This window comes from Physella acuta, unplaced genomic scaffold, assembly GCF_028476545.2.
Source record: "Physella acuta isolate Inbredline_101_S28 unplaced genomic scaffold, ASM2847654v3 ptg000053l, whole genome shotgun sequence".
Classification (NCBI taxonomy): Eukaryota; Metazoa; Mollusca; class Gastropoda; family Physidae; genus Physella; species Physella acuta.
The window spans coordinates 65,920-204,969 of record NW_026731573.1 but is presented as its reverse complement, the minus strand read 5'-3'; the positions used below and the strand labels follow the sequence as shown (position 1 = coordinate 204,969).

The following is a 139,050-nucleotide window of genomic DNA, read 5'->3' as shown; positions in this document are numbered from 1 at the left end:
TAATTATTATAATCTTCTACATCTGTCCAAATGGATTACTAGGTCTAAAGAGGAACTTTACTTACTTATGTAACTCTTTGAGTTCTTTTACTATCCTTTATTCTTTCAGTGGTCACTGAAACTATGATCAATTTTTGCTCTCATGTCTTAAGCTTAATGGAAATAATTAATATTGATTTTTTTTTTGTCAATAGGGCAACTTCTTTAAAATATCCACTGAATTTTGTGCTCAAGGTAGAGATAGAATATCTGTTCTTTAGTGGTTGGACCACAATCATTTTTAACATGCTGAGCTAATAATTTACTGTACCCTTGAATCAAGGGCTTGTTTTTAAGCTTCTGGCAGTAAAGTGGCATCAAAACTGTTATTCTTTGTTTTAAACAATCAATTAACTAGAGGATTTAAAGGAATATTGCCCCTAAGCTAGTGCTGTTCCTTGCTTCCATTTCCAGTAAGAATAGTTCCATCGATTAGGGTATTTCAGCAAGTGTCTGCTGTAAAGCATTACCTTGAATCATACTTGACTCAAAACTATTGTTGCTGGGTACAGTACTTACTCTAAATCTGCGAGTGGTTAAATATCTTTTACGATTGTCAGTTGTGTCTTTATGACAGATTGCTGCATATAATTTAGGCAGGAATAAAAATACAAGAGCTACTGTATGGTTTAAAAGGAGTGCTAATACCAGAAGCAAAGTTTTATGATGCTGACGACTGGAAGTGACAAATGTGGGGATAAATGCAAGCCATATAACAAGTGTTGTGGTGACACACATTGTTATAAAACGTGATTCGTTAAAATTATTTGGAAGTTTTCTGGTTTTAAAAGCAAAAACAGAACACAAAAATACAAGTGCAAGATTGTATGCAAGAAAGGATGTTAGTCCTGGCAGTGTCATATCACAAGATAATTCAACATAGCGTTCAGACCTCACTGGTTGAGTCAGACGTGATGTTGGTCTCTTTACACTAGTGACTATAGTACTTATCATCATCTAGAAAAATAAATGAATAAATTAGATTAATAAAATAAAAGGAACATGATAATATCAATATTGTGATATTAGTTGGAGGCAGGATTTTTACTTTCTCGTATATACGAAGTATAGAGAAAGTCTTGTAATCGTGCAAAAAACAACAACAGAGATTTGTACAAATCTCGACGTTTTACATCTCACTGATCACTGATACGGAAAAACATAATTTTGCAATCTTGTCCGTATGTCTGTGTGTGTGTGTCTGTCTGTGTGTAAACACGATAACTTGAGTACCGTTACAGCTAGGTTGATGAAAATTCATATACAAGTATTTTATCAAAATCGTAGATCCGTATCAACTTTTGAGCGATTTCCGATAACCGGAAGTGGTACTTTTTCTACTTTGAATTTTTCAAAAGCCTATAACTTGAGTACTATTTCAGATAGATAAATGAAATTTCACATGTAAGTAAAAGATCTAATTCTCTACCTTCTGTCAAATTTTGAGTAATTTCCGTTGACTGGAAGTACTAATTTATGCCATTTCCGATTTCTCAAAAAACGAATGTAAATTTATAAAGTACTAATAATATTGCGCACTATTATGCACATCTTTATTTGGCGTTCACTTGGTGCGCAATTCTTTTTCCTACGAAATTTTATTCTATTTTAAAAGGTTAAGTATTTAAAATGGAGTTCCCATCCTCTGTTGTTTTATATAAGAATATTCGAGAAAGTTTAGGGGAGATCACTCCCGGTTTATTTGATTCAATGACATATATCAAAGTCTATTTAATATTTTATAAATTATTTCTAAAGTAAACAGATGTTATCAGTATGACAATGTATGTGAGAGAAATAGTATTTTACGTTTACAATCGCGGAGACGATCGATCTAGTGAAGGCAATTAGGGGCAGCTAATAAAGTTTTTATTGCAGCAGGACAAGGAAACATGAAGAGGCTCTATGAAGTAACCAGACTCCAATCAGGCAAAAATATTAATCCCAACAAACCAGTGAAAGATAAAGTAGGAAATATAAACAAGTGACGTAGAACAGAGAAACATGGGTACAGCACTTTGAGGAGATTTTAAACCATCCTCTCTCATCAACCATCCCTGATATACCACCTGCAAATCACCCACTAAATGTGTGTACAGATCAACCCACAAAGTTAGAAACAATAAGAGCAATAAAGAACATGAAAAATGGCAAAGCAGTTGGCCCGGACGGCATCCCACCAGAGGCACTCAAAGCAGGCCCAGCCATATCAGCAGACCTATTGCATCCTCTACTTAAGCAGATTTGGGAAGAAGAGATAATCCAATATGACTGGAAACTGGGCTACTTGATAAAACTGCCAAAGAAGGGAGACCTGACACAATGCAACAACTGGAGAGGGATAATGCTTCTTTCAGTCTTAAGTAAGGTGCTGACAAGAATCATCCTAGAGAGACTTAGAGATGCCTTGGAAAAAAAGCTGAGACAAGAACAAGCTGGTTTTAGTCAAGACAGGTCATGTACTGACCCCATTGCCACGCTGCGCATCATTGTTGAACAGTCCCTCGAGTAGCAATCCCCCCTATACATGACTTTTGTCGACTTCGAAAAGGCGTTTGACAGTGTGACTAGAGATGTTATCTGGAAGCTAATGAGCCACTATGGAATACCCAAAAAATGTATATCTATCACACAGAAACTATATGAAGACTCCACCAGTCGGATAATACTAACAAAACCACTGTGACGACGGGAGTGAGACAGGGATGTATGCTATCGCCAATGATATTCTTGATGGTAATCAACTGGATCAAGCTGAAAACCACACAAAAAAAAAACGACGCAGGAATCGAGTGGAGTTTTACCAAAAGGCTGGAAGATGTTGATTTTGCCGATGACATCTGCCTACTATCTCACAAGCATCAACATATACTAGCCAAACTAAATCGGCTATCTGAAGAAGCCTCCAAAGTTGGACTAAAAAGCAACAAAAATCAAACAGAGGTCATCAGAATCAATAACAGTCAGGACCTGCCCATACAGCTAAATGGAGAAGATTTACGAGAAACAAACACATTCACATATCTGGGAAGCGTGATCAATAAGGACGGGGGAGCAGACGAGGACATAAAAAGCCGTATCAACAAGACTAGATGTGCCTTCAACTCACTGCACCCGATGTGGAGGTGCACGGTCCTGTCACTCCGGAGCAAAATTGGGATTTTCAACACAAATGTCAAGGCAGTATTGTTCTATGGCTTGGAGACTTGGAGGGTTACAAAGGCAAATACCGAGAGGCTACATTCGTTCACAAACAAATGCTTACGACATATACTTAAAATAAGATGGCCAGACAAAATATCAAACAAAGACCTGTGGCAAATTACAGCCAATAGAAAAAGGATACCAAGGCCCGTAAATGGGGATGGATTGGACACACGTTAAGGGGACGCCAAAATGGGTTGGAAAAATAAATTGAAAGGTTGAGGGGGTGCAAATCGATTGTAAGACATGCTATAGACTGGAATCCCCAGGGAAAAAAGTGAGCCGGCCAAATAAAACATGGAAAAGAACGGTTGAGGAACAGGCAGAGACACTGGGCTCACATGGGCACAGATTAAGGGAGCAGCCCAAAACCGAGTCCGCTGGAAATGTGTAGTTGCAGCCCTTTGCTCCCCAGGGGCCACCAAGGAATGACGATGAATAAAGTATTTGAACTATCTGAAACTAAAGGGAGGTAAAAAAAAAAATAATTCAAGAACTTGGGGTCGTTTGTAAAATATGGTCACTGACGGCTGTTTCATGGGGCAGATAATCGTCTTTTAGATATCGCGATCTCTTGATTGTGTTTTTAAAGCAAATATTTTAGACATGTCGACTTCATAAATTAAGAATCACAAAAAGTATAAAACTAAATAAATATAAAACCCTTTATAGCAAGAAGCTTTTAAATGCACTGAAAATAGAAAATTATAACTAATTTGCTTCCTTTCATAATAGCTCTGGTCGCTTTAGTATGTAAAAGATCTCATGAGCGACCGAAGCTTTTAATTATATATATTTTTTTTTATTTTCAGTGCATTTAATTAAAAGCTTGTGACTAAAGTTTTTTTTTAATAATTAATTTTATTTACTTTCTGTAATACGAAGTATAGAGGAAGTATTGTTATCATGCAAAAAATCTAAATCTAGGTTTTCATAAATCTCGACGTTTTACACCTCCCTGAGTCGGAAAAACTTAGTTTTGCAATTTTGTCCCTATGTCTATTTGTTTGTGAACACGATAACTCGAGTACCGTTACAGTTAGGTTAATGAAATTTCATATTATTATATCAAATTTGTAGTTATGTATCAATCTTTTAGCGATTTCCGGTAACCGGACGTTAAACTTATTCTACTTTTGGTTTTTCAAAAGCCAATAACTTGAGTACTGTTTCAAATAAATAGACGAAATTTCACATATAAGTAAAAGTTCTAATTTCTGCCTTCTGTCAAATTTTGGGTGATTTCCTTGCACCAAAAGTAGTACTTTTAGCTATTTCCGATTTCTCAAACAACGCAAAAGAATTTATTAAGTGCTAATATTTCGCACTATTATACACATTGTTTGCTGTTCACTTGATGCCCAATTCTTTTTTCTACCAGATTCTATTCAATTTTTAAAAAGTTTTAAGGAGATATGCTCATTACAAAATCACAAAATTTCCGTTTTTTTTTCTTCGTCATTATGAGTTTCTTGCACTTTTGGATACTTAGTCCATTTTTTTTATAAAGAAAATAGTAGCTTAAATGAGAAAAAAATTGTTTGTGTTTAAATTTAAAATACAATTTTTTGTGACCTTATCTATTAAAGATAATTATTTTTTCCCAATCTTACAAGCTCTCTACGCAAATTTTTTATATCTGTCATCATACTGTATTTGGCTTCATTGGAAAGCTGGATATCGCATGTAATTCTTCTTCTTCGTTCTTAATTGTTGGGAGGGTTCCCCTCCAACACAATTAAGGATACAGGGGCGGAACCTCCGACCGCTAGACCCCGTACAGGCGGTAAATTATAGAAAAACATTAGTGTGACACACCTCGATTTGTGCAGGGTACCACCTGACCAGGGAGGAGAATTTGGAAAACACGTAATGAGATACGCTATTGTATGCGGACCGATGAAGACGTTTTGTAGTGAACAAAAGGGATGCCTGTATTAGACCGGTAGTGACCCGACGAACAATAGACCTGACATTCTTGTTTTGGTTGTTTTATATGTAGGCCTACTTGTCTTGGTATAACAGTCAGTGTCGAGCATAGAGGGTGGGAGGAGGGCGACGGGGCAAGGGGTGGGGGGTCCACATCATGGGGGGGGGGGGGGGGGGGAGGGCATCCAACAGAGTGATTTATAATTATTTTTTTGGAAGAAAGTAAAAGTGTTGTTATGTTGTGTCATCTTAAGGATTCATCCGTTCCCAAACAGAAATATTAATTTACCGAATTCATTGAAATTAATATTTACAGTCGTTTCCAGTGGTGCTAACATAATATAGTAATTGAACTGTCCGCGTCGCACAACTTTTATGGAGGAATGGGCATCGGTGAAGGGCAGTGATATGGTAGTCATTAATAAACGCACATTTTTAGCGCAATTTCCATTCTGGAGAATTGCGTTTATTAACTCGTCATTTCTGGGAATGGATGGATGAATGTATGGATGTATGAATGTGTGTCCGGGCTTTAAGTCGTATCTCCTCCTCAACGAAGCAATATCGATGACTAGTTCCAAAAGAAATTATGTTAAGCAAGTTACGAGAATGAACATAGGTCATAAAAAATCCGGGTTTCTTTCATTGATTACCAGGAAAAGCCAAAAAACCTCGAAAAAAAATGCAGTTTTTTGCCCATATCTAGGCAACCAGACCACTTAGCGACTTGAAACATTTACCAATCGATTCCTGCCATAATTTAGAACAATATTGCCGAAGAAAGTTTTCAAAAATATCCTCTCGTTCGGTCACAAATTTTAAAATTACATAAACACCTACAAACCGATCGTTCTTCTAGCTTGAACGCACCCCAGCATTATACGTCAGAGCTATTTTTAGATAACATAAGGAAATTGCGCATAAATGTCACTAGACTTTTTAGCGCAATTTCCATTCTGGAGGATTGCGTTTATTAACTCGTCATTTCTGGGAATGGATGGATGAATGTATGGATGTATGAATGTGTGTCCGGGCTTTAAGTCGTATCACCTCCTCAACGAAGCAATATCGATGACTAGTTACAAAAGCAATTATGTTAAACAAGTTACGAGGATGAACATAGGCCATACAAAATCCGGGTTTCTTTCATGGATTTCCCGAAAAAGCCAAAAAACCTCGAAAAAATGCAGTTTTTGGCCCATATCTCGGCAACCAGACCACTTAGCGACTTGAAACATGTACCAATCGATTCCTGCCATAATTTAGAACAATATTGCCGAAGAAAGTTTTCAAAAATATCCTTTCGTTTGGTCACAAAAATTTTTTTGAATTAATTAAAATTTGGACCGAATTAGTAGGCATGTTTTTTAAAACGTTTTAATATCAAGCTTTTATGTACTAATGCACTAAAAAGTAGAAAATAAATTATACACTACTATTTAAATAACTATAAAGAAAAGCGTGGGTCACTTTAGTATCTATTGGATACCTTTACTAATGTTAAGGAAGACACCCACGCTTTTCTTTATAGTTATTTAAATAGTAGTGTATAATTTATTTTCTACTTTTTAGTGCATTAGTACATAAAAGCTTGATATTAAAACGTTTTTTATGAATTTTTTTCAGTATTTTACATGTTTTATTTACAATAGAGTTACATGACTAAAAACCATTGCGCGCCTACTGAACGTGATGGCGCAGCTATTGAACGTACCGTGATGGCGCAGCTATTGAACGTGATGACGCGTGTGGTGTGGTTGGCTAGACAAGCCTACTAATTCGGTCCAAATTTTAATTAATTCATAAAAAATTAATTAGGCATCCAATTAAGTCAAATTTAATTTCAGATTGCATTGTCTTCGTTTCTTAACCAACGTGTCAAATGTGAATCGTATCGGTCAAGTAGAAGTTTCCGAATTTTCACTCCTGCGTTTCGATCTAGACTGACGACAGAGCGACGACAGAGGAAGTGAGTTAAATAAAAGCTTGTAAAAATAAACATAAGGCGAGAACAGTGTTTCTTCCAGACTTTTTTCTCCGGGGGGGCACTTGAAATCTTCGGGGGGGCGGTAAACTTTCTTCGGGGGGGCGGACACTGTTAAAAGTATATATTTTCTATATAAATTATATAAATTTCATTTCGTTCGGGGGGGCGGTAAAAAATTTTCGGGGGGGCTTCGCCCCCCCGAAGAGATGCCTGGAAGAAACTCTGGGCGAGAAACCATTACATATACAAAGCTTTCATGCTTCATATTCTTTTGACCGATGTGTCAATCATACAGCACTATGTCAGACATTAAAACACAGAATTTCAAAAAATACTTAGAATCTAGAGCATGGGTTCCCAACCTGGGTATGGCGACCCCCTTGCGAAGGGCTTTCTGGGGGGGGGGGGGGGTCGCCAACTGGTAGACTAAACTCTAGCAATAAATAAAAAACATAAATATTTAGAAACAGAAATTCGGCATTACTAACATCACTGAAAGTGGAATAGAGAATAAACAATTTGTACTTTGCAAAGTTGTTCTTAGTCAGGAGTCTATGAAAACTTCCAAACGTCAATTTGAGACGAGTCATTCGGAACACACCAAAAAAGATATGTAGTTCTTTCGTCGGCATGAAGCTAGTTGCAAACGTCAGAGACTTGATCGAACAGAACGTTTTCACAGCATTCGTGCAAGCATCAGATGAAGTAGTATTAGAAATTGCCAAGCAAAAAACCTCTCATACAAAGGAGAAAATCTCATCAAACCATGTATGCTGAAGATGGTAAAATTAATTCTTGGGGATTCCAGTGCAGTAAAGATGCAACAAATATCTCTGTCTAATAATACTATGCAGCGGCTTATGTTAAAAGACAAATTTAGAATGAAATCAAGCTTTCACCATTGTTTGATTTTCAAGTTGACGAATCGACAGACGTGAGTTCGTGTTCGCTGTAGCTTGCCTTTGTGAAATATATTCATCCAGATGTTAGCAAATAAGAGTTGATGTTTTGTGAAGATATCATGGAGAAAATAAATACGTTTTTTGAAACTGGAGGATTAAAATTGGAAGACGGCTGTGGGGCTTGTACGGATGATGCGTCATGTTTCAGTACGCTGGTTTTCAATAGGAAATGTCAATCGTGTTTTTGAATTGAAAGATGAAATCAAGATGTTCTTGGAAGTGCAAGGAAACAAGACCTTTTGATATACTTTAACATGATGTGGTTGGAGAGAGTAATTCAAATTTATAGTTCTGTATCAACTTTTCATCGATTTCCGGTAACTGGAAATGGAACTTATTCTACTTTCAATTTTTCAAAAGCCTATAGTTTGCGTACTGTTTCAGATAGATAAATGTGTTGATGATTACTTTTATGGCTCCAAAATCTATAGCGATGACTGAATGACTGACACACTACCACCAGCCTTATATTATAGATATATATTGTGTATTGTCAAAGACACTGCTTGATGCAGTCACGTCTCTTCAATAGGTAAAATTGAATGGTTTAAGACGTCAATTTTCAACCCCGTTATACGTTATGTTTCTGAGAATCTGTTATTTTTTCAGGTGCATAAGGCACCAGTATTATCTCCTCACCAAGTATCACATTTTTGTCGTATCTACAAGTGGTCGATCTAATTCGAGCACTTTTAAAAAAAAAGGATAGTTTATATTAGGCTGCGGTCAGTCTAGGTCAGTTTTTGGTCACTTTATACGCTATTATTGAGATGGTTCTAATTTTCCCATTAGATTGAATTTTAATAGCCTACTTTGTCAAGAAAAATGTCCCTGCAACTAACCTGCAAGTACCCAATCTAATTCAGGTGTGAGGAACAAGCAAACAAACAATTCCCACTTTGCTTTTGTAGATAGATTGAAATTTAATCAACAAAAATATTTCACTATTAACGATTAAGGATATGTATCACCCAAAAAGTGACATTTCTTTATTTATAAACCTAAAGGCAATTTTTTAAACCCTTACTATGTATATGTGTGAGCGGATGAATGGATTATTTATTTTGTATTATTTTATTTGGTGCGAATCTGCGAGTGGATGGTCCAATGGACAGCGGCTACGGGGTTCCCCTTCCGCCCGAAGCGGTCAGTGTATAAACTGACCACTCGGATAATTTTCTTTTGACCCGAGGCAAGATATAAATAATGTCGGTTTCTGTGTGGGCGCGTGGCGCACCTCACGCGTGGAGGTATTTGTTTTTTTAAACTTTATCTTTATGTGATTTGTATGAATGCGACTGCCGATGTGTTATCGTTTTATTTCTTTTTCGTCTAAAACGAGATAGTGGGCATCGGCATGTCTGGTATACACGTGGTGTGTTATTTTGAAAGATTTAAAATGTATTTTTGTATTTTCTAAACCCTTGGCGTGTGTTTTCGGACCACGTGGTTTAAGTCAGTGTGTTTAGGAGTGTTTCCTAAACTGGTGCGAATGCGTGTGTGCATTTACTTGTTTCACTTTATTATGATGTGTTGTTATTGTGGGTTTCCCACGATGACTAGGATTGGCTTAGTCAATATTCGGTTGTTTTAGACAGTAATGAGTATATTTTAGTTGCCTCGAGTTTTAGGTTGTTTAAAATTAATGTGTGTGCTGTTCCGTGCAACGTCATGTTGAGTATCGCTTGCTTTGTGTCTGCCTTCATTGGGGCCTTAGCGGAGTGTGTTAGCTTCAATGTTAGCAATATGGATGTTGTATAGGTAGACCAATGGCTTCGGGCTGCTCCTTGTGTAGGAAAGATTGGTTCTACAATGAATTTGTTTTACACGTTATTTTTAAGTTGCTAGTTCTTGATTAAACAGTGGTTAGTTGTGTTTTTGACAATTGCTTTTAGAATTGTAATAGTAGGGATTCGTTTTACTCGAGGCTTTAGATATCTTTAGTAGACGTTAGTAGTATTTAAACATATGTATATATTGATGTATATATTTTTCTATGCATATTTCTTATGTTTTCCTTTTCTTTTTCTCCCCCCCCCCCTTCCAGTGAGGTTGCTTGGGCAACTTGGCTGGGTGTTTTGTTTGGTGTACAAAGTTTGTTTTGTATATGTTGTTTTGTACGTAATGTTTTCTACTTAATGTATTGTACGTAGTGTTTTGTTTGGTGTGGACTTTTGGGTGTCGAGAATGGATGAAGGGAGGTTTCTGTGTGTCAGGGCCTGGACTATCCTAGATGTCGTAAGTCGGTGCAACACCATCAAATGGTCGAACGTAATGTTTTGTTGTATATAAATTGTTTTGTTACATTATGTTTTATGTTCTGTTTGTTGTGTGTTAATTGTTAGGTTTTGTGTCAGTATTTTTCTATCTATCCATTTTATTTGATTTTATTTCATTGGTTCCATGTAATAAATTTAATTAATTGTCAAAGTTTTATTGTTTTTTTTTATTAAGACTAAGGTTAAGGTATTAACCAGTCTGGGTTTAGCCGGGCTTGCAATGACCGGACAGTTAGTTAGATAAGCCTAGGGAAGGGTAGAGTAGATGTAGGTATCCCCCCCCCTAGCAGGGCTACATATGGATACAATTAGTAAAAAATATAGTTCAAAATTGTTGTGACCTTGTAATGACCTTGAAAATGGCAGCTGTTACTATATACAGTAACATTCATGTGTCGATTATGAAAAAAATAATAATGTTTAAGAACTAAAAATTTACACTTATATTCTTAAAATAATCTGTACTTTTACATTTATTTGATTCTGATAGATAATAAATATTTTATGATTTTTTAACTTTTACATGATAAAAAATTAGGGGTCAGTGGTTACATTAACATCCATCTTCAACAATGTTGAACATAATCTGAATAATAAACCGGGAGTGATCTCCCCTAAACTTTCTCGAATATTCTTATATAACTTGGAATATAGACATGATTTTTAATTACTTTAACTTTTAAAAATAGAATAGAATCTCATAGAAAAAAGAATTGCGCACCAAGCGAACGCCAAAACAAAATGTGCATAATAGTGCGCAATATTATTAGTACTTTATAAATTTACATGCGTTTTTTGAGAAATCGGAAATAGCGTAAATTAGTACTTCCGGTCAACGGAAATTACTCAAAATTTGATAGAAGGTAGATAATTAGATAGATCTTTTACTTACATGTAAAATTTCATTTATCTATCTGAAATAGTACTCAAGTTATAGGCTTTTGAAAAATTCAAAGTAGAAAAGGTACCACTTCCGGTTATAGGAAATCGCTCAAAAGTTGATACGGATCTACGATTTTGATAAAATACTTGTATATGAAATTTCATCAACCTAGCTGTAACGGTACTCAAGTTATCGTGTTTACACACAGACAGACACACACACACACAGACATACGGACAAGATTGCAAAATTATGTTTTTCCGTATCAGTGAGGTGTAAAACGTCGAGATTTGTAAAAATCTCGATTTTTTTTTTGCACGATTACAAGACTTTCTCTATACTTCGTATTTAAGAGAAAGTAAAATTTTTACACATTTCAGCCACATAGCTTTGTAACTTTTTGAAAAATCGTGCACGAGGTGTAAAAAAGTGGTTTTAGAAAAAAACGCAAAACATGAAAGGATTGTTTAAAACTGTATTATCTCATAAAAAGTTTATTAAATAACTAAACATAAATCGGTATTATATTGAAAATATTATTAATTAAAGATTAGAATCAAGTTTCACCTGATTATAGTATTGAAAAATGTGGCTATTAATGTGGCTATTATTGTGTGTTGGATCAATATTTCACAAATGAGAAGATTGAGCGTTGAGTCACAGGAGTTAGCACTTATAAACTTATAGCTATAATATAACGCTGTGTCAGTCATTCCATTCGCTATGCCAGGGGTCGGCAACCTTTCGGGACGGAAGAGCCAAAAGTTACAATTTACCAAATATCCCAGTTTTTGAAGGGCCACTAACATTTTTATTTCAATATTGTGATATTTGATTAGGATTTTATATATATATATATATATATATATATATATATATATATATATATATATATATATATATATATATATATATATATATATATATATATATATATATATGTATATATATACATGTGTATGTTTTTATTTGAATAAATATTATCTAATATTTAAATATATATATATATATATATATATATATATATATATATATATATATATATATATATATATATATATATATATATATATATATATATCTTTAAATATTAAATAATATTTATTCAAATAAAAACATACACATGTATACATACACATGTATACATACACATAAAAGTATTAAAGTATTTTATCTAGTTCTGCTAGAATAATAAAATCAGTAATCAAAGTATATGACTCTAATTATTAAATACTATTTAAAACAGTTTCGCCTTGCATGCCTTTTGAACGTTTGTTTAAACCTGGCTATACCTTGTTTTCAGTTTCAAGCACGCCTCCAGATCTTTTATTTGTTAGATGACTTCTATACTATGTATTATATTCGTGCAAGAAAACGCTTGCTCGCATGAAAATGTTGACCCAAGAATCGTCAGCACTCCAAATGCCAAATTCTTCACCTTACTATAGCATGTTACAAGACTATTCCATGCGTCACATAGTAGGGCCTCAACTCGCAACAAATTTTTTTTTTAGCTGTCCAGTTGTGCAGTGAAACATGCATGTTTTACTGGACCTCCAAATCGCCTAACTTGCTCTTGAGTTCTGTGAACTTACCGCTCCACAAATTTTGGTTTCAAATCTAGCAATTTAATTTGAAGCGAACCAGCATCAATACCAAATAGCTCAAAGTTAATCTCATTTGTTTTTGTGTTAAAAGAATCTACTGTGACTATGAACGCCAGAGTACTTGCATTTCTTTTAAATTGCTCAAATCTCTCATTTTGTTTGTAACAATGCTGAAGTGATCAATGTTAATAGTAGCGTTGGTTTTATCATGATATTTTTTCAGATTTTTCGAAATAAAGTAATTTACCGCTCTCCGGGTCTTCAACAAAATGAAGTAATTGTTTTTCGAAACAATCATCATAGGCTGGGTTTTCCTTTCCATGCAGTTTTAGATTTAGCTCGTTTAGTTTCTTTGTGATCTCCACCATGAAGTTGAATGTTGCAGTTTGGGATAGACAAGTTAATAGGAAGTACACTGAAATATGGCGTAAAAAAAATTCTAATAGAATAGCGAGTGTTTATTGTTTATATTTATCATTTTATCGTTCATTACCGAGTGTTGCAGAACATTATTTTTATGAGTTTTGAAAATAAAATAAAACAATTAATGGTATTTGTGTATGGAGCTGAAGAGTCGCATCTCGACATCAAAAGAGCCGCATGCGGCTCGCGAGCCGCAGGTTGCTGACCCCTTCCGCTATTTCATAAAAGTAACATTAAACCATGCAGTGCTGCTGCAATGCATTGCATTGTCTTATTCCAAGTAATAATGTAGGGTTTGTTTATATAACTACTTAAATTTATTTTATAGTTGCTACAGTTTTTACTCTTTCGCATAACGTGAAGAGCATTGCTAAAACATATTAAACGGATCAATGTCAATAATACTTTCGCTTTGATTCAAAGAAAAAGTGGATACATTTTAATAACAATAGTGTTGAAAAAAACGAATTAATTAAAATCTTTTAATAGTTATGCTAGGGGAGGTAATTTAAAAATAAATTCAACTCACGCTAACAAAAATATGTGAATGCAAAATCTGAGGACCTCCAATAAGGAAGTATTGTTGGAATAATATAATTTGCAAAATGTGAATGCAAATTCTGAGGACGTCCAAGGGTACATTATTGTTTAAATAATATAATTAACATGGATTAATAAAATGCAATCTTTTATTTATTTTATTCACTGAACGTACTGTTTACTAATTATAATTTTTAATCAACTATTCCGCGTCATCACGTTAATTATGTGTGCAATGGTTTTAGACATGCAACTCTAATGTAAATTTTTAAAATTTAAAGTTCTGAAAAAAAAAACGTTATATAAATGCATGGATTGATAAAGTGCAATATGGTAGGTAAAACACGGATATTTTAAATACTGTCTTTTATTTATTTTATACACTGAACGTACTGTTTACTAATTATTATTTATATCTTTCTGTTTGCGGACAAGCTGGGTTTTTTTTTTATAGTCGTTCACTAAATTGAATCAGGCGCGTCCGCCGGCGCTCGGACAGGGTGCGATTTGGCGCCACGTGCTAGGATGTGAGCACCATGCGTTTATGTTTGCATTTAAGCTGTGTTTATGTTATGAGTGTTGTGCTTGTGGTTTTGTTTGTGTTTTTGCGTTTGCATTTGTGTTTGCATTGTGTTTGTGCTTTTTATTTGTGTTTTTATTTGGGTGTTTTTTCTTTTGTGTTTGTGTGTTGCGTTTGTATTTTCGTTTGTGGTTGCATTGTGTTTGTTTGCATTGTGTTTGTGTTCTCTTTTGTGATTGTGTTTTCTTTTGTGTTTGTGTTTTGTTTGTATTTTCCTTTGTGTTTTTATTTGCGTTGTGTTTTCTTTTGTGTTTGCGTTGTGTTTTGTGTTTGTGTTTAGTTTTGTTCTGTTCCCAAGTTGGTACATTTTAAAAAGATGTACCGTGGTGGAGCACGGGTATGCAGCTAGTAATTTTATAACTATAAAATTATCGGTGTCTGTACAACAGATGGAAATATTTAAAGGTCATTTTAGGTTCTTTCAACCTTAATGCACAAAAGACACTCAAAATGATAATAATCTAAGTAATTGTTTCTGAATTACTTAAAGGATTTTGGAGAATTTGTTTATCCGATTCAAACTTAGTATGAAACAGGAACACTACACACACAATAATTTAAGCGGCCAGGTAGTGTGTCAGTCCGTCCGTCATTCTGTGATCGCTGTCACAGACTGTATTATTATGTATCCTTATTATATTGTGTTTTGCATGAATGAAGAGTACCTGGCTAGCGGAAGGACTGTCTGAGCGATCGTCATGTGTATTTCCCATGCTTTTGGGTGAGATCGCTCATTGACGTAAGGGGAGAGAAAGTTGTGAATAAAAGAGAGAGCGAAAGGTGAACGGGTGTTGTGTGCTAGGACTTGGGACTGGAACGATGGCAGTGAATGTAAGATGTCTCCATGACTTGGAGTCGTGATTATTATTTGTACCTATATCAGTTGATCTTCAAATATGGATGTACCACGGATTTATCTGTACATAGTGTAAATAAAGTTGTCATTTGAAGTTGCCACTGTTGCTCGTGTTCCTGTATGAAAGCTAACCCACAACAACAAAGAATTCATGTTGTTACATATGGTGTCAGAAGTGGAGGCAATAAAGTGATGTTGCTACATTGTATTACTGTTACTTATGATGTCACAAGTGGTTGAAGAATTGGTGCTACATATGTCAGAAATGGAGATATTACAGTCTGTGGTCTTCCACTGTTTACCAAGTACGTCAAGTTCTTGAAAGTCATCTATCTATACTCAAGTCAGAAGGGTTGCTGTAGTCAAGTCAGACGTTTTGTTCAAGTCAAGTCATCAACGTGATAATTTTTATCACCTTATTTCGATATTGTCTCACCGATGTCGAGTAAATATCGTCTGTGTATTTTTTCTGTTTGGATTTAGCCGATCAAGTCTTAGTGTTTCTTTTCTACTGTTTGGATTTAGCAGATCAAGTTTATTTTTGTAACTGTTCCTAAACTGTTCCTAAAGATGTCTTATCTAAAACTGGACAAATTTCTACTCTGTAACAGGCTACTAGAACTATTTTGAATTTTTTCAACTTTTTTGGAATCAACAAAGTGAACTATTTTTGTACTATATATGTACTATGAACTTTTCTTGGATTACCGGATGTCTGTAATCAACTAAAACAAGCAAGAAACCAAGAAAGGGTATTGTAAATTAATTAACATTTATCTATTGTCAACTAATGAATTTATATTTTATGTCATAAATAGAAAATATATCAAAATGTTATGTTTTGAAGAATATCTAGCACTAGCGAGGGCGCAAGGCATTAAGAAGATGAAGAAGCAGATAGCCTGGGCAAACACTCGATTTGACAGAGACATAGAAAAAGCATTAGAAGCATGGGACGAAGAAACAGGACGACCCCGACTAGCTCATGGAAAAGCAATTATAGAATTAGATGATGAGATAGAAATAGAGCGTAATAAATCAAGAGGTATTACAGAAATGCAAGAAGAAGAAAAAATGTCAGATGGAGATAAAGTAGAGGAGACTATACAACCAAAAGGGAAGAGAAAAAAAAGAAACAGAAAACAGAGAGCAGATAAAAGGGCTGAAACTTTGGAAAAACAAGTTGGCCTACATGAACTAGAATATAAACAAGAACTATTAGAAATGAAAGCTATAACAGACACAAATGAACCAAAATTAGAAAGTGAACAGACAGAATTTAAAGCAGAACTTGAAGAAGTAAATATTGGCAACCTTTGGAATGAAGAACAGAGTAACATAGTCCAGGAAGAATTGAAACCCAAGGATAAAACAGAGGTTGAACTTAATAATGATTTAAAGGTGACAGATACATTAGAATGTCTTAAGATTGACTCTTTATTAAATGATACGCAGGTACACGAGAATATTATTGAAAGTTGTATCGTAAGTCCATCAGAGAATGGCAGTCAACAAGAAATAAGTCCATCAGATAATGGTAGTAAACAAGAAATAAGTCCATCAGTGAATGGCAGTCAAAATGATTTAATAAGCCCATCAGTGAATGGCAGTGATGATTTAATAAGTCCATCGGAGAATGGCAGGAATCATGATAAACTAATGATGATTAATGAATCAGTGAACCTAATAAGCCACAATGAAGAGAACGTACCTATTGAGGAGTTACTTAAAAAATTGGAGTCAAACTATAAAGAAGATATACTAGAACTCAAGAATAAATTTAACAAAGAAATGGAGAAATTAACCCAGAAATTTATATGTGAACTAGAATCAATAAAGAAGCACAAGGAAGTTAAGAAAGATGAAAAAATATCTACAAACTACAATGTCAATAAATTACAAACTGACAGTAAAAGAAACGTATCAAACTATGAATACGGTCACCATGTTAATAAAAATGCACAGAATGAAAGTAAAAGAAATGTAGCAAACTATGAATACAGTCAACATGTTGATAAGAATGTCATTAATGTCATTAATGCACAGAATGAAAGAAAAAGAAATTTAGCAAACTATGAATACAGTCACCATGTTTATAAGAAGCCAAAATCTAGATGTTTTTACTGCGGAAAAACAGGTCATTACCAAAATCAATGTTGGCATAGGTTGGCAAATCAGAGAAGAAACAATTATGTACACAGAAAGTCATGTGAGGAATACAGTAATTTAAGAAATAATGTATCAAGTTCAAATCAGAATAACAAAAGTGTGAATAGGTATACTAATGGAAGTTACCGACGCAACACATATTATGAGAGGCCAAAGCAATGCCATAATATTTATATTGAGTTGGTTGATGAACCAAACGAACGTACACAAAGCAAGATAACAACTGACGTTGTTCAGAAACCAGAAGAGAATATTAAAACAAATGAAGTAACACAAGTTACACGAATTCTAGGAAATAATTATGGTAACAAAGCAAAAAGATACACATACAATTTGAGGGAGAGATGGCATACAGGTCATCGTCAACTGCACGAGAACGATTACTCATGCTATAGAGTTAAACAAGGATGCTAAGATTAAATTATCAATTGACAGTTTATTAATATTATACAGTCTGTAACTGTAATATATAAATATCAAATAATGTGTTTGAGTAAACATAAATTGTGTACTATATCTAAAGAATGTAAACTGTATTATGTTAAACCTATTCTATACTATTAATTAACAGTGAATAAAGTAAATAAATAAAAGTTAGAGACTATTTATTCCGCATAACAATAAGACGGAAGTCTCAATGAGGTATTGTGTATTAGTCAATACCTGTGTAAGGCAAGAATGTGATTGTGTTGTGACCTAGATTTGTCTGAAATGGGTCAACTAGGGGAGACAACAAAGTATATTAATCATACGTCGTAATAACATGCCTTGATGATAAGGAAGTTTTTTTTTACCACATAGGATATAGTTATTTAAATTAGGAGTTGAATTAAGTCTTTGATAATTTCAACTATGTATTATGTTTTGGTAATTTATTAAACTCATTTGTCTTGTTTATACTACAGTTACTGGGTAATCGAAATGTTTTTTTCTCCTATGTGAATGTATATTGATGCATTAAATATTACATATAATGCTTGTACATTTAAAGTTTTTGTTCAAAACACTGACATATTTTAATTATCACTGATATAGTCACTACATACTGTTATATTTGTATGCACTATAAATTTTTGACTACAAGTGCTTAGTCTAAAATGAATATATTTTACTCTACTTTGAATTGTACACAATTTTTTGTTGTCTGGCACATGATCCTGCCCTACCAATACTGTATTTATAATTTTTGTTGTCTGGCACATGATCCTGCCCTACTAATATTGTTTTTATAAATTTTGTTACACAAAATTTTATTCGAAGGGGGGACGTGTCACAGACTGTATTATTATGTATCCTTATTATATTGTGTTTTGCATGAATGAAGAGTACCTGGCTAGCGGAAGGACTGTCTGAGCGATCGTCATGTGTATTTCCCATGCTTTTGGGTGAGATCGCTCATTGACGTAAGGGGAGAGAAAGTTGTGAATAAAAGAGAGAGCGAAAGGTGAACGGGTGTTGTGTGCTAGGACTTGGGACTGGAACGATGGCAGTGAATGTAAGATGTCTCCATGACTTGGAGTCGTGATTATTATTTGTACCTATATCAGTTGATCGTCAAATATGGATGTACCACGGATTTATCTGTACATAGTGTAAATAAAGTTGTCATTTGAAGTTGCCACTGTTGCTCGTGTTCCTGTATGAAAGCTAACCCACAACAACAAAGAATTCATGTTGTTACAATCGCTATGGATTCTAGAACCATTAAAGTAAACTCCACATGCCGTGCACTTACTTGCATCGCATGGTATTATTATAAGTTATGAAGTAAGAGCTATTTACGTAAGGAATTAAATTTGTTGATTGTTGGCAAAGTTTTTACTCTTTTCTTCTTCTTCTTCGTTCTTAGTAGTGAATATGGTGGAGGATTCAGACAACAAGTCCAACTTCGTGAACAAACCGGACTGTGGTCTCCAGTTTGTCAGGTGCCCCATATAATTTTTCCCTGAGTGGGGTGGGCTGGGGCCAGTGTCTGACTCGTGCCTGGCTATACAAAGTAAATTCCTGAAGGACGTACTCCGTGTTTTCCGGGGCCTTGCCACAAGGGCACATTTCGCCACACCCAACCTTCAGTTTTCTGTGCATGTGTTGATTTAGTCTGTTGTGGCCTGTTCTAAGTCGAAAGATTATGTATTGTTGTTTTCGTGTCAGATTATAATAGCCGTCATCTTTATTGTAGTGAGGGTGTGTGTCAGACCACATTTGCGTTTGTTTGTTTTTATTATTCTTTTTATTTCTTTTGGGTGTAGCGAAATTTCCGGTTGTGGTTTCTTTCCCCCAATTTTTGCCAGCGGGTCTGCAATCTCGTTACCCTGGATCTGGCAGTGGCCCGGGATCCACTGCAGCACAATTCTGCTGCAGGTATTTATTAGCCTCACTAGTGCTGTCATAAGTGTTTGAATATAGGACTCTGGATTTTTTAGGGATTGCAGGACTGATTTGGCATCTGTAAGAAATACAATCTGACTATTCGGTGATTCAGGGTGTTCTGACAGGAGGTTTGCTGCATGCTCTATAGCTTCTTTTTCTGCCCTAAAATTGTCGGATAGGCTGCCTGTGGCTATTGCCTTTTCCAGGCTTTCTCCGCTTGGCCATTCAATAAGGACGCCAGCCCCGCCATTTTTTGTGGCATCTTCAGCTGAGCCATCTGTGAAAACTCTAATCCAGGTATTGCTGGGGTACTGATCCTTAATGTGTTTATTTGTTATTTTCTTAAGTTCTTCTAGATCATAGTCAGATTTTTTTCTAAGGTGTCTATTGAGTCAATAATGGTTAAATGACAGTGGGAGATCCAAGGCGGAGAGAGGTTTTGAGTTTTTATTGCTTCAGGAATGATATTTTCGATTTCATATTTCTTTTTAAGATTCTTTGCTTCTTTGATGAAACTTGTTCTTTGTAGTCTGGTTGATGGACTGGGTTTCTGGAGTTTTTGTTTTAGGTTGTTATGGTTTTCCAGTGCCTCTAGCTTTGTGTATTGAGTGAGGATTTTTGATTCTCTTCTTTCTTCTATTGAGCTAAGAGCGGCTATTTCCTCCATAGCTTTTATATGTGTTGTTTTCATGGCTCCTGTCATTATTCTCAAACCAATGTTCTGAACTTTGTCAATTTTGCTAATATTTGTTTTTGCTGCTGAGCCCCAAGCCGAAGCACCATATTCTAACGTAGGTCTCACATAGCTGGTGTAGGTTTTTTTCAGGATGTGATGATTTGCTCCCCAGTCTGTTCCTGCCAGTTTCCTCATTAGATTAAGTCTTTTAATCCCATTACTTTGTGTGTTTTCTATTTGTTTTCTCCAGGTAAGTCGAGTGTCAAAAGTGACTCAAAGGTATTTGGGGTGGTCATTTTTTCTAGCTCTTGGTTTTCTAGGGTTAGTTTCATTTTTGGATGTTTAGTTGATAAGGTGAAGATTGAATAATTTGTTTTCTTGGTATTGATGGATAAGCCCCAGTTTTTGGTCCATTTGCCGAGCTTGTCAAGTGTTTTTTACTCTTTTGTATACGTCAACAAAAGAACATGAAGAAAATTCTATATAATAGTTTCGCTGTCTGTCTATCTATCTGTGTATGTATCTATCTATCTGTCTGACAAGAACGCTCTAGAGAAAACACAAGCAAATTAAAAACACGCATAGTTAAACGAAAACGAAATATGACGTCACATTTAGCATATAGTAGAAAATAGTATCAAGCCGGAGAGTGCACACAGTAATATGACGTCATTGATTCTCGAGTAAACATAATAAGGCAATTTTGTCTAATCTAAGTGGTTTGGGTGAAGAGTTTCTTTCATACAATTCTTCGGGTAGGGGCGAAGCCCATCCCCCGCGTAAGAACGTCTAAGCCGACCCCCCCCCCCCTCCATCTCAAAAGAAATGTCGTCATCGATACTCTATAATAAAATTACAGCCTAATTAATGTGTCTAATGTAAAAAGTGGTTTGCTTGCAGAGTTTATTTCATGCATCTCTTCGGGTAGGGGCGAAGCCCATTTAACCCCCCCCCCTCTGGTAGAACGTCTAATCCCTCCCCCTAAATAGTTTCTTTCATGCAATTCTTCGGGTAGTGGCTAAGCGCGACACCAGTGTTTCTTTCAGACTTTTTCCTCCCCGGAGGGGGGAACTTATTCTAATCTAAAAAGTGTTTAGCGTGCACAGTTTTCCATGCATATCTTCCGGTAGGGGCGAAGCCCCGCCCAGGTTCTTCCTTTAGTTTGTATGAGCTACAAATGCCACCAGTGTTTCTTTCAGACTTTTTCCTCCCCGGAGAGGGGTGGGGGTACTTGAAATTTTCGGGGGCGGGGGTAGAATTGTCTGAGAGGGGGTGGACACTGGAAAAAAGTATATAATTATATTTCGTTGAAAGGGACGGTAGACATGATTTGGGGTGTGTGTGGGGGGCGGGGGCCCCTCCTCCCAAGTAGAGTTGCCTGAAAGAAACTCTAAATGCGACTTTTGTCATGAATGAGATTAGGTGCATGGTTTAGTGATATGCCTATGACTATATTTTGTATAAATTAAAGTACCGATTCTGGATAAAAATCTGTTTTCAATGTCATTTTCGTTTCCGGTTAAATTTAATTAAGGTGGTGATTTTGGTTTTGAGAAAATAGACAGCACTATCAACCTAGCGCCCGTTGTATCCTTCCTCAACGGGCCATTTTTCTCGTCTATAATAATAGTTTCGCTATCTATCTGTCTATCTATCTGACAAGAACGCTATAGAGAAAACACAAGCAAAATAAAAACTTTCATAGTAAAACGAAAACGAAACATGACGTCACATTGAGCATATAGTAGAAAATAGTATCAAACCGGAGAGTGCACACAGTAATATGACTTCATTGATTTTCGTGTAAACATTGAATTAAAAAAAGCCAATTTTGTCTAAACTTAAAAGTGGTTTGCTTGCAGAGTTTCTTTCATGCAATTATTTGGTTAGGGGCGAAGCTCCAGCCCCCCCCCCCCCCTCAAAAGAAATGACGTCATAGAGAATACTCTATAATAAAAATAACACAGACATTACTGCCTAAATAATGTGTCTAATCTTTCAAATGTTTTGCGTGAAGAGTTATTTCATGCATCTCATCGGGTAGGGGCGAAGCTCCACTCCCGGTAGATCGTCTATGCCGACCCCCCCCCCCTCAAATAAATGACGTCATCAAGACTCCATAATAAAAACACTGACATTACGGCCTAAATTATGTGTCTAATGTTATAAGTGTTTTGCGTGAAGTTTCTCTTCTGGTAGGGGCAAAGCCCCTTTACCCCCCTCCCCCGACGGTAGAACGTGTGTTTCTTTGCGAGTTCCCCCCCCCCTCAGAAGGGGGAGGGGTTCTTGAAATTTTCGGGGGTGAGGGTGGACAAAACGTTTTGGAAGGGGGCTGACACAGGTAAAAATATGTTTTCTATAAAAAGTATATTTCGTTGAATGGGACGGTAGACGTGCTTTATAGTGTGTGTTTGGGGAAGGGGGGGATGCTCGGGTCAGAGCCCCCCCCCCCCCACCAAAATGCGACTTAATTCGTGTTTGAGATTAAGTGCAAGGTTTAGGGATTTGACTTCGACTGTGTTTAGTATCAATGTGCAGTAACTACGTGTAGATCAAGCTTTAAATCCGGTTAAAATGCAGATTCTGGATAAAAATCCGTTTTCAATGACATTTTTCTCTTCCGGTTAAATTTGAAGTTTAGGTGGTGATTTTCTTTTTGATTACGAGTTAAAGAAAAAAGATACCACTATCAACCTAGCGCCCGTTGTATCACCCCCTCAGCGGGCCATTTATCTCGTATTAATAATTATACGCATATTGCTAAAACATATTAATCGGATCAATGTCAAATAATATTTTCGCTTCGATTCCTAGGAAAAAAAATGTATACTTTTTAATAACGGTAGTTTCAAATAAAATAAATTAAGTAAAATATTCAATAATTATGCCATAATTTAAACATCCGCCATCGCGGTGAACAGGCCCGCATTAAAAATGGCGATATGTGCAGTGAAAGGTTGTGATACTCGAAGTAGCAGATCTAAAGGGATTCCTTTATTTCGACTGCCAAGGGTTATATTAAACCAAGGTGATAGAGATCGGCAGTCAACAGAACGTAGACGTTGTCAATTTTTAGCCAATATTTATCGAAGCGATGTAAGTGAAGCAGCGGCAAATAAACTGCGAATATGTTCCTGACACTTTGTTTTTGGTAGGGACAATAAACAATAAACTTCATTTTCAGTAACTAAAGAAAACTGTTAATAAAACAAATATGCTCGGCCTTCATAAATATTAATAGCAATAGACCAAAGTCAAAAGTAATAATAACATTTAATTGGAATATTCATTTAATATTAAATATTTAGATCTAGAATCTAGCACTAAATCTAATCATGTTGTAAACGAAATTAAATCTAGATTTAGGGTGACTGGCTACGCTAGGTAGACATAGAATCTAGAATCTACTTATTTAATCAAATTTAATTACAAAATTAATTAAATTTAATTACAAAATTTAGACCTATATTCGATTTATAATACACCAATAATAAATAAATAAAAATAGGCCTAATCATTAAAAAAAATTTCTCTAAGATCTAGAATCTAGCTCTAGATTCTAATCCTTTTATTTAATATTTAGTTAACAAAATTATCTGAAATTGAAATAGATTGTATAACTAGACTTAGATCTAGAATCTGCAACTGAAGTTGAATTTTAAAAGTAAATGATATTTTTGTTGTAGAAGGCTTTAATAAATTACTTAGGCCTACCTAATATGTGTCTAATTACAGTACTTATCATTATTTTTTCTAATTTTTCTAATTTTTTTTAGTTTATTATTACATAAAAGTTTGTTATGAAAACGATTTTAATTCTTCTTTTTAAAAAGACATACATTTAGAAATGTATTTAAAAAATAAATTTTAATCTGATATTTTATGCTAAGAACGTTAAATATTTACGATAAAATAAAAACATAAGCAGGCAGAAAGTGTATTTTTCTTCCGAATGTATTCAGAAGAAATCGGGGACTGCTGTGTCAGTCCACTCTCACTTCTGTTCAAGCAATAGCCTACCTACATCAAACAGATATCAATTTTTATTATACAAATTGTTATACCGTTTATGTAGCCTAAGGTATTTAAGAAATGTTTTTACAACTTTTTTCTAAAACCTACCTGACCCATTACAATAAAGCATGAAATCAACACTTGAGAAAAAGGACTAATTAGTTTTAATCCTCTTGTTCCTTGAGCTGCAGCGTGAAATATTCTGTAGATTCTTATTGCTTTGACTAGCAGTGGAGCATATAAAAGATTTAGCGAAAAGCAAAACATCCAGTAGGCTAACGCACACGATACATGAGTGGGTGGTGTCACATAGAGAAGCATGGTAACAAATCCCAACAGAATTGCTAATAACTGAAGAAAGCTAAGTTCCAAACTTGCAGCCTTAATTACACTGGCCTCCTTAAAGTAGTAATAAGCAAAAAGTACAACGACTGATGTTATAATTCCTAAAAGGCTTGAAGTAATTTCAAAAATAGCTATTCCATCTTTATAGGCAGGAAAACTTGGAGTGATTGATTCACACGTTGTTAAATTTGTGAGTATGTTTGGCCAGAAAAACATATCACACTCATGACAGTTGGTTCTATTTTGAATAACAATCTCACTTGCTCTGCAAGACTTGCACTCCCAGCAGCACTTTTGGTGTATAGAATTATAAATTATATACTCTCCAACATTACACAGTCTACTACAAACTGATACGGGTGTAGTGGCGTCATATTTTGCTAGAGGATGTATAGGTATTTTAGAACCAGAAGGATATTCTTCAACATTTGTCTTTTTCAAATATCTCCATGTAATATTTCCCAGCTGTGTAGTTGTTAGATTTTCAGCATTAATAAACATCACCGGTAGTCTCTGGAACGTGCCATCATTTGTTGCCGGCAAAATTTGGCTTATTACATAATTTCCCACCATATTGCCAGAATCATCAAATCTAACTTCTCCCGAGTATCCTGAAATGAAAACATAGCAGTCCGTTCTCATCAGTAGCGTTTTCCAAAACGAAATTAGGCTAGGTATTACGTTTTTTAAACTGACAGACTTTAAAAATCCGTTATTTTATTCATATTATAATCTTAAATCAGATTTTACCTACCTTGAAAAGATACATTTTTTAAGAACTCAAATAGAATTTCTCCTCTAATACAATCACGCGCTTCTTTGCCACTTGTGGAAGGACACTCGTTCATCAACAGTTGTTGAATAGCGTTAGCGTATGTATAAACTGAATCCATGACTTTACTTACAAGTGCTAAAGGATGAAATCGAACACTGTTTTTTAAATTTTTAATATGTTTACATGTATCTTCAGCAAAAGAACAATCATTGGACCATTCCCAGAAGTCTCGAAACCATGGATTATTTGTAGTTGATGGATTTAAATTCTGGAAATATTCATTAAAATGTGGAACTTGTGGAGCATCAATCAACGAAGTAAACGAGCCGTAGAGTACTGATTTGTATTTTGAAGGAAGCATGGTTAATCTTTCAGCCCAGCCATCACTTCCTACCCATATAAACATGCTAGTCATATTTAATTTGTATATAGCTTCAAAGAGCCCTACCATTTCATCACCCCCAAGAAATGCAATGACAACTCTTGCTCTCGGATATTTCATTAGTTCTCCTAAAATATCCATGTAATCTTCGATCGCCATAGCTAGAGTTGTTTTACGTTGTGTAGCAATACAAATATCAAACTTAGCAGCTAAGCGTTTCACATTGTTATAAGCAAACTCGCCGTAGCTACCTGCCGAGTACACGGCGCTTATGTATGTCCAACCTTGGGAAATGATAAATTTGAAGATAGCTTCAACTTGGTATTTATCTGGAGGAATGACTCTTAAAAAATTGGAATGTAGTTCTTTGTTAGATAATTCATCACTAGTTGAAAAAAAGCTTATTTGTGGAATTTTTGCCGGACCTAAAACATAAGACACGGCAATGCTGTTTTCACTTCGTTGTGGCCCTATGACTCCTACGACGTCATAATGATCATCTTGAAGAAAAGAGTTTTCTAAATGCTTACTTAGACAATGTTTGTTATCGTTTCGTGGCAAGAATCTCAAGGCTTGTGCCACTGCAGTGGATTCTTTTACACAATCGTCTAAAATAACGTAACCAAGAGTAATGTTAGGAAGTAACGTTCTATTTCTGTTGATCTCATCTATAGTGTAAACGATTGCCTCGACATACTGCTGTAGAAGAGGAAAGCGAATTCTTTGACCACATAACTCATGCTGAGCATATTCAGTGATAGCCATAAAAGCACCAATATTGATATCCCCTAGTCTGACATAAGATCTCAGTGGCCGATTCGGTATAGGCCGAATGGCTGCCACTACTAAAATGCATTTTAAGCACACAGTTACCAAGGTAATTCTCCGTTTCATTTTAAATCCGTTTAATAGTATAGGTAATTGATAATTGTGATCAGCGTTAGTTGTGATCAGAAATAGTTTCTAATTTTGTTGTTGCACATGTAAATACCAATTAGACCTCTATATATAACACAATTAAAAACGAATTCCGTAATATGATTTTTTTATCAAACTGCACATCGATTCAGGGAGCTGCTGCTACACGTACAATATACTTAGCCATAAAGTCCTTAGTCTACCAAACCCCCATATGGTCTAAAAAAATGCAAACTAACTAGCTGGAATACCAGTAGCCTATAATGAGAGTACATTGACGCGACAGATCATAGATCAAAACAATTAATTGCATACACACATGTAGGGCAGGGGCGGAATAATTCTCAGCGGAGCAACTGGCTGAAGTATTTTTTTACACTTTACTATATTGACAATTTTACATTTCAATAGGGGGTTGTCTATGTTAGGGTTGCTGTGAGAGGGTCGAACTTAACCTGACGTGATCCGCCACCAATACAATTTTAAGAATTCAATTTCTTTGCTCAGGCAAATCAAAACGATAGAAACGATATCACTTACCACAATATATATATGATGGGGGTTTATGTATGCCGTGCGTTATACGTTATATCACCTATATATTCTGACTTCTATTATTCATACTGCAACTATACACATGTGAGGAGGACTGGAAACACTCTTATTTTCCGCAGACACTAATTAATGATGTCAACAACTTCGTTCATGAAAAAGCATTGACTTTATTATCACACACTTATAGATCTATTACACAATATCAAAATACGTCCTTTTTCTATAATGGCTAACCCCTAACTAACTTAACTGCTGCGTCCTACGTCATCGGTAACATTGTCGCGTCATGCTCACGTCACACTCGCGCCAAAAATATTTTATTAAACACGCGCAAATACTCTCGCACCAAACCGTCTACAGTCAAGTTCATACTGTCCTCAGTAGCCTCTACTAGTCTAGTCTAATTCTATATACCTACGCTATGGTATATATATATATATATACAGTGGCGTAGCGAGGTCGGGTGTCACCCGGTGCGGCACTTAATGGTGTCACCCCCCAGAGGCGTAGCGACCCTTCCCGGGGACAAATTTTCGATTTGCACCCCCCCATCAAGTTTTCGATTTGCATCCCCCCCTCAAACTTTCGATTTGCACCCCCCCCCCTCAAACTTTCGATTTGCACCCCCCCCTCAAGTTTTTCTCTATATATTTTGCTATTTTTTGCCTTGGTGTCACCCCTCTAAATGGTGTCACCCGGTGCGGTCCGCACCCCCCGCCTCCCTCGCTACGCCCCTGTATATATATATATATATATATATATATATATATATAAATATATATATATATATATATATATATATATATATATATATATATATAAAGCTTAGTTACAAAAAAAAAAACAACAACACACAAATAAGTTGTGTTGAACGTTAATACACATAAAAAAGGATTTTTAAAAAATGTACTTATCTTAATCAAGATGAAAACGTTGACTTCAGCTTAAATCCCAAGGAATGAATGGGTGTGACTTCGGGGGGAGGGGGGGTAAGATTATTGGGGTACGTGTCGTAGGGGGGATGTGATGCACTACAAAAGAGTCTCATCCGGTTTTGGATTACTGCCCGGGACCACGGTGACAAAAACGTTGTCCGTGTCTACAATTAAGGCGTCAGATACGCCTTTATTTAATGGCTGTTTCTCTCTTAGCCTGTTTAGGAATTCCTATAGTGTAACTAATACAGATGAGAGTGTGAATTGAACTAGAAATGTTTCTTTTTTTTTTCTCTCTTAACCACTTGGTCAAAACGTCAACTTTTAAAGAGACGAGTAATGCTAAATATCTCAAACTATTTGAACCTTGAATACAACAGAAGTGTACCTTGGTTGGCTAAAGCTGCCAGGCCTACCATACCTTAATACTTAAAAAAAAATACTTCTACATCGGACTGTGTTTAAAAATCCACTGTGCTAGACTCTCCCTACAACTTGGACGTGTTTTCATAAATTTAACACCCAGGTAACGCCTGTCCAGTTCAGGTGGGGGGAGGGGGGGAATCCATTAACGGCTTCCATGGCCTAAAAACCCACACCGCATCCCCACATTACACTACATCAATATGGGCTCAATAGCTCTATAGATAGCACTACTATAAACTGGAATTAAACTGGCTCTGTATGTGCCCCCAATTACTTAAAAGAAAGCTCTACTCAGAATTAAAATTACTTTAACTTTAACACTACTTAAATCATGCTCTTCCTATTCATAAAAATCAATATGGGCGCAATTATTCTGAATATCACTACAATGCATCGAAAACAATATGTTGATTTTTATTCTTGAGGTTGTCGTTACAGTGTATTAAAAACAATATGGGCATTCTTATTCTTAAGTATGCTCATATAATGCATGAAAATGATTATATTCTAAAGGATGCGCCTACAATTTAAAAAAACAAGGTAATTAAAAAGTCTAGTGACAATTTTAGCGCAATTTCCTTATGCTATCTAAAAATAGCTCTGTCGTAGCGTAAATAAAGAGCAGGGTTAGTAAAACCATTGGTTAGTTATTAAAACGTTTTTTATTAATTTTTTTTTCAGTATTTTACATGTTTTATTTACAATAGAGTTACATGACTAAAAACCATTGCGCGCCTAGCTACTGAACGTGATGACGCAGCCATTGAACGTGATGACGCGTGTGGTGTGGTTGGATAATTCGGTCCAAATTTTAATTAAGTAAAAAAAATATTTGTGACCGAACGAAAGGATATTTTTGAAAACTTTCTTCGGCAATATTGTTCTAAATTATGACAGGAATCGATTGGTACATGATTCAAGTCGCTAAGTGGTCTGGTTGCCGAGATATGGGCAAAAAACTGCATTTTTAAAAAAGTTTTTTTGGCTTTTCCGGGAAATCCATGAAAGAAACCCGGAATTTTTATGGCCTATGTTCATCATCGTAACTTGCTTAAAATAATTGCTTTTGGAACTAGTCCTCGATATTGCTTCGTTGAGGAGGAGATACGACTTAAAGCTGCGGACACACATTCATACATTCATCCATCCATCCATTCATCCATCCAGAAATGACGGGTTAATAAACGCAATTCTCCAGAATGGAAATTGCACTAAAAAAAGCATGGGCGTTATTACACTACAAATGGCCATATATTTCACCAAAGATGCCCCAAACATTTATAATAATAATATGGGCATAATTACCCTTTGGATGCCCTCAAACTGTATCATAAAGAACATGTACATTAAAAGATTTAGAGATGCCCTCCCTCCCCCCAATGTTAACAATGATGTTTGGTGTAATTACTGTCGCATGCCCTTCGAGTGTATTACATGAATATAAGCATAATTACTTTCAAGATGCCCCTACAATATATAAAATGAAGATGGGCATACTTACTGTATGGATGCCTTTAAAATGCATTATAAAGTGAAGTGGGCATATTACTAGATGCTCATAAAATATATCATTATGAACATACGAATAATTACTTTAAAGATGCCCCTAATAAATAATAAATGTAATATAATTTAATCGACGGATGTACTTGATAATGAGTATAACGACTACGTGCATATTACTTCAAAGATGCCTCATAGAGTGCATGGGAATAATTTGGTCATAAGTGCTCTAAAAGATGCCCCTACACCAGTGGCGTAGCCAGGATCGTCTCATGGGGGGGGGGGGGGGGTTCAAATTTTTTTCCAGCATAAGAAAAAAACATACAATGTTGGCCGACAAAATAAAACAATTTATCACTCTAACTAAAAAAAAATAAACACACAATAAACGCAATACAATCTGTTTTGTAATCCTAGTAAAAAAAACCAATTTGACATAATGATTCCTAGCATATTAAGACAAACGAACTAGGGGAAATAATCACTCTCTTAATATAAATATGTATATTTCTACAAATTTAATTGTAAATGTCAAAACATATAACTAATTACTTTAGTATGTAGTAAAAAAACTTTATTTTATTCGTTGTTACAAAAATATGTTGTCTACAATCAGAATTAAATATATTGTTCTCATAAATGCTAAAATCTTACAGCATAATGTAAGTTTTAAAAATCAGAGTTGGTATAAAACCACGCTTTTCGATATTATTTTTTAACTAAATCTAATAGGTGTTACATTTTAAATTATAGCCTACTTGTTCCTAAAATATTGGTCTTACAGTTCAGGTCACACATTTTCTGATTCGCTACTGATTTTTGTGTTCTTTAAAGATAATTTTTAAAAAATAATCAGAAGATATGGTTGGATCACTGTATTGCACACACATCTCTTTACTGGTAATTGCAAAAATAATATTTAAAGAATTTTACCTGTTTCAAAAGCTATTTTTCTGGCGGCAAGGTACATTGGTACCTCATTACGCGTTTTCCCAAATGTACTAACAGATCAGTTGAGGTAGGTTGGGAGGGGGGTCAATTATCCCACCTAGCGTATACCTAGGTGTGACATTAATGTAGGTGGTCAAGCAGTGGGGGGGGGGGGGGGGGTTGGGTGGAACGAAATCAGAGTGAACATAGCGTCAATTTTTAGATGATAGTTCTAAATATACATATACATTATACAAGTATACATATATACTGATTCAGAAATAGATTTAAGCAAGTAACAGTAGTATTATGACAGTAAATGGTTTTATAGAGATGTCGATGGGGGGGGGGGGTGTAACCCCCCTAACCCCCCCTCCCACCCCCGCCTACGCCGTACACTAAAATAAAAAAAAATATCACACGCATTTATTAAGGGAATAACAATGACTAACATAGGACTGCCCTTCACTGATGCCCACTTTTTCTATATAGGTTTTGCCATACGGACAGTGTAATGTCAAAACGAGTGGCAGACGATTGGGTGTTACAATTTGTTTTGGGTGAGATCGGCAAACATATGAAAAGTTACGATGACACCATGACACAACATAATGCAACTTTTTTTTATTTACAAAAAAATAAAAATAAAAATTCCACCTCCGCTGGATGCCCCCCCCCCCCTCAGTGGTGGATGCCCGAGGCCTGGGCCCCCGCCACCCCCCCCCCCCCCTCTGCATGCCACCGCTCTTTCTAGATACATATACTACTACGTATTCAAAACCTAGAGTGCATATTATGCCAACACGTTCCTATTGCAAAACGTAACTGCCTATCATCAATGCCTTTCATCCGCGTCATCGATACATGCATTCATTATCTCTCGCACCAACATTCATTCTCACCAAAATACCCGGATAAACACAATTCATAACAACACACATCATAACAGTACTTAAATGACACCACGCGAATACTATGGTAGGTGAAAGTAGAATTTTGTTACGATGCGTGACGGGGGGGGGGGAGTTCAGAATGTGTGACAAAACACTTTTGCATTTTAAAATTTGTGTTAAAAACTGACTTTTAGCCTTTTTTTTGCGTTTATACGAATGCACAGACACTCTCCCGCGTACACGCAAACGTTTAGGATAATTTCATATAAGCTTATTGGCCTAAAATTGTTCCCTTAATATACTTTACTAGATAAATGGCCCGTTGATAGTGTTGTCTTTTCCTCTGAACCGAAACCCAATTTAATACCCCCCTTTTTCCCCTCCAGCGTGGCATATTTAGCGACGGGACGGATGTTAGGTTGTCGCGAGGAGACAGTTGAGAGCTAGGCTTGGGATGGAGTAGATGTGTGTGAGATGCTGTACCGTTGCTGTCTAGAGGGTGCAGAAGCTGTCGGAGAGATGCTGTCGCTGTATCTGTCGGCTAGATGCTGTTGCTGTACCTGTCGTGATGTCGACCTGTCCTGTCCTGTGAGCTGCTGTCGCTGTACTTGTCGGCTAGATGCTGTCCAGTACATATTGTGATGTCAACCTGAGGCTGTCTTCGAGAAGCTGTTCTGTTGACAGTCCCTGTCATGTCGCTGTATGTCTGGCTGGGTAGTTTGTGAGTATCGGTATTGAAAGTATGTAGAGTGATGATAGTAAATTGTATACGTTCTGATTATTGTAACCTCGTAAACTATTGTATCGTCTGGAATAGGTAAATAAATGTATTGAACTGTAGGTTAACAGGTTTCATTATAGTTTAATATTGGTGTTGTTTAGATGTATTAATTAGTTTTGCTCAGGTCTGGTAAACCTTCTTGTTCCAACGAGAATACACGGATATGAGAAAATATATACCATCACCATCTCTCTCCATCGGCACTATACCCCCTTACATTTTTGGTGTCAGAAGTGGGATCCGTGCTTGCGCAAACTAAATTACGATTTTTTAAAAGTAGTTTTTGAAATGTTGAGTAGGCTATATGTTAATTTACCTCAGCATAAATTTGATGTCATTGTTAACTTTTGGGGACGAGTAGAGTACATTTTATTTACAGTAAGTAATTTTTTGTGTTATTACTGTTATTTTTGTGCGTTCATGTTGAATTCATTGTGCTAATGTGACACATTTTTTAGCACTGACGGAACCATTTTTAAAACGAATTTGGGTAGTCGGTTGACATGTAACCTTTGTAAGTTTTGACGGTGTTGAACGTTTTATTGGCAGTTATTGTATTCCATGAATAGTAAATATGGTGGATGAAACATGCTGTTACGTAATTTTTTTATGAATGGGAAGACTTGGCTGATATTGGTACTGGACGTACATTATTAGGCCTTGTAGTATAAAATTATGTGGGACTGACTGGTATTTATCTTTATTGATGACATTTATTTGTAGTCGTAAGACGTGATTTGTCCATTTTGGCTAAAAACCCTTTAGAGATAAATACGTGTTTATAACTGGTTTCAGTAGTTGTTCATTTTTGAGACATTTTAGTATGCTAATTGATGTTTTTGCTGTCAGTGGCCTTTACTATAAATTAGAGGAATGTGTTGTGGGATGTCAGTTAATGAACAGTTAGGTTGAATGTTTATTAAATTAGTTGATATATATATATATATATATATATATATATATATATATATATATATATATATATATATATATATATATATATATATATATATATATATATATATATATATATGTTACGGTCAAAGCCCGAAGTCGGCCAATGCTAGGATTGGCCGGCCAATCCGCGGACTGGCCATGGTGGACCGGCCAAAGTCTTAATTAGAAGATCATCTGGCTAGGGACGACCGGCCAAAGTCCGAATTAGAAAATCATGAGCAGATTTTGTTGTTTTTTTTTATGCCGTAGGGATCATGAAATTAAGTCTATTGATTATTAATTAAAGTAAATGACAGAAACATTCAAATTTTTTATTGTACTATAGTCTCAATCAATCAATATTATCATTTATTACAACAAGTTGAACTTTTATGGCATTTAGAATTACATAGCAGCTTGCTATTTTTACACTTGCAGCGATTTGTTGTGCACTTGGTTGTGCAATTGCAGCGAGTGTAGCTTTGGCCCCCAGTCAATGATTGTGAAGATGCGATGGTTTGTAGTGATTTTTCCTCAGTGTCAACTGACGACAATAAGAGCAGTTTTTCGTGAAGAATTGAAAACTCACTTCTAGCATACAGTTGTTTTAGAACACCATGTACCGTTCCTAATTTGTAGAAACCGCCCTCGACGCTCATGACAACTGCAATCACGCTTCGGGGATCACCGCCACCTCTGTCAACATCTGGAACACGGATGCGTACATTGTCACCCACTTCAGCATCTTTAAATTTTGTATTTGATGTTTTAAGCATCTTAGCACCTTGATTTTGCAAGCCAGTATGAGCTGCTGACCTGTGTTCCATGATGTCTTGTTTGTTGTGTGACAAACTTAAGGTAATGTTCCCTCCGTACCCTTCGTCTGCTTCAGTGGGTACTCCACAAATAGCATGGACATCTTTGCCACAGGATCAACAAGAATGAGCTGTATAAACAAGAGCTAAACAATACGTTACTCACAACGAAACCGCACCCAGAATAATGAAAACGCGATCACATCTTAGTCTAGATAGAACATTGGCCAGGACATCCCGGCCAATGCACGCATTGGCCGGCCAATGTACAAAATACGCTGTCAAGTTTAACAAGTTTAAGCACTTCGGACTTTGGCCAGTACGTCCCGGCCAATGCGCGCATTGGCCGGCCAATGTACGAAATACGATCTTAGTGCTTTAGTGCTAAGTTCTTCGGGCTTTGGCCAAGAGAGCCGGCCAATCCGCGCATTGGCCGGCCAATCCGCGCTTTGGCCGCACTTCGGGCTTTAAATGGAGTTTTACCATATATATATATATATATATATATATATATATATATATATATATATATATATATATATCTATATCTATATATATATATATATATATATATATATATATATATATATATATATATATATATATATATATATATATATATATATATATATATACATATACATATATGTTACGGTCAAAGCCCGAAGTGCGGCCAAAGCGTGGATTGGCCGGCTCTCTTGGCCAAAGCCCGAAGAACTGAGCACTAAGATCGTATTTCGTGCATTGGCCAGCCAATGCGGCACTGGCCGGGACGTACTGGCCAAAGTCCGAAGCGTTTAAACTTGACAGCGTATTTTGTACATTGGCCGGTCAATGCGCGCACTGGCCGGGATGTCCTGGCCAATGATCTATCTAGACTAAGTTGTGATCGCGTTTTCATTATTTTGCGTGCGGTTTCATTGTGAGTAACGTTTGATATGAAAACTATGTTTTTAGACCATTCGACTACAGCACTACATGAAAAAGCAAACAAGAGCTTTATTCTCAGCAAAGACAAATACATTGCTATTATAGAGGACGTTAAACAGGCTAAAGCAAAGCAGACAAAACAAACTGTTGATTATCGTCGACTAAACAAATATGATGTTATTGAAGTTGACGGTAAAGAAAAACTTATTGTACCACTAACAAAAGACAATGGTGCTATTTTGTACTACGTGCACTCAGAAGAGTTGTTCGACTTGATCAATGAAACTCACTTGTAAATCGGACATGGAGGTCGCACACGGATGGAAAAAGAGCTGAAGAGAAAGTACAAAAATATCACCAAAGAAATCATTACTATTTATCGTCGGTTGTGCAAGCCTTGTCAGACAAAATTGTCTAATCCAATGAAAGGTCTTGTTTCCAAACCCTTGATATTTAAAGAATTTAACTCAAGATGCCAAGTTGATCTTATTGATATGCAAAGTAACCCTGACGGCAAATACAAGTTTATACTCAGTTACCAGGATCATTTAACCAAGTTCATATTATTGCGAGCTTTGGAAACCAAAAGAGCAGAAGAAGTTGCTTACCAGCTGCTAGATATCTTCACGAATATTGGTGCCCCAAGTGTGCTTCAGTCAGATAATGGAAGAGAATTTGTTAATCAAGTTATTTCTGAACTTAAGAACATGTGGCCTGAACTTAAACTAGTTCACGGAAAACCAAGGCATAGCCAAAGCCAAGGTTCAGTCGAACGTGCCAACCAAGATGTTTTAAAACATGATGATGACATGAATGCAAACAAATGAATCAGCTCATTGGGCTGAGAGTCTCAAATTCATTCAATTTATGAAAAATCGTTCTTTTCATCAAGGAATCCAACAATTGCCATACGAAGCCTTGTTTGGATGCAAAGCAAAAGTGGGACTTAGCACTTCAAATCTACCAAGAGAGGCTCTCGATAATTTAGTTACTAAGAAGAACTTGAGAACATTGAACAATAAATGGAGGTTGCCATAAATGCAACGACATCCTCAGCTAACACATCTGCTGCCGTGGCGGAACGTCCAGACCAGTTGCGTGACAATAATGTACCCAATGAAGCAGACGAAGGTTACGGAGGAAATATTACCTGCAGATTATGTCACAACAAACAAGACATCATGGAACACAGGTCTGCAGCTCATACTAGCTTGCAGACTCAAGGTGCCAAGATGCTTAAAACATCAAATACAAAATTTAAAGATGCTGAAGTGGGTGACAATGTATGCATCCGTGTTCCAGATGTTGACAGAGGTGGCGGTGATCCCTGAAGCATGATTGCAGTTGTCATGAGCGTCGAGGGCGGTTTCTACAAATTAGGAACGGAACATGGTGTTCTAAAACAACTGTATGTTAGAAGTGAGTTTTCAATTCTTCACAAAAAAATGCTCTTATTGTCGTCAGTTGGCACTGAGGAAAAATCACTACGAACCATCGCATCTTCACAATCATTGACTGGGGGCTAAGGCTACACTCGATGCAATTGCACAACCAAGTGCACAACGAATCGCCTCAAGTGACAGTGTCCATAAGAAAGTAAAAAAGATTGGTGAAATATCATTACAAATGTATCGAGTCCCACTAAATTTAAACTAAGTTTGAATGTTTTATTACTTTCATTGATATAAATACCAACGTTTCCCAGAAAAATGCGAAATGGAAAAATGGAAAAAAGCGCAACGGAAAAAAGCGCACAAAAATATTCGCAACTGAAAAAGCGCAGACCGAAAAAAGCGCAACCAGAATTTTGCACTCAAAGATATATGCGCAAAGAGAAAAATGTGCAGAGAGAATGTGCGCACACAGAAAACACCTAATTAAAAATTTGCGCACACAGAAAACACAGATCGCTCTCCAATGAAGATTATGGCAGTGTGCGTGTGTTGTGCATTCTTGTTTGAGTTTGCACGTGCCTATGTGCTTACATAGACAGAAATATTTTACTTCAACATCTGTATATATTTATTTAACGGTGAAAGCGATTTGGCGTCCCGGGCTTATCCGTCAGCACCATGCTTACGTTCATTTTAAACAGCGCGATAGGCTATGGATACAATGGATTGCTATAGTCACTAACTAAATCGAATTAGGCGTGTCCTCCGGCGTATCTGCGGGGTGCGATTTGGCACCCAGGGCTATCCCGCGAGAACTACGCGCCTACGTTAGTTTTAAGGAGCACCCTACAATAAAGATAATGCGGCACACGACATTCGAAGATTAAACCCAGCTAGTGGCTGTTCGCGGCGCCCCTGTGATAGTGTAATCGGGTCCACGAGAGCTCCACTTTCCGTCCCGACACTTAGGCGGTGAGTGATTAACGGTGATATTACGTCGAGTGATTAACTTACACTCAATGGGGCGTGCTCGGTGGTAGTGTAGGAAACCAGTGCCCCGATAAATATGATACAAACACAGGCATTGTTTACATTTAAATCACTCAGTTTTAGAAAACAAGGAAGTACATTTAAATAGTGAGAAACTAAATATTCTTATAGAATAGCGAGTGTTTATTGTTTATATTTATTATTATATCGCTCGTTACCGAGTGTTGCTGATATATATATATATATATATATATATATATATATATATATATATATATATATATATATATATATATATATATATATATATATATATACTAGCCGTCCCTGCCAGGCCCTGCTCTGGCTTCTGTGAAAAACCTTTCTGTTAAAGACCATTACCTGTGTGTTTAGTAATCATCATAAACCCGGCGTTGCCCACCCAAACCACAACCAACCAAAACCAAAACAACAAAACGCAAACATAACGCTAACACAATTACAAATACAAACGAAAACAAAAACCTAACAACAAACCCAACCACAACCACAAACACCAATACAAACACAAAGAAAAAACAAACAAAAAAGCAAACGAAAACAAAAACCTAACAACAAACCCAACCACAACCACAAACACCAATACCAACCAATAACAACACACAAAAAAACGAAAAAGCAAACGAAAACAAACCAAATCCAAACGCAAAACCAACCAAAAACACAAATACAAACCCAAAGAAAAAAACACAAACAAAAACGAAAAAAGAAAGAACAAAAACGAACCTAATCAAACCGCGACCACTAACGCAAACCCAACCTAAACACAAAGAAAACACTAACGCGAACATAAACGCAAAGTGCTCACAGTCTAGCCCGGGGCGGAATCGCTTGTTTTAGCTTAATAAACGACTATAGTACCCCAACTTATTCATGGTCTTTTGCACTCACTTAAACGAATGCGCCTGTTTCAATTTAATGAACAATTATAATACTCCAAGCTTATCCGTAAAATACCTACAACATTTGCACTTGATCAATCCCTGCTAATTATGTAATTATTTTTTTCCCAACACCAAAACAAAGTAATAAAAAGTAAATTCTTTTCCACTAATGCAATGGTTTTATAAAGGGAAGTAATTGTGTTTTCCTAATTTATCAAAGGGAAGTAAGTGCTATAGGACTAAATAAAGACATAATTAGAACGAGCCGGCCCGCGGCCAGAGTTTCTTCCAGGCATCTCTTCGGGGGGGCGAAGCCCCCCCGAAAAATTTTTACCGCCCCCCCGAACGAAATGAAATTTATATAATTTATATAGAAAATATATACTTTTAACAGTGTCCGCCCCCCCCCCCCGAAGAAAGTTTACCGCCCCCCCCGAAGATTTCAAGTGCCCCCCCCGGAGAAAAAAGTCTGGAAGAAACACTGCCCGCCGCATAACATACGCCGCTATTTAGTTGTTTCTAATTTTCAATAATTCATAATTTGTGAATTCGACAGTACCAACGCTGACACTGAAAATATTTCTTTAAAACACTATAAGTAGCTCGTTAAGGACCATAACCCCCCCCCCCCCCCCACCTACGTTTAAAATCGTTGGCTCTGCTTGTAAACATTTAGAGTGAACACAGCTCACTAAAACCATGTAGGGGTGGGGGAGGTAGGGAGAGCGTTTGCAGCTTGTTTTCTAACGGCTCGAAGAGGAGAATTATATATATAGATTTTTGTAAAAGATGATATTTTTTTTAAAACTTATGTTTAATGAACATGTCAAAAATTATTACTTTCAGTTTGATAAATGAAAATTATTTCCCAAAACTTTCAATATAAATTTTTAACTCATAAATTGAGACCATAAGGACTTTAATTATCTAACACTTAAATCCATTGAAGACCCACGACAAACATATGTGTTACATACAGAATTGAGCTTTATATTATATATATATATGTAACGAGTCCCCGAGTCTATCCTGCCGACAACGCCAAATGTAACGAGTCTCTGGCTACCCTGCCGACAACGCCAAATGTGACCTTCCCGAGTCTAACCACTCATTCCACACAACATTGACCACAGCATAGATACTCGAAGATGCAGGTTCATTATAGATCCTTTTATTACATGAATCAAAGAATGCTTCACAATAATATAAAGAATCAAGAGAGATGTTTCACAATAATAGTCTGAATCAACGGACCCCCAACAGTCCTCACTAGGCTTCATCTAACTGAATACACATGTCTAACGTCCTTCTTAACACAATACGGCTAACCCGTTCAATAACCAACTTGATACTGCCACACAGACTGACTGATCGAGAGGGAGCGAGAGAGAGAGCGAGCTCAGCCGTCGCCTTCCTTATATCCCCTTAGTATATCCGTAATCGTATTCGGTTCTCTCATAGTTATGTTCCATCCGAATATCTCGCCTTCCGATTACTACGCAGTTGTCTCATCAGTCCGATTAATATAACACCTGCATCCTGTCACATCAAAGTTGACAGACCGTATTGCGTTCTTATCATATCGCTTCCCAAAATACTACGCCTTGGCTTTATGATCGTTATCAGTCTACCATCTGCACTATTGCATCAGACTGTAATACGTTGTTAACCATAGTATGGTAACTACACCTAGTTACATCCACCGCCGCCTTTTTTTGTGTGTTTTCAACCACAAACAACGCCTGGTAGGTGCACTTCCTAAATGTCCATCGCACCATCGTAAAAAAAAATGTATTGTTCCACTCACTGTCAATGTCGCCACATTCGTATAAGATTGACAGTTATCCCTATTTCACATATCAAATGTGTCTACATCATCCTCCTCAGACACAAAACAGTTCTAGAATTCACATCCACCTTTTTTCGTTTGGTGCTTTCACCAGTTCCCTTTTATAACTTTTTGAACAGTCTGTTCTCATACCAGCGCGACCATGAAAGAATTGATGGTTGCTGACAAAAAATTTCGTATTCTTTCTGTTTCTCAAACTTCTCCGCGGACCACTTATCTGATGGTCTACTGTCTCTCTGTTTCTGGGAGGAACGGGATCCTCTTCGTTGCCGTTATCCTCCACTTGTGTCTCGCTGTTGTTCTGTTGATGGTGATATGGTTCCGGGATGGGTATGTGAATTTCCGTTATAGTTTCCGGTTCCCTAATTGTCTTGGGTTTCCTTGTGTGTAACTGCTCTTCTTGACTATGACAATATTTCTTTAATTGAGCAATATTCGCCCACCGATCCGGTTTGGCGTGATCGATGGGTCTTATCTTAAAGGGGCCACCTGCTACTTTAGGCATCTCCACGACTTGCCATCTCTCCTGTCCCCAGAGGTCGTGGATTTTGTTTCTGCCTAACGGGTGGCTACGCAGTAATACCCTGTCGTTCAGTTTGAGTGGCGGGTCCTTTGTCTGTACCGGCGGTTCCCTTCGCCGTGCTTCATGTTCTAGTCTTTCCTGTACTACCCTGTACATTTCTCTAATTCGTCTCATATGTTCATTCACATATTCCAGTGCAGTGTATGAGCCAGTCATACTCTCCTTTTTTCCTAGGAACAAGTCAAGAGGGAGTCGAGCCTCCCGTCCGAACAGCAACATGTGTGGCGAAAAGCCGGTTGTGGCATGGGGGGTGCAGTTGTATAGATATACCAACTCTGGGAGAAAATCAGGCCAACGTTTTTTCTGTTCAGGTTCTAGAGTACGCAGCAAATCATGCATGCTGCGGTTGAACCGCTCGCACTGTCCGTTTCCTTTCGGATTAAATGTGGTTGTTCTAGATTTGTTGATCCCGTAGTGGCTGCACAGTTGGTTAATTACTTCTGACTCGAAGGCCCTTCCTTGGTCAGAGTGTAATTGTCTTGGTATGCCATATTTGATGAACCAATGTTCTATTAAGACCTTTGCCACTGTTTTGGCAGTCTGATCTCGTGTGGGCACCGCCACAGTCCATTTGGTGAATACATCAGTCATTACCAACACATGTTCCGTCCCATCCGATGATTGCTCCAACGACGTAAAGTCCATAGCCACAATCTCTAGTGGTTTTGTCGCTAGTAGGTGTCCTGATGGCTGTCTCATTTTGACAACTGGCATTTTCGCATGCTGACACCTCACACAAGCCTCACAATGGCGTTTGACCTCCATTTCCATATTGGGCCAGTAACACCTCTGTCGTAATATTTTGTGCGTCCTGTCCTGACCCTGGTGTCCTGCCCTGTCATGTGCCAACCTTAGCACTTCTTCTCGTAATTGTCCAGGCACCACCACCTGGTGTATTGTCCCATCAATTTGGTCATGAATTCTCCGCATGAGAACACCATCCTTTATACTGAGACGGTCCCACTGACTCAGTATTTTCTTTGTTTCTCGACCAAATTGTTCTCTTTCCCTTCTTCCTGGGAATTTTTGTTCCTGGACGTGTTTCAACAGCGGCTGTAAGCCACTATCCGTTCTCTGGGCATCTCTTATCTCTTTGTGATTAAGGCAATTAAAATCACTAATGTCCATATGTCCGGGCTCTGTGGAAATGTGCTCCACCCCGGTCTGTCCGTTTTGCATCACTTGCACCCCGTGAGGGATATCTGTTGACGCTCTGACCTCACATATTCCTGTCAGCGTTTCTTCCTCCTCGCCCGGTCTCTCGTAAGGATTCCTTGATAAGGCGTCCGCATTGCCATTGGACCGCCCCGGGCGATATTTTATCTCTAGGTCAAAGAGTGCCAATTCTGCTGCCCATCGCTGTTCGATGGATCCCAACTTTGCTGTCTTTAGGTGACTCAAAGGGTTATTGTCAGTGTATACCACACATTTAGCACCTAATAAATAGTCCCTGAATTTTTCAGTCACAGCCCATTTTAATGTCAAAAGTTCTAGTTTCATGGCGCTGTAATTTGTCATGTTCTTCTCTGATTCTTTCAGAGCTCGACTGGCATACGCAATAACCCTGAAACCTTGCTTTTGTTGTTGTGATAGCACAGCTCCCAGACCTTTCGAGCTGGCGTCAATTTCTAGCCGAAATGGTTTGTCAAATTCCGCGTATCCCAATATCGGCGTCTCTGTCAAAGCCTTTTTCAAGAGCTTAAACGAGTTCAGGCATTCCTCAGTCCATAATTCACCTATCCTTTGTGTTTTACCTTTCTTTTTCTCCTTACTGTGTTTCTTTGTCATTTTGTTTACCAAGTCATGCAATGGTGCGGCAATTTTTGCAAAACCAGGTACAAATTTTCTATAATAGGAAGCAAAGCCCAAGAATGATCTGACCTCTACTGTAGTTGTTGGCTGTTTCCATTCTTTAACAGCTGCAATTTTATCTGGGTCAGTGGCGATGCCATCCGACGAAATCACATAACCCAAAAAATGTACCGATTTCAAACCGAAGCAGCATTTGTCTGGGTTCAGCTTTACTCCTATCTCCCTAAGACGGAGAAACACTTGTTCTAATCTTTTTAGATGGTCCTCCCAAGTTTTTGAGTAAACTAGTATATCATCCAAGTACACCAGCATTATTTGAAATAGAAAGTCACTCATAGCACTCTGCATTACTCGCTGGAATGTAGCAGGCGCATTAGTTAGACCAAACGGCATACGGGTCCACTCGTACAGTCCCAGTGGAGAAATAAATGCAGTCTTATGTTGATCGTTGGGGTGCATGGCCACTTGGTGGTAGCCGCTAGCCAAATCCAAGGTAGAAAAAAATCTTGCTCCCCCCAACGCATCAAGACATTCATCAATACGAGGCAAGGGGAATGCATCCCTTCTTGTGATATTGTTCAATTTCCGGTAATCACAACACAGTCTTATCTCCCCTGACTTCTTTTTTACCACTACTATCGGTGCCGCATACGGGCTAGTGCTGGTTGTAATAATTCCCTTTTTTAGTAGATCGTTCAGGTGTGCTTTCACCGCCGAGTAGTGACTTGGTGGTAATCTTCGATAAGGTTGCGCCACCGGCTTGTCTTGTAGTAAGGGTATCTGGTGTTTTATTACTTCCGTGTAACCCAAATCACCCTCGTACGAGGCAAATATATCCCTGTACTTATTCAGCAATTCATTTAGTTTTGGGTCCTCAGTTTCCGGGAATGTATATGATCGGCCATCCTTTTTATTCACCTCGGCCGTCACATTGACCGACCTAATTGTTACTTCATTACTACTGGTATTGCTCAGTTCGATGCACTGTGCCGACCTTAGTACCTCGACGTTCTGTGGTACTCCTACCAGAGTATTAGGCGGTATAAAAATTTCCTCATCCAAAACATTTGCCACTAATCCTTGAACTAGTCCCTTCTCCGCTGATGTGTATGTCCGCAGTAACACGACGCCTGCCCTCAGTGCGGCGCCACATGGTTCTATCATCACATCACCATTCACGCTTCTATCACCAATTTGTAATGTGATTGCCTTGACCGTGTTTGCCGGGACTGATATCCTTCCTCTGGTCTTGGCAAACCTGGCCAACTTGGATCCCCGACCTGGTGTGGTCGATCCGACAATATTTGTAAGAAATTCTGGCAACTGGCCAAGAATATTCATGCCCAACAGGCAAGGTATATTTGACACATTTGTCTCTAGGTTGTGTTTCGTAACGAACACCCCAACCTGCTTCAACCTATGTCCTGCCACCACTACATCCGCCAGAAAATAACCACAGTATGGAATGGTTAGTCCATTAGCTGCCGTCAGGCGCATGCACGTGTCAGACCTTAACCTATGGTCTTTTCCTTTCATCCATTTGGTGTAAAAATTTTCCGTAATTGTCGTCACCTGGGAGCCTGTATCCACAATTGCCTTCACCGCGATGTCCCCAATCGTAATCACCATTTCGGGACAGACTCCCATCATTTTGTTTCTTGGGCCATAACTTCGCCCCTCTGTAGCCTGACCCTGCCTTACAGAGGACGACCGTTTCCCTGGCAGTACCGTGCCATGTGTCCGGGTTGTGAACAGGACAAGCAAATTGGTCGACCGTCGGCCGTCCACCGGAGCGATGGACCGGCGGGTCGCGGCCGTCCAACCTGTCTCTGTTTTGGCCCGTTCTTTTCCTGATTCTCAGCTGTTGACCTGCTCTCTAACCTCTCCAATCGTTGGTCAACCTTATCCAGGTGAGCCAACAGCTGAGCCATCATGGTTTCCACCGTGCCGGTCCCTGTGGGTGGGGATTGTTTCTGTTCCGGCACAGAGACTTTGTCTACCGAACAGTTCGATTGGTCCTCATCCTCGGACCTGCGGATCGCTGAGTTCCTGACCTGAAGGAAGGTCAACTGCGGGTCTTTGTGGACCTCTTCTTTCAACTCTCTCCTTAAGATCGGGGTTGCCAGCCCCTCGATGAAATGGTCCCTCAGTAGGCGTACATCAATGTCAGGTGTTTTGCCCTTTACCGAATCAAAGGCCCTGTTCATTCGGTGTGAATATTCCATCACACCCTCCGCCATTCTCTGCTTTAATCCTACGAACCCCGCTAGCAGTTGCGATCCCGACCGTCTCTCCCCAAAGGTCTCCATAATTAGATCCAGCACCTTATCTGGATCTGATTGGATGGTTTTATCGTGGCATTTGACCTCTGCCCTAACCGTCTCTCCTATACTGCCCATCAGCAGTCTTAATCTTTCCTCTGGTGACATGCATCTCGAGGCCCAGGCCGCTTTGACCTCTTCACTGAACCTGTTGGTTAAAGCTGGATCACCGTCCCCGTAAAATTTGTTAATGTGGGACTCTCTGGGCAGGACCACAATATGGGTCTGCTTCTCGTCCAGAGTAGACATTTTATTCCTTGAGTAAAAAAAGAAAAGAGTTCTTTCTTACCGTGTGTGTATGAAAAATTTTCCTCGTTCCTCAATTTTCACTGTCCCTGAATGTTCGAATTCACACACACACTAAACACAGTTATGAACAAGGTTGACTATGGGTGCCTAAATCGGCAAGTCTAGTTGAATTCATCCTGTCCGCAGCGCCAAATGTAACGAGTCCCCGAGTCTATCCTGCCGACAACGCCAAATGTAACGAGTCTCTGGCTACCCTGCCGACAACGCCAAATGTGACCTTCCCGAGTCTAACCACTCATTCCACACAACATTGACCACAGCATAGATACTCGAAGATGCAGGTTCATTATAGATCCTTTTATTACATGAATCAAAGAATGCTTCACAATAATATAAAGAATCAAGAGAGATGTTTCACAATAATAGTCTGAATCAACGGACCCCCAACAGTCCTCACTAGGCTTCATCTAACTGAATACACATGTCTAACGTCCTTCTTAACACAATACGGCTAACCCGTTCAATAACCAACTTGATACTGCCACACAGACTGACTGATCGAGAGGGAGCGAGAGAGAGAGCGAGCTCAGCCGTCGCCTTCCTTATATCCCCTTAGTATATCCGTAATCGTATTCGGTTCTCTCATAGTTATGTTCCATCCGAATATCTCGCCTTCCGATTACTACGCAGTTGTCTCATCAGTCCGATTAATATAACACCTGCATCCTGTCACATCAAAGTTGACAGACCGTATTGCGTTCTTATCATATCGCTTCCCAAAATACTACGCCTTGGCTTTATGATCGTTATCAGTCTACCATCTGCACTATTGCATCAGACTGTAATACGTTGTTAATCATAGTATGGTAACTACACCTAGTTACATATATATATATATATATATATATATATATATATATATATATATATATATATATATATATATATATATATATATATATATATATATATATATATATATATATATATATATATATATATATATATATATATATATATATATATAATAAAATAAAACAATAATTAATATGTGTGCGTGGAGCTGAAGAGCCGAATCTTGACACCAAAAGAGCCGCATGCGGCTCGCAAGCCGCAGGTTGCCGACCCCTGGTATAGACGCTAAATGTATACATAACCACAATACTTTATCTGGTAACCTTGACCTACACTTACTTACTGCACATTCATTTTAAATATTAATCATGCAGATAGTGTTTCTTTCAGACTTTTTTCTCTGGAAGGGGAGGGATGTGGGGAGGGGCTCTGCCCCCTACCCAAAGAGATGCCTGAAAAAAAAAACTCAACATGCAGACCCTTTTAAAATTTAGGCGGTTATGTTAATATCTTTATTATCGATGTCGATGACGTCATTATTATTGTGTTTTGTTTATACGCATTAGATTTATTTACTCTAGTTTTTTGTTAGACTGCAACTTTTTACTTTCTCGTATATACGAAGTATAGAGAAAGTATTGTAATCGTGCAAAAAAAAAAATCGAGATTTTTACAAATCTCGACGTTTTACACCTCAGTGATACGGAAAAACATAATTTTGCAATCTTGTCCGTATGTCTGTGTGTGTGTGTGTGTGTGTGTGTGTGTCTGTGTGTCCGTGTGTAAACACGATTACTTGAGTACCGTTACAGCTAGGTTGATGAAATTTCATATATAAGTATTTTATCAAAATCGTAGATCCGTATCAACTTTTGAGCGATTTTCGATAACCGGAAGTGGTACTTTTCCTACTTTGAATTTTTCAAAAGCCTATAACTTGAGTACTATTTCAGATAGATACATGAAATTTCACATGTAAGTAAAAGATCTAATTCTCTACCTTCTGTTAAATTTTGAGTAATTTCCGTTGACTGGAAGTAGTAATTTACGCTACTTTCGATTTCTCAAAAAACTAATGTAAATTTTAGAAGTACTAATAATATTGCGCACTATTATGCGCTTTTTTATTTGGCGTTCACTTGGTGTGCAATTCTTTTGTCTACGAGATTTTATTCTATTTTTAAAACTTTAAGTATTTAAAATGGATTAAAAATCATGTCTATAGCCCGAGTTCCCATCCCCTGTTATTTTATATAAGAATATTCGAGAAAGTTTAGGGGAGATCACTCCCGGTTTATTTTTATTTTCCTTAAATCAAAATTTCATGTGATTTTTGTGCACGACTACAATACTTCCTCTATACTCTATACTCTGTATACGAGATAGATCTAGTAAAAAACACAATACATAATTGAGTATATTAAACTATTTTAGTCCTTAAATATTTTATATAAATCTTTGCTTTTTAGCTTCACAGATCATCTAATTCGAGAATAATTTATCCAGAGCTAAGTATAAACTAGAAGCCGTAGATTATGGATCTAGATCTAGGTCAATAATTAGTTTTATACTAAATTATATTAAATTTTGGGGCGCCAAAGGGGTGGACATTTTTTTTAAAGCTGATTTTATGCTGCATTTTTTTTTAACTTATAAACAGTCTAAGTTAAGAAATTTAACGCCTACAAGCCTTTACATACTGATTTAACTGCTTTCTACCTTGATAGTGTGACTGTAAAACATATACCCTTTATGTTGGCTGGTACTCTATTGTTGGCTGGTTATTTGATTATTTGTATTTAAGTAAAATGGTTACTCGTTTGCTCATCACTCAGGATGAGGCAAACTCGAATAGTCGTATAGTGCGCGCTATTTTTAGCTATTGAATATTAGGTCGTCCTATGTGGATGAGCTTGTTTGTTGTCCTATTTTGCTTTTTTTTTTTTAATTTATATTTTTGGTAATTTTCCCCCCTCCCCTTCTCACGAGATGGCGTTCGAGTCTTAAGGCACGCTGGTCTGTCAGGGTGTCACCAGGTAAATTATGGGCTTAGGTCACGTTGATTAACCTTGTAATAGATTGAGATAATTGTGAGGTCAAGGGAACTCACTCTTCTGTATTAGTATTAAATTTATATTGTTATCTTGAGTTATGTATATAAGTCTCTCGTGACTTCCGTCTTCCTCTCTTTCCTCATGGTGTGAATAAACTACTGTTAACAATCTATGTGGCTCCTCGTCAGTGTTTGCCAATCGATCACATTGGCGACGAAGGATAAATAATCCACTAGAAAGAGCACCTAATTATTCAAAAAGAGGTTTGCTAGAGCATATTAGCTAAGTATTTCTAGAATAATGGCGCTGTATGGCCAAATAAAAGAATTTGATTCGAATGATGAAATCATTCAGGATTATCTAGATAGGTTAAGCTTTTACCTTGAAGCTAACGACGTGACGATAGAAGCCAAAAAGAGAGCTGTTTTGTTAACAGTCATAGGGCCTCAACAATTTAGGCTACTAAAGGACTTATGCGCACCAGCTAGTCTAACTACCAAGAGCTTTAACGAGCTGAGCAAATTGCTAACAGACCACCATGCGCCTACCCCATCAAAGTTTCTATGTAGAGCTAGATTTGACAGTAGGACTCGTCAACCAAACGAGTCAATATCAGAATATGTTGCTGCTTTACGTCATTTAAGTAGATTCTGTGAATTCGGAGACATGCTGTCTGACAGACTATGTGAAAAGTTTGTGACAGGTGTAAACAGCCCTGATGTTCAAAGAAAGTTGCTGCTCGAGTCAGATCTAACATTAGAAAAAGCAATACAACTCGCAACTTTATTCCAGCAGTCATCAGATGCGGCAAAATCTCTAACGCCTTCAGGGATCCATGCAGTAGCCAGCAGGTTAGTCAATAAACACCAACCCCATCAGAGCATTTCAACTTATGCTAAACAGCCTGCATGTTTAAAGCCTAGATCTAAATCTAGTAATAATTATCAAAAATGTCATCGATGCAAAGGTCCCCATGCATCTCATCGGTGCAAGTTCAAGTCTGCAACTTGTTATAAGTGCAGAAAGCAAGGTCACATTGCCAAGGCCTGCTTTGCAAAGTCTTCGTCTGTTGCTAAATCTAGCCAGTCAAGACAGTACCGCAACCAAAAGCAGCACTATGTTAACTCTCACCAAGACTACCTAACTCAACCAATGAACCACTCTACCTGTGAAAATGCTCAAACTGATTCGCAGCCGGATTTCAACCTGTTCTCTGTGAAATCAATAAGTCATGCTCCCATCAATGTACCAGTTAATATCAACGGTAAGAGCATCAGCTTCCAACTTGACACTGGAGCATCTCTAACAGTCATAACAAAGAAAGATTTTGACGCTGTCACAGGAGGATCAGTGCCTCTACAACCATGTCACAAGTGTCTAACAACATACACTGGTGACAATGTCCCGGTAATAGGAGAGTGTATGGTTCATGTAAGCTATAATGGTCAAAGTGTTAAACTTCCTCTTCTTGTGGTTGAAGGAAATGGACCACCATTACTAGGTACGAACTGGTTAAGTGATCTTAAGTTAAATTGGGATAGTATATGTTCATTGAACAATACAAAAGAATCTAGTCTTACTTCACTAGATAAAGTAATATCTGAAAATAAAAGTGTTTTTGGTAATCCTGGATTACTAAATGATAGAACAGTGAAGTTAAGCATTAAAGACACAAATCCAAGATAGTGCAAAGCTAGAGTTCCACCTTATGCAATGAGGAATAAAATTGAAAATGAGCTAAGTAGATTGGAATCTAATGGCATCATAAAGAAGGTAGACTATTCCGATTGGGCAACGCCCATTGTGCCAGTGTTAAAGAAGGATGGTTCTATAAGAATTTGTGGAGACTATAAAACTACACTGAATAAGCAAATAGAGCTAAATAGGTACCCTATACCTAACATTGAGGAAATTTCTTTGAATTTGGCAGGAGGAGACAAATTCACTGAATTAGACTTTAGTCATGCTTACACTCAACTAGAACTGCATCCAGATTCAAAAGTCTATACGACAATAAACACACATAAAGGACTCTACCAATATGAAAGACTATGTTTTGGCATATCATCTAGCCCTGGAATTTTCCAAGCTGTCATGGACAGTATTTTTAAGGATATTCCAAATGTTTGTGTTTACTTTGACAATGTGTACATAACTGGTAAGAATGACACTGAACATCTTAAAACACTTGATAAAGTATTGAAAATAGTTGGTGAAAAAGGTTTAAAGATAAACAAAGATAAATGTCAATTCATGCTGACAGAAATTAGTTTTCTTGGTTATATATTAAGCAAGCAAGGTATCAGACCTCAACCTGAGAAAACAAAAGCCATTAAAGAAGCACCCAAACCTGAAAATACCCAACAACTAAGAGCTTTTTTTGGGCTTGATAAATTACTATGCAAAGTTCATAGGGAATCTGTCTGGTAAACTATCACCACTGTACAAGCTGCTACAGAAAAATGCAACTTGGCACTGGGGTAAACAACAAGATACTGCTTTTAATACAGCAAAAGAAGCTTTGTCTTCTGACACCTTACTAACTAACTATGACCCAGGGAAAAGACTTATATTAACATGTGATGCTTCACCAGATGGTGTAGGAGCAGTCTTGTCCCACATGGATGAGAAGGGTGACAGACCCATTGCTTTTGCCAGTAGATCTTTGAACCAGGCTGAGAAAAATTATTCTCAGTTAGATAGGGAAGGCTTAGGCATCATTTTTGGTGTTAAGAAATTTCATAAGTTTCTGTTTGGTAGGAAGTTCACCATCTTTACAGATCATAAACCATTGCTAGGTTTATTTGGAGAAAACAAAACCCTACCTGAGCATGCCTCACCAAGAATTCAAAGATGGGCTATCACACTAACTGCATACAATTATGAATTGAAATACAAACCTGGATCTGAGAATAGTGCAGATAGTCTTAGTAGATTACCTTTAAAAAACCAAAGCCTTAGCTATGTACCAGAAGATGTATTTGTTCTCTTCACTATCATGGATAACTCCAATATAAATGTGAATGATATTAAAAGAGAAACACAAAAAGATGAGTGCTTAATAAAAGTATATGAGTACTGTAAGAATGGTTGGCCTGAAGAGTCTGTGAATGATGACTTAAGGCCATATTAAATAAGAAATAAAAACCTTTGTGAAGATAATATAAAAGATGGAGAAGATGCAGTCCATTATCAGTCAGAGTTGCCTAAACAAAGTATTTGTAACTTAATAAATGATTATGGTGATATGGCAATTTCAAATGCTTTTGAAGAGGATACATTAGTAAGAAGGAATCTGATCAATCAAAGAAATCTATGTCAGTCAAGGATCTGAATAACAGCATAATACTTTCAGATGCCAATTCAAAAATAGTTCCATTAAATCATGACAAACATTCATTGAAAGAGAATTTGGTGTTAATGAGAATGTGTATCTAAGAAACTATGGGAGAAAGGAAAAATGGATACCAGGTCAAATTGTTCAATGTACAGGACCTGTGTCTTATAAAGTAAAAACAAATGATGGACTTATTGTCCGTAGACATGCAGACCAGTTAAAAATAACTTGTGCAGATAATAAGTGTGAATCTGTCAATCCCACCAAATCTGAACAGTTCACACCAACTCAGTTTGTTCCACAACCAAGTTCTGTTGATATGAGTGAACCAAGTTGTCTGGAGTCAGAAAATGTAAATTCTGGAGTTAATGATTTAAATCCTAGACCTCCTGAGATAGAGAATCCAAATGGTCAGAATATTGAGTCACCAAATCAAAAGCCACTGAGAAGGTCAAACAGGACAATCAAAGTCCCAAATAAGTTAGACCTATGATTTTAAAGGTCAAAAGGACTTTGACATCATTGTTTGTATTTTAATTATGTTGTAACATATTGTGCATTGTTTGTAAGGATGTAATCTACCATAGTGTTCATGTTACAATATAATTGGTGATTTTAGGATACTATCAATTGTTCTATTGAGAGATGTGTTATTGTGTTCTAAGGGTAAAGGGATGTAATAGATTGAGATAATTGTGAGGTCAAGGGAACTCACTCTTCTGTATTAGTATTAAATTTATATTGTTATCTTGAGTGATGTCCCTTACATGTTATGTATATAAGTCTCTCGTGACTTCCGTCTTCCTCTCTTTCCTCATGGTGTGAATAAACTACTGTTAACAATCTATGTGGCTCCTCGTCAGTGTTTGCCAATCGATCACAAACCTAGCCCCTGGCAGTGTTTCTTCCAGACTTTTTTCTCCGGGGGGGGGGGGGGCACTTGAAATTTTCGGGGGGGGGGGCGGTAGACTTTCTTCGGGGGGGGGGGGCGGACACTGTTAAAAGTATATATTCTCTATATAAATTATATAAATTTCATTTCGTTCGGGGGGGGGGGGGGCGGTAAAAATTTTTCGTGGGAGCTTTGCCCCCCCCCCCCGAAGAGATGCCTGGAAGAAACTCTGGTCCCCGGACTCTAGTGGTGCGCCTCACGAGGTGTGAATTGAATCAGCGGTGTGGACGGTCAGATCCTAGCTTTCTCATGGCCATACGTCACGGCTCAGTTGACCACGGTGGTCAGATCGCCGCCTTGCGTTTTTATGGCTTGCTCCGCACAATGAAGACAGTCGAAGCGCTGGTCAAACGTCTCTTAATTTACGACCGTAAGGTCAAGACGGTCAGTTCGGGTCAAACAGGTGGTTTGGGGTGATGGGAAAGTTTGATTGGGTTTAGACTATTTAAGGGGAAGGGTGGATAGTGTGAGGTCTCTTACACACACTAGCTAGGGCTAGAGGCTAGTCGAGGCCTTATGGTAGCAGCCTTAGGGGCTGGCCGAAAAAAGCTGGCTTAGAGGCCCAGCTGATGTATTGTTGATGTTGTCGTGTTACTTAACATATGCGCTTTGTTCTAGATGTTTACATCTGTGACCTGATGTTTAGACCAGTGGCCAATGTTGTAACGATGGCCAAACGTCTTGTCTCGGTAGATACGTTCTTCGTTCCAGTGGCCATTATCTATGTGGCTGATGTTTGTACCAGTGGCCAAACGTTTTGTTTCTGTAGATAAGTGCTTCGTTCCGGTGACCAGAGATTTGTTTCTGTGGTCCGACCCTGATCTTTATACATGTGGGTGATGTTTGTACCAGTGGCTCAATGTTTTATTCCAGTGGCTGGAAATCTTCCTGCCGCTTGAATGTCAAACTGGATGGTTGTGATTCTGAGATTACTTAGCCGTGCAAGTAGAACAATAAGAACCAGGGATAATGATATTTCAATTGGTGACTCCGAGATTACACAAGCAGTACAAGTAGTGAAGTTAGGACTAGGGAAAATAACATTTATCTGTGTGCATTCTGAGTTGTGTAAATATATGGTTACAACTCACACTTGTGTGTTTTTTTATATGAATTAATGTGAGTAACCAATGTGAATAATTCTGTATGGAGATGTAAGTTTAAGGATTTTTTAAAAATTTTTGATTTGTATTAGGGATTCAAGTGATGTCTTCTTGAATATGAAAGACTGGCCAGGTCTTATTTGAGTTGTTTCTTTTGCTTTTGCATATATATCTTGTGACGTCAAAGGAAGAATAATAAATGTATTAGTGTGAAGTAGTTAGCTTTGCTCAGGTCTGGTAAACCTCCTTGGTCCCAAGGATGCACGGATATGAGAGAATAATACCATCTTACCATCTCTCTCTTCTCATCGAGGAACCCCCTGTAACATTTAGAAACAGTGACCGGCAAAAACCGCTTTCCGGCTTTTCCTAGATGTGTGTGGGGGGAGGGGGGGGGCGATTTTTCGCGACCAAAATCGTAAAAATTTACATTAGATTGGTTAGTCGATAAACCTTAACAACTTATAAAAGAAATCAATTGTATTAAATTGTACGATTGTTTAACCGTAAAAAAAAACGTAGTGACTTTTATCAAAATGGTGAAAAGGGGTGGGCGCTTTTTCGCTAAATAAAATCGCAAGGATTTACACTGGATTGGTATAAAATAAAAGGAACTGGCCGAGTAAAAAAATAAACATTCCAAATCCCTAAGTAAACGGTATCATAGGCAAATCAGTACATTGCAACATATATGAGTGTTTTTGAACGATTGGAAACATGTCATAATCCTTGAATAACCGACGTAGCTGGCGCAACATAATCAAGAATCGAGCATTTCACGCAGCTGCAAAGACAGACGCAAGGCACGAGGGTACCTGTCCAACTTTTGCCTCAAGTTTTAATTATGAGATCTTGCCACCTTGTTTTGTATACGAGGACAATTCGATCGTAGCAGAGGCGTAGCGACCCTACCCGGCGCCCGGGGACAAACTTTCGATTTGCAACCCCCCCCCCCCCTCAAACTTTCAATTTGTTTTTCCAACCCATTTTGGCGCACCCTCCCCCCCCCCCTCGCTACGCCTCTGGGTCGTAGGATGACCTACGGTTACCAGGCCGGGTACAAAACTATCGGTTTAGCTAACGTGCGTACTATCTGATAGACCCCGCCGTTTAGTTGTGATCACATTTTAAAAAAGGTTGGGGCAGTGGCGTAGCGAGATCGGGTGTCTACTAATCATAATACATAGTAATTACATAATACAATTATAGCTTGAAGTTTAATTATTTATTAAATTCAGCCACTGTAGCATTCATATAAAACACAGGTAGGTCTATATATGAAAATAAAAAGAATAGCATTTTAGTGATAAGGGTTAAGTGTGGTTCTATAATGCATGTATTCTTGATTAAATTTTTTTTTGTCAGCAGTAGGCTATTTAAACATGGTTTGCTATTTGCAAAGAAACAATTAAAAAACTTATGTGTAAAGGATTGTCCATATCATGGGTCATGTTATGTTAGCAACTCCTAAATATAATCAAGTTTCTCTCTCTCTCTCTCTCTCTATATATATATATATATATCTATCTATCTCTATATAGCTCTATATATCTCTATATATCTATCTATCTCTATATAGCTCTATATATCTCTATATATATATCTATCTATCTATATATATATATATATATATATATATATATATATATATACATATATATATAAATATATATATATATATATATATACATATATATATAAATATATATATATATATATATACATATATATATAAATATATATATATATATATGTATATATATATATAAATATATATATATATATATGTATATATATGTATATATATATATATATATGTATATATATATATATATATATATATATATATATATATATATATATATATATATATATATATGATGTACCAAACAATATGCAATTTGGTGGTACCCTCTTGTCTGTGGTTACCCAGTGTGGCCTTTTCTCCACTCTCATTTCTTAAACATTTTGAAAGGGAAAAAAAACCTCTTTGGACAGGTTTATTTTAATGGCCTTCAGGGAAAAGTGTAGAAAGGGAGGAAAGTGTGGTGAAAAAAAAGATCACCAAAGATAAAAAGCATTGAAGAAACTTAAGCGAAAGTATTAAAACATTATAGATAGAAACATTAAGGTTCTATTATGTTCAGTGTGGTCTAGTTGTAGTGAAGTTTAGGGATAAAGTGTAGCGAGTAAGTAAATCAAAGTGACCAAAAGAGCTTAGCATTAACAGTAAGTGAACAAAGTAAAGCTCCTCCACCCATCTCTTTAACGTTCACTGGCGTACACCTCCACCAGCATCTTCAGTAACCTCAATTTGGCTGATTTTCAAGTAAAATACAATTTATAAAACCAGCTTATTTCTTTAAATTATCCTTTTTTTGGCAATTAATTGAGTGACAGAAAGTTTTTCTTCTTTTTTTGGATCAATTACTTTGGTCGGGTTTCCTTTGTGTTGAATAAATACACTTTTCTTATTAACAAAAAATGCTTATTTAAAAACAACTGGGGCCTTATTTTGGGGGCTGGAATGGATCAATGACATTTCAATTAATTTCAATCAAGAAAATTGCTTTGAGATATTAGCAACCTGACATACATATATATGTCTATACATGTACATATGTATACACACACACATATACATATATATATTCACACACACACACTTCATCATACATACTCGATTGGATAGTAGTATTTGAAAAATGTCATCATATGTCAAATTAAAAAATATAAACTAATTATGCTAAATGTTAGATATTTACTTCCCTTCTTCAACTGATTTTTTTAAAACGTTATTTCTGAACTCCTAAAGTTTTGAAAGCCTTTAGGGCTTTTACTGATTTTAGCAGTTTAGATTTTGCATTGGAAAGCTTCTCTACAACTATTTTATTTTCTGGGTTGATTTCTAGTTTGCTTGGGTCTGCTATGATTCTAGCTTTGATGAATCCTTTCATGATAGCCTCATGAACACCAACTCGTTCTTTTGTGACATTATTCACATATTCACCTGTATCCTTAGCTAATAGTCCATCACGGATGGCATCTGAAAATGATACCTGTAAATAAAAAAATAAGATGTTGAATTATTGTAGTCATAAGTTGTTTCTGAAGTTAAAATTATAATTTTAAGGAAGTTACAATTACAGTAATTTAACACAATGGAAAACTAACTTTTTTGCATTAAGTAATGTTATTTTAATGTGTTTACTGAATTTAAATGTTTTAAATAATTCTGAAGCAAAATATGAGCTATCCTAAGGAACATGCATTCAATTGAAACTAATAACCTTTGTTTTTTTCTTCTGATCAACAACACCATGGACAGCATAAGTCTTTGTAACAGTCTCTGGTTTGATAAGTTCCTCTCCTTCTTGGTATTCCACAATTACCAGTCCGGAATGTATTGCATCTGCTATGGGTATTTTGTCTCCACTTTCAGTTCTTAATTTAAAATAAATGTGTATTCAAATACAATTAATGAATTTTTTAGTTGAACATGTTATACACATTTAATTTACAAATTCAATAAAAATTAATTTTATCAATATTCTACTTAAATATAAATATTTTATAAGAAAAATTTAAAACAGCACTTGCCTATAAGTTGAGCTATGAGTATCTAAAATGTTAAGGGCAGCAGCTTGAGTGACAGAAAGTTTTTCTTCCGTTTTTGGATCTATTACTCCTGTTATTGAATATGGTCGGGTCTCCTTTGTGTTAAAACAATTATAACTTTTAATTTTGCATTTAAATGGAATAACTGAATTATAGTGCCCTGTAAAACTAATACAATCACTCACTGATTAGGAAAATATCCATAAAAATGGTACTTTGCAATTATTTTAACACTTTTGATAGCATAACAGCATTAAATCAATAGAAATCATCATTACCTTTGTTATTTTTATGGTAATGAGCCCGTATGAGTTCTTCTCCTCTCTAATTTTTTTCTTGCTGACAAACTCCATGAGTACGCTGCCTTCATTCATAGCATCTGTCATTGACATTGACTAGAAGAAATAGACTGTACTTGTGTATTTTGTTAAAAAAAAACCCATTAAATTAAAGTATGAAGTAATTTTAAAGTACAGTATCAAATTTGAAAAGAAGAAAATAATTTCATTTAAAGAGTAAAGTAGCAGCCATCAGTTTCATAATATGGCTTGTAAGTAGGTCACCAACTTCTTGTTTCTTACTTGCCAGGTAGTATTTTTTAAACCAAATGTGAACATTTTTATTGAATCTGTAAGTTATTTAAAATCGTAAACAATGGTAATGATTATAATAATAGACTACAAAAGGTAGGCTAGCTTTAAAAAAAATTGGCCTACATACAATTTCGATTTTTTTCAAAGAAGCGTACTATTAGTTATTATGTATTCAAATCCGTAATAAGTAGTCCTAAACGTAGTTAAAACTTTAATATAATATTATTTATAGCATAGGCCTACAGGTACTTAATTTGATTCTATTATTTGTAAAATGTTTATCATTGTTGCATTTTGGATACATTTGGAATTTAAAAATTTTGATGCAAGGCCCAGAAACAAAGAGCCGCCAAGTTTTTGTTATCATTGTGAATCATGTTCACAAAAATTAATTTAGTTCAAAAATGTATATCACTTTCTGGCTTATGTTGCTACGAATTTTAAGTGAGAGAGAACAAGTCTTACAAACCCTATTCAAGCCTATATACTATATACAGTTTATAGACTGAAATGTATATTTTAAAACATGATGCAACAACTGTAGATGTATTTGGTAAATGCCTTTAAATACTGTATTAAGTTATGAGCGCTTACTTGTCCAGTTTTAGGATTTATATATTGGTTTGTAGCCTGGTCTACAATTCCTAGCATTATAGCATCTTGAAGAGACAATTTTGTTTTTCCATCTCGAGGATCAAGAACACCTGTTATAATAAAAGTATGCTGCTCTTCCTCAAGAGCTGTTGTAACCTGTAATTACAAATGTTATTATTTTTACAATGAATTCGAGTTTGAAATCATTTTTAAAAAAAAGTGTTTTTAAAGAATTAAAACTACAGGTAAACTATTTAAAACGTTAACATTTACAAATCAAGCAACAAACTAACAGTATCTGTAGTTGTTTCTTCCTTTTCCTCTTCAATTGTGACCTCACTACTGATTAACTCTTCACTAGGAGTTTCATGCATCACCAGAGAAGCATGGGTTTTGGTAATATCATTTTGGATAAGATCCAGCTGTGTGTCCCAAAATCTGATTGTTTTAATCAGAAAAGAAATATTGCTTTCAAAATCAGAAAAGAAATATTGCTTTCAAATTGATATGAGTATAGACTTAAATATTTATAGTTATTTAATGATGTCACACTTCTAGAATGGATGGGGACTGGAATGTTTTTAGTTGATTATGTTGCTCAATTTTAACAGTTCTTAAGAATTTTAAGATTTTATAAATTGTAAACAATTATTATACTTAGGCCTAACCTTTTTTTTTTATTAAACCACTTTCTGTTTCAAAAAACAAAAATTACTATTGGGTGTAGGATCATAAAAAAATGGTAAAAAGCATACCATCAGGTAAGGAACATGACTTATCTAAATTTCAATAAATGCTACACAAGCATATCTCTTTTAAGACAAATTTATTCTAGCAGAGATACTTAAAATAAAATGTACATATTGGTTAACTGTGTTATTTAATTAACTGATATATAAATATTGTACAATATTAAAATATCATAAAGAAACAACTTCTTCACATACAAAATACTTTGCAACATCTTACTTTACAAAATGAGCTGAGGTCACAAATCTTAGTTGCTCCCATTTGTCACACACTAACATAAACTTAGGATGCTTCAGCATTTCAGCAACACATTTAAAAGTTTCCCAAAATGTCCAAAAGTCCTATACAAAAAATAGAGTATATTTTTATATAATAAAGTTTCCTTAAAAATGACAACAGACGTTTTGGTGAAACAGCAACATAAAATTGTATTCTTACTTTGTACTTATTCAGTAGATTTTCCAAGATTTTAACTTGCACCACAACACTAGAGGACATGTTGTTGTTTTGGGCATCAGCTGTTACAAAAAGAAATTATTACTAAACTCTTTCTTGCCTAGATCTGCAGTCTTTATTATGACTCAATAATATCATCATACAGATATACACACATTTCTTTATTAATTTATTTAAAGTAGAGTAAAGTTCCCTTTTCAATTCTGATGGTCTATAGGGCAAGTGAAATAGAGTTCACATGTTTCGGTGACCTCTGCATATAAAGAGATAGTGTGGTCAGCACTATGCCCAGCCACCTTTATTTTCCCTAACGTGAGATAGGTAACCATCAGAGTTGGGTAGACTCAGGGATGGTCTACTGATTTGAACCTGGATTTGAACTCGAGACTTACGAGTTAGCAGTCCAGCTCTCTACTGCTAGACCACTCTGTCCATTAATTTATTTACAAAGAATTTAATTTGAAAAAAAATATATTGACATTGCTTCTTACACAAAGTTAAAATAAACAGTGGCCTACTCACTTGCCAATCTAATTTTTTCTTAATCCTTGATTTTACAGGACAAAAAAAAAAGAACTAACCCTGTCCACTCAGTTCTGTTGATTCCTCTAGAATCATTTTTAACCTCGTGATCCTTTCTTGCAATTCCTGGAAATCACCATAACCATTCCAGTTCTCTAATAAAGTGTCTTCAATAAATTGTAAGATTCTCAACAGCTCAACTTTATCACTTGCTGCCATAGCTTGTAGCATATTTACCTAAAATATTTAACTCTTTGAGTAAATAAATTATTTTGCATAAAGAATAACAAATTGAATAGAAGTGTGAAAGATGTAATACATTCTTTAGTTAAAATAAAATGTCACTCCCATCAAATATAAATATACAGATTCATTTATGAATAGATCAGAATATCAAATACCAATTAGAACCAATTCAGATGCAATTCAGGTGCAATCTCCTCCCTTCCCCCACACACAAAGAGAACTTATAACTATAACTCTCTGCTTAGCATTCACCTGGAGCACCTGATTTGGATAGGGGTAGGGGGAGTGCACAGTTATGTTGATGGGTCAACTTAGCCTCAGTCCCGAATACCAAACTTTCAGGTTAACAAAAGCATGGTCTACTAGTAGACCATGCAAGAACTTTGTTTAGATTTGGTTCAAAACTTGGACATTGCCTGTAACTATGCTCTCTACATTAAGAAACCAACAATGGACTTATCCACTAAATAAGTCGCAGTTTGAAATATATTTAAACAATTAAAATTTTAAAAATTGATTATCATTAAAATTATGTCATTGGGTAGAAAAATGTCCCAAACTAAAGGATACTTTCAATAATAACTTTCTATTTCCATACAAATTTGTATTTCACAAACTGACCTCTTCCTCTGTCCAATCTCTTAGAACAAGCAGCATAAAAGCAATCATTTGATATCCTAGTCTTTTCACACTAGATGTCCACAAAGAAAGTAGTTGAAGTCTGAGCCTATAAAAATAATGAGCGCATTTTTAATAACATTTCTCAGTGAAATATATCTATTTTAGCTTGGCACATTTTCATACCTACAAATTAAAGAATAATATATTACAAAGATAGTATTTTAAGAGATAACATACAAACATAAGCTGTGTAAGTTGCACTTTTATTAATATAATCTAATAATACTATAACTATAGGGATAATAGATTGTTGTTATACTAAAATATTGATGGTAATTTTCCTATTTTCATTTAATTTAGTTATAGGATACTATGAAAAAATGTTCTGATCATCCGTATTTTAACACTAGATAAAATATTAAGTACTTAATCGCAGCATCCAATGCTTCAGCAGAAGGAGCTGGTAACAATATTATCACAGCTGGTACAAAACCAACTTGACCTTTTTCTGTACGAACCTGTGTCAAAAAAGATTGTTGATTAATTACTTTTTAACTTGAAAAGAAGATGCAAGTAACAAAAAAATTGCAGTGGAAAAATAAATATATTTATTTTTAGACTTTTCATTTCCTTTCAGTAAGTCTTGATCCATATTTTTAATTTAAATACATTGCAGTATATAATAGCTTCTTAAGCAATCATTATGGTCAATGTGAGCAATGACTAAAATTTCTTATGAAATTTACCTTGATATTCATAAAAGTAAAAAAGAAAAACCATTTATTGTAAAATTTACTACATTTATTTCTGCATATGCAATTCCTTACTGTAATTAACAGTAGTAAATTAATAGAAGCAAGAAGCTTTAGATGCCAAAAAAATATTACCTTCCATTTCTTTTTATCCGTATTGTCAAGTAATGTTAGGGTTTCACCCTCAATAAAGTCAAGCTGTCATGACATAAATAAGTTTTGTAAAATTTTATTATTTGTTCACTCTTAGGCTAAAATAGTTAAACAAGTTTAAAGTATTTTAGTATCTTTTTTCAGTATACAAAATTAAAGTGTATATTCTACTTTCAGTTTACAAATAGGCACTATTTTTAATACTTTGCACAGCCAATTTGCTACACTCTAACCAGATAAATAAGTAATAAACATCATTAAGTATGCTTTTAAAAGGATAGTAATGCTATAGCTATTTGAGAAATTCATTTGCATATAACTTCACACTATCACATCTCAAAAGAAATTTAAAGTAATACAAAATATTTGCAGGAACTTCTATTGATGAACATAGGCCTACTCCTTGCATTAAAAATAAGATATAGTGTAAATATGTAAGTATATAGATTATGCCCATTCTGTAGCTGTAGGTTATTCTGGATAGCAGCTATGTTTCCCCATCCCCCCCCCCCCCCCCCCCCCCACCAAAGTTATAGCCAATAACACTGTGTATTAGAGACAATGTAGGAAAATTCTATTTGCATTTCATAAACATAACAACCAGGGGAAAAATATGGCATATTAGTTTCAAGTAAAAAGAAAATTTAAACCTATTTAATTAAGGTTAAGTGTGGACAGTATTAGGATAATAGGTTGGGATAATAGGCCCCTAATTTCCCGACAAACTTTCCTCATCAATCCAGTTGCACTTTACTTTTGCCAATGTATTAACATGTTTTGGTCCTCATTATATATTTGGCTAAAGAAAGGAGAACAATAATACATGTAATTCATTAGAAAGTTTGACAGTATTTTATACTACAGTTTTTGTAGTGTTTTTTTCCCTTTTCTGATGAGAAAGCACTTGTTAATGATTTTAAAAAAAAACCTAATTCACCCAAATATTAAAAAGTAAAATAACATCCATAACAAAGATGCAACATTTTAGTAGCAGGATATCTTTAAATCTACCCAGCTCTGATGAGTACCTGACTCATGTTAGGGAAAATAAAGGCAGCTGGGGATAGTGCTGATCCATTCGTATACAGAGGTCAAGAAATGTATGAATTCTACTACATCTGCCTGATGGATCATTTGGTCTGAACAGGGAATTTCTAATAAAAGATGTAAATCACTTAATACTTGCAATTAAATTTAAACAAGAATATTTCTTTTCTATGGTTAAAAAGTTTTTCCATATTACTGTAATATTACAAGATGGCAAAATTATGGTCAAGTACGTTAATGTCAATAATTATAAATAATATAATTTCTTAAATCATATCTATCTAAGCCTGTGAGTTGAGGTCTAGCTTAACTATGACATGAAGCTAAGTAATAAGTAACATTTTGTCAGAATCTATTAAAGAAATATTTAACTATTACAAAAAAGACAGAGACAAAGTAAAAGTAATTGTAATAACACAAAGATGATGATCAATGGATTCAAAACTATTGTTATATAAATATGAAAAAAATTGTTTTTACTCACTCCTTCAGCATTATAGTCTGTAAGCGCTATGACTGGCTTTGGATCATTTAGAGATCTCAGTCTCAATGGAATGGGTACAACCTGTTTGGCTTTGTCAAATAGATAGTCAATCTTTGTCTGCCACTGTAAATATGCTGCCAGGACATCCTAAAGTTAACAATATTTTTATACTGCTAAATTATATTTTTATAACACTTTTGACTTTTGAGGGAATAGATCTAGATCTAGATGAAAATTTAAAACTAAGTTAGGGGCCTATTGCCTTTCATAACAAAACATAATACCAGTTTTCCATGCCTACAAGGTAATTTTAAAAATGAAGCATTTAAAAATAGGCTCTATATATCAAAAGAATCTATCTATAACGATATAGGGCTTAGGTCCCAATTGTATGACTAAATTTATGTAGTCATACATTTTTTCTAAGCCTTTCTCTTTACTTTTAATAAGCTTACAAACTATTTTGGAAAAAACAACTTAAAATTACCTTAATTTCCTGAAGCATTTTTTCAGCATCTGATTTATTGCCAATAAGTTTAGATCGATCAAAAGATAAATGGATGCGTGATAGTGTTGTATTCATCCAGTATTCAGCTTCATTCACTTCCTGAAAAAACTTTAAAGCAGGACAGAATTCAATAATAATATTACTACATTGGTAGGATGTTAATTGCTCTAAAAGACAGTTTTACAATGCAGTAGTAACCTTATATTTTGTTTATAAAGCACCTCTTAAGTTACCAGAGGCGTAGCGACCCTTCTCGGCGCCCGGGGACAAACTTTTCGATTTGCACCGCCCCCCCTCCCCTCGCTACGCTACTGTAAGTTACTTTTGAATTAGCATTTTATTTTGAAATACATTACAGATAGGCCCTATAGTCAAAATTTTTGTCATAACATATCAATTATACATGCACATTATATGCTCAAGAATTCCAAAGTACTGCATATTCTTTTGAGACAAATGAAGATTTTAAATATAACATGCATGTGACCAACAGTATATTTTAAATTTCCCAAGAACACTAATACCTTAATAGCAGGCTCAGACATAGACACTAAGGTGAGGATAATGTGGTTATGGCCATATTCTTGTTATATAAAGGTTTCATGTAGATCAGCTTATACATGCACTGTAAAATTCATAAGTAAGCTGCAAGAACAGCCATTCGCTTATATGACTGATAAGGGAAGTCTTAGCATAGAAAAGCTACTGGCCTCTTTCTCAAGAACTTGATCAAGTCCTTGATCACCACAATTCTAATATTGTATGGATCAGAGACCTGATGGACATCCAAGGGCTACCTCAGAATGATATCAGACAAAAAATAAAAAACAACATGGTGATGTTGAATTGAAGCGAGCATAACAAAAATGGTTCCACATGAAATAATTCTATACTTCAGAAGATGCAAATATAAAGAGCAGAAGGGATAATGCTTAATAAGCAATTCACATAAATGATTGGTTCACATATGACTTATAAAATACTATTTTTGATTGTATTAGCTGCTGAAGCTGTACTTTTAAGTACTTTTAGTTCAACAATGTAGTATTTAGAGCTGATGTTAAATTTGCTTTTTGGAAGAAAATTATATTGTTTCAACAAATAAATTTAATAAGCTATTAATATTTTGCTGTGGCATACTAAGGATTTTATCTAGGTGGATTGTTTAAAAATGTCCATATATACTAATGCTACAGATCTCAATAGTGGCTAACTAGAAAGAAAAAAAACCTCCCCTCTCTCCCTGCTAATTGTTTTTTTTGTATGTTTATATGTATATTTATGTATGTGTATATATATATATGTATATGTATATATTATATTATGTATTTATAAATTATATGTATATGTATATGTATATATATATATATATATATATATATATATATATATATATATATATATATATATATATATATATATATATATATATATATATATATATATTTTTATATATATATATATATATATATATATATATATACACATATACATATACATATATATATAAAATACATACATACAGAATTCAACTATTTATATATATATATATATATATATATATATATATATATATATATATATATATATATATATATATATATATATATATATATATATATATATATATATATATATATATATATATATATATATTTATATATTTATATAATATATATAGTTGAATTCTGTATGTATGTAACAGACGGTGGACTAACCCGTGATTACAAAGGAATAAAGCAAAAAAATAGACTTGATCGCCATAGTGTAATATATCTAAAGTGCTCATCATCTAACTTAATAATTGAAAGTGTTATAAAACAAATTTCAATTTCCAAACTTATATTGTTAATTGATGGCATGTGCATTAAAACAAAATTAAAGAAAATGTATCACCCGACACAAACATTCTAATTGTGTCTAAAATTACATCCCTTAATAAATTAGGAAAACATTTCCCTTTAAAAAAGCATTACATGTTAAAAATTGTCCATGAGCATTAACATGTTATATGGAAATGAATATATGACATGGGGTTGATTTGAATACTAATATCCTATTTTTGTTTTAAATGTGAATGGGTGAGGAATATTTTTTATAACATTTGTATTTATTCTGTGTTATTAGGAACTTTTATTGTCAGAAAAATTGTTAAAAAGGTATTTATTTATCTTATTCAGCTGAGTTTGTTAATTTAAAATTATTAATCAGTTACTTACTTCCTGATAAGCTGCTGCATTTCTTAGATGCACTTCAGCACATTGCATTACTTGAAACACCCATCTCCAATTTTGTCTCACAGACGAAATGCAGTTCTTGGGGAAGGTAAAGATTGATTATTGTATCTTTGTTGAGAAAATTAAGTGATAAAAATAAAAATTCAAGTCTTATGTAGAGTGAATGTACCTGGGCTGTTCTGGCTAAGCTCTCATTAGATTGTGTGGGACCACCTTTTTGTTTAGTGATATCAGTGGTATTGACCAGATGAACTGATCTAGAATCAAATTCAGTAGACAAACTCTGAAAAAAAAATTCAGCAAGTCATGTGTTGTGTCTAGAAATAAAGTAATGTAATATTTTTATATATCGTATATAGAGAAAAAACAAACCGCAAGCAAAGTTTCAGAGCGACTACTTTCAAACTTTTTATGCGTGCCAAAACTCAACAATGCATTTCGACAAAAAAAAAATGTGACTATTCGATTTTTTAAGAACTTTTTAAAAACTAATTAGTATTTTCCTATATAAAATACAAACTAAACTGTTGTACACACATTGTTTTTGTTCATTTGATGGGCAGTTTAAAAAGATTATTCAAAATATTTTTAAAAAAATGAATAAAAAGCATTTTTATTGCCATATTTCACTGCAATGCCATCCCCCTTTCTGTTGCAATAGAATATATGAGAAAGTTTTGGGGACAACACAACTGATATATTTAATATACATGTCTGTATCAAAAATCAATAATACTTTATTAGGTTATTCAAAATCTAATTTTTGTGGAAAAATAAATATATAAAAAATTAAAACAGCACTGGTTGCCTATAAACTCGTTCATATTTTAATGACCAACGATTATAATTGCTTTATAACACTATCCAAAAAGAGATAAATATTCTTACTTGGACTAAATCTTCTAAGGAAGCAATCTGGCTGATTATTTCCAAGCAAGAGTTCCTTTTTTCAGATAAAGCCTGTGGAAATTAAAAAGAATTGTCAATATTCAATAGCTAAAATTAATAGAAGTAGAAGTAAACTAATATACTATACTGTATAGGGGATGCCTGGCTGTGTCCAAGAGGCCCAGGAAATTTATAAAGGGACCCCCCCCCCACAACCCATGGCTATAAATCAAGTATATATATGTATATATATATATATATATATATATATATATATATATATATATATATATATATATATATATATATATATATATATATATATTTATACTAGCTGCATACCCATGCGTCCCCACTGTGAATCTTTTTTTTTAATGTACCAACTTGGGAACAGAACAAAACCAATCACAAACACAAAGGAAAACAATGCAAACACAAACTCTTGAGTCTGTTTAATGATGATGCGCAGAGTAGCAATTTTCTTCCTAAAGCCTGTTGATCTCGAAGCTGGAGGTCTATCGCTTCCTTCATTATGTTTAATAATATTCTTTTGAAGACTTTGCCTAGGATGGACAAAAGTGTTATCCCTCTATAGTTAGAGCATGCACTAAGATCGCCTTTCTTTGGAAGGTGAGTAGTCCCTCCTTCCACTACTCTGGTATTTGTTCATCTTCCCAGATTTTCTTGAAGAGTGTAGTTGGGGCGTAGGCCTGTATTATATCTATGGTCATTCGTCTTATTTTAGTTTTAAAGGTGGCTGCTATGATCCGCTGGCAGGTTGCCTCAAATCCAATGAGAGCCGTTTGTGCTTGGTTTGATAGCATGAATGCGACTCCTTGAGTATGTGGTGCATTTTCATCCTCGTGGCCTGAGAACAGCAGTAGCTCTCCTGTTGTCTTTTTTATCCTGAGCCAGTCCACCTTGACTCGCTGATACTCAGGATAGCTATTTTATAGCGCCTCATTTTTGCGGCTACTTGGGGTATGTTAGGATGCATGTTATGATCTATGTTACATAGGTTACTTTTCCAGCTTCATACATTGTGCAGACATTCAAAGCTCCAATATTGATAATGAACTTGAGGAAATAATGGTGGTCGACCCGGTAGTTTTCAAAACATATTAGCTTTCACCATCCTGCTTCATAAATTCTCTAAAGGGAGATCCATTCTTTCCCAGGTTTGAGCTCTCTGTATTTCTCTTTGTCTGCGTTTCTGTAGCGAGTTGTTTTTTACGATGTAAGGTTGCTGACCTTATGCTTAACCCCCAATCTTGAGGACCAGGGTGCTAGCTTTCGTCAGACCCCTACCCGCGCAGTCCTTCCAAGCTTGGTTGAACCTACCAGGAGTTTACACTCCCGCTGGTATAGCTCTGGGGGTCGTTGAGGTACACTAGCTGCCAAGCCACGGCAAGGCCTTAGCACCAGATGACAGCATGAAAATGTGCAGCAGAAAATTATCAGTCTAATCTAAATAAATGACAGACAAATGTAGACGAGGAATCAAACTGTAAAAATATATTCTTCTGAGTTTGAAATCCATGAAACAGAGTAGGATTCTGTGTACGTTTTTCTTCTAAAAAATAATGAAATAAAATTAGAAAATTTGTGTCTCCAGATTTAAAAAGCTTAGGGGGCATCTAAACCTTGGGGCCTGTGAGCTTTGTCCACCTTAATTACATGATTGCTATGTTACTGCCCCAAACCCAAATTGAAAATTTCATTGTCTTTTTTTCCCAATGAAAGCCTGATCTTTAAGAAATTGGAAATTTTTTATAGGAATGAGAATGGTAAAATGGATATATACCAACACATTAAAAAAACACACAGACTAATACTACAGCACCGTTTTCTGGGGGGGGGCCTACCTGGCATTTTCCCTCCTGAGGGCTAACAGTGAGATTTTTTTCCTGGGTGCCCACCCACAATTTTCCTGTGGGCCTACCAGGATTTTTCCTGGTAGACCAGCAGGCCAGTCCACCCCCTATAAGTATAGTGTATACGTAATATTGACTATAATTAGATATTTAGATATTACCTTGACAGAATCATAATTCCCATTTAACTCCTTTGCATTTTGCTCATCCAAGTTCTAAAAAAAAATAAGTAACTTGTATAATTAAGGGGTCATCCATAAATGACGTAACGCTATTTTTGACGATTTTTACCTCCCCTCACCCCTCCGTCACAAAAAGCCACCCCCTCCCCCCCCTCCCTAAAATGACGTCACACCTCAGCCTACAACCCCTCTCAAAATTGCAGTTGAATTTTTCTTAAAACATCGATATTTTACCAAAATCTTGTCTGAACTTTGTTCAGAGTATTTTAATCAATTCCTATTACAATGTATTAAAACCGTTTTCTAAAACGTGAAATAACGACTAAAACACCGTCACAAAATTACGGATCCCCCTCCCCCTAAGAGTGTGACATCATTTATGGACGACCCCTAAATATCTTTAAGAAGAATTTTATGTATGAGAGTTTTGTTTTCAGTAAATATTATGATTATTTTTATTCAGATTTTGTGATTGGTCTTCCCCTATTAATTAACAATTGCTAAAAATTCTTAAAATTTCTTATTATAAAATTTGCATTATTAAATATTTGCATCTATGGACTCTTACCTCAGATTTTAAAACAGAATCAATATTTTCACGAAAATGAAGAATTTCCGTAGCTTTAGTATGTTGCAGTTTTAAGGCATCAAGGACATTCATTTTACCTTTGCCAAACTCCGCAATCTCCATTTCACCCTAAACATTAGAAAAGGTTAATGCAATATTTTAAAAGGATCACATGGCATTCTTTTTAAGAGGATTTCAATTTTCATCATGTATTTTTACTTTCTCGTATATACGAAGTATAGAGAAAGTCTTGTAATCGTGCAAAAAAAAAAAAAATCGAGATTTTTACAAATCTCGACGTTTTACACCTCACTGATACGGAAAAACATAATTTTGTAATCTTGTCCGTGTAAACACGATAACTAGAGTATCGTTACAGCTAGGTTGATGAAATTTCATATATAAGTATTTTGTCAAAATCGTAGATCCTGATCAACTTTTGAGCGATTTCCGATAACCGGTAGTGGTACTTTTTCTACTTTGAATTTTTCAAAAGCCTATAACTTGAGTACTATTTCAGATAGATAAATGAAATTTCACATGTAAGTAAAAGATCTAATTCTCTACCTTCTATCAAATTTTGAGTAATTTCCGTTGACCGGAAGTACTAATTTACGCTATTTCCGATTTCTCAAAAAAACTCATGTAAATTTATAAAGTACTAATAATATTGCGCACTACTATGCACATTTTGTTTTGGCGTTCGCTTGGTGCGCAATTCTTTTTTCTACGAGATTCTATTCTATTTTTAAAAGTTTAAGTAATTAAAAATCATGTCTATATTCCAAGTTATATAAGAATATTCGAGAAAGTTTAGGGGAGATAACTCCCGGTTTATTAGATGTGTGATCTGGTTTTCTAAATTGAAATTATTCAATGTAAATAAATCAGTTGCTATATTACTTGAATCATAGTTGTTAGGTCGCGGGGTTTGTCCACACTACCACTCAGATACATTAGGGCATACTGAGCCTTGAGTGAAACAGTGTGGAGGACTCACCTCGGCAACCACCCACGTACCAGGGGCATCACAGGTTAAGCCACTGGTTAAACTGCCACAGGGGCACCGGGTATAGCCCCTGGTTCGGTTTGATAATCCAATGTCATGTGCCACTGTGTTCTTATTGTAGGATGTTCTTAAAACCCATGTAGATGCCATAATGATCCCAGAGGATCCCAGTGGGTGCTGCAGGTCAGTTCACCACTGAGGCACCGGCAGATGTTCCCAATTCAAGTTATTCAACAACTATAAAAGCCCAAAATATCCTTAGTGTATTGCTTTAATTGAACGTAGTCACCATAGTTCTCACAGGGGAACCCAGAGGGCCAAATCACACCCTACCAGGGCACCAGAGGACAAGATATGATTTAGTGAACAGTGATAGTAATCCATAATATCCATAGTGTTTTGAATCTTTAAAACAAACATAAGCACCATAGTGGGGTAAATTTAACTTCACCCCCAGCCACCTTTACAAATACCCCAAAAGTATTTTCAACAACTTACCAAAGTTTTAAGGCGATCAGATGACTGGTTTAGTAATGCAAAAAGTCAGGTGAACACACACAAACACACTTTCATTTATATATATATACATATATATATATATATATATATATATATATATATATATATATATATATATATATATATATATATATATATATATATATATATATATATATATATATATATATATATATATATATATATATATATATATATATATATATATATATATATATATATATATATATATATATATATATATATATATATATATATATATATATATATATATATATATATATATATATATATATATATATATATATATATATATATATATATATATATATATATATATATATATATATATATATATATACATATATATATATACATATATATATACATATATATATATACATATACATATATATACATATATATATATATATATATATATATATATATATATATATATATATATATATATATGAGTAAATAAACCAATAAATATAAGTATACATTATAATAGTATATATTATAATCACCTGTTTTTGAAACAACCAATCCATACAGCGCTGAACTTCAGACTTTGACATCTTCTTCTAAAAAAATTGACAAAATGGTTAATTAGTATTTAATATCAGTAGGCCTACTTAGATGTTATTTATAACCAGATTAATAATTACTTGAAAACCTTAGGAAAGATTTTAATCATAGAAGAGAGCTCCCAAAACAATCTAAGGGGTCGTAAATAAATGACGTCACACTCATAGGGGGGAGGGGGTCCGTAATTTTGTGACGGTGTGTGATGAGAGGGAAGGGGGGGGGGGTGAGATGGTGTCACTTATTTGCATTATAAAAAGGCAATGTTAGAAAACGAGTTTTAGTCGCTATTTAACGTTTTAGAAAACGGTTTTAATAAATTGTAAAAGGAATTGATAAAAAAAAATTCTGTATTGACAGAGTTCTGACAAGATTTTGGAAAAATATCGATGCTTCAAGAAAAATTCAACAGCAATTTTGAAGGGGGGGGGGGGAGGGGGGTTGTAGGCTGGAATGTGACGTCATTTTTGGGGTGGGTCAGGCTTTTTGTGACGACGTGTGACGGAGGGGAGGGGGGGGGGGGTAAAATCGTCAAAAAAGCGTGACGTCATTTATGGATGACCCCTAATTAAAAAAAATATGTAAGATATTTTAAAAATTGAAATTAAAAAGAATTTGATTATCGACTGCAAATTGTAATGATTTAAGGCTAGGAAAATAATCATCTGAAACGGTTTTAAAAGTGTTATAGTTGTTAGATACTTAAGAAATTAAGCATCCAAGCTGAAACTAAACAACTTTAAACAAGTAAAACTAAAAAAAAAAATCAAGTTTGCACAATTGCATCATGCTACAATTATTGGAGCATAAGGATGCTGCAGTGACTTGATGTGTAGGCAAAATGCTTAGTTAAATCTACATAAATTTAGTACCAGATACTTCCTTTTTTATTTTGTATGTCTTTTTTCTGATGTCATTCATTTTACCCTTTTCACGACAGTTCCAGTCTAGTGCATATCATGCAATATTATTTAAGCCCACTGGCTGGTGCTGACAGTTTTAGAGTAATATTCATCTGACTATTGCTCATCTTTATTAAAAACAGGTGTGAAGTAAGACAGAAGTCTGGAATAGTCTAATTGTATGTTTAAGGCACTAGGTCAGAGGCATCACTAGCTTTAGTGACACTAGGTGGTATCCCAGAGAGTCACCCTATCCCGTTGCCGTTATAACGGCTATGGGCTATAGGCCTACATTAGACCCATATCTCACGTACCAAAACTAGATGTCATTTGGTGTCACCCTATTCCAGGATGGTATCACTAAGTGGCTAAGGATTATGTAGCTTTTAAAATGGTAAAATCGTGTTTCTCATTAAAAATATATTTTTTTCATGTAACTCCCACTGATGGTATTTCCTTGTTTGCCCCTGACAGTTCGCTTTTGCCTTATGACACATTACTGGACTAAGTGACAAGAGACTAGGCTTATTATAGCTTAGGCTTGCAATAGTGACCAAGCCTTATATAAATGTAACATATTTTTATACGCAATTAGAATAACTTAAAATGTTACATTTTTAAAAAATATATAAAGCCTACTTGTTTGGAAACGATGGTTGCTTACTTTACTTTTCCTTCCAATAGCAGCTCTACTAGACAATGCAAATAGATCTAGCAGATATGTTAATTTAATTTAAAACATAGGTAAAAAGATAGATTTTTCTATATCAAGATTTAAAACAACGAGTAGACATATTTAAAGTGTTTCAAAGTATTTTTAATGTAATGATGCCTAGATTTAGATGTTCAAAAACTTTTTAAAATAGACTAGATCTAGATCTATATTGATTCTAATTCTACTTCAACCTTTTTAACTAAAAAATAAAGTATTTTACGGGTGACAAGCTTTTTTGTTCAACAAGCTTACCCAATCCTAGAAAAACAACCACAGGAAAAAGAACGCCAAGCAAAACTGTCGTCTAAAGATATCAACAAGCAATATTAATCTCAGCAGGTCTGTGCCTACACCAGATCACCTGTACATTGAAGCCACCTCATTGTTTGCCTAAGCCCAGCCATGTGTGTTCAGGCTAAAGAATTAAATAGGAAAAGGGTAGAGGGTAGGGTAGATTTTAAACCGGTTTTCCCCTCCTATTAAAAGTGGTCGCTTTTCCCGGCGGAAAAGCATTTTACCTTTTAAGGTTAACATAATTTATATATGTAGGTAGCAGAAAAAGAAAAGGCAGTTTCAGCAGCTGATGAACTTCAAGAATAAGTTAATCAGAAAAATATCTTAACATTTAGCACTCAACCTAGTACTAATATTCAATTGTGAAACAAAAATGTATGAAGGCTATATGCTATTGACATTAATAGCAGTTCTATTTCAAAAAGCTTGTGGGGGTGGGAGGGGGGGGGGGGGGATTTAGAAGGGGCTCCAACGTTGGAAGGGAAAAAAATTAAAAAATAAAAAGCTCTCGCTGGACTGCTTAACAAAGTCAAAGCTATGAAAAAAAAGACTAATAGGCCTAGTTAGCTTGATTGACTGCTTTAATTGTTTCGAGATCAATTATAGGACACCAAAATAAAAACTGAAGAGCGACGGGTAAAAAGTACCCACCCCCCCTTCGAACTAATTTTAATTTTATTTCTTTTTTTCTTTTTTATAAGATCAAATATTTAACCCCAGAGAAATCTGTATGTATGTGACAACGGATGGGCGGGCGGACGGACTCATGGCAAACATGCCCACAGTAAAAAGTTCGACTCGATCGTCATAGTGTAATATTCTTAAAGTAAGTTAAAGCGTTTATTATCTAAATGAAAGATTTAAAAAATTAATATGGATGGTTTCGTAAAAAAAAGTTTCATTTTCCAAACGTATTATTTTAAGTAACGTCACATGGAATAAACAAAATCAAAGAAAATTTATAATCTTTCACAAAAAATTAAAAGTTTACAAATTACTTCCCTTTTTCCTTTTATTCCAATTACTTCCCTTGATAGATCAAAAAATAATATTTCCCTTTAAAAAAACTTACTTGTTTGTTCTGATGTTGGAAAAAAAAGTATATAATTTTATAATTAGCATGGATTGATAAAGTGCAATATGGTATGTAAAAAAAGGATATTTTAAATGCCGCCTTTTGTTTATTTTATACACTGAAAGCAATGTTTACTAATTATTGTTTTAATTACTATTTTTAAAACAGCCGCTCCTAAATGTCATCTAAATGTTTACTTCTATCTTTCCGTTTGCGGACAAACTGGGGTATTATAGACGTTCAATAATTTGAATCAGGAGCGTCCTCCGGCGCCCCGACAGGATGGTATTTGGCACCCCGGCCCTTCCCGTGAGCGCTATGGCGGTTAGTGTTAAGTTTAAATTTAGGGTCACGTGTTTTTTTTGTCAAACGTTCATGCCGGTATGTACTGCTTAATAAACACACAAGTCATGGTTCTTTAGAGATAGGTTTTCACAGCCGGGACGGCTAGTAATATATAAAGCTTACATGCGCTGTGGCTCTGTATGTGTGACAACGGACAGCGGACGAGCCCGTGGAACATATGAATATAGTAAAAATACTCGGATTGATCCCCATGGTGTAATATTCTTAAAGTGTTTTCTTTTGAAATAATATCATAAATGGATGATTACATAACTAAATTTTCATTTTTCAACTTTAATTGACATAACGTAAAAAAAAAGTAAATTAAATTTAAAAAAAATTAAAGTACATGTATTACCCTTTACAAATATTTCAATTTTGGTTGAAAACATTCCCATTACGCCCCTTTGAACCCAATACAAATATGAATTACAAATAAACAATTAAATAAACATTTTTATTTTGATGTTTGCTTTTTTTGTTTGCGTTTGTGCTTGCTTTTCTGTTTGTGTTAGTTTTTTCGTTTGTGTTTTTGCGTTTGTCTACGTTCGCGTATGTCTTTGTATCAGGGGCGTAGCGAGGGGGGGGGGGGCGGGGGGTGCGGACCGCACCGGGTGACACCATTTAGGGGGGTGACACCAAGGCAAAAAATAGCAAAATATATAGAGAAAAACTCGAGGGGGAGGTGCAAATCGAAAGTTTGAGGGGGGGGGGGGTGCAAATCGAAAACTCGAAGGGGGGGTGCAAATCGAAAGTTTGAGGGTGGGGGTGCAAATCGAAAGTTTGAGGGGGGGGGGGGTGCAAATCGAAAATTTGAAAGTTTGTCCCTGGGAAGGGTCTCTATGCCTCTGGGGGGGGGGGGGGGTGACACCATTAAGTGCCGCACCGGGTGACACCCGACCTCGCTACGCCACTGCTTTGTATTTGCGTTTGAGTTTTTAGTTGTTTGTGGTTGTTGATGGTTAGGGTTAAGTTTAGGGTTAGGTTTAGAGTTATGCGTCTATATTTGCATATAGACATTTAATTGGAAAAGTAATATATTTCCTAAACCAGGGCAATGCCAGGTATATGCTGCTTAAAAAACACACACGGTTCTTTACAGATAGATTTTTCAATAATTACACGACGCTAAAGATACTAATGGCTTTCATTAGTATGGAACTATCACATCGGGTATTTACAGACTGTATATATATATATATTATATATATATATATATATATATATATATATATATATATATATATATATATATATATATATATATATATATATATATATATATATATAATATATATATAAGATAGGAGGTGGGAGGAGAGAGAACATTTTTTACAATTCGTTTTATTACTTGAAAAATTGCTAGTCGAGATTATCGGAAAGGGTAAAGCAAACAAAACGTCTAGCCTGACCCCCGTTATTTATTACTTTTACAATGTTTGCTTTTCACTACAGTAGAAGGCCTATTTATATAGACCACGGGTTCTCAACCTGGGGGTAGCGACCCCCATGGGGGTCGCGAAGGGCTTTCTGGGGGGTCGCCAACTCGTATACTAAACCTTAGTAATGAGAAACAAAACATTAATATTTAGAATATTTGAAATTCGGCTATACAAACATCACTGGAAATGGAATAGACAAGAAGCCATGCGTACTGTACAAAGTTGTTCTTAGTCACGAGTTTATGAAGTCATCAAAACTAAAACGTCATTTGAGACGAGTCATTCGGAACACACCAAAAAAGATAAGGAGTTCTTTCGTCCGCGTGAAGCTAGTTGCAAACGTAAGAGACTTAATTGAACTGGAAGTTTTCACCAAGGAAACACAACATTAGTGCAAGCATCAAATGATGTCACGATAGAAAATGACAAGCAAAAAAAAAAAAAAACACAATAGGAGAAGATAGTAAGGCAAATTTTAGGGGATTCCAGTGCAGTAAAGATGCAACAAATATCTCAGCCTAATAATACTATTCAGCGACTTATAGCAGACATGTCCGTAGATGTCAAATAACACATTTTAAATGAAATCAAGCTTTCACCATTGTTTGCTTTTCAAGTTGATAAATCAACAGACGTGAGTTAGTGTTCGCTGTTGCTGGTCTTTGTCTATATTCATTCAGATGATAGCAAAGAAGAGTTGCTACTTTGTGAAGATAGCATGGAGAAAATAAATACGTTTTTTTTTAAAAACAGGATGATTAAAATCGGTACGAATAACACCGCTGTGGGGGTTTGTACGGATGGTGCGCCATCTAGGCTTAGGTAAAAATCGGGCTTTCACAAAACAGAAAAGATTTAGCTCCCTAAACACTGCATGATTCACCAGTATGGCCTCGCCATCAAGACGCTTCCGACTCCATTGCTAGTAAAAGTCTTAAAATATATTAAATCTGGAGCCTTTGAAAACTGAGCAACGACATTAATATAGATCACAAGGTTCTGTTTTTCTACACTACAGTACGCTGGCTGTCAAACAAAACGTTGTGAATCGTGTTTTTGAATTGAAATCTGAAATCAAATTGTTCTTGGAAGTGCAAAGGAAACAAGACCTTTTGGTTTACTTAAAACGACATAGAGTGGTTGGAGAGAGTATCATACCTAGCAGATATATTCGAACATCAACATAAGCTTAACCTGAAGCTTCAGGGAAAATGAACGAATATTATCACTTTCCATGATAATCTCGGGGCATTTTTATCAAAGCTGCAAAATTGGCGAAGAAAATAAGTCTTGGAAATATTGAAAACTAGCCGTCCCGGCCAGGCCCTGCTCTGGCTTCTGTGAAAAACCTTTCTGTTAAAGACCATTACCTGTGTGTTTAGTAATCATCATAAACCCGGCATTGCCCACCCAAACCACAACCAACCAAAACAACAAATCGCAAGCATAACGCTAACACAATTACAAATACAAACGAAAATAAAAACCTAACAACAAACCCAACCACAATCACAAACACCAATACAAACACAAAGAAAAAACAAACAAAAAAGCAAACGTAAACAAAAACCTAACAACAAACCCAACCACAACCACAAACACCAATACCAACACAAAGAAAAAAAAAACGAAAAAGCAAACGAAAACAAACCAAATCCAAACGGAAAACCAACCACAAACACAAATACAAACACAAATCCAAAGAAAAAAACACAAAAACGAACCAAATCAAAACGCTACCACTAACGCAAACCCAACCTAAACACAAAGAAAACACTAACGCGAACATAAACGCAAAGTGCTCACAGTCTAGCCCGGGGCAGAATCGCCTGTTTAAGCTTCATAATCGACTATAGGACCCCAACTTATTCATAGTCTTTTGCACTCACTTAAACGAACGTAGGTGCCAAACCAAACCAAATGAACAATTATAATACTCCAAGCTTATTCGTAAAATACCTACAACATTTGCACTTGATCAATCCCCGCTTATTATGTAATTATTTTTTTTCCCAACACCAAAACAAAGTAATAAAAAGTAAATTCTTTTCCACTAATGCAATGTTTTATAAAGGGAAGTAATTATGTTTTCCTAATTTATCAAAGGGAAGTAAGTGCTAAAGGACTAAATATAAATAATTTTCAGACATAATTAGAATTTTTGTTATTTTTTTAAAAATTGTGTTTAATGAACATGCCGACAATTATTACTATCAGTTTGAAAAATTAAAATTATTCCCCAACACTTTCAATAGTAATTTTTTAACTCATAAATTTAGACTATGAGCACAATGATAGTCTAACACTTAAATCCATCGAAGTATGTCAACGACATACAAACTTATTTTTACATACAGAATTGAGCTTTATATATTAGATTTGAGAAACTCTGCACGTAGGTGCTATAACGCTCACATTATAGCCCGGGAGCCAAATCGCATCCTGTCGGGGCGCCGGTGGACGCGCCTGATTCAATTTAGTGAACGACTACAATATCTTATCAGTGTTTCTTCCCAGACTTTTTTCTCCGGGGGGCACTTGATATTTTCGGGAGGGGGGGGCGGTCAACATTTTCCGGGGAGGGGGGGTCGGACACTAGTAAAAGTGTGTTAACTATATAAATTCCATATCGTTCGGGGGGGGGGGGGGGCGGTAGACTTTCTTCTGGGGTGGGGGGGGGGGGGGGGCTCTGCAAAGAGATACCTGGAAGAAACTCTGTACCCCATCTCATCCATAGTCTTTTTCACTGTTTAAAACGAACGTAGGCGCCATAAAACTCGCTGGGAACCTCCCCTAGAGTAGTAATGCATAAAAGACAAACAAACAAACAAACAGACACACACACATACATTGCTTTATATACATACATTGCTTTATATATAGGGAGAAGATATATAAGCTAGCGTGCCCGAAATATATAAAAAGGGATTCATCATTGCGTTACCAATTCTATATTCTTAGACTTGAACTTATTTTGCAACACTGAGTTATTTAAATGTAAACAATGCCTGCGCTTGGATCATATTTATCAGGGCAAGGGTTTACTACACTTGAATGTACGTTTACCATTCATCGTAATGAGTTAGAACACACTTCGGTGACCGCCCAGGTGTCATATAGGACATAAAGGAGTGCTCTCGGGAGCAGGAGCACCGCGAACGACCCCTGGCTCCTTAAAACTAACGTAGGCTCCATGGTGCACACAAGATAACCCATAGCGCCAAATCGCACCCTGCCGGAGCGACGAGGGACGTGCCTGATTATGATTAGTGAACGACTCTAATACTCCATCTTATGCATAGTCTTTCGCAGTTTAAAACGAACGTAGGCACCATAGCGCTAACGGGATAACCTAGGGTATCAAATCACAACCTGCCAGGGCCCGGCGAACACGCCTGATTCAATTTATTGAACGACCATAATGCCCCATTTTATACAGTCTATTGCACTATTTGAAACGAACGTATGCGCCATAGCACTTACGGGAAAGCCCAGGGCGCCAAATTGCACGTGAAATTGAATTTTTTTCCGCAGAATCTTTCTCTTGAGTATTCTCTTCAACTCCCCAAAGTTTCATTGCTCTCAAATGAACGACGTTGAACCGCTTACTAACAGTATTTCTGAGCACCCCCCCCCCCCTCGAAGGAAGGAACTCTGCTTACTAATTCCGCATAGAGCCTGAACCAATTTACATGAGAATGGAAGATACTGACATGGAAAGGTCTAACATATAAGTAATAAAGCAACAAAAGGGACAGAACTTTTCTTTTTACTAACCTCCAAGTTGAGAACTGGTTTTTTAATTTTGGAAACATCTTTGGTTGTACGTGTTTCGTCTGTTTCATTCATTGAGTTATTTACCCATTGGAGTGGTTTGTTAGAATGGCAAGAATTTCGTTCTTGTTTTTCAGTATCAAGTTCAGTATCATGATGGACAACACCTATACACCCTTGACTTGAAATATCGGACAAATTGTTCAAATCACGTCTCACTTGGTTCTTATTAACAAATACTACTCCTTTGACATTCATTTTCATTGTTGTGACATTCATGTTTATATATTCTATTTAGTTTCGACTGAGATTAAGACAATGCCACATTTAAGAGAAATTAACTCTGCACAGTTCGTCTACTCACAAATTCTCACATCTTTTCAATATTCAATGCCTTTAGATTAATACATGATATTTGAATTGATAGATTATACTCGAAGAAATCATACACTTACTATGTTGGAATATATATATATATATATATATATATATATATATATATATATATATATATATATACACACACACACACATATTTATACCAAGAATAAAATGTTGCCGGACGTTGTAGCCGTTATTAACACAACTAGTAGAGTCAGCGTCAGCTACACAACTATTGTTAAATTAGGATATACTAAGCCCGCGCTATCTATCGGCGAGAGGTAGCAGCTTTGTGGGCATAATAAAACATTTTATGGTGCTAGCACAGTGGCGTAGCCAGGATCGTCTCAAGGGGGGGGGGGTTCCAATTTTTACCCGGGGACAAACTTTCGATTTGCACCCCACCCCTCAAACTTTCGATTCGCACCCCCCTTCAAACTTTCGATTTGCACCCCCTTCCCCTTAAACTTTCGATTTGCACCCCCTAACCCCCCTGCCTACGCCACTGTGCTAGCAGTATTTAGCAGCTCCCAATACAGATAGCATTCAACTGTCAGTGAACAGCTGCTTATATATTCATACGGTCTCAAGAGAGCTGTAACCGGGAACACGCCCAATAACGAACATACTTTTCATACTAATTAGGATAAACTAGATCTAGTAATAAACTTTTAAAATAAATTGCCAAAATTTTTGTTACTGTTTCTCATTTTTACGAAAATAATAAACCGGGAGTGATCTCCCCTAAACTTCCTAGAATATTCTGATATAAAACAACAGGGGATGGGAACTCAGGATATAGTTAAGTTTTTAATCCATTTTAAATACTTAAACTTTTCAAAATAGAATTTCATAGAAAAAAGAATTGCGCACCCAGCGAACGCCAAAACAAAATGGGCATAATAGTGCGGAATATTATTAGTACTTTATAAATTTACATGCGTTTTTTGAGAAATCGGAAATAGCGTAAATTAGTACTTCCGGTCAACGGAAATTACTCAAAATTTGATAGAAGGTAGAGAATTAGATCTTTTACTTACATGTGAAATTTCATTTATCTATCTGAGATAGTACTCAAGTTATAGGCTTTTGAAAAATTCAAAGTAGAAAAAGTACCACTACCGGCTATCGGAAATCGCTCAAAAGTTGATAGGGATCTACGATTTTCATAAAATACATATATATAAAATTTGATCAACCTAGCTGTAACGGTACTCAAGTTATCGTGTTTACACACACAGACACACAGACATACGGACAAGATTGCAAGATTATGTTTTTCCGTATCAGTGAGGTGTAAAACGTCGAGATTTGCAAAAATCTCGGAATTTTTTTTGCACGATTACAAGACTTTCTTTATACTTCGTAAATACGAGAAAGTAAAAATGCTTAAAAATAACAAGCTTTTAGGTATTTAAGCTCTAAAAAGGATTCAATATATAATAATGAACTGTTATTTAAAGAACTAAAATAAAAGCGTGGGTCGCTTCTTCAATTCTAGAAAAGGTATTCAACTCGTGCTTTTTTAAGCATTTTTTTTCGTGCTACTTTAAGGGTCGGCGTTCGGGAAGCAGCCCTCTTGTTACGCCACTGCGTATCATGCCAAACTAATGTTATCACTTAAAATATAATTATCAGGAACGCTTGATACCAGTAGTTTAAATACCAGAGAAGAATTGTATCAAGATCTTCTCACACTATATGCAGATCAAAACACCAACTTGTATCACAAACCTATAATATTTTGCTATCAAACCAGGTAAGAATCATTTATGTGAGTAACCACACATCTAGTCTTTGAACTATTATTCCTCTATATAAAACAAATATTTTAAAAAAAAAATATCAGCAAAAAAGCTTTTAAATGCCCTTAAAAAAATAATTAGCTTTCTTTACTAAATACAAAGAGGGTCGGCGTAGTCTCGAGTTCAAATCCTCAGGCAGACGAGGCTCAATAGCTGGGGACAGCAACTCTTCTAGGAGAGATAACTCCAAAGTCAAACAACTGCTGCCTTTTAGTTCTTGGTTGGACAAAGGTTATGAAAGCAAATCCAAAAAGAAAAGCAGGCTGAAATCGGAGTTACAAACTCAATGGCGCATAACAGTTGACAGGTATACCTAATTGTGTTGGAGGGAATCCCTTCCAACACTAAAATTAAAAACGAAGAAGAAGAAGAATAAAAACAAATTAGTTTTATTTTATTATTTTCAGTGCATTCCTAATTTATGAAGTCGACACGACTAAAACTATTTCCTTTACAACACCATCAGTAGCTTGCGATATCTAAAAGCGATTATCTACCTCATGAAACTCAGTTGTCCATGACTACAATTTGCAAGCTGATAAAACGAAGGCTATATCTTAATCTCTTTACCCTCTGCTTGGTTTCAAATTTTAAAAACTTTATTATCTGCCCCTAATAGTCTTTACTAGATCGACCGGCTCTACGATTTTAAACATATCTCGTAAACCACAGCTCACCAGACTGTTAGGGTGATAGCATCAAGCTAACTATCTCCAGTTCTGAAATTGAAAATAGTAGTCTATCGAAATAGTTAATTGTGTTATCTCCCTTAGTTTTCGAAACCGTTTAATTTATTTTTATGACTAATTAAACATCTAATTAAATCGTCATCAAATCGGGACGCATCTGGGAGGTTTGAACGAAATCGCCGCATTAGAAGTGGGTCAAAATCGATTTTCATGATTTGCCACAAACCCACAAACTCTAGTTAACTTGTCTCCTCAGCAGCTAATAAACCCTTCTACAAAGACCCACTCACACTTCTCAATTTAATTTGTCTTATTCCATATTTCTTCCAGAGGCATAGGCCTACTTTGATTTCTTACATGCTTAATTACAATCTCTACAGAATTTTCACACAGGTTCTTACTTAGAGTTCCTTATCTGTGTGTCTGTGTGTCTGTCTGTCTGTCTGTCTGTCTGTCTGTCTGTCTGTATATATATATATATATATATATTACACATATATATATATATATATATACACATATATATATATACATATATATATATACATATATATATATATATATATATATATATATATATATATATATATATATATATATATATATTATATATATATATATATAAATATAATATAGTATATATATATATACATTGGCGTAGCGAGGTCGGGTGTCACCCGGTGCGGCACTAAATGGTGTCCAGCCCCCCCCCCCCCCCCGTAAAAAATTATATATATATATATATATATATATATATATATATATATATATATATATATATATATATATATAATATATATGAAGAGTTGATTTTCAAAACGCGATAAGCGCCATTTTTGAAAAAAATGAGATAACGTGCCCATATTGTAAAGCTACTCAGTTACTATTAGGAAAACTTAATTTTAATCTTCACGGCGCAAAATTTTCATTTTTATTTCTATTTTGTAGCTTAACAAAAGCTGGATATACCTCATTTTGCAACGAAACGCAAATTTTGGGACAAAAAAAAAGCATCTTTTTATGCAGGTACATTTCAAAAACCATTCTAGTCCTATTTATATGAGGTTATGAACCTAAAGACAAGCTGTACTCTTCAAATTAAAGTCTCTCGTTAGAGATTTGCATCATTTTTTGAAAAATGTTCAAATAACTGAAATTACTCACTAAAAACACTTTAAAGTACCAGAAAAACATGGTACAATTGTAGTGAGATGATAACACTGGGAATATAAGTGGGTCTTAATAAAATAATAAACTAAAATATTGGACATCAGATGTATTTTCAGAAAAAAAATGGATATACTGCGTTTTGTAGCTTAACAAAAGCTGGATATACCTCATTTTGCCAACGAAACGCAAATTTTGGGACCAAAAAAAAAGCATCTTTTTATGCAGGTACATTTCAAAAACCATTCTAGTCCTATGTATATGAGGGTTATGAACCTACATTGACAAACAGTTTTAGCATATTGAACAATGGCTTCGTGTAGGAGAAAAGTGCGATTTTCTCGAAACCCAAATTTTGGATATATTGCATTTTGAAAATCAACTCTTCATATATATATATATATATATATATATATATATATATATATATATATATATATATATATATATATATATATATTATATATATATATATATATATATATATATATATATAATTTCAATTGCGATCATTTTTTAGCCCTCGTCGAGGGCTGTTAGTCTGACCAACAATACGGCCTAGTCATCTATAGAGGTGCATGCCAAAAAATTAGCCAGATGTACAGAGGTTTAGTTACCCTAAAATTTGTGTTGAAATAGCCCTGTTTTTAGTCATAAAATACAAAGATTATATAGGGAATTACGACTGTTCAGTTTGACCACTTTACAAAATTTTCCCCGATATAGCGAGTTTTTGCTGACACCCCAAGGTGAGTTTCTACCAATTCAAAAAAAAATATCAAGGGGGTCATTGGGCAAAAGTTTTTTTTCGTAATATAGCTTTAAAAAAAGGCGCCGGTCAGTCGAGGTCAGTTTTGACCCTCTCTACGTGGACTTTGCGGTCAACCGGCACCGGCCCCCGTGTTCCTATTGCCCCAAGGCAGGAGCCTGCCAAATTCGACGCCCCTGCAGTCCGTCTTCCCCCCCCCCCCCCCCCCTCCACCACTATGTTGAGTATCTTCTAATAGGGGACAGTGTAATGCTTATCAGCTTTCGGATAGAGCTTTATGACCGTGAGAGTCGGAGCAAAATCACTAATATGTTTAATATCGAGGGCTACAAAAACACAATAAATGAGTTTTAATGCTTTATTAGCTTTCGGCTACAGCTTTATTAATATAACTTTAAAAAAAAATTAAGTAACACTGAAATATGTAAAAAATTATCATACAGTTTAAAAAACACAATATTTTACTTCGTGATGCTAAATAATACAAAATATTTCGCGAATCGATAGAGAGTTCTAAGGCAAGATAATATCGGCATGGGTACAGAATCTATGAGGTCACTGTGATTTTTGTTTTGTTTTTATGTTCCCACCCAGGAAGTGGATAGATGGGAAATCTCAAAGCACGCGAATGGCTGAAAATGATTGCTATTTTTTTTTTATGATTGGTTTAATAATTTATTAATTATCAAAATTATGATGGACTCTGCTTCAGATTAAGTGAATCAAGGATTTTCGTTTCAAAGTTTGTTTTCCAATAAAAACAATAAAAATGGGGTCCGCCAATGCTAAGCATACACTAAGGGGACGTGCTACGCGCCACCAGCGCACGGCGCAGGGTGGGCGCTCTGCTGCTAGTATTTACTTAAGTTGACTCCCTCACTAAACATTAGGGTTCTAACCAAGAGCTAGTCGAATACTCCACTATTGCGCCAATAAAGTAAAGGACCTTCGCCTTTAACGATAAAAACAAAATATCTGTAAATATAATTTAATCTTACCTTTACAAGATCGTCGGCCCAGTCCATCAGAAAATTACGGCCGAAAGTAGAAGAAAATGAGAGCGCTGGTCAGCACCATCTTTAAAGAGTTCAGGACAAGTCTCTTCTTATGAACACAACGAAATGCTTGGTAAAGAGGAGAAAGGCGACACTTAAGGCTTGCCCTTGAGGTGAAAGAGCAGATATCCCTTACTAAAAAAAACCCCAAAAAAACAACAACAAACCAAAACAAACAAAAAGCAATGTACATTAAGTAAAACTAACGGCAGTAGCTTCACTGGAAGCGGTAACCAAGGGTATCACCCACTCCGTCAATTATTACATTGATGATATACTAATTTTAAGAACGATAATTTGTCTCTTTTATTCCAGATAATGCACCCTTTGCTAAATTTTGCATATACTTTGAGAAACCACAAATAAAACTGGAAAAAATTAGAATTCATCGTTAGAATTAGCTTTATTTCGTTGTGATGCATCCCATGAGTAGTGTCCCATGCCTCTAACTTATGAAACTTTGACTAACGGAAGTATAAATAGATCTATGAACATGAACTTTAATCGAAATAGTAACTGTTACCGGAATTACATCCCTAAACCTAACCATACTTCCTACCCTAATCATAATCGAACACTAATAAATTTAACACTAACTATAGCCATATCCTTAACCCTTATCTTAATACCATGTATTTTACTTTTCCGGTATCATGGTATTATAATGATTTTGTTTGCTCTAGAGAATATAACATCTTAATCTCCGGGCGCAAATTCCGTTGTCTCAACTGGCAGAAGGGGTCCATATATATATATATATATATATATATATATATATATATATATATATATATATATATATATATATATATATATATATATATATATAATTATGCACTAAAGTACAAATAATGCGCCACTTTTATAACTAAAAAAATGCATTAAAACGTTTTAATAAAAAGCTTTTAGGTAATCACTAGGCATACTGCCTAACTTCGTTTAGTTTTAAAAAAAAAACATTTACCTACAATCGTACCTTTATTGAGATAAGTATCGTAATATGTATTGCAATTATCATTTTAATTTCTTTAACCCATCAATACAGAATACATTCTATTTACCTCCCTACGCATAGCCAGGTTGACGTCATCTTTGTTTATTTTTACTTTCTCGTATAGGTTACATAGTATTATATAGAGTATAGAGGAAGTTTTGTAAGCGTGCACAAAAATCGCATGCAATTTTCAACGTTTTACACCTCAGTACTTTATCATATACGGAGTATAGAGGATTTATTTTAATCAAGCAAAAACTCTTAATCCAAATTTATAAAATTCTCGGCGTCTTACGCTTCATCGAGTCGGAAAAACTAGCCTTTATTATTTCGTTTTTGTCTGTGTGGATGTGTGCCTCATAGACCAAGATAACTTGAGTACCGTTACAGCTAGGTTGACGAAATTTCATATAATAGTATTATATTACATTTTTAATTGTGCATCAATTTCTCAGCGATTTCCGGAAGTGGAACTTAGTCTACTTTCGGTTTTCAAAAGCGTATATCTCGAGTAGGGGTCATCCATAAATGACGTCACGCTTTTTGACGATTTTTACCTCCCCCTCCCCTCCGTCACACGTCGTCACAAAAAGCCAGACCCTCCCCCCCCCCCTAAAATAACATCACACCTCGGTCTACAACCCCCCTAAAAATTGCTGTTGAATGTTTCTTAAAACATCGATATTTTTCCAAAATCTTGTCAGAACTATGTCAACATAGAGTATTTTGATCAATTCCCTATTACGATTTATTAAAACCGTTCTCTAAAATGCGAAATAACGGCTAAAACTCGTTTTCTAACATTGCTTTTTTTATAATGAAAAAAAAGTGACGTCACACCATCTAACCCCCCCCCCCCTCCCCTCTTCACACACCGTCACAAAATTACGGACCCCCCTTCCCCCCTACGAGTGTGACGTCATTTATGGACGACCCCGTACTGTTTCAGTAAGAAATTTCAGAAATACATAAAAGATCGAAATCTCTATGTTCGCTCAAATTTTTTCCGGTGACTGGAAGTAGATCTAGTACTTTAAGCTATTACAGATTTCTTTTAAAAAGCGCTTATGAATTAATTCTTAATTTGTTTCTTTGTCTTTCGTCCGTCACGGTCGGAAAATAGCGAACAAAATTTCGAACACTTCTACCGGACTGAGTTATTTTAAACTTTTCAAGTAAGTCAAGGCTTGGAGAAAGTGTATTGTGACATAAAATGTTACTTGATTGGATGATTAGTTAATTCTTTGAAAATTAATCAAGAATTTCTTAATAAAGTACTAATGTTACGCACTATATACATTTTTTGCTGATCATTTGGCGCGCAATTCTTTTTTCAATTCTATTTTTAAAAACTTAAGAATTTAAAAGTTTTGCTAAAAAAACATGACTATATCCCGAGTTGCCATTCCCTTTAGTTTATATTAGAACATTTGAGAGAGTTTAGATGAGATCACTCCAGCTTTATTTTCACAAAAATTATCAATGTTTATTTAAAGAAGAAATGTAGATCTATATCTCATCCAGATTTTTCCGAAGAAAACATCAATTTTTGTGTAACCCCCGTGGGTATTTCTACGGCCTTTTAATTCAGTTGTTTTACAAAAACATGGTGTCTTTTATATAAGAAAATATGGCCTCTAGTCAGTTATAAAGGCCTTCCGAACTTTTCCCCGAAGGTAGATAATTTTTTTGTTATCCCCTGGGTCGATGTAGGAGCTCAGGAATTAACAAAGGGTTCATACATGGTAAACGTTTTTCGATTTTAGATCATTCAAGGAGATTTTTGCTCGCGGTAAGTTTTTAGCCCTTCTCGAGCGAGTACAGACTGACCTATAGTTTGTCCGACCGATAAAAAGTGCATGCAAAAAAAATAGTCAGATGTACAGAGCTTAAGTACCCTAAAATCGTTTTGAAAATGACATGACCATCTGTTTTTCACATAAATTACAACATTTCTCTGATCACTTTATCAATCCCCCCCCCCCCCCGATATGACGTTTTTTCGGACCCCGTTGATTGATGTACATTCTCATGATATACATTCTCATATAAAGCGCTGGTCAGTCGCGGTCAGTTTTGACCCCCTTGGTCGTGGATTTTTCGGTCAATCGGCGTTTGCCTCCGTGTTCTATTCGCCCGAGGCGAGCGCCTTCAAAATTTGAAGCGTCTGCGGCGCCGGCAAGTGCCTAAACGGCATCCGACCACTTTGCCCCCCCCCCCCCCCCACACACACACCCATCCCTGAATACGCATCTGATCGCACATTGCATTCAGAAAGTCACACGGGAAACCATTTTTGTGAAATTTAAATATGCAATTATTTTCTTCCAGACTTTTTTTCTCCGGGGGGGAAGGGGGGCACTTGAAAATTTTCGGGGGGGGGGGGGGCGGTAAACTTTCTTCGGGGGGGGGGGGCGGACACTGTTAAAAGTATATATTTTCTATATAAATTATATAAATTTCATTCCGTTCGGGGGGGGGGCGGTATAAAAATTTCGGGGGGGGAGGGGGGGGGGGGGGGGGCTTCAGAGATGCCTGGAAGAAACTCTGCGCCAAAAGTGCAATCGCGAAGAACTAAACCCGGTCACTTGTTGACACTTTCAATTTAATGTGGGCTCGCAACCTCGAGGGCTAAGGTTAGATCTACCGCAATAGCATGTACACATATACTTTTTTTTAAATTATTTTTTGGGTACGGCTTATCTGGAAACTAAACGTTGATTAACGACCATATTATATTTAAGTGGACAAAACAAATAGAATCAAGAATGGGCTGAAATACTCTGAAACAGCCGTGTAAACTAAGTTGTTATTCATAGAGAAAGCCCTTTCTGATTCCAGTGACCATACTTTTATATACTTTTTTCAAAGTTTTGTTTGCGTCCAACTACCTTCATGAAAACTATACCGACATTCTGGCTAGGGGATAGGCACAGGAATGAAATATTGATTGCGGTCTTCACGCACCGTCAAGCGCGACGACCTAATTTTTAGAGTAAATCATTTTGTAAACGACAGAAGCAAGGGATAGTTTAAACTAAGTTTAGACTAAGTGAGTGATATCACATAGTTTTCTCAAATATACTGTAGATAAATAAACAATATTAAAAAAACATCGATAATTATAAATAAATAAAAATAAACTCGCGTTTTCAATATTTAAAAAGTGTGCTACGTCACTCTTGATTCAACCCCCCCCCCCCCACCAGACACAAGTTATTTAAAGACAATCTCTACAACTTTACACATAAAAATGATAACTTTATTTTTAACGCTTAATTGTTCATAAAAAAAATAAACACTTAAAATACCTAAGTAAGTATTTTGTTACTTTGAATCTTTTAAGTAGATGTAGGATAATACCTAAACTATCATAATGCCCAAATGCCCAAATTGTTTCTTTGTCTAATATTCGAAGAAATGCACAAACTGAAACAGTGTAAATACATTGATCACATATTGTATCAAAGTTTGGAAGCTCGTTTTCTTTTTCCTATAATAGAGCATGTGTCAACAGCTGCTCCATGGTAAAAACTGACTTTGGTATTCCTAAAGCCAAATGCAATTTTGATTGCAACATGGTCTTTTCGTTGATAAACCAAGTACCAATGTAGATCTAGACAAGCTGTGTGTATTAAACAATGGGCGTCTTGGTCCATTCAACGTGTAGTTTTAAAGACAAATTGAAATAGAGAAGCAACTTACAATATTTTCTATTACAAATTTACATCTATTTCTGTTGGGTAACATCGCTCGTGTTTGTTATAGATACACAGTCTATAAAAGGAACAAGTGAACTCTACTCCACTTGCCCCGTAGACCGTCAGGTTTGAAAGGGAACTTTACTTTTCTTACTTAAAAGGAATCAAATATTTGCAAAGTAAATAAAATGTTCGTTTGTTAGTATTAAATTCAATAGGCGATAGCAACCAAATGCTACACATTGTATTAAAGTATGAAAAATTTGAATCTGTTCAACAATAAATGCTTCACTTTATAAAAGCAAAATATTTTCCTTGTAGCGAGAATCAAGAGTAGGCCTATAGGTAGACAATAATACACATCATTATGTATGTTTTGCTATTATATAAATATATTTTATATACACAAGTATGTGTGTGTGTTTGTATAACCACACATACATACATACGCACAAACAAACACAGACACATATAGACACAGACACATATACATACTACGTACCTACTTACATACTTTTACACGTACATACGTACATACATATGTGTGTGTGTGAGAGAGTGAGTGTTTAGACGAGGAAGGATTTTATCTGTTAAAATAATGTGTTGCTGCTCGACGTTACTATTCCAACTTTAAAATAAAATATGATTTCATATGAAATTTTTATAAATATAATGTATAAATGTATAATAAATTAGACAACTTTTGCTTCAAAGTTCTTTGAATATCATTTATAGTGAGTGTTACCTTAAAATATAAAAGTACTTCATTAGGAAAAGTAAATAAGAAATCAATAGTTGGCGGTTACATACCTTGTTTATACCTTTGCAAATGCAAACCAACGCAGAAATACCGGTTTGTCAAACTGTCATCAAGGTGTGCTTTGACCCAGTTTTCTTGCTTTGGCCTGTTGCGCTTAAAATATGATGCGTACTTCACGTATAATAGAGGCGTATGTTGCAATACAATAATACACATACCAAAACAACTCGGGGGAAAGGAGCGTGAACAGATAATGGAATGGCAAAATGTTTGACAGAAATAATCGGTTACTATTCTAATTAAAAGTAAACAGGTTTATTGATCATTACGGGAATCTAAGGATCGCATTAAAAGAAATGTGTTGGTTGGGAAAAGTCAGGGGCAGCAATACACGATTAAATATATAATTGCAGACCCTACAGCTGGCATTGGCAGTGTTTACTTCTTAGTAGCAACAATGAAACTCAAACTAAAAACGATTGTAATTGCGGGAAAAAAGGAATTGTTTTTTTAACAAAGTCTGGTTAGCAAATGAAACAACGGGCCTCTGAAGGGAAAAATGGGCAAGGCATAATAACTACTATAGTTCCAGCAGCCCAACAAATTTACATACGATCAAGCAAAATTAAAACCTCGATAACAACACTAGACCCATAGAAATATCAGAAGTGCAAGCAGCTTTTTTTAAGAGAAAATGCACCAGCTGCCAGTAATATTATTGAAGACATGGCTAAGATAATTTGTTAAATTTAGCATGGAGTTTGAAAGAATTTTAAAAACACCAGGATGAATGGAAAACTGTACTAATAGTCAAAATACCAAAACTGAAATAAAAAAAATGGTGCAAAAACTGGCTAAGCATCAAACTTATACCTCCCACCAGTAAAATATTTTGCAAGATTATTCTAAGCTGAATCTCCAGAGTTGCATACGAAAAAAATGCGGAAAGAATAAACTGGTTTTAGGAAAGGCAAATCATGCTTTGACTACACAGGGGTCGTCAATAAATGATGTCACGTTTTTTTGACGATTTTTACCTGTTGATAGCAAGACAGAAGCATCTTCTGAAACATCTTCTTGTGGCATGACTTTCCTGAGAAATTCATCAATGCTATTAAAATCTTACGTGAAGAATTCAAGTTCAGAGTTTTATGACAATGTAGAGCTAGGTTGTGTTAACTATATAACAGACCAATTTATGGTTCAGACAAGAATCATTCAAGGCTTTTTTACAGAGCTTTTAAACCTAGCAACTGACTGGCTGATGACGCAAACTACAGACAAAACAAGAGCCATGTATTTGTGTATTATCTTTCACGTTTAAATAAACCAGTTTTATAAACGCTTTCAGCTTTACCGCTGTGGGTGTTAAGGAGGGGAGGGGGAAGAGGACAGTAGTCTGTGCTCTAATGGTAAATTTTACATTGCTGCGTAATTCATGGATTTTTCCAGAGAGAAATCCCAATAATTTAATGTTTGAATCATACCCTTATTTCATTTCTTTTTACTAAATATCAAACGGTTATTCTTTTGTAAAATCATCAGCTGTTAACAAATACTACACTTTTTTTTTTACTTGACGCCGACGCTCCAATAAAATAAGAATCCGGAACAATCTAATGATAATCAAATGGGTTGATTTTAGATATAAAAAAACACACAGGTGCCGAATTCTTCCGACAAATGACTTTACGCTTGAATCCCGCTTAAAATAGAAAGGCAGTAAACGTTGTATACATTATTTTGTCAGATCAACAGTAAAAAAAAATCATTATAACTAATGGTTATAATAAAACTACATGCACAAACTAATAGCCTATACGGCAGTGCTCGCGTTTTTGAAAATCCAACTCATCGGGTAATTATGTCACAGTAGCTATTTTTGTAATATACATTATATATGCGGCAGTTAAAAGTTACAATAAACAAAGAAAATGCTACTATTATTTGTCCCCCCTCGCACGACCACATTCTCCAGCTTTGACGAAGATAAAGTGACTATACCGATGACGGAAGAAAGGACATAAGGTCGCGCCAAGGGCACTTGCCGTCCCCGCTCATATCATAGACTAGCTGTATACCCGTGCTTTGCCACGGCATGTAACTCTACAGTATTTCTTTTGGATAATTATTAATACTAATAGTTTCGCTGTCTGTCTATGAATCTATCTGTGCATCTATCTGACAAGAACGCTATAGAGAAAACACAAGCAAATTAAAAACATGCATAGTTAAACGAAAACGAAACATGACGTCACATTGAAGCATATAGTAGAAATTAGTCTACAGACGGAGAGTGCACACAGTAATATGACGTCATTGATTCTCGAGTAAACATTGAATTAAAAAGCCAATTTTGTCCTATCTTAAAAGTGGTTTGCGTGAAGAGTTTCTTTCATACAATTCTTCGGGTAGGGGCGAAGCCCATCCCCCGCGTAAGAACGTCTAAGCCGACCCCCCCCCCCCCCCCCCCCAACTCAAAAGAAATGTCGTAATCGATACTCTATAATAAAATTACAGCCTAATTCATGTGTCAAATCTAAAAAGTGGTTTGCGTGTAGAGTTTCTTTCATGCAATTCTTAGGGTAGTGGCTAAGCGCGACACCAGTGTTTCTTTCAGACTTTTTCCTCCCCGGAGGGGGGAACTTTTTCTAATCTAAAAAGTGTTTAGCGTGCACAGTTTTCCATGCATATCTTCCGGTAGGAGCGAAGCCCCGCCCAGGTTCTTCCTTTAGTTTGTATGATCTACAAATGCGACCAGTGTTTCTTTCAGACTTTTTCCTCCCCGGCGAGGGGTGGGGGTACTTGAATTTTTTTTTGGGGGGGGGGGGTAGAATTTTTTGGGAGGGGCGGACACTGGAAAAGGTATATAATTATATTTTGTTGAATGGGACGGTAGACATGTTTTGGGGTGTGTGCCTGAAAGAAACTCTAAATGCGACTTTTGTCATGAATGAGATTAGGTGCACGGTTTAGGGATATGCCTATGACTATATTTTGTATAAATTAAAGTACCAAGTCTGGATAAAAATCCGTTTTCAATGTCATTTTTTGTTTCCGGTTAAATTGAATTAAGATGGTGATTTTGGTTTTGGTTTTAGTTTAGAGAAAAAAATTCATAAAAAACGTTTTAATAACAAGCTTTTATGTAATGATGCACTAAAAAGTAGAAAATAAATTATAGACTACTATTTAAATAACTATAAAGAAAAGCGTGGGTCACTTTAGTATCTATTGGATACCTTTACTAATGTTAAGGAAGACACCCACGCTTTTCTTTATAGTTATTTAAATAGTAGTCTATAATTTATTTTCTACTTTTTAGTGCATCATTACATAAAAGCTTGTTATTAAAACGTTTTTTATGAATTTTTTTTCAGTACTTTACATGTTTTATCTACAATAGAGTTACATGACTAAAAACCATTGCGCGCCTACTGAATATCACGTTCAGTAGGCGCGCAATGGTTTTTGAACGCAGCCATTACGTGGTCGTGATGGCGCAGCTATTGATGACGCGTGTGGTGTGGTTGACTAGACATGCCTACTAATTCGGTCCAAATTTTAATTAATTCATAAAAAATCAATTAGGCATCCAATTAAGTCAAATTTAGTTTCAGATTGCATTGGCTTCATGTCTTGACCCACGTGCCAACTGTGAATCGTGTCGGTCAAGTAGAACTGTCCAAATTTTCACTCCTGCGTTTCCGTCAAGACAGACTGACGACAGACTGACGACAGACTGTCGAGGAAGTGAGTTAAATAAAAGCTTGTAAAAATAGATAGCACTATCAACCTAGCGCCCGTTGTATCCTTCCTCAATTGGCCATTTTTCTCGTATAAGATATGTGTACTAAACAAAACAACTGTACTTTTGAAATCCTCGAGAAATCAATAATTATTTTAAGTATTAAAAAGCATTAAGGGGATTTTTTTTTAATCGAGTAAAAGTATCTGATCTCTCACGTTCAAGTTGAGAGAATCGTATAAAGAACTAGTCGCGTCATTTCTTAACAGAACTGGCTAGTAAAATCGTAAATTACGCGTTTATACAATTAGTTTCTATTTTAAGTGTTAAAGGATTTATTTATTCAGCCGTTCTTGTGTATATCCTTCCCATTTGCCTTGGAGGAAAACTGCTTCACCCACTACCTTTTTCTTATTTTATTGTTACACAATACGCTTTAATACTTTTGCTTTCTTTTCTAACTGTTAAAAGCTATCTACTTACCAATCCAGTACAATACCTTGCGTTTATATTTTTGGAACCATATTGGACAAAGCTGGTACAGCGGGTTTTAACGTCACTACCTCTGTTTTAATGTTACACAATCGTACAATATGCTTTAGTATAATTGGCTTATTTTTTAAGTGATAAATGTTATATACTCACCAATCCAGTGTAAATCCTTGCGATTTTAATTGGCGAAAAGCGCCCCCCCCTCCCCCTTGCAGCATCTTGAAAAAAAGTTAGTACAGTGGGTTTTAACGTCACAAACTTTTTTACGATTACACAATCGTATAATACGTTTTAATACAATTTTTTTTTAAAGTGGTAAAGCTGATCATCTCACCAAATCCTTCCGATTTAAATCGCGAAAAAGCCTCTCCCCCCCCCCCCCCCAAATCTAGTAAAACGGTTTTTGCCGGCTACTGTTTCTTAAGGTTACATGTTTAAAAGTTACACAATCAAGGTAGAAAGCTGTTAAATCGGTATGCAAATGCTCGTAGCCGTTAAATTTCTTAACTTTGACTGTTTATAATTAGAAATCGCAGTTTAAATGAGCTTTTATTTTTTTTCCTACCCCTTTTGGCGCCCCCCCCCCCCCACCCCGAAAGAATTTAATCCGCACCCCCAGATGTATAGTGCCCCCTCCCCCGGAGATAAAAGTTCTGAAAAAAATCTATCTCCATGATTGAGGTTTAGCGGCCAAAAGTAGGAAACGGGTCTTTATTATAGAAGTCGGCTCTACCTTTAGCCTGTATGACCTACAAATGCAACCTGTTTTTCTTTCAGACTTTCCTTCCCGGGGGGCGGGGAGTAATTGAAATTTTCGGAGGGGGGGGGGGGTGGATACTGGTATCTATAATTCTCTTCATTGGGACCAATCGAGGCACCAAGATGTAAGCTAAACAGACCAAATCACTACCACCCCACCCCCACCAGTCTGGTGAGCTGTTTACAAACGTAGTGACGGATATTAGGTTCAGATAATTTAGTTTTAAAAGTATTTGAATTAAAGGGGAGATATTAACATGTTCTGCTTGCTCTTTTCATTGTCGTCTGTAAACTGTCGTCACAGGCGGCTGCTTTCATGGATGGGGGGGGGGGGGAGTGGAAAGTGAGGCTGAGGATAATCGTCATTCACTAGCTACTGATAGTGTTTTAAAGCACAGCATTGATAGTGTCAAATTCACAAATTATGAGTTACTGAAAAATAGGAATTAATCTAACTAGCGGCGTATACTACGTCGCGGGTCAGCTCGTAGTATATATTTTCTGTATAAATGTGATGTCGTTAAAGGAGCTGGTAGGCTTTTTTCTTCGGGGGTCTCTGCATCCCTTCCCTCACTTTGTTGAAAGAAACTCTCAATTCGACTTTTGTCAAGCTTGAGCTTAGGTTCAAGGTTTAGGGGTATGACCACGACTATATTTAGTATGGATGTGCAGTAATTATGTGCCGATTCTGGATAAAAATGGCATTGTTCGTTTCCGGTTAATCGGGAAGTTGAGGAGGTGATTTTAGTTTTGGTTTAAAGAAAAAGACAACACTATCAACAGTTGTATCTCTCCTTCAACGGGCCATTTTACTCGTTATTGATAGTCTTATAAATGGAGTATCTAATCTGGCTATAATATATTGTATCACTCATTCGTTGTATTATTATATTTAATAACTAAGAATGCCATTTATTTTCAGGTCTCCAGGAATTGTGTGCATCATCAGCCCACTGATGATAAATTAATCTTGTAATAAAGATACCCACTGTTTGACACATCACCAAATAAAGGCTACACCAGCAGATCACTAACTGTTTACATTGTTTCAAACTGAATAATAATATTAATTTAGTAATTTTTTTTTGCATTTACTGATCAGCATTTGTAGTAACCGCGTATGACCACGACTATATTTATTATGGATGTCCAGTAACTAAGTGCCGAATCTGGATAATTATATATAAGAAAATATTTACTTTTACCAGTGCCCCTTCCCCCCCTCCCCCCGAAAATTTTAAGTGCTCCCCGGAGAAAAAATCTGGAAGAAACACTGCCTCAGAGGCGCCGCATACGGCCCCTGGCTCCTTATAATTAATGTAGGTGCCATAGTGCTTACAAGATAACCCAGAGCGACAAATAGCACCCTGTCGGCGCCCCATTTTATTCATAGTCTATCGCATTGTTTAAAACAAACGTAGGCGCCATAGCGCTCATGGGAAAGCCTAGGGCGCCAAATTGCACCCTGCCCGGCGATGCCCGTGCAAAGTTGAAATATTTTTCTTCGCAGAAACCTCCCCAGGAGTATTCTCATCTACTTCCCATTTCATCTACTCGGATGAACGGTTAATCTGCATCCGAATTTTATTTTTTATATACCGTATACAGAAAAAAAGTCGCACCTTCCATGGGCGCCGCCCTTGCGAAATATTTAAAAAATTTTTTTTTTTACAGAAACCTCCCCTGGAATGTCATAATCAACCCCCCGAAATTTCATGGTGTCAACCGCAATCGACTTTTATTTTTTATAATCCGCATATAAAGAAAAATCGAATCACGCCCCTTGAGGGCGCCAGCCCTGCGAATTTTTAATTTGTTTTTGCAGAAACTTTCCCAGTAGTATTCTCAACAACTTCCCAAAATGTCATGGCAATCTGATTAAAGACAAACAGACACATATACATTGGTTTATATATATTTAGATAGATCATCATAAAGCAGAATATTTAAGGACTTTTCGCCTAAGTTCTATTAAGTAATGCAAGGTACTTGTTTACATACAAAACTACATGAAGTTATATAATGTAATCAACAAACAAAAATAAGTACATTCTTAATGGAGGCGACCGAGTTGACGAGACCCCTTCCATCATATTGTTGACATGGATTAAAACCTGCATGTTTTTAGATTTTGCAATCGAAACGACCGTACAAATAATGAAAAATAATAAACCGGGAGTGATCTCCCCTAAACTTTCTCGAATATTTTTATATAAAATAACAGGGGATGGGAACTCGGGCTATAGACATGATTTTTAATCCAAATTTAATACTTAAAGTTTTAAAAATAGAATAAAATCTCTTAGACAAATTAATTGCACACCAAGTGAACGCGAAATAAAAAAGCGCATAATAGTGCGCAATATTATTAGTACTTTTAAAATTTACATTAGTTTTTTGAGAAATCGGAAGTAGCGTAAATTACTACTTCCGGTCAACGGAAATTACTCAAAATTTAACAGAAGGTAGAGAATTAGATCTTTTACTTACATGTGAAATTTCATTTATCTATCTGAAATAGTACTCAAGTTATAGGCTTTTGAAAAATTCAAAGTAGAAAAAGTACCACTTCCGGTTATCGGAAATCGCTCAAAAGTTGATACGGATCTACGATTTTGATAAAATACTTATATATGAAATTTCATCAACCTAGCTGTAACGGTACTCAAGTTATCGTGTTTACACACGGACACACAGACAGACAGACACACACACACACACAGACATACGGACAAGATTGCAAAATTATGTTTTTTCCGTATCAGTGAGGTGTAAAACGTCGAGATTTCTAAAAATCTCGATTTTTTTTTTTTTGCACGATTACAATACTTTCTCTATACTACGTATATACGAGAAAGTAAAAACTTAAGTCTAAAAATAATTCAGACATTTAATATTTTTAGAATCAATGTTATAAAAGTTGCAAATAAAGAGAACTTGAATATAATGTTATATTTTCATTTTTTTATTTTTATGTTATAACCCGATGTTTCACTTTCGTAAGACAAACATTGATTGGCTATACAGGAACTCCGTGATCGATTTCTGACAGCCTCACATCATAGTTTTTTGTTTACTAAACTTTGCAGATATAGTTTTTAAATAACACTGCAAATTTAAACCACATGACATAGTTCTGCCAATTTTTGTTTACAAGAAATTCATGCTAGCCTATCGAATAGCAGGATACCATTGTTTATGTCGCCATTACACGTGAAAACCAACTTGTTTTTGCTTTAATTTAAATTTTTATTTAATTACCAAAAATATTAAAAACATAAAATACATCCTATCTTTAGTTAAGTCCAAAAATAAAAACCCCAAACAGACAGGATTTCTAACCATATTAATTTTTAACTACACCGTGCATGATTTTTTTTTATGGCACCCCGTCAAAAGAGCGCATAATATTTTTATAATATCTAATGGGCCTGTCGAAGACCTTTTAAACTTTTCTCGCTTGGGTCCGTTCCATTTCGTCATATGTCTTTTTCCAGTTTACGTGTCTAAACTGTAATTATGTCACGTTAACTTGTACAGGTAAAGAGCAAAGTCAGTTTTTCAGTGTTTCTTTTAATTTTTTTTTCTACAGGGTGTTGGTGTGGTGGTGGCGGGGAACGGGGGGGGGGGGGGAGGGAACCTTGAAATTTTCGGGTGGCGGTCTAAATTTCCAGGGCGGACACTGGTTAAAATCTATATTAATTCTATTTCGTTGGGGGGGGGGGGGGGGGGAAGGGGCGGGTAGACGTTCTTCGGGGATCCGCCCTCCCTAGGAGATGCTTGGAATAGACTCAGGTCGGAACTAGTCGTATACTTCTAAGACGATATTGAAAAAAAAACCTAGCTATATTATTAAACAAACAGTCATAGCAAAATAAATGCGCGCTCTGAACTAGATGGACTGATGCCATTTGACAGGTCTTCAATATCTGCGTGGTTTATAACTCGAATCGCCGTTCCTTATTTGAAACACAATTTCTATATTGTCAGACTCTGCGATTGGGGCTCTGCGATGCATGTCTTTTTAAAAAGGTTTTTATAAACGTGACCCCGTGTGAATTCTCCAATAGTTAGCACGCAGTGTATGGCGGATGACCTTTCAACTTGTCTGTTTTATCGTCCTGTGAGATCTGACGACCGCGGCAGCTGGCGCGACATACACAATTAGTAGTTGGTAATTATTCAGCTTTAAGTAGGACACTAATCATTGTTCATGCATACAACTGTTTAAAACATGGCTTCCGTGAGTTGAGAATCAAGTTTGTGACTTTTGTGTTTTGGTTTTGTCAGAGCAGGAGGCTAGGTAAGGTAAAACAGTATTTTAATGACGTTTAAAACTTCTGCTCGTGATATGTAACAGGGTATACGTCTGTGCAAAAATAACCCACCAACCTTTCTTTTTTTTATCTATGTAAATAAAACTATTTGCTTTTTGTCCCCAATTGAAATGAATGCAAAAGCAATATTCTAATGCATGTAGTGACCTTCATTACTGTCACATGGATCTATAGGTTATACACAGTTACTTTAACTTAACTTTCATTGTAAATGCAATAAAGAATAAGATTTTAAAAATTAAAATTAATGTACCTAGCATTTCCACATGTTCGTTTAATTCAGTATTACTTTCAATAATTAAATAGAGCGCTTTTACAAATGGCACATAATACTTTTTTTTCACTACATAGAATTTAAGGCGTAGAAAAATAATAGCTTTATATTTAAATTTTAGTAGTTGATAATTCAGAAATTAGTATACAGGGAATAGATGAATATGGACTAATATGACGCGCTCCCTTTATTTATAAACCATATGTTGTAATATGTACAAAAACACGCGCTCATTGTAAAATGTTAGCCTAGACAGGGGGCTGGAGGATATTCTAAAACCTCAATATCTAATCCAACCCTAGAAATATCTTACCATCGGGTGTCAGTGCAAGTCCGGCTAAACCCACTTAACGTTAGTCTAAAATTAAAATAAAAACGAAAGATAATCAACTAAACGTAAATTTATTAAAACAAAAATAAATGATGGAACCAATCCTCTATATTATTTTAAAAAATGAACAGATAATCCAGTACAGTCTAAAAGCTAGACACATGTCAAACATAGCTTAATACAACACACTAGACCAGGAGTCTCCAAACTACGGCACGCGGGCCAGATGCGGCCCGCGAGGTCCTCTCATCCGGCCTGCGTAGATATTTTTGTCCACGGAAAAAAGCGTTTGTTGGTTATGGCTGAGGAACTTCGACCAGAAAAATTAAAGACATGCCAGGAAGAAACTGGCCCCCGAACTGAAATTTGATAGTTAATGCGGCCCTCGGACTGAAACGTTTGGAGACCCCTGCACTAGACGAAACAAAGTCAAATTGTAGCTGCAGCCTTTTGACACGCGAGGTGCCAAAAAAACGTTCAGCTCAACTGACTACATTCTTGCGATCGTTCTCAGAAGGGAAAAAGAAGTCCCTAGTGATCACTCCTTCATATATTGTCACTCAGCATACAGATTACAGCAAATAAACACACAAATAAATCATTCACCCGCTCACATATAGACGAAAACGCGCTCCTAGTTATACCTATGTTTTGCTGTGGACGAATAAAAAGAACTCCTTCTAAATGAATTGAACTTGCTTAATTGAATTCCAAGCTACACAAATCGATCTTGTTGTGATGATGAATAAAATACAAATGAGTATAGCACACACGTGAAACACCTGTGCAGGCTGAATTATCATAAGTCAACTTTGAACAACAGTGCTGTTAATACAGATAGAAAACAGCAGAAATGTAGGTGTATGCAAAAATTTAGTCATTTAATGACGTCATGCTTTTTTTCCCGATAAAGGGAGGAGGTTCATACTTTTATAACGTATGACAAGGGGATAGGGTATTACCAAACTATGACGTACCATTTAATTATTCTAAAGCTCCACTGTTATTTCGAATTAGGCATTTTTTGGTAAGTTGTATTTAAATTGATCAGTTTGTCTTATGTTTGTTCACATCTTTAATACTAAATCATGATTCTATGTAGCTAGGCTAATAAATTAGAATAAGTAAAATATTGTGAATTGTTTTAAAAAAAAAAGTATTTATGATAAGCGCTTCCATATGTGAACAAAAAAAAAAAAACAACAGAAGAGACGCGACCCCCCCTCCCCCTTCCCGGTTGACACGCGTGTGAGTCTTACCTTTTGTGACTATCATGATGTAGGTTGGGGGGGGGGTGTTGAGGGGGCGCTTTTAGCCAAAAAAATGTCGTCATTTATGGATTACCCCTTAACACAGTAGCGTACGCAGGGGGGGAGCAGGGGAGCGGCCGTCCCCCCCCCCCCCTCTGGCCATTTTCAGCAAAGTGGCGCCTTTTTGGAAACTTTTTAAACTCAAAGTTTTAAACAATGATATTTGTTAAAAAATATTTTTGGTCGGCACATCTATGTGAATCACAAGATTTCTTTTCATGCAATTAAGCATTATTGTACTTGTCTAGTAGTGTCTACGTTTACAACACGTATCAACAGCTGCATCAGTTTGCCATTCTAAAAATAACCATTACGATGCATTGCAATGTTTAAAAAACCTCTACGGGTAGTACCACTTGGCAAGAGGGGTGTTAAGTTTAAGGCAACTGTATAATGTATTTGCTTACGAATAATTGAATTAGAAAATGTTATACATACAACTTCACACATAATTACTTTATATATACAGTTTGAATCGTGTGATTAATTTTAAAAAAAATTACAAAACAGAAACAAATACAACTAATGTGGCACCTATATTTAAATTTACTTATGGGCAAGCTGCGTAGCGGTGGGGAAATTTTGACACGGTCAACAACGTCATTGTCATCACGATGAAGTAGTAGTATTTTTGCGATTTCAAATTATAACCCCCCCTCCCCCCATGGACCCCTATGTAAAAAAAATATTGTCATAAATATTGTCCCCCCCCCCCCCCCACACCTCACCACCACAATTGTGTAGAACGACATTAATGTCACACCTAGGTATACACTGGGTTGGATAATTGACCTAAAGTGACTGGACAGTAAAAAGGTGTGTGAGCAATACAGTGATCTAACCCATACCTATCACTAAGTTAAAAAAAGATCTTTAAGGAGCACAAAGAAGCAGTAGTTAATTCAAAAATATCTGATCTGAACTAAATGACCGACAATTAGTTGAATGTAGGCTGTTAATGTTATTCCGAATGTATTTCTAATACGATGAAAAGCGTGGTTTTATACCAACTCTGATTTCAAAAACTTTCATTATGCTGTAATACTTTAGCATTTATGATGACGATATATTTTATTCTGATTATAGACAAAAACATTTTGTTAATACAAATAGTTTTAAATAATTTCATTATATTCTAAAGCAGTTATTTATTTGTTTTGACATTTATAATTAAATGTGTAGATATATACATATTTATATTAAGAGAGTGATTATTTCCCCTATTTCACTTGTCTTAAATAATTTCCCAGGAATTATTACGTAAGAAATTTTTTACAAGAATTACAAAACAGATTGTGTTACTTTCATTGTTTTTGGTTGTAGTGTGTGTATATTTTGTTTGTTTTTTGGTAAGATTGATACTATTTTTGTTTTGTCGGCCTATATTGTGTGTTTTTTCTTATTTCTTCAGAGTGCTACTTTCAATTTATTTTACATCATAGCGAAGTAATGACATGCAGCTAGTAATTATATATATATATATATATATATATATATATATATATATATATATATATATATATATATATATATATATATATATATATATATATATATATATATATATATATATATATATATATATATATATATATATATATATATATATATATATATAATATATATATATATATATATATATATATATATTATATATATATATATATATATATATATATATATATATATATATATATATATATATATATATATATATAATATATATATTATTATATATATATATATATATATATATATATATATATAGTATATTATATATATATATATATATATATATATATATATTATGTAGCTGGGAACGGGAGCGCAAATTAAATTAAATTAAAACAAGCTATTAAAGTCAGTAACTATCTATTTGTTAGTATATTAGCACCATTTATAAGTTAAAATGCGTGTACATTTGTCAGAAAATCATCAATCTGTGTAGAATGTTAAAATGCTTATTTATGTAGAAAAAATATTTTGTTTTTAATTTCAATACGTAAACATGTATTTAAAGACGTTAGTAAAATTAAGATCCATATTTCAATTTAAAAATAAACATTTAACAATGCAAACAACGTACTAAAAATTCATTTTACTCCCTGCATAGAGTTCTTCTCTTCAAAACAAAAATGGCCGTCCGATTTGTAGCCATGATAGTTGTCGATTGAAAATTTTACTGCGTTATATTTACTGCATTATTTCCTTTCGGCTATAGCTTTAATGATACATTTATTTGCTATTTCAATTAAGTTGCAACAATATTTTCAATTTTAATGAGATACTCATGACAGATTTTCTAATGGAGAATATAAGCAAATTAATTATGTTTGTTCGTTTTTTCAATGAAACTTTTACTTTCGTATGCTAACCAGTGCGGGCACCTAAGGAAACCATAACTTTGTCATAAAATAATAAATAGAAATAAATTAGTTTAAAATCTAGAACCCAGAAACATGATCACAATTCAATAGGATACGCATGACAGTCCTTCTAACTCAAGAATATTATTAATTTATTCAGAGGCGTTTCGAAGAAAAATATGTATCCAGTTTGTTTGACACTTTGGGTGTTTGTTGGCGATCTGAAATGTCTTTCAATTTCTTGCTCTCCCCCCTGAATGTTTCTTCTTTACTGGTTTGCTTTCCATTTAATAACCTCTTAACTAACGAATTCTAAGCGCCACTGTTGTCTTAGTCGCAATATATTTAGTACTAGCGTACCCGTCCCCGCGCGTTGCCGCGGGAATAGAAGAAAGTCCGACGAAATATATAAGAATGGTTATTTAAATGTAAACAATGCCTGCGCTTGGATAATAAATATCGGACACGCATGAAAACCTTGAGTGTACATTAATCACTCACCGAATAAAATGAGGTAGAACACACTTCGGTGACCGTCCATGTGTCAGGGACGTAGAGGGGCGCTCTCAGGAGCCCCCCCCCTCCCGATTACACTACCGCATAGGAGCAGCGCACGGCTCCTGGCTCCTTAAAACTAACAGGCGCAATCGTGCTCATAGGATAAGCCAGAGTGCCAAATAGCATCCAGTAAACAATGATGCAGATTTCGTCATTCGACAAAGTGACACAAATGAACAGGATTTTTTCTTTAACGCGTAAAAAATTATTTGACGTGTTTTAAACATCACTGTGACTGATGCAATATGTTAGCGTTACTAATGGTCTATTATTAGATGCTCGATCTCAATTTCTGATTGGATTGTCTAAAAATAGGTGTTAATTGCATCATTCGCAAAGTGACGAAACTGTTTAGTTTTTTTACAGACAAAATAAACATCCCAGTTAATAATCTAAAGTTGGTTAATTTTTCTGATTATTAAAATAAAACGTATTAATGGCCCTCAGCGGCCCAGGTGAGTATTTGGGGGTTCAAACAGAAATTTTTATTTGCAGCCGAATCGCACCCTAGCAGGGCACCGGCGGACGCGGCTGATTCAATTTAGTGAGCGTTTGGAACGACCCATCCTATCCATTGTCTATCGCATTGTTTAGACCAACGTAGTCGCCATAGCGCTTACGGGAAAGACCAGAGGTCCAAATCGCATCCTGCCGGGGGGGGGGGGGCGCCCATGCAAAATTAAATCGCAGAAAACTTCCCAGGAATATTCTTAACAACTTCCCAAAGTTTCACGGCAATGTGATGAGAGGTATAGTAATGCATAAAAGACAAAAAGACACACACACACACACGTGCATTGCTTTTTATATATGTTACGGTCAAAGCCCGAAGTCGGCCAAAGCACGCATTGGCCAGCCAATGCGCGCATTGGCCAATATAGCATCTCATTGATCGGCCAAAATTCGAAACTTTACTTCGTTTCGGCCTTTTGCCAGCCAATCAGCGGAGTGGCCAAGGTTTGTTGATTATTATTTAGAATATATTGTTATTTTTACGCTTGCAAGATTTGCTGTGCACTAGGTTGTGCAATTGCAGTAAATGTAGCCTTGGCCGCCGGTCAGTGATTGTGAAGATGCGATGGTTCGTAGTGATTTTCCTCAGTGTCAACGGATGACAATGAGAGCAGTTTTTCGTGAAGAATTGAAAACTCACTTCTAGCATATAGTTGTTTAAATACACCATGTTCCGTTCCTAGCTTGTTGAAAGCGCCCTCGACGCTCATGACAACTGCAATGACGCTTCGAGGATCACCGCGACGTCTGTCAACATCTGTAATACGGATGCGACCAATATCTCCCACTTCAGCTTGTTTAAATTTTGTTAGCATTTTAGCACCTTGAGTTTGCAAGGTAGTATGAGCTGCTGACCTGTTGTCCATGGTTTCTTGTTTATTGTGACAAATTCTGAAAGTAATGTTCCCTCCACACTCTTTGCAAGAATGGGCTGCACTACAATCTTTGTCACAAACTACACATACTCTACACATATTATTGTCATGCAGCTGGTCTGGACGTTGCGCCACGGCAGCAGATGTGTTAGCTGAGGATGTCGTTACATATATGGCTACCTCTATTCCTTGTTCAATGTTCTCAAGATCTTCCTCAGTAGCTAACTTATCGAGAGCCTCTCTTGGTAGATTTGAAGTGCTAAGTCCCACTTTTGCTTTGCATCCAAACAAGGTTTCGTATGGCGATTGTTGGATTCCATGATGAAAATTACGGTTTTTCATCAATTGAATGAATTTAAGACTCGCAGCCCAACAAGCTGATTCATTTGTCTGCATCCTTCTCATCATCATGTTTTGAACATCTACTGATGTTCTTCTGAACATTGGCTTTGGTTATGCCTTGGTTTTCTGTGAACTAAGTTCATGCCACATGTACTTTAGTTCAGAAATAACTTGATTCACAAATTCTTTTGCATTAGGATTTGAATTATTTATTTTGGCAGCAATCTGGTATGTCTGTCTTTGATCTGACGGTCCTTTTGTTCCATGTCGCATTGCATATAGAATGCTGTACAAACAAGAGCCAAACAATACGATACGTTTCTCACAATGAAACCGCACCCAGAATAATGAAAACGCGATCACAACTTAGTCTAAATATGACATTGGCCAGGACATCCCGGCCAGTGTGCGCATTGGCCGGCCAATGTAAAAAATATGCTGTCAAGTTTAAGCGCTTCGGACTTTGGCCAGTACTTCCCGGCCAGTGCGCGTATTGGCCGGCCAATGTACAAAATACGCTCTCAGTGCAAAGCTCTTCGGACTTTGGCCAAGAGAGCCGGCCAATGCGCACATTGGCCGGCTAATGCGGGCTTTGGCCGCACTTTGGGCTTTGACCGTAACATATATATAAATAGATAGTTAGATGATACACCAAAGAATTTAAATAGTGCGATTACCTTTTGATAATTACTAACTATTCGAAACAAATTCAAACGATACAACAGCTGAGCGGATAATTAATTGTGCGATCAGTGTTAGTTTAAGTTTAGTTGGTTTTTTTTTAAATTTAATATAAATCTAGATCTATTAAACTAAAATAATAATTTATATAAAGTTGACTCTGTTTCATAGAATTTGTACTCGTAATCACTATCGCCTAAACTGTCATAATACTACTACTTCATCGTGATGACGTTGTCGACCGTGTCAAAATTTCCCCACCGCTACGCAGTTTGCCCATAAATAAATTTAAACAGAGGTGCCACATAAGTTGTATTTGAGTCTGTATTGTAATTTTTAAAAAAATTAATTACTCTATTCAAACTGTATATATAAAGTAATTATGGTTGAAGATTTATGTATAATATTTTCTAATTCAATTATTCTTAATCAAATACATTATACAGTTGCCTTAAACTTAACACCCCTCTTGTGTAGAAGCTAAGTCAATCTCACCCACCACCAATGCCCACACAATCAACTTCTTTAGGACTCCACTCCCTCTTGAACGTCACATATGTATACCCGGTGGTAATGGTCAGAGAGTCGGGGCTGAGATTATGGTGGGTTTAGGATTGAAAAGGTTTAATACGGGGAGGGTGAGGTGCAGTGGAATATTAGTCATGTTGTGCATTCCAACGGGATACTGGGTCGTCTAGTAATACCTCAGATTTGCCTTTCTTAAATTAAAAAAAAATTGTAGAGGGGATGGAAGCAGGCGCTGTTACTGAAATGTCTCTAATTGGACTATATACTGTCTACCCTTGGCGTTGAAATATCATTAAATAAAAAAAAATTCTACAACTATCTTCGGTACAATAAAAGCCACACAGAAATGAAATATAACCCATTTAAAGAGCTAAAAAGAATCTACGTGTAACATTTTTGTATTGATTGCTTTTTTTTTTCCTGAAAAAATAAACCGGGAGTGATCTCCCCTAAACTTTCTCGAATATTCTTATAAAAAACAACAGGGGATGGGAACTCGGGCTATAGACATGATTTTTAATCAATTTTAAATACTTAAAGTTTTAAAAATAGAATAAAATCTCGTAGACAAATGAATTGCACACCAAGTGAACGCTAAATAAAAGAGTGTTTAATAGTGCGCAATATTATTAGTACTTTAAAAATTTACATTAGTTTTTTGAGAAATCGGAAGTAGCGTAAATTACTACTTCCGGTCAATGGAAATTACTCAAAATTTAACAGAAGGTAGAGAATTAGATCTTTAACTAATGTGTGAAATTTCATTTATCTATGTGAAATAATACTCAAGTTATAGGCTTTTTAAAAATTCAAAGTAGAAAAAGTACCACTTCCTGTTCTCGGAAATCGCTCAAAAGTTGATACGGATCTACGATTTTGATAAACTACTTATATATGAAATTTCATCAACCTAGCTGTAACGGTACTCAAGTAATCGTGTTTACACACGGACAGACACACAGACACACACACACACAGACATACGGACAGAGTTGCAAAGCCCAGTTTTTCAGACTGGATTACACACAAAACCTCTTAATTTTGATACATCTGGATTGATAATTTTTGCCCGATTAAAATAAGTCCCCTATACTTCGGATGTGATGAAGGACTGAGGTGTAATACGGTGAAAATTGTTAAAATTTCAAGTGATTTTTGTGCACGATTACAATACTTTCTCTATACTTCGTATATACGAGAAAGTAAAAATTGAGTACTTAATTTCAGAGTGTGTCTTAATTTAATTGATAACAAATATTTGACTCTTGTCCTATCAAGTTGTTTTTTTTGCTTGCTTTTCTACTTAGAATGTCAGTTGTTGATGCAGGACAGGGTTTCTGTACGGTGATGCTTATCGTGTTACAGACAAGCTTCTTGTAAAAGTGGTTTACTTTTTTTAACAGATGAAATCAATCAGCTCTTTTTTAGCCGACCCCTGCCTAGATGTCAATGTCTTTACTTCGCCTTATTTAATAGAGACCTTAAGATAAGGAAAAACGTGTTTTAAGTCGATCAATTCGTTACTCATTGAGTTAATCTTTAGGATAGCCTCATTCTTACGAAATGTGAGATTTCTCTATGTTTAATCCAAAAAATGTAATGCTTAAAATAACTTGATAGTATTGTGATAAATGGATGTACTTAGAGGTTAAGTGAGTAGTATATTAGGTCGCTTTTGGAGCGATTTTTTGGCGGAGCAGGATGCGCAGGGGGGACAATGACATATAGTAAAATACTCGGAGCAGGATGCGCAGCCTGCCGCAGCCTGCCGCAAAGACATATAGTAAAATACTACGCCAGCTGCCGCAGGGTGGGTGAGCAGGATGCGCAGGCGGGACAACGACATATAGTAAAATACTACGCCAACTGGGGTTGGCGGAGCAGTGAAGGGTGAGTCACCTTTTGGTGACCTTGTGACGTAATCATTGACCTTTTGACGTAATCAGTGACCTTGTGACGTAATCATTGACCTAGTTACGTAATTTTAATGCGTTTTTTAATGAGTTTTAATGAATTTTTAAAATTTTAATTAATTTTTATTATCGAGTTACGTAATTTAATTACTTTGATTGTATTTTTTATTTTGTTTAATTTGTTTGTTTACTTGTTGTTTAATTTAATTACTTTGTTTATATTGTGTAATTTTTATTAACGAGTTATGTAATTTGATTATTTGTTTACTTTTTAATTATTTTTATTTTGTTTATTTTTAATTTAATTTAATTTTATAATTAGTTTAATTATTATTAACGAGTTACGTAATTTGATTTTAATTTTTTTAAATTTTTAAAATTTTTTTAAATTATTATTTTTAAATTTTATTTTTAATTGTTGTTTACTTGTTGGTTAATTTAATTACTTTGTATAATTTATTTGTTTGAAATTCATTTTAATTAGTTTGCTTTTAATTTCTTTGTTGTACGCCGTTTGAAATAAAAGACTAACACTAGCGTGTACTAGAAAGTGTCATTGTGTATAACATCCATTTAACCACAGCTGTTACTTATTAGCGACAGCTTGTACTTATCGATCCGCCCATGAGCCTCCCCGGCGCTCCCCGTGGTTGCTTAATAGCGGACTCACTGAAGCGATCACAACAGGTAATTAATCGAAACCATTAAGTCCCTCTCCGCGTTAAGTGTGGCGACAGCTGGTGCTGTAATTAGTCACGGCTCTCGGCTTTTTTCATTAGACTTCAGCTGTACATGAACTATGTTCACATATCGTACGCCCGGTCATTCTTTGATCAAATTAAAAAATTTTGTTTCCACATGTCCTGCGAATCGTCCCTTGCTATGTATGAAAGATTAATGGTTGTAACTATTCGCTTATAGCGAGGGTCAGCGAAAACAAAAATATATTTAAGGGTCGGAATTTTCTTTCAACCACCGTTAAGTCAGGTTTTGAGACGAAACGAAGTCTCGGTAGGTTCGTGTTTTTTAATGGGCGACAGGGCGACTTGATGCGTTGGTACGTAGGTATGCGGGGTTAAGGTTCTATAACTCTATATATTTAAATACGTTTTTTTTTATTCAAATGAGTTTACTCCCCCTAACGTAAGTACATGTAAAGAGGGATTTCCTATAGATCTGTAATGAATTAGGCCTTTTTGACTATGACTTGTTGCCCAGGTGTTGACATGATACGCTTTTTTGAGATATACATACACACACACACACACAAACACACACACACACACACACACACACACATGCGCGCGCGCGCGAAATTCATACTAGGTCGGTAATGGCGGAGAGAACTTATAGGTATACATTATCATGGCGACAACAAAAGCGACTCTTATTTTATTTACATGAAAGCGTGTTTTCCAAAAAGTGTCACCATGCCATTGTCATTTTCGCAGCGGGGTTTATTTTAAGTGTACCCCGTGCACGGTTGTTTACATTTTAAAAGACGTGTCGCGTGTCTTCCCCTTACGGCTTCCCTAATAGAGAAACGAGAGGAAAGACAACTGTTCTAAAATTAGAACAGACTTGTCTACACACACGAGTATCGTCCCTTGTGAAAAAAAAAAATTCGCGTCAGATTCCTTAACTAAACAGTCAATTTCTTTAACAAGTTAAAAAATAATTTAGGAAGACAAGGGTTAACAACATTAGACGCTACCGTTTTTGTTTCCTGTGACGACAAGGCACAATACACTTTTGTATTTTATGTCTCAAGTAGAGGGTGGGATATTTTTTCTTTGTAAGCGTGTTGTAAACAATGGGTAGAGGAAGCGATTACTAGGTAAGAGGGGAGAGAACGTGACGTACATCGCGATATTTGAAAACATGGCGATGTTTAACCTCAACAAAAAAGGCAATGAACCTAGAAGGAAGACGAATATATATCTTAGTCTTGCAGCAGATTACCTCCCCATGTTCGCTTTAGTATTACAGTTTTCATCAAACTTCTTTTTGACTTGAACTTCGTTAATTTTTAAGAAAGTTTACTTATACATAATACACTACGTCTAATGACAAGTTTTTATTTTTACCACTCAATGTATTTTCTTTTTCTATACCTTACATTGTCATCTTAATTTTTGATCACCTTAGTAAAAATTTGCTTAAGATTATAAACTTCAAGTTTTAAAAAACAACAACGTCGTGTCAAATGACACACCGTTTAAAATGTCTACATTTAAAGTTCACCAAAATAATGACGTAAAAACTAAATATCATATGACATTAGCATACATATCATTCAATCTAATCACTCTAAAGTACAAATCAATAATTTTTATTGATTAAGGGGCTGGGTGAGTTATTTTTTATTCGGGTGCCCAGGGAAGGTTTGGAGTTGGCTAGGGGCACCGTTCATACTAGAGTCGGTGACGTTTTCACCGAGGCAGGGTTCGAAGCTAGACCATACATGTTTTGGAATCGTTAGGGGTCGAGTCTATAGTAGGGTCGCGGGAGTTTTGTTAACACAGAGGGATGTTTCGAAGTTGATACATCCATGTTTTAGAATTGATAGGTAGAGAGTCCATACTAGGGTCGGTGAAGTTTTCACCGAGGCAGGTTACAAAGCTGGGACATGCATGTTTAGGAATTGTTGGCAGTCGCGTTCATACTAGGGTCGGGGAGTTTTGCTAACACTGAGGCAGGTTGTAAAGTTGGTACAGGCATCCTTGGAATTGTTAGGGGCCGTGTTCATACTAGGGTCGGTGAAGGTTGGTTTTGAACTCGGAACATGTATGTTTTGGAATCGGTAGGGCTAGAGTTCATACTAGTGTCGGTGAAGGTTGGTTTTGAACTCGGAACATGCATGTTTTGGAATCGGTAGGTGTAGAGTCCATACTAGGGTCAGGGGAGTTTTTGTTAACACCGAGGTAGGTTGCAAAGTTGGTACATGCATGTTTAGGAATTGTTGGTAGCCGAGTTCATACTAGTGTCGGTGAAGGTTGGTTTTGAACTCGGAACATGCATGTTTAGAAATTGTTGGTAACCGAGTTCATACTAGGGACGGGGGTGTTTTAACCGAGGCAGGTTACAAAGTTCGTACATGCATCATTGGAATTGTTAGGGAGAGTTAAACTAAGGTCGGTGAAGTTTTCACCGAGGCAGGTTACAAAGTTGGTACATGGATGTTTAGGAATTGTTGGCAGTCGAGTTCATACTAGGGTCGGGGAATTTTGTTAGCACTGAGGCAGGTTGGAAAGTTGGTACATGCATGATTGGGAATCGTTGGTAGCCGAGTTCATACTAGTGTCGGTGAAGGTTGGTTTTGAACTCGGAACATGCATGTTTTGGAATTGTTGGTAGCCGAGTTCATACTAGTGTCGGTGAAGGTTGGTTTTGAACTCGGAACATGCATGTTTTGGACTCGGTAGGTATAGAGTCCATACTAGGGTCGGTGAAGTTTTCACCGAGGGTGATTTCAAAGTTAGTACATGCATGTTTTGGAAGTGTTAGGGGCCGAGTCTATACTACGGTGGGATGGTTTTTGTTTTCATCGAGGCCGGTTTCAAAGTTGTTACAGGCATGTTTTGGAATCGATTGGTGTAAAGTTTAAACTAGCGTCGGGGGGCGTATGGGTTTCACCGATGCGTGTTTCAAAGTTGGTACAGGGATGTTTTTGAAGTGACGAGGGAAGAGTTTAAACTAGCGTTGGGGGAGTTTGGGTTTCACCGAGTTGTGTTTCAAAGTTGGTACAGGGATGTTTTTGAAGTGTTAGAGGCCGAGTCTATACTAGAGTGGGAAGGATTTTGTTTTCACCGAGGCAGGTTTCAAACGAGGACCATCCCTGTTTCGGAGTTGATCGGGGTAGAGTTTACACTAGAGTGGGACGGTCTTTTTGTTTTCAACAAGACAGGTTTCAAAATTGGTACATGGATGTTTGGTACAGGACTGTTTTGGAATCGGTGAGGCAAAGTTAAACTAGGGTCAGGGGAGTTTTCAACGAGGTTGGTTTCGAAATTGGGGCATGGATGTTTCGGAGTTGGATGGGAACGTTGTCACTTGTGACAGTAAACGAAGGGGGATAAATGTTTGTCTGTTACTTTGTCCTTTGTCTGTCCAAGGGAATAGTGTGGGTAGTGGTATGGTGTGTTTATCAAGCGGGTGTTTAGGGATAGGGCGAGGGCGGCGGACAAAGTTGTCGATGTAGGTAGGGTGCAAGAGATATTCAACGAGGAGTGGCGTCTACAACTTACATAGCCCAGTCTGTTGGAGTAGTGTCTAGGGGTTGTGATATTAGTTGAATAAATATTTGTCTTTAGGATTGTCATACAGCCTTTGTCTCTTAAATGGAATAGAATGGGTAGTGGTACGGTCTGTGTATCTAGCGGTTGGTATTGAGGTTAGTGTGATGACGCAAGGTTGGATGGGAGAAGGGGAAAGGGGTTGCGGACAAAGGGAAGGGGAAGGGCGAATAGTGATAAAAATAACTCACCCAGCCCCTTAATCAATAAAAATTATTGATTTGTACTTTAGAGTGATTAGATTGAATGATATGTATGCTAATGTCATATGATATTTAGTTTTTACTTCATTATTTTGGTGAACTTTAAATGTAGACATTTTAAACGGTGTGTCATTTGACACGACGTTGTTGTTTTTTAAAACTTGAAGTTTATAATCTTAAGCAAATTTTTACTAAGGTGATCAAAAATTAAGATGACAATGTAAGGTATAGAAAAAGAAAATACATTGAGTGGTAAAAATAAAAACTTGTCATTAGACGTAGTGTATTATGTATAAGTAAACTTTCTTAAAAATTAACGAAGTTCAAGTCAAAAAGAAGTTTGATGAAAACTGTAATACTAAAGCGAACATGGGGAGGTAATCTGCTGCAAGACTAAGATATATATTCGTCTTCCTTCTAGGTTCATTGCCTTTTTTGGTTGAGGTTAAACATCGCCATGTTTTCAAATATCGCGATGTACGTCACGTTCTCTCCCCTCTTACCTAGTAATCGCTTCCTCTACCCATTGTTTACAACACGCTTACAAAGAAAAAATATCCCACCCTCTACTTGAGACATAAAATACAAAAGTGTATTGTGCCTTGTCGTCACAGGAAACAAAAACGGTAGCGTCTAATGTTGTTAACCCTTGTCTTCCTAAATTATTTTTTAACTTGTTAAAGAAATTGACTGTTTAGTTAAGGAATCTGACGCGAATTTTTTTTTTTTCACAAGGGACGATACTCGTGTGTGTAGACAAGTCTGTTCTAATTTTAGAACAGTTGTCTTTCCTCTCGTTTCTCTATTAGGGAAGCCGTAAGGGGAAGACACGCGACACGTCTTTTAAAATGTAAACAACCGTGCACGGGGTACACTTAAAATAAACCCCGCTGCGAAAATGACAATGGCATGGTGACACTTTTTGGAAAACACGCTTTCATGTAAATAAAATAAGAGTCGCTTTTGTTGTCGCCATGATAATGTATACCTATAAGTTCTCTCCGCCATTACCGACCTAGTATGAATTTCGCGCGCGCGCGCATGTGTGTGTGTGTGTGTGTGTGTGTGTTTGTGTGTGTGTGTGTATGTATATCTCAAAAAAGCGTATCATGTCAACACCTGGGCAACAAGTCATAGTCAAAAAGGCCTAATTCATTACAGATCTATAGGAAATCCCTCTTTACATGTACTTACGTTAGGGGGAGTAAACTCATTTGAATAAAAAAAAACGTATTTAAATATATAGAGTTATAGAACCTTAACCCCGCATACCTACGTACCAACGCATCAAGTCGCCCTGTCGCCCATTAAAAAACACGAACCTACCGAGACTTCGTTTCGTCTCAAAACCTGACTTAACGGTGGTTGAAAGAAAATTCCGACCCTTAAATATATTTTTGTTTTCGCTGACCCTCGCTATAAGCGAATAGTTACAACCATTAATCTTTCATACATAGCAAGGGACGATTCGCAGGACATGTGGAAACAAAATTTTTTAATTTGATCAAAGAATGACCGGGCGTACGATATGTGAACATAGTTCATGTACAGCTGAAGTCTAATGAAAAAAGCCGAGAGCCATGACTAATTACAGCACCAGCTGTCGCCACACTTAACGCGGAGAGGGACTTAATGGTTTCGATTAATTACCTGTTGTGATCGCTTCAGTGAGTCCGCTATTAAGCAACCACGGGGAGCGCCGGGGAGGCTCACGGGCGGATCGATAAGTACAAGCTGTCGCTAATAAGTAACAGCTGTGGTTAAATGGATGTTATACACAATGACACTTTCTAGTACACGCTAGTGTTAGTCTTTTATTTCAAACGGCGTACAACAAAGAAATTAAAAGCAAACTAATTAAAATGAATTTCAAACAAATAAATTATACAAAGTAATTAAATTAAACAACAAGTAAACAACAATTAAAAATAAAATTTAAAAATAATAATTTAAAAAAATTTAAAAAATTTAAAAAAATTAAAATCAAATTACGTAACTCGTTAATAATAATTAAACTAATTATAAAATTAAATTAAATTAAAAATAAACAAAATAAAAATAATTAAAAAGTAAACAAATAATCAAATTACGTAACTCGTTAATAAAAATTACACAATATAAACAAAGTAATTAAATTAAACAACAAGTAAACAAACAAATTAAACAAAATAAAAAATACAATCAAAGTAATTAAATTACGTAACTCGATAATAAAAATTAATTAAAATTTTAAAAATTCATTAAAACTCATTAAAAAACGCATTAAAATTACGTAACTAGGTCAATGATTACGTCACAAGGTCACTGATTACGTCAAAAGGTCAATGATTACGTCACAAGGTCACCAAAAGGTGACTCACCCTTCACTGCTCCGCCAACCCCAGTTGGCGTAGTATTTTACTATATGTCGTTGTCCCGCCTGCGCATCCTGCTCACCCACCCTGCGGCAGCTGGCGTAGTATTTTACTATATGTCTTTGCGGCAGGCTGCGGCAGGCTGCGCATCCTGCTCCGAGTATTTTACTATATGTCATTGTCCCGCCTGCGCATCCTGCTCCGCCAAAAAATCGCTCCAAAAGCGACCTAATATACTACTTAAGTGCTCATGATAAAATTAATGATTAATGCAATCAATTCGAAAATCTTTAATCTACAGCTTTTTTACAATGCAAATCGCTTGTAAAACGAAATCAGTGTTGAAAAAAGATAAAAATGTCAGATGTTTTGTATCGCCCAAATGCTTCGAGACGTATTACTCCGCCGGTTACAGCGTTATGTGCATCCCATTCGGCAGAAACAAAGTCACTTTATCCTCGTTTCCCACCAATACTACCACCGCCTCCCGCTGCTCATTTGCCACCAACACTCCCTACAAGACCACCATCAGCGCTCCCATCTGGTACCAACATGGAGCATCCATCCAAGTCCCTGAGTCTCGTCTCAAACGTCTCACGGCAACGGCAGACGAATGAACAAAACGTCTCACGGCAACGGCAGACGAATGAACAAAACGTCTCACGGCAACGGCAGACGAATGAACACCCATCTCTTTTTTTCTTCCGAACTTCTGGAACCTTAAAAATAAAAGTTACGCCCAACGCCCCATCACTGCCGGCATCTCCACCCCCACTTCCTGCTCCACCATCTTTTATGATCAAGCAGCCTGAATCAACCCCCTTGTATGAATCACACAACACAACAAAAGACAAAGAAACTTTGGAGACCCTGATTGCAACGACAGATGATACAAAGAACGTATCGAAAACTTTAGAATCTGAAGGAAATTCGATAATGAAGCAATTACCAGCGGCGGATGAAAAAAACTATAAAAACCATCTCATCAAAGTACCTACAAAAGCCCAAAACGGGGAATGTGTCCACCAACATTCATTGACGACTGGAGGACAAGAACTTGTACAGAACCGCTCCAAAATTGGGTGGATTTTCAAGAAAAAGGTTTGATACATAGATCTTCATTTTAGCTATTTAAGTATTTATTAAATACGCATACACATCTACTTTTAGCCGTGGTGAAAAAAGAAGCATAAGTATATTAAATGTGATGGAAAAAAAATTCTTTCGCACTTCGTCTTTTAAATAATATTTTTAAATTGAAGAAACCATTTGCGATTTTCTATAAAGCTTAATATTTGAAAGGTCACTAAAATTAAAAATCAGTTTAGATTTGTAATAAAAAATAAATAAATAAAATGAAAAAAAAAAACAATAACATAATAAAGTCGATTGCAATAAGATAGCTTATAAGCTATGCTGTATAGCTCGTTTAAAAGGAATAATTTTTGAACTTTTAAATTCGATTGACTGTACATATTTTAAATCACTTCAAGCTTTTTATGTAAGATATTGTTTTAAAAAATGCCCACTAACTGTTATTATTCACAGTAAAATAGTTTAACTTGGTTTAAAAAAATATTTTTTCTAAAAGCCTACCTTTTCTGGGGAATAGAGATTATTTTGCAAAAAATTACTTACTAGACATCAGTCGCGAGTAAAAATGTATGTAAAAATCAAGTACTTAGATTAGTACAATGTTATAATTATAACAATTTTATTATTTTTCCAGTCATCTAGTTTAGATGAAAAAGTGAATAAGAAGTTTCTTCCGCCAGAAATTGACTCTATTAGAAATAAATCAATGACTTTTGCTGACATTATCACGAATGCACTGATGCTTTACAGGATGAATAAAACACGTAAGATCGTATTGTTATCGATACTGATGCCAAAAGTTAGTTACGGCTTTTTAGCTTTTGTTACAAATACTGGCATGGCTCTATATTCTCCCAGTTACTTGATTAGCTGCTATTTAGCGCACATAAAAAGGCGAATAACCAAATGCAGTGTGATATAACGGGAACAGGGCATTCCCCCCCTGTCAATTACCCCCCGGATATCCCCCCCCCCCCCCGACATTACCCCCCAGAGTAACTACCCCCCTGTCAATTACCCCCCCCCCCGTCAATTACCCCCCCCCCCCCCGCCCAGTAGGACATTACCCCCCCCCCCCCGGACAGGGTTAGAGTTAGGGCTAGGTTTAGGGTTAGGTTTAGGGCTAGGGCTAGGGCTAGGGCTAGGGTTAGGGTTAGGGTTAGGGTTAGGGTTAGGGTAAGGGTAAGGGTAAGGGTAAGGGTAAGGGTAAGGGTAAGGGTAAGGGTAAGGGTAAGGGTAAGGGTAAGGGTAAGGGTAAGGGTAAGGGTAAGGGTTAGGGCTAGGATTAGGATTAGGATTAGGATTAGGATTAGGATTAGGGTTAGGGTTAGGGCTAGGGTTAGGGTTAGGGTTAGGTTTTTGGGCTAGGGCTAGGGTTAAGATTAGGGTTAGGGCTAGGGTTAGAGCTAGTGTTAGGGTTAGGGTTGTGTCTAGCTTTGGTTTTGGTTTTGTGTGAAGTTTTAGGCTAAGGTGGATGCTTAGGTTTTGGTCTTTTTCTTAAGGTTTGGATTAAAGTAGTATATAGGTATAAAATTCTAGTTAGAGTTAGGATTTTAACTTGAGAGGGGGGTGGGGGTAATTCCCCGGGGAGGGGGGGGGGGTAATTGACAGGGGGGGGGGTAATTGACAGGGGGGGGGATAATTGCTCCGGGGGGGGAATACGGGGGGAAATGTCCGGGGGGGAAATATCCAGGGGGGTAATGTCCTGTAGCCGATATAACATAGCCTACCTTCTATACCAACTCACTTTACTTTTATCATAATATAACAAAATGATAAACTATCCCTTACCCATTTTTGAGCACGAAATCGTAGCAAAAACTGTGTTTTCTGAGGAGAGTGTCGAGGGTTTTTTTTTTCTAATAAAAAAACTTGAAGCAAACTTTAAAATATATCTGCCAGCTTCCATAAAGCCCCAAGTTGCTATACAATCACATCTACAAAAAGCCACAAGGTGTACCCGATGTTATCGGAGTTTCGGATTAAGATGCGTTAGATACCATTGCATTAGGTATGTACTTTATACTACTATATATATATATATATATATATATATATATATATATATATATATATATATATGCGCGCGCGTGTGTGTGTGTGTGTGTGTAACCAGTGTAGTTACAAAAACAACGAATAGTGTCTGTCAACAAGCACAAGTTCAAGGCCAGTACTGAACTGAGTTATTTATAGTTATTTTGAAACTGTTGTGACGCAGCTGATGTGAATAAAATAGAATTTGACTTGTAAACTTAAAGACAAATGGACAAGCTATTAATAGAGGCACCGAAATATAATAGTTTGACCTTGATAGACATTGTTGACAATACCGGATGTACATCTGGGTGTGACGGGGTATAAGCAGCGATATTTTTGGGTGATGTGAGCTGAGAGAGACAGAAGATGTGAGAGACAGAAGATGTGAGAGACAGAAGATGTGAGAGACAGAAGATGTGAGAGACAGAAGATGTGAGAGACAGAAGATGTTAGAGACAGAAGATGTGAGAGACAGAAGATGTGAGAGACAGAAGATGTTAGAGACAGAAGATGTGAGAGACAGAAGATGTGAGAGACAGAAGATGTGAGAGACAGAAGATGTGAGAGACAGAAGATGTGAGAGACAGACGATGTGAGAGACAGAAGATGTGAGAGACAGAAGATGTGAGAGACAGAAGATGTGAGAGACAGAACATGTGAGAGATAGAAGATGAGAGAGACAGAAGATGTGAGAGACAGAAGATGTGAGAGACAGAAGATGTGAGAGACAGAAGATGTGAGAGACAGAAGATGTGAGAGACAGAAGATGTGAGAGACAGAAGATGTGAGAGACAGAAGATGCGAGAGAGAGAAGATGCGAGAGACAGAAGATGTGAGAGACAGAAGATGTGAGAGACAGAAGATGTGAGAGACAGAAGATGTGAGAGACAGAAGAAGTGAGAGACAGAAGATGTGAGAGACAGAAGATGTGAGAGACAGAAGATGTGAGAGACAGAAGATGTGAGAGACAGAAGATGTGTGAGACAGAAAATGAGAGAGACAGAAGATGTGAGAGACAGAAGATGTGAGAGACAGAAGATGTGAGAGACAGAAGATGTGAGAGACAGAAGAAGTGAGAGACAGAAGATGTGAGAGACAGAAGATGTGAGAGACAGAAGAAGTGAGAGACAGAAGATGTGAGAGACAGAAGATGTGAGAGAGAGAAGATGCGAGAGACAAAGGATGTGAGAGACAGAAGATGTGAGAGACAGAAGATGTGAGAGACCGAAGATGTGAGGGACAGAAGATGAGAGAGACAGAAGATGTGATTGACAGAAGATGAGAGCTGAACGAGACAGAAGATGTGAGAGACAGAAGAAGTGAGAGACAAGATGTGAGAGACAGAAGATGTGAGAGACAGAAGATGTGAGAGAGAGAAGATGCGAGAGACAAAGGATGTGAGAGACAGAAGATGTGAGAGACAGAAGATGTGAGAGATAGAAGATGTGAGAGAAGATGTGAGAGACAGAAGATGAGAGAGACAGAAGATGTGAGAGACAGAAGATGTGAGAGATAGAAGATGTGAGAGAAGATGTGAGAGACAGAAGATGAGAGCTGAACGAGACAGAAGATGTGAGAGACAGAAGATGTGAGAGACAGAAGATGTGAGAGACAGAAGATGTGAGAGACAGAAGATGTGAGAGACAGAAAATGAGAGAGACAGAAGATGCGAGAAACAGAAGATGTGAGAGACAGAAAATGAGAGAGACAGAAGATGTGAGAGACAGAAGATGAGAGAGACAGAAGATGTGAGAGACAGAAGATGTGAGAGACAGAAGATGTGAGAGACAGAAGATGAGAGAGACAGAAGATGAGAGAGACAGAAGATGTGAGAAACAGAAGATGAGAGAGACAGAAGATGTGAGAGACAGAAGATGTGAGAGACAGACGATGTGAGAGGCAGTAGATGAGAGAGACAGAAGACGTGAGAGACAGAAGATGTGAGAGACAGACGATGTGAGAGGCAGTAGATGAGAGAGACAGAAGATGTGAGCTGAGCGAGACAGAAGATGTTGAGAGCGAGGCAGAAGATGTTGAGAGACAGAAGAAAACGAAGATGGAACGATCGGGCGCTGGAATGAAGAGTGACATAGAATGGACTGAATGCAGAGAGGATTGTTAGAGTGAGATGCGGAGAGATAGGCCCGAACTCATATCTGGCCTCGAGTTATCAAGTTTTTAAATTTCTTATTTACGCCCAACGAATATTATGAATACTAGTGTTCCTTCTTATTTGGCAAGTTGGTCAGGGACCATGAATCAAGGAAACGTGATACCTGTAATGGTTTCCCGCGGTTTTTTGTTGTTGTTGTTGTTTTTTGCATGTATACTATTAATTTGGTATTAACTCCTTTTTATAGTTTAGTCATCCGTCAGGATGCTTAATTTTTATAATTCTTAAGAGAAGAATTTTTAGTTTTAATTCGCTTAGTAAAAAAAAAACACTATATAATTAGTTTTATCGGCACCCGATTCGACTATTTAAAGGAGAGAATAAGCCATAGAAGTGGTTTAAAGATTTGCCCATTTTTCATACTACAACTTATGAAGGTTTTTTTCTCTCTACGCAACAATGTGTTTTAGTTACTGTAGAACAATAACTGTTGCAATCGATTAGTTTTTTTGTTTTTACAAAACCACTATTCTATCAAGGTGCAAAAAAATAGAAATTTGTGTCGGCTTTGTCCCCCCTCCCCCTCCCTAAACGGCCTACGTTATGCGCCAACCCAAAAACGTGATAGGTAATAATATAAAGAGCTCATAACTGAATTATATACAGTCGAAATAAAGAATCTGGACTGCTACTTGGCATTATAGACTTATTTAATTGTTTTCTACATCAATTGTGTGACACCAAAATAAAAAGGCAAAGTGACTGTAAAAGACAGATTTTCTTCCAGGCATCTCTATCGCCCCCTGGAAGAAACACTGGTTAAAAAGCGCCCCGACCTTTTAAATTGAGGGAGGTGGGGGGCGCATTTTCACCAACGCGCAAGATAAGGCGCAAAATTGATAGTTCGTCCTGGGCACCTACATAGATCGTTACGTCTTTGTATGTAGTTAATGTATATAGTTAATGTAATATAATCAAAGTTATCAATTATTACGTGTTTTTTATTAATGGCGATTTCACATTTTTGCGCCCCCTATGGACAGCGCCCTAGGCGACCACCTATTCTATTCTTTTTAAAAAAACAAATATTAAAAATAAAGAAAACGTATTTCTATAGTCCTGGAAGTGTCATTTCGTACTGCTATTTTAGAATGTACGAGAAAATTTAAAGGGAGATATCTCACGATTTATTTTCTATCGTAAACAACAATTTCACAATGAAAAACCCCTAACTTTTTGCAGCCTAAGTTATAAACCAACTATATAATATATAATATATTATTATACTTAGCAAGGAATCGTTTTTACTTGCTCGTATATACTTAGTATAGAGAAAGTATTGTAATCGTGCAAAAAAAAAATGAGATTTTTGCAAATCTCAACGTTTTACACCTCTCTGAGGCGGAAAAACAAAGATTTGCAATCTTGTCTGTGTGTATGTGTGTGTGTCTGTGTGTCTGTAAACAAGATAACTTGAGTACAGTTACAGCTATGTTGATGAAATTTCATATATAAGTATTATATCACATTTGTCTATCAACTTTTTAGAGATTTCAAATAACCGGAAGTGGAACTTTTTCTACTTTGAATTTTGCAAAAGCCTATAACTTGAGTATTATTTTAGATAAATAAATGAAATTTCACATGTAAGTAAAAAATGTAATTATCTGGCTTCTATCAAATTTTGAGTAATTTCCGTTGACCGGAAGAAGTAATTTACGCTATTATACACATTTTGTTTGGCTTTCTCTTGGTGCGCAATTCTTTTTTCTACGATATTCTATTCTATTGTAAAAATTTTAAGTAATTAAAAATCATGTCTACTACATCCAGAGTTGCCATCGCACGTAGTGTTATATAAGAATATTCGAGAAAGTTTAGGGGAGATCACTCCCGGTTTATTTATATAATTTCGCATTTGTATTCGTGCTAAAACTGCATTCGAGCGCTCTGTGATTCGAGAATCTGTGATTCTTGGGTACGCCCTGCTATCTATTTTATTTACACTGATTTCCGCTTTATGTAATACACATTTTTAGCGTGCACATTGGTATTGATAAATGTGACGAAAACATGAATTAAAAATAAATTGTTACAAATTATTTTCATTGGGTAGTATTAAACAAAAATGTATTACTTTCTTTAGTACTAGCCGCATCCTACTGCTAAAACTTTGCCCCTTGACAATACGTTTACCCTATTTTTATGTAAATAAATAATAAATAAATGATGCCACTGTAATGTTGTTTTTTCCCTCCGTTCAATTGCAGATGTAGGCAGTCGTTTTGTGAAAAATGTATACCTAAGAACGTCTATGACATTATTGAACAAGAGGAGTCTGTTTCGTCTACTACGCGGGTACTATGTTTTGTTACGTAACCTTTTTTGAACTTCATACACTATCTGTATGTTTAAGTAAGGCGCAAATAGTTAAACTTAGCAGTACAAACGTGATTGTTTGGCTTTTTCTTTAATTTAATTATTTTGTAATACATTTTCCAAGACAAGGTGTTTTATTAGTAAATGACAAAAGTTGCGCGATAAGTGCTCCAAAATTTTTAAATCATACACTTCGCATAATTTCGCATAATATTTTTATAAAGTAGGAGGTCAATTTTTTTAAAGTTGAACATACACGTTATTGTTAATGTTAAGGTAGGGGGTCATTCTTAAGAAATGGCATTGGTGTCATTCTTAATGACAGGAATACTGGTTACTCTTTATGCCAGGTTAAGGGTCATTTTTAATGTCAGGGTTATTAGTCATTTTAATGCGTCATTTCCAGCTCAATCTTAATGCCATGGCTAGTGGTTATCTTCGATGTGTTATTAGCGCGTCATACTTATTTTTAGACATATGGGTTACTTTTAACGTCGAAGACTATTAATGCAAAGACTTTCAATTAGACATTATATATATATATATATATATATATATATATATATATATATATATATATATATATATATATATATATATATATATATATATATATATATATATATATATATTATAACCAAAGATAGCAAAAACAGTTTATGATTGCAACGGATGTATGAAATGTGCAAAGAAATTTTTAATTTTTTTTTAAAAAAAGCTATTTAATGTATAATTAGATCTGTGATAGCTGCTGCAAAGATATTGCCAGCGAGTCTTCTAGGGGATTAACTCGCGGTTTGTGGTCAGAATTTCTTCAATTGAGAGACAACTTTAGGAAAAGTAAAGGACTAGAGATTACACCTGTACACGTGAACAAACAAGCCGAGGTCCAGAACATGTAAGTATCAGGTACAATTCAAAAAGTTATTGCTGCCATTCGCTTTTATCGTACCTATTAGCTTTTATAACCAGTTTTATTTATTTATTTATCAACTATAGGCTGGATATGGTCCCAAGTTTAAAGAATTTGTTGTACAGATTTTTAACAGAACTTGAGGAACAGCTCGAAAAGCAGACAAGACACACTTTTTTAGCCAATTACTTGCATCTAGAAAACACTTCTCCTAAACAGGTCACTTGTTCTCCTCTATTATTATTCCCTGTTATATTATATTAAAAAAATAAAAGTATCTAATCATGTTATACAACATTTCGCTTGATTAGATTTTAAAACTTTGTGTTAGTTATCCAAGAAGAACAAGGAGTGTAAAGCGTGCAAACGTCAGCTACGCATGTTGTCCGATATTCGCGACTGCTGTCTCTGCCAACAGACGTTCTGTATGTCATGCACATATAAAACTCTGCAAGTTTATCTTCCGTCTGAAACAAACTTGAACGACCAGTTGGACATCAGTCAAATCAAAATTCATGTCATTGTAAACGAACAGGTAATTAACTGTTATTTTTTTTTACCTTGATAAAAGTATTCTGTTCATTATTCATAAGAAATATTGCTTTTCAAAGTCGTATTATAAAGACATTACTTAATACTGGCTCTATCAGTATATACAACTTTAAACTAACTCTAAACCGTACCCTAACCAACCACAACAACATCTACAACCAGTAACACAAACACCAACATTGAACATGGTTATGGAATGAACAGAATCAACATACACCCTAACCCTTAGGCTAACTATCTCCACAATTTCAACCTGAAATATAAAATACTTCATCTGACTCAAATGTCTCTGTCATAAAAGGGAAAGGAAAATGATATCTTTAAAAAATCTGTACTCGTTAAAACGCAATGTGCTTCACTACACGTTGAAAGATATTTGTGCCAAAGCTAGGAAAGAATTAAAAAGCTAAAAATCAATGGGTTCGGACAAAGTATTAAATTACTTTCTTTTCTCTAAGCCAAATCAATATCTACACATCAACCTAAATGAAAATCTAAACCTCTGTACCGGAACTGGAAATCTATCTGAAACCTAAATGTAACAGGAAACGAAATCGAACCAAAAATGAAACTATATCTAGAACCGCCATTTTAATAAAACCAGAAACTATATTTTAACCGGAAACGAAATTTTACAGGAAACTGAACTTCATCCGGAATCCAGAACTTTAACTAAAATCTAAATCTTAATAACCTATTTCAGAACAACTTTTCGTCTTCAAATAAAATTTAATTTATACATTTAGTACAGCTAACATATTACTTTCAACGTAAGTCAGTAACTTTAAGTTCTCGATATACGCTTAAGATACTGATCTAAAAGCCCAGAAAAATATGTGACGGACGGAGAGAGAGAAGTGCGCACATGGGCTTTTATATATTAGGATAAACGATGTTTCATTATCAGATACATTTCCACTTCAACTGAGCATCTTTATTTTAAGATTTTAAAAAACTAAAAGAAATATTAATTATGGCTATAAAAATAATATTTTTAAGCTGTTTTACAGTGTGATTAATATTGCCCCGATATTTATTTTATTGAAGAAATATTTCTATTGAGTCAGGATGAGATCAACGCCATTGAAGCGTCTGAGGTCTATCGAGTGTGCGCACAGTGTGAAGGTGAAGTGGTGAGAAGTATAGACATTATGAACTTCAACCTCAAGCTCACAGAATTAGAGAGGGAAATGTTCGATCTACAGCGGCAAATTGAACACGCTCTATCTTATGTGAGAAACGTTTATATCAAGCAGATATATTAGATTGGTTTGCGTATTTCTTTTCTAGAAATTATTTTTACTTTCTACACCTAGAATCTAGATAGATAAATCCCTTGTATTCTGGAATTAGATGATTTTTGAAGCTTAAAAGCAAAGATTTATATAAAATATTTAGGACAAAAATAGTTTAATAGAGAAACTCAATAATGTATCGTGTTTTTATAATTGTTTTTATTTTAATCTAATTAATTTTGGTTTGACCTAGATTCTAGATCTATAACTTTTACTTCCTTCGGCAGCTGATCAGTAGATCTAGAGAAATTTATGGTATACTCAAACTCAAATTAGAAGAACAGTTGAAAATTGATAATAGTGTTGGAACCTAATAAAAATAGCAAACGGGCGTATCGTTAAAGCTATAGCCGACAGAAAATTAGCTTTATAATGCGTTAAACTTTTGTACGGGCAACAAAGTCTTCGATGGAAGCCGCAATTATTGTTATAAAAGTAAATAAATCATGTGACGTCACTATAAGTAAAGTCATTGTTCTGAACTTTTATAATTAATGTGGTTAATCTACCAATGAATATATCAATAAATTAATTAACGTTTTTAAATTAATTTGTGATTAACAGTTTGGTTAAAAAGAACATTGTTTCCAACCTAATTACGTATTGTACAGCTTTATAAAAAAAAAAATATATATATATATATACAAACAGCAATACAGTAGGAAATATTAATGTTTTTGTAGCACAATCCCCTAATTTTGTACATAGTGGTACGTAAAATTGTGTGTTAAAAGTTGAATACAAGCTATCACAGTGAAAAAAAAGTAGTAATGTATAGATTTTTAAAAATCTCTTTTGGGGAAAAAGTAATAGAGGTTTAAAAATGCGTTGTTTTTTACACCTTTTTTGTGGTTTCCATGGCAACCAGAACTGCTATAGGTGGCTACATATTATTTTTGTCTATATGTTAACAGCTAATAACATAAATTTATTAAAAAAAAAAAGGTAAAAAAAAAAGCTTTTTTACAAGCTTTTATTTAACACACTTCTTCGTCAGTCTGTTGTTAGTCTAGATCAAAACGGCCAAGCGAAATGGCAGGCACTTCTAACTGACAGATACGGTTCGTAGTTGGTACGTGGGTCAAAACATAAAGACAATGCGTCATGACATTCAATTTGACTTAATTGGTCGCTTAGTTAATTTTTTATGAATTAATTAAAATGTTGTCCAAATTAGTAGGCTGTTTCATCAAACTATTCCGCGCTATTATATATGCATCATCACGTTCAATAGGGCGTCATCACGTTCAATGGTTTTTTTTACAACTCTATTGTAAATAAAACATGTAAAGTACTAAAAAAAATAGCGGGGGTTTTCCGTTTTCCGTTGGACTGTGAAAGTTTTTAGCGCAATTTCCATTCTGGAGAATTGCGTTTATTAACCCGTCATTTCTGGATGTATGAATGTATGAATGAATGGATGGATGGATGGATGTGTGTCCGCAGCTTTAAGTCGTATCTCCTCCTCAACGAAGCAATATCGATGACTAGTTCTAAAAGCAATTATGTTAAGCAAGTTACGGGGATGAACATAGGCTATAAAAATTCCGGGTTTCTTTCATGGATTTCCCGGAAAAGCCAAAAAAAACCTCGAAAAAAAAGCAGTTTTTGGCAACCAGACCACTTAGTGACTTGAAACATGTACCAATCGATTCCTGCCATAATTTAGAACAATATTGCCGAAGAAAGTTTTCAAAAATATCCTTTCGTTCAGTCACAAAAAAAAATTTGAATTAATTAAAATTTGGACCGAATTAGTAGGCATTTTTTCCAACCACACCACACGCGTCATCACGTTCAATAGCTGCGCCATCGCGTTCCATGGCTGCGCCATCACGTTCAGTAGGCGCGCAATGGTTTTTAGTCATGTAACTCTATTGTAAATAAAACATGTAAAATACTGAAAAAAAAAATTAATAAAAAACGTTTTAATAACTAACTAATGGTTTTACTAACCCTGCTCTTGATTTACGCTACGACAGAGCTATTTTTAGATAACATAAGGAAATTGCGCTAAAATTGTCACTAGACTTTTTAATTAACTTGTTTATTTTGCTTGTGCTTTCTCTAGAGCGTTCCCAACAGACAGGCGAACAGAACAGCGAAACTAGTATAAATATTCTGTTTATATTTACGTTTATTTATATTTATGCTTGTGTTTGTACTTATGGTTGGTTGATGTTAGGGTTAAGTTTAGAGTTTTAGTGTTATGATATAGATTCTCAAACGTCAATATTTGCATTTAGACATTGAATGGAAATTACATATATATATACCCAAGACCCGGCAGCGTCTCTTATGTGATTCTTAATAAATACACACGTCACGGTCATTTATAGATAGGTCTTTTACAAAATTTCAGTCAGGACCTGGCCGGACGGCTAGCAACCTTAATAATGACAAATCTCTTAAACTTAATAACACATTTTCTCCGTAGGACCCATCTTACTATCGTATGCAAAGATCATTATCTGCAGCCAATGTCAGCAGCGTGGGAGACAGCTATGATATGGTAAACTATCTGTCGTATCTGTAATACTACTATTACTAACCTGAACAGCATTGAAAATGCTAATTGATAATAATAAGTAAATATAATGCTTTGTCACTGACAGAAGACCTCTAGAAATGACATCCCTCATGTTCGTTAGCTAGTGACACATATGTATTTGTCAGTATTTATTCTTTAGCTGAATTCTGACACCTTCCAATAGATGGGGAAAAACGCTTACCAATAGGTACATTAAATCTTATGGTATAAACAAGTTCTATCAGTCAACATAATGAAAAACTTGACTTTGGCAGCTTTTGTTAATTTTATGTTGCACATTTAATGTTGCCTGTGCACAATATGTGTATTTTATTGCTTTAAAAATCTTGGTATGCATTTCAAATGATTATTTGTATTTAGACAGGGAATGTCAGGCTAGCAAATCGACTGTACGAGCGTTACACGAGAGCTTATGATAACCTAACGCATATGTCGCCACTAACTAACGGTCAGAAGATATTACATAAACATATAAAGCAGGTGAGAGCCGAACAGCTATTTTTATTAAGAGGGTATATTTGAAGCATTGTTGTATATAGGTCGATTAATAAAAGTAAATTAAATAGTCCTTGTTACTTATTTTAAATAAAAAATACTATTTTTTAAATTAAATCAATAGTGTCCATGTTGTGATAACATAATAACACTACAATATTCAGTAATTCAGTTGAGAGTGCAGATTTTCAGTAGCTTATACTGAAATACTGAATCTAGTTAAAGTGATTTATTCAAATTTTTTTTTTCCTACAGGCGATGTATGAATTTTATTTAAAACGAAGAAACCAACTGAAACTGTCACTAAGAAGGAGAGATTCGTGTTTAAGCCTTTCTCAAAATCATCTATGACTGGTTGCAAAAACTATATATATATATATATATATATATATATATATATATATATATATATATATATATATATATATATATATATATATATATATATATATATACGTACATTTAAAAATTTGTGTGGAGTAGTTTAGGACATTGATCTAACTACATGCCAACAAACCTTCGAATTTTGGTTGTTTTTTAAATCTCAAAGACACCGAGTTTTATGCCTACACAATTAAGATATTGTTTTAATGTATTGGACTTTTCAAGAGTTGACTGTGCAATTAGGTGTACTTGTATCATTCGACAACAATAAAATAATTAAACATTTAATTAATTTAAAAAAAATATTTTTATTTTCTAAGAATTTTTAACTTTTGCGTTTGTTTCTATTTTAAACTGTGATGAGCAAATGTATCGTAAGACACTTTTTACCCTCCCAGTATTAGTTATATAGCATTTCCTCTGACTTAAACCCTCATTGTTTATGACGTTATTTTCCAGAAACCTCAGTTCATCCCTGCCCCAAACCACTGCACAGTACAGTACATTATGGCAAATGCTTAGTGATTTATCCATTTAGCTAGATAATTGCCCACATAATGCAATTTTAAAAAAAAAAACAGTCATGGAAAATGTGTGTGTGTGTGTGTGCGTGCGCCAGCGTGCGTGCGTGCGTGCGTGTAAGCCCTACGTCTACTGAACTATTTGGGCGTGGTTACCCTTAACATTAGTCAAATGAAAACCTCAAGTTTGTTTACAAGATTGTATTTTTTTTGTTATACACACATTTCTTTAAAAACGATAATTAATTTATAGATATTTCAGTTGAAGGAACACCACTTCAATTATAAAAGTTCATAAAACGACGTCAATGATTCTAGAGTAAAAATAGAATTTAAAATCTAATGCCGAAATAATAAAGACGTCATCGATACTTAGTAATAAAGACACTGACAATACCACCTAATTTATTTATCAAATCTTAAAAGTGGTCTACATGCAGTTTCTTTCCAAATATTTCACTTACTTATTTTCACAATAAGCATGGCTTCCATTGAAGAGCAATTTTTAAAAGTTGCTCATGATTTATTTAGATTTTTTTTTCTTTCTTATAAGTTTGCAAAGTGATTGATAAGTTCCTTGAAGTCCTTTTTAGTTTCTTTTATTTGTTCGATACTTAGGACGGCCAAGTTACTGACCTAAAGGGCATATCTACAACTTGTTTCATGACATCATCATAATGGAGAGACTTGGGGCGTTGGAAGACACCCCTTATTTTTTTAGCCATTGCTTATAGTAGCCCTCTGTATCCTTAGGGCATGGCGCTTATTAAAACAAGTGTATGCGCCGTATAGCTCACGGGGGGAGCCCGGGGCGCCAGCTGATGCACATGAGCAGTTTGACCGTTGAATTAAGCAGAAACTCTGGGTGGCAAACCGAACCGCCTTACTGTCAAGGGGTTGCTCTCCGAACGAAATAAAAACAAAATATTTAGGGGCAGAAAACTTTGCAGGAGTCAGAGTTTCTTTCGAGGGGAGAGGCACTGCTCTTCATGTGTGGGGTTGTGGTAGGAAACTTCACGGTCAATAGAGGTTTGTCTGAATTATTCTAAACGACTTTCCAATGTTTCTTGGCGATTGGATCATGTTTGTATTAATGCATAAAGGACAAGGAGACAGACAAACAAAAATCTTTGAGTAGCGACATCTTGATTAGAGATAAATTAGATCAACAAACAAATTGTGGTTAAGCTTAAAACTAGAAAAGCATTGACACGTTTTCGACGTAGCTTGTTGTAAACACACTGTCCACAGCTGTAGTTATTTTTTTAAATGGCTCAATTATAATCAAGGATGGATGGAATTTCGGTGAGGCCAGAGAGTTGAAAGGGGAGGGGGTGCAAGTTTGTGGCGGTGGGGTAGAGAGTTTTTAGCGATGCGTATAAATTTGCGGGTGCCGGATGCTAATCTCACAAAAGAGTCAATGTTCATGTTTATTTATAGGCTAATTCTATTAACGGCTTGTCCGACAATGCATTAATGCCTACAGTGTTATTAATACCGATGGGCCTTGTACAACCCACCCCCCCCCCTTGCCCAGTAAGAAAGGTTTGGGGGCCTTTTTTGGATTTTTAAAATTACTTTTACAGTAGAAAAGAAACTGGATTTCCGTTTGCTTTTTAAAATTATTTTTATAATACAAATATTAAAATTCCAATGTAAAAAATTTAAAGGGGGAGAAGGGCCCCTATTAGCCTTGGGCCCCTATGCCTTGCTTCCGCTAGCTTTACGGTAGCTATGCCGCTGCTGAAGACCTTGACTGAAATTTGTATCTTTTAACGTTAAGGTCTACATTTTACGAACAACTGTTTTTGTTTTTCCTCATTTAATTTCCTCATTTAATTTCGTCAAACTGCAGACGAAAGATGCAAGCCCATTCAAAAGTATACCGCATTATAAAGCTACATTTTCTCTCGTCTATAGCTCTAATGTCTAACGATACGTCTGGTTGCTATTTTTATTAGGTTCCAACACTATTGTCAACAGTGTTTCTTCCAGACTTTTTTCTCCGGGGGGGGGGGCACTTGAAATCTTCGGGGGGGGGGCGGTAAACTTTCTTCGGGGGGGGCGGACACTGTTAAAAGTATATATTTTCTATATAAATTATATAAATTTCCTTTCGTTCGGGGGGGGGGGCGGTAAAAAATTTTCGGGGGGGGGGGGGGGGGGGGGCTTCGCCCCCCCGAAGAGATGCCTGGAAGAAACTCTGATTGTCAATTTTCAATAGGATATGCTTTAGAGTTCTTCTAATTTGAGTATACAAATAAACTAGATTTAAGCTGTCGGAGGAAAGTAGTCCAAGCCAAAACTAAATAGTTAAAAAGAAAAACAAGTATAAAAACACAATAAAGGAGTTTCATTATTAAACTATTTTAGTCCTTCAATATCTATGTATATATCTTTGTTTCTTAGCAATGAAATTGGTTAAATTAGGATATAATTTAATTCAAAATGATATGTTGCTTGATTTTACTTTCTTATAGAGATGAACTAAAATAACTCGATATATTTGCCCTAAACATGTATCTGGTGGCCTGGTAGAGTCGACAGTATGTTGACACCTTTTTTTAAAAAGTTGCTTGTCCGAAACCCTTAAAAATTAAAATGTGAGTTTCTTTACTAAACTATTTTAGTGTTTTTAAATTTTAGTGTTTTTAGATTTTTCAAGCTGTTTGAGACCGTGTGTGACAGTCGGGGGGGGGGGGGGGTGGAAAATATTATGGTCAAACAAGCATGACGTAATGCTTGAATGACGGTCAAAAAAAAAACGGTCAAACGTCTAAAAATATACGATTGGTAACGGACGCGTTTATGAAACCTTACTCCAGTGTTTTGTCACTCTGGTGTGTAGGACTAGACTGAAGCATCACAAAACGGGTGCTCTAGTTCCAAAAAAAAAATCTTTTAGAATTCCTTGATCATCGTGAAGGAAATTTTGATATAAACGATGAATTTTTTTTAAATCTCATTATTTGCTAATTAAAATTAGGTTATGTAATAAAATAATAGATATGCCCTTTGTGTCAGTAACATGGATATCATAAGTATCGAACATTCAGAAGCAGCTTAAATGTATCTCAAAGAACGTGTTAATCTTTTTGCAAGGTTAAAAGTAAGAAGAATATAGCGGGAGTGATCTCCCTAAACTTTCTCGAATATTCTGAAATAACATTACGGGGATGGCAACTCATGATATAAACATGATTTTTAATCAAATTTTAATTACTTAAACTGTTTAAAGCAGAATCTCGTAGAAAAAAATTATTTCAATTTTTACATTTCTGTAATTTAGAGTTCTTTTTTTTAATTGGTTGATGATAAAACTAAATAAGCGCGAGTGATATCCCGTAAACATTCTCAAATATTCTTATATGACACTACGAGAGATGGCAACTCGCCTCCGGGAGGTGTAAAATATCGAGAATTAGGAAAGTCACGATTTCAATTATTTGCACGATCAAATACTTCCTCTATACTTTGTAAACGGGAACGAATAAAATCATAACATAAAAATAAGTATTTGTTGTTTATAAATTCAACATGTAGACGTCCACAATGGCCGAAACCACCCCCCCCCCCCCCTAAAGTCCACACGCCTCCACAAGAGTCGATTTCTAATTACGCCACTGTCACCCATCATAACAAATAAAATACGAATTTTTATTAATAACACATTTAAGCCAACTTAGAGAATAAGTGCTACTATGTTATCAGTGCCAACGCCAGGATATCTAGCGCCCTTAAAAAACTTATTAAAACGCACTCCCCCCCCCCCGGCATTTTTTTGGGTCCCCTTATATATATAGACAGTCTTCTTATATATATATATATATATATATATATATATATATATATATATATATATATATATATATATATATATATATATATATATATATATATATATATATATATATATATATATATATATATATATATATATATATATATATATATATATATATATATACTAGCGTACCCGACCCCCGCGCGTTGCCGAGGGGATAGAAGAAAGTTTGACGAAATATATTAGGATTTCACCAACGCGTTATCAATTATAAGTATAGGCCTATATTCTTAGACGCGTGACCTTCTTTTCTAAAAATGAGTTATTTAAATGTAAACAATGCCTGCTCTTGGATCATAAATATCAGGACACGGGTTTACCTACACTACCGCATGAAAACCTTGAGTGTACATTAATCACTCACCGAAATAATATGGTAACACACTTCGGTGACCGCCTCTGTGTCAGAGCGTAGAGGGGCGCTCTCAGGGCCCCCACCCCCCGATTACACTACCGCATAGGCGCGGCGTACTACCCCTGGCTCTTTAAAACCAACAGGCGCCATCGTGCCAAATAGCATCCTGTTAATAATGATGCAGATTTCGTCATTTGCTAAAGTGACACAAATGAACAGGATTTTTTTCTTTAACATGTAAAATAAACAGGGAGTGATCTCCCCTAAACTTTCTCGAATATTCTTATATAAAATAACAGGGGATGGGAACTCGGGCTGTAGACATGATTTTTAATCCATTTTAAATACTTAGAGTTTTAAAATAGAATAAAATCTCGTAGAAAAATTAATTGCACACCAAGTGAATGCCAAATAAAAAAGCGCATAATAGTGCGCAATATTATTAGTACTTTTAATATTTACATTAGTTTTTTGAGAAATCGGAAGTAGCGTAAATTATTACTTCCGGTACGGAAATTACTCAAAATTTGATAGAAGGTAGAGAATTAGATCTTTTACTAACATGTGAAATTTCATTTATCTATCTGAAATAGTACTCAAGTTATAGGCTTTTGAAAAATTCAAAGTAGGAAAAGTACCACTTCCGGTTATCGGAAATCGCTCAAAAGTTGATAAGGATCTACGATTTTGATAAAATACTTATATATGAAATTTCATCAACCTAGCTGTAACGGTACTCAAGTAATCGTGTTTACACACGGACAGACAGACAGACACACAGACAGACACACAGACATACGGACAAGATTGCAAAATTATGTTTTTCCGTATCAGTGAGGTGTAAAACGTCGAGATTTGTAAAAATCTCGATTAATTTTTTTTGCACGATTACAATACTTTCTCTATACTACGTAAAGACGAGAAAGTAAAAATTATTTGACGTGTTTTAAATATCATTGTGACTGAAGCAATATGCTAGCGTTACTAATGGTCTATTATTAGATGCTCGATCTCAATTTCTGACTGGATTGTCTAATAGTAGATGCTTATTGCATCATTCGCAAAGTGACGAAACTCTACAGTAGGCTCCTCATATTCAAAAAGTTATTTTTTCATCTTTGGCAAGGTGACGAAACTGTACAGAAGGATTTTCTCGCGTTACAAAGTTATTTTTAGAAGACTGTTTTAGTTTTACTGCTGAATATAGTAGTACCCCTTACTCGCTATGCAGGACGCTCGATTAACTGATGCCAAGTGCGAACATAGTCGCTCTAAAACTCTGGGCGCCAAACCGTGTATTGACAAAAGTTGTACCCCAGGGGCGTAGCGAGGGGGGCGGGGGGTGCGGACCGCACCGGGTGACACCATTTAGGGGGGTGACACCAAGGCAAAAAATAGCAAAATATATAGAGAAAAAGTCGAGGGGGGTGCAAATCGAAAGTTTGAGGGGGGGGGGTGCAAATCGAAAACTTGAAGTGGGGGGGGGGTGCAAATCGAAAGTTTGAGGGGGGGATGCAAATCGAAAATTTGAAAGTTTGTCCCTGGGAAGGGTCTCTATGCCTCTGGGGGGTGACAACATTAAGTGCCGCACCGGGTGACACCCGACCTCGCTACGCCACTGTTGTACCCTATATGGCGCCGCCCATAAGAAACTTTAGTTTTCTTTTTGGCAGTAATATTCTACTTCCTAAAGTTTCATGGCAATATTAAACAATATTTTTTGCAGAACCCTACCATTAAGTGATCTAATCATCTCCCCAAAGTTTCATGGTACACGGATGAACGATGTGAAACCGAAATAGACTTTTATTTTTATAAAACGTAAATAGAGAAAAATTGCAGCCTCCCGTGGCACCGCCCTTGCAAAATTAAAAAAGGATTTTTTTTTACAGAACCCTTCCCTGAATTGTTCTAATCAACTCCCCCAAAGTCTCATGGCTTTCGGATAACGGTGTCACACCAAAATCGACTATTTTTAAAATATACCGAATATAGATAAAAATCGCACCCTCCCGTGGCGCCGCCCTTGCGAAATTAATAATGATTTTTTACAGAACCCTTTCCTAGAGTTTTATGATGAACTCCGCAAAGTTTCATGCCTATCGGATGAACGGTGTCACTGCAATTCACTTTTATTATTTTTGTATACCGTATATAGCGAAAAATCGGACCCTCCCGTGGCGCCGCCCTTGCGAAATTAATTTTTTTTACAGAACCCTTCCCTAGAGTGGTATAATGAACTCCCCAAAGTCTCATGCCTATCGGATGAATGGTGTCATTGCAATTCACTTTTATTATTTTTATATACCGTATATTGAGAAAAATCGGACCCTCTCGTGGCGCCGCCTTTGCGAAATTAAAAATTATTTTTTTACAGAACCCTTCCCTAGAGTGGTATAATGAACTCCCCAAAGTCTCATGGCTATCGGATGAACGATGCCAAACCAAAATCAACTTTTATTTTTATATCTATCTATATATATAAAAAGCAATGTA

General features: G+C 35.8%; 3 protein-coding genes across 9 annotated transcripts; 1 reads left to right on the top strand and 2 right to left on the bottom strand.

Annotated features, from left to right (window-relative positions):
• Positions 1-24,602: 24,602 nt before the first annotated feature.
• Positions 24,603-26,914, bottom strand: LOC131946599 (metabotropic glutamate receptor 1). Its single transcript, XM_059307485.1, has 2 exons — positions 25,618-26,914; positions 24,603-25,474 (listed from the first exon to the last, which is right to left on the bottom strand). The coding sequence occupies exons 1-2, from the start codon at positions 26,912-26,914 to the stop codon at positions 24,603-24,605; spliced, it is 2,169 nt and encodes a 722-aa protein (XP_059163468.1).
• A 29,897-nt stretch (positions 26,915-56,811) lies between these two features.
• Positions 56,812-92,277, bottom strand: LOC131946685 (dystonin). 5 transcript variants are annotated; one of them, XM_059307598.1, is made up of 22 exons: positions 81,363-81,425; positions 80,824-81,214; positions 72,216-72,272; positions 70,158-70,286; positions 69,569-69,622; positions 67,534-67,605; positions 66,815-66,928; positions 66,628-66,723; positions 64,388-64,516; positions 63,901-64,047; positions 62,352-62,414; positions 61,891-61,982; positions 61,465-61,570; positions 60,657-60,834; positions 60,058-60,140; positions 59,839-59,960; positions 59,163-59,307; positions 58,870-59,025; positions 57,961-58,077; positions 57,665-57,777; positions 57,355-57,508; positions 56,812-57,123 (listed from the first exon to the last, which is right to left on the bottom strand). In XM_059307598.1, exons 2-22 carry the CDS (start codon positions 81,097-81,099, stop codon positions 56,860-56,862), a joined length of 2,667 nt encoding a protein of 888 aa, XP_059163581.1. In that variant the 5' UTR covers positions 81,100-81,214; positions 81,363-81,425; the 3' UTR covers positions 56,812-56,859. The 5 variants fall into 5 exon arrangements, with proteins under 5 accessions (XP_059163581.1, XP_059163611.1, XP_059163596.1 ...); XM_059307628.1 differs by lacking the exons at positions 80,824-81,214; positions 81,363-81,425 and adding an exon at positions 92,192-92,277; XM_059307613.1 differs by lacking the exons at positions 80,824-81,214; positions 81,363-81,425 and adding an exon at positions 86,630-86,657.
• Positions 92,278-101,312: 9,035 nt separating this feature from the next.
• Positions 101,313-132,163, top strand: LOC131946722 (uncharacterized). 3 transcript variants are annotated; one of them, XM_059307639.1, is made up of 12 exons: positions 101,313-101,443; positions 118,322-119,121; positions 119,750-119,879; positions 121,018-121,126; positions 125,536-125,623; positions 126,382-126,542; positions 126,644-126,776; positions 126,889-127,092; positions 128,177-128,341; positions 130,842-130,916; positions 131,316-131,435; positions 131,706-132,163. In XM_059307639.1, exons 2-12 carry the CDS (start codon positions 118,378-118,380, stop codon positions 131,799-131,801), a joined length of 2,025 nt encoding a protein of 674 aa, XP_059163622.1. In that variant the 5' UTR covers positions 101,313-101,443; positions 118,322-118,377; the 3' UTR covers positions 131,802-132,163. The 3 variants fall into 3 exon arrangements, with proteins under 3 accessions (XP_059163622.1, XP_059163633.1, XP_059163642.1); XM_059307650.1 differs by having other exon boundaries at positions 101,315-101,448; XM_059307659.1 differs by lacking the exon at positions 101,313-101,443 and adding an exon at positions 103,089-103,109.
• The last annotated feature ends 6,887 nt before the right edge of the window (positions 132,164-139,050 follow it).

What these genes read in the sequence shown, in the direction of transcription:
- LOC131946599 (XM_059307485.1), bottom strand. Translation starts at nt 26,914, where the DNA reads ATGAAACGGAGAATTACCTTGGTAACTGTGTGCTTAAAATGCATTTTA. An exon ending in AAAAAATGTATCTTTTCAAG is followed by an intron (nt 25,475 to 25,617) that starts GTAGGTAAAATC and finishes TTTTCATTTCAG; the next exon opens with GATACTCGGGAGAAGTTAGA.
- LOC131946685 (XM_059307598.1), bottom strand. Translation starts at nt 81,099, where the DNA reads ATGAATGTCACAACAATGAAAATGAATGTCAAAGGAGTAGTATTTGTT. An exon ending in CGGATAAAAAGAAATGGAAG is followed by an intron (nt 61,983 to 62,351) that starts GTAATATTTTTT and finishes TTTTTGACACAG; the next exon opens with GTTCGTACAGAAAAAGGTCA. An exon ending in GAGATTGGACAGAGGAAGAG is followed by an intron (nt 60,835 to 61,464) that starts GTCAGTTTGTGA and finishes TAAATATTTTAG; the next exon opens with GTAAATATGCTACAAGCTAT.
- LOC131946722 (XM_059307639.1), top strand. Translation starts at nt 118,378, where the DNA reads ATGTCAGATGTTTTGTATCGCCCAAATGCTTCGAGACGTATTACTCCG. An exon ending in GTTAGATACCATTGCATTAG is followed by an intron (nt 121,127 to 125,535) that starts GTATGTACTTTA and finishes GTTCAATTGCAG; the next exon opens with ATGTAGGCAGTCGTTTTGTG. An exon ending in AAAACACTTCTCCTAAACAG is followed by an intron (nt 126,777 to 126,888) that starts GTCACTTGTTCT and finishes ACTTTGTGTTAG; the next exon opens with TTATCCAAGAAGAACAAGGA.